Source organism: Myotis myotis, unplaced genomic scaffold, assembly GCF_014108235.1.
Source record: "Myotis myotis isolate mMyoMyo1 unplaced genomic scaffold, mMyoMyo1.p scaffold_m19_p_2, whole genome shotgun sequence".
Classification (NCBI taxonomy): Eukaryota; Metazoa; Chordata; class Mammalia; order Chiroptera; family Vespertilionidae; genus Myotis; species Myotis myotis.
The window spans coordinates 24,637,267-24,754,886 of NW_023416324.1; the positions used below are offsets into that span (position 1 = coordinate 24,637,267).

Sequence of the window (117,620 nt, forward strand, 5' to 3'; positions counted from 1 at the left end):
GCTTTGGTCAGAGCGAGTGCAGCTTTCTCTCCGAGGTTTGCAGCGGGTGCTGGGACTCAGAGAGGCAGAGCCCCTGGGGACAGGACTGAGAGCCGCCATAACTGCTCTCTCCGGCCCACCCTGTTGATCCTGTGCGACCCGCCCCCGCCCAAGCCCTGCACAGAGGCATTTGCCGGACAGCCTCAGGCAAAGGCTAGATTAGCACCTCCCTAGAGGACAGAAGTTCTCTCACTGCAGACACAGCTGATTCTCATAGCCACTTGGCCTGGAGGTCAAACCCTCCCTGGTATTAGCTACAACAATCAAGGTTTAACTATAAGACTGCGCACAAAGACCACTAGGGGGTGCACCAAGGAAGCATAACAAAATGCAGAGACAAACAGGACAAAATTGTCAATGGAAGATATAGAGTTCAGAACCACACTTTTAAGGTCTCTCAAGAACTGTTTAGAAGCCGCCGATAAACTTAATGAGATCTACAAGAAAACTAATGAGATCCTCAATGTTATATTGGGGAACCAACTAGAAATTAAGCATACACGGACTGAAATAACGAATATTATACAGACTTCCGACAGCAGACCAGAGGAGCGCAAGAATCAAGTCAATGATTTGAAATGCAAGGAAGCAAAAAACACCCAACCGGAAAAGCAAAATGAAAAAAGAATCCAAAAATGCAAGGATAGTGTAAGGAGCCTCTGGGACAGCTTCAAGCGTACCAACATCAGAATTATAGGGGTGCCAGAAGATGAGAGAGAGCAAGATATTGAAAACCTATTTGAAGAAATAATGACAGAAAACTTCCCCCACCTGGTGAGAGAAATGGACTTACAGGTCCAAGAAGCGCGGAGAACCCCAAACAAAAGGAATCCAAAGAGGACCACACCAAGACACATCATAATTAAAATGCCAAGAGCATAAGATAAAGAGAGAATCTTAAAAACAGCAAGAGAAAGAAACTCAGTTACCTACAAGGGAATACCCATACGACTGTCAGCTGATTTCTCAACAGAAACTTTGCAGGCCAGAAGGGAGTGGCAAGAAATATTCAAAGTGATGAATACCAAGAACCTACAACCAAGATTACTTTATCCAGCAAAGCTATCATTCAGAATTGAAGGTCAGATAAAGAGCTTCACAGATAAGGAAAAGCTAAAGGAGTTCATCACCACCAAACCAGGATTATATGAAATGCTGAAAGGTATCTTTTAAGAAGAGGAAGAAGAAGGAAAAGGTAAAGATACAAATTATGAACAACAAATATGCATCTATCAACAAGTGAATCTAAGAATCAAGTGAATAAATAATCTGATGAACAGAATGAACTGGTGATTATAATAGAATCAGGGACATAGAAAGGGAATGGACTGACTATTCTTGGAGGGGCAAGGGGTGTGGGAGATTTGGGAAGAGACTGGACAAAAATCGTGCACCTATGGATGAGGACAGTGGGTGGGGAGTGAGGGCGGAGGGTGGGGCGGGAACTGGGAGGAGGGGCGTTATGGGGGGGAAAAAAGAGGAACAAATGTAATAATCTGAACAATAAAGATTTAATTAAAAAAAATAAAAAATAAAAATAAAACATGTCGAAGGGATGATGAAAGGTGAATAACCTCCAACTACTGTTTGGGAAAAAGAATGGCCAACAATCTGGGTCCTTTACATGAAAACGACACAGGCATCTCAGCCTTCAAATACGACATCTTTACCTTCTGCAAATAAATCCCACCCACTCCTAGGAGAGCCACTAGCCAGTGAAGGAGGAGAATGTCATCACAGATGACAGTCCAGAGCCAGGTGCACAGTATGCACTGGGAAGCCAGTTCCAGGTTCCTTGGCGTCCTAGATAAGCCATTAGAATCTGAAGCTAGTTGTCCAGAGAATTCCATCCTCTCCTATGAGGTATTTCTACATCCCTGGTGCACCCACAGAAATGTTTATTCCCATACTCCCAGGATACTCAACCTTCAGTATTTGGGGGATATGGCATTGTTAGACCAGTAGGGGAGAAGAGTATGGGCTTTCAAGTCATTACCAATCTGTAAACTGTGCTCCCTCTTAGACAAGTTACTTGATTTTTTTTTTAAATATATTTTATTGATTTTTTACAGAGAGGAAGGGAGAGAGATAGAGAGTTAGAAACATCGATGAGAGAGAAACATCGATCAGCTGCCTCCTGCACATCTCCTACTGGAGATATGCCCGCAACCCAGGTACATGCCCTTGACCGGAATCGAACCTGGGACCTTTCAGTCCGCAGGCCGACGCTCTATCCACTGAGCCAAACCGGTTTTGGCTGATTTTTTTTTTTTTACTTGATTTTTTTTAAAAGAGTTTCCATGTCCTCCTCTCCAGGGTGCAGAGTAATAGCCACCTTTTGGGGTTCTTAAAAAGGTTAGCAATAATGTATATAAAGCACCTCAGTGATCTGTCTGCTGGAACAGTGATTGAAAATGACTATGAGTAGTCTGGCACAGGTATGAAAAGTTTTTATTATCAGCATAGTACAGTGTTCTTGGTTCTAGCAAGCCATCTCTATAATATATCCTCGAAGAACAAGTCTCTTTTAGAGGATACATGCATGCACACCATATGCCTGGGAAAGACCAAATTTCTAGTCCTCACTTCCCTTTTCTCTTCCTCTTCCCTCCCCTTGTATTTAGAAGCCCCTTCCTTAAAACCTAAACCCTTTTGTTGGAAGTCCTTGCAACTGATCACTTCACTGGTGTTTTTCCTTCTTTGAAAATTTGCTGGGGCTTCTCTGTTTCTTCATAGAGTTCTCCAGTTTTTCCCCAGATGGCTCTTTTTATTAATTGGCTTCTATTAGGGCAGGTCAGTTTGCTGGAGATAGGAAAATGTTGAAAAGCACAGCAAATAAGACGCAAGCTAAATAAGCTGCAATTGATATCCAAAACCGTGGATCTTTCAGCAGTGTCTTATCAAAGCAGCTAAACACGGTGTAACCTATGGACATTCCAGCAAATCCACCTGCAATGTGAGCTGCAAAAGACACCTTGGGAGAAAAGGAGGAAAATGGAAATAAGTGAAACAATGCTAATTACATAATTCAGTTACATCTCTCTTACTAAACAATAAAGACCATCCCAGTCACATAAGACTCTTAAAAGTCTGAAGAACAAGGAGCTCAGGCAAGAGACACAGAGAGGAGATGTTCTGTATGCAAAGCTAAGAAGTGTCATTTCACTCTCTGAGTGCACAAGGCAGAGTAACTGTTTCTCCGTCTACTTGACCATCATCCCATTTTGGATGGTTCTAGAGAGTCAACCAAGAGAACAGAGTTGAGTTGCATGAAGGATCTTTATAGGAGCATAATCTGATCGCACATAAATGAAATGTCAGATTTAAAACTCAGAACCTTCCCAGCCGGCGTGGCTCAGTGGTTGAGAATTGGCCTATGAACCAGGAGTTCACAGTTTGGTTCCCAGTCAGGGCACAGGCCCGGGTTGCAGGCTCGATCCCCAGTAGGGGGCGTGCAGCAAACAGCCAATCAATGATTCCCTCTCATCATTGATGTTTCTATCTCTCTCTCCCACTCCAAAATCAATAAAAATATATTTTATAAAAAATAATAAGTCAAACTCACCGGCGACCCATTTGCAGGGACAAAGAACCGTCTGTAGAGAGCAAATCCCATATCCAACGCAACTAGAAGGAAAGACAAGCTGATGAAGCTCCAAGGTCTCCAATGGTACACCGAGTGCTTTGGTTTCCGCCTAATAGTGGTAGCAGCTGACATTTATTAAGACTTATTCTGTGCCAGGTGCTTTACATGATTAATTAACTTTGTATCAGTCCTCACAATGACCCTATAAAGTCAGTACTATCATTATCCCATTTTGCAGATTTATTCATCCAATAAGTATTTGTTATCTTCTATGTGCCAGGCACTATCTAGGTGGTGGACATGCTGGAGTGAGCAGACTTCTAATAAAAGTTTTCAGGTTTTAAGGAAGGGGCTTCTAAATACAAGGGGAGGGAAGAGGAAGAGAAAAGGGAAGTCAAGACTAGATCACATAGCCCTGTCTGATGGAGCTGAGGGAGGCAAACAAACAAACAAGGAAAGCATACAGTGTGTCAAGTGGTGCTAAGTGCTGTGGAGAAACACAACAGGGGAGGGGGGGAGAATTGGGAAAGCTGGGAGTAGGGTGTGACTTTTTTTTTTTTTAATATATTTTATTGATTTTTCACAGAGAGGAAGGGAGAGGGATAGAGAGTTAGAAACATCGATGAGAGAAACATCGATCAGCTGCCTCTTGCACACCTCCTACTGGGGATGTGCCCGCAACCAAGGTACATGCCCTTGGCCGGAATCGAACCTGGGACCTTTCAGTCCGCAGGCCGATGCTCTATCCACTGAGCCAAACCGGTCAGGGCAGGGTGTGACTTTTAATAGGTCAGGGAGGATCTCGCTGAGCATGTATTTGATGGAGATAAGGGTGTGAGCCATGTTGACCTTGGAAATGAGAGCCCGGCAGAGGGAAGATCAAACCGAAGTCCCTAAGGTATGGAGGGACGTGCCTGGTGGGCTTGAGGAATACTAAAGCAGTTGATCTGGCTCGGTCAGTGTTTTTCAAAGTGTGGTTCTCCCCACTTCAGCCTCTCCCAAAAGCAGCAGGAGCGGCAGCATCTGGAAGCTCATTAGGAATTAAAATTCTCAGGCCCACCCCAGCCTTATTGAACCAGAGACGGAAGGTGAGGCTCCCAGTCTGTGTTTTAACAAGACCTCCAGGGGATTCTGGACTACCGTTAGGGATAAAGCGATAAGTGATGAGCAGGGGCCAGTCCATGTAGGGGCCGTGTAAGGACTTTGACTTTTATTCCAAGGGATAGGAAGCCTTTGAAAGCTTTTGAACACAAGAGTGACATGATCTATCGTATGTTTGTAAAAGCTCATTCTGGCAGTTATATAGGGAATAGACCCTATGGAGCGAGGACAGGAACAGGAAGACCAGCGAGAAATGATGGTGGCATTTTATGCATAAAGAAACCAAGGCACCGAGGTTAAGTACTTGCCCAAGTACTTAACACAGCTCAGAAGCAGGGCCAGGATTTGAACTTTAAGCGGTGTGACTCCACTCTCACCTACCACACTAATTACCCCTAATTACTGAAGATGGGCCAAGATAGGGATTGAGTGCACATCCTCCAATGGAACAATGAGAGCCAAAACTTAAGACATCCTTCCAATAAGTCAGATCTGTGCTACAAAAGGAGACTCCCCAGTTTCTTGGCCTAGGACTCCCACCCTACATGTGCAGCACTTGGAAACATCTCAGGCAGCTGCCACATTCGACACCAATCCCCCAATCCCCCCGTGCTCCACTTAGTGAGCCACTGTATCCTAAGGGATGGAAAGACCCAGTCCTTGCCTTCGGGGAAAGAGCTTCAGGACCCTGCTGTGTTGATGTTAAAGTCACCGGACAGGGATTGAGGTCCAGGAAGGTCTGGATAAAGGTGGCTGTGTGGTATTTTCAATCATTCGCATTTCCTGAGCCAATAGAGATGGGACTGGGAAAGTATAGGAAAAACCCTGCCAAAGAACAGGGCTGACTTCTTGGAAACAGTTCCTCTGGTTTAATCTTCCAGGGTAGGAGGAGGCCTCCTACCCTGAGCATGTCAGTGTCTCCATTCCATTTCCCTTTCATCTTGCCCCTCCACCCATCTCCCTCCGGCCCTTTCTGCTTTCTGGGGGAGTTTGCTTCTAAGTTGCTGCAGTCTCTAAACTGAGACATGTTTTCCCAATAAATCCTTGCTTCCTCCAGTCTTCCTCATTCCAAACCGAATCATTATCCTCACTAAAAATTTAGCACTCATTTTAAGAAGGTTGCCTTTATACCGACCTTTTTTTTAAAAAACAATGAAAATGTGAGATTTTTCTTGACGTTTTCCAGAGGAAAGCTCACTAGCTTTGTCAGGAAACACACCCAACAAATAATGCTTGGTGAAGGAAGGTGCTCAAGGCCAATTCTCCTCCACAATGAAGAATAATTTTTAGCCTTGGCCAGGTAGCTCAGTTTGTTAGACCATCATCCCGATATACCACGCTTGCAGGTTTGATCCTCAGTCAGGGCACATACAAGAATCAACCAATGAGCCCTAGCCAGTTTGGCTCAATGGATAGAGCATCAGCCTGCGAACTGAAGGGTCCTGGGTTTGATTCCGGTCAAGGGCACATGCCCAGGTTGCCGGCTCGATCCCCAGTAGGGGGCATGCAGGAGGCAGCCAATCAGTGATTCTCATCATTGATGTTTCTCTCTCTCTCTCCCTCTCCCTTCCTCTCTGAAATCAATAAAATATATATGTATAAAGAATCAACCAATGAATACATAAATAAGTTGAACAATAAATTGGTGTTTCTCTCTCTCAAATCAATTTTTTAAATAATTTTTATCATTAAAATATAAATATATACATTTTCCCAAGGAAATGTGTTTAAAATTAAAATGTACTTATAAGAGTCTGGTATGTGTTGTAACTTTTCTAATTTTCAATAGTAGGTAAACCAGGCCAAAGAATATTTAGAAATGATGGGCCCGACCTGTGTGGCCCAGTGGTTGAACACCAACCCATGAACCATGTGCCGGTCAGGGCACATGCCTGGGTTGTGGGCTCGATCCCCAGTAGGGGGCATGCAGGAGGCAGCCGATCAATGTTTCACTCTTACATCAATGTTTCTATCCCTCTCCCTTCCTCTCTCTCTAAAATCAATAAAAAAGAAATGTGTGGGGAAGGTTAACGTTGGCCTGTCCTACCTCTATTGTGGGACATAAAAGTACATCATTCAGTGGCTTTATCAAGTTACCTCAAGAATGATATATTGCCAAAGCCGGTTTGGCTCAGCGGATACAGCGTCGGCCTGCGGACTGAAAGGTCCCAGGTTCGATTCCAGTCAAGGGCATGTGCCTGGGTTGCAGGCACTTCCCCAGTGGGGGATGTGCAGGAGGCAGCTGATCGATGTTTCTCTCTCATCGATGTTTCTAACTCTCTGTCTCTCTCCCTTCCTCTCTGTAAAAAATCAATAAAATATATTAAAAAAAAAAAAAAGAATGATATATTCTTACTAAACTATCTTTGGAGAAACACTGTGCATGAGGAAAGGGTTTTTACTCCAACATTGAAGAGAATTCAAGAAGAGTATAAAAATTATTTCCCCATTAAAGGTTTGGGGCTTATTTTATAAAAGTCACTTATAATTATACAAAAGAAGCAGACTGAGGACGCAGGTAACTTGTGTAACAACGTTTTTCAGTCAAAGGACTGTCCCTTGGTTCTTGGTGTGATTCCACTTGGGTGGCACCTCGGCTCCCAAAGCAACTCTCCTCGCTCCCTCCCTGCACAGCTCTCCCGTCTGTGCTGACAACTGTCCCTCATCTCTTGGCTTTCTCCTGGAGGAAAAAATAATTACGTCGAGTATGGTATAGACTATAAATAAGTCACTTATTTTCTCTCAGGATGAAACCTATTTTTTTACAGTTAAACTGTTTCTATTTAGTCTCTTTCCTCAAAGGTGGTTGTCCCTGTTTCCACAGTGTGGATCACTGAGCTCAATACCAATTAGCAGAATCATTTTTTCTTACCACGTGGACAGCAAAAATCTTAGGCCTTATCAAGTGTCACCTCCGCCTTGGCCCTCAAGTGTGAACCCACAGTCTGACCCCAGCATCTGCCCTTCTCCCCACGCCTACGAGCAGACACAGCTTTATCTGGATCAGCCCTGGAAACACAATTCCCGCCTTTGCTATTGTTTTTGTGGATTTAAAAGAAAGGTGCTATGGAAAGTAACCTACAGGGTGAGCTGACCATAAATTCCTAACTGGGCAGGTCACTGTGGGTAGTCATGCCACAGGCCTATAACTTCTGTAGTGAAAGGTTTTAAGCCAACCCTGTCCATTATGCATCTCAGTGGTCGGCAAACTGCGGCTCGGCAAATCACGGCTCACGAGCCACGTGCGGCTCTTTGGCCCCTTCAGTGTGGCTCTTCCACAAAATACCGGCTCTTCCACAAAATACCGACTTCTGCGCATGGGCCATCAAGTTTCAATCGCACTGTACGTGCGCGCCCGCACCTGGTATTTTGTGGAAGAGTCACACTGAAGGAGCCAAAGAGCCGCACGTGGCTCACGAGCCGCGGTTTGCCGACCACGGACTAGGTTAACCTTCTGAAGGATGAACCGAGAAAACTGAAGGAGTGAAGTGTTCACAAAACAAACTTACTTATAACGATGATGATCAGTAGTCTGAAAATTCCCAAGGCAGGAATCATTTCTCGAAAATTCTTGCAAAGAGATAAATAATAATTAAGATAAGCTCTCTATTGGCAAATGAAACCTCAGCTGTACTCCCTCTTTATCTTCTTTCTCATTTAGAATAAATTATGTCAAATATTTGCAAAACAAAGAATATATTTGGGAAGTGCAACTTTGGTGTGCTTTGAAGAACAAAATTGAAACATGAAATTTAACTCCATAATATAAACTAGACACAATTTTATTATCAGGAAATTATCTCAGTATAAGTAATATAAAATGGACATTTAACATGAGATAGATAGATAGATCGATAGATACAGATGCTGTCAAACTAAGTAGGATGAAATATTTCCAAATTTTGGGGTTTATATTCATTTGATACTTCTTGATCCTCTTTCTAAGTAGGAGTTAGGGAAGTACTAAAATTTGAATGCTACCTTATTTTTTTGGATAATTAAAAAAAAAAAAATTTAAGCGCTAGTCAGAAACAATGCATTTCGGTCTAGCTTGCAGTAACCTCATGTGTTACTACAGAACAAAGTCAGAAAGACATTGCCACTTTAATTTATTGAGCTATATCTCCATTCCCTTTCAAGTTATTCACTCTCTTCCCAAGGAGGAAAGATGCTGGAATAGCTGTGTTTATTCTAAGTAAATTATTTTCAAACTGTTGTGACCATGACTTAAAGTAAGAAATAATTTATAATAACAACCCAGTACACACATAAATCAAACAGTACTTATTACTGAAATTAGTTTTCATTTTTTGCTTTTTGCTTAATTTTTCACAACCCTTGAGCTGAGTTCACAACAACTTTGGATTTAAATCCAAAGTCTGAAAAACATTTTTCTAAATGACTTCTATTTTTTGAACAGTTTTATAATTGTTTCATATTTTTCCTCTTACAGCAAGGGTGGGGAACGTGTGGCCCGCAGGCCATATTAGACCTGTGAAATCATTTGGTCTGGCCCTGCCAAGGCAGTAGGGGTGAGCTAATTAAATGTTTGACCAAATAGAGCAGGCTAATTTTTAAGTTGATAATTTTGTCTGGCCCACAAATGATGTTATAAATATCCAAATAGCTCTTGGCAGAAAAAAGGTTACCCACCCCTGTCCTACAGTATTTTTAAAGTACAGATATATAAATAAGTATAAATAAAATATAAATACTTTATATTTTAAAGTATACCTACATGGTTAAAGGGTTAAGAACTAGACAGGATTTTAGCCTGTTTTAAAAAGTGCTTGACATTCTCACATGCTATATCATGGAAATGTAAAATAGCATGCAAACTTTGGAGGACGATTTGGCATTGAAATCCACTTCTAGGGAATTATCCTACAAAAAAAAAAATCACAAAAATGCAAAAAGATAAATGTAAAAGAACATTCTTTATAGTACTATATGTAAATGTGAAAAGCTGCAATCACCCCACATTGTTTTCAATGAAAAATTAAGTAAGTCTGGATACAGCTATAGAGGGTGTTGTGGAACACTTGAAAAGATTGAGGTGGGTTTATTAATTAGTAGGATTTTGAATACATGTAAAAGAAGATCTGAAAGAATGTAGTATATTAAACTGTTAACATACTATATTGGGGATTTTGACTTTCTGTTTTTCATTTAAAGTTTTATTTAGTATTCATTACTTTTGATATCGGGGAAAATAAGATAAAATATGAAAGAAAAAAATGGTGGTCATAAGAAAGATGAGTGCTCAGTAAATATTGATAAATGAAGATTCCTATACCAAATACTATGTTTTTTGTTTGTTTTTTTAAAAGTCCATAGGTTCCATTCCCAAAGTTCTTACCACCAGAACATTCATAAAATAGCCTCCCATCAGAGCGTAGACTCCTCCGGAAGCACCCACAAGATATTTGAGTGGGTCAAAGATGGAGCTGGCAAGGGATCCTAAAGAAATAAAACACAAAGAATCATGACTATAAGAATCACGAAAGATAAATCTTTCTAATCTAAGGTAAAAGTTTGGGAAGTTTGGGCCATTTAACAAACAACGTTTGCACTTTGTCCCTTCCATACTATAAAAGTATAGCTTTGTGGGCTAACCACCTCAATTTTTCTGAAACATTGAATGTTCAATATGAAGACAGTAGAACAGTGATAAAGCACACACTCTGGGGCCAGAATTACCAGCTGGGTGACTTGAGCAAGTTTCTTAACCTCTACGTGCCTTAGTTTTCCTACTTAGAAAATGGGGATATCAATAAGATGTCAGAGCAAGTAAATGAGCTGAAATGTGCATCATGCTTAGAACACTGCCTGAAATGTATTATATACTTGTTATTATTTCAAAACATTTTACACGTTTAACCCACACTACCAAAATACCTGAGACATGCCAAACACCTTATTATCTAATGGCTAGCTTTCTCATGGGATCAAGATGTGGCCTCCAGATCCTCCTCAACATACCATTCCATCAGATTCACCAAGTAAGATGAAATCTATTTGCTAACCTAATCTTAGATCGCCTGAACAACAACAACAAAAAAGAGAACGCAAACTCTAAGATAATCTCTCTATACTACTTAGTTTTATTATTTGGTCTCTTGCTTTTGAGGCCCTCCTTCATTCCTTAGGATATAGTTTAAACCTACTTTGTACAAGAAATACAAAGTGCATGACCTTAGCAATCTTACAAATGGATGAGCAAACAATCATAAAATGCAGAATATAACAACTTTTTTTTTTTTTAATATATTTTATTGATTTTTTACAGAGAGGAAGGGAGAGAGATAGAGTTAGAAACATCGATCAGCTGCCTCCTGCACATCTCCCACTGGGGATATGCCCGCAACCCAGGTACATGCCCTTGACCGGAATCGAACCTGGGACCTTTCAGTCTGTAGGCCGACGCTCTATCCACTGAGCCAAACCAGTTTCGGCAACTTTTTTTTTTTTAATTTTCACCCAAGGATATGTTTATTGATTTGAAAGAGAGAGAGAAAAACATCAATTGGTTGCTTCCCATACATGTCTCAATCTGGGAGTGAACCCACAACCTAGGTATGTGCCCTGACCAGGAATTGAACCCGCAACCTTTTTGTGTACTGAGACAATGCTCCAACCAACCAAGTCACTGGGCAGGGGATGATTTTTTTTAATGAAATAAATTTGCTATGGAAGCACCTAGTAAGGAACGACTTTCTCAGCAGAGAGGTGTAGGCCATGCTACTCTGAGGAGATAGGGTTTTTTTTATTAATCACTGAAGAATCTTTAAAATTTGGACAGGAAAAGTGAAGGAGAAGGTATTCAGAATGTAGGGATCTGGAAAGGCAAAGACATAGAAACAAAGGTATACGGATGACTAAAGACCAATGATAAGTAGTTCAATGGGTTTAAAGCAAAGGTTCTCAACTTATAGGTAGGGCTACGGTGGTTGCATCATAATCATATAAGAAATTTATTTTTAAAATACATATACAAATGTCCACTTCTGCCCATGATGAAGTCCCAAGGTTAGGATTTACCCTTCCACTTGAAATAGCTAAAAGCACTGAGCAGAATACATGAAACAATGGTCTTCAAAGTACTGGATATCAGATAGCAAAGGACAGTGGACCCTGAGAGATACAAAATAAATGAGATGAGTTGTCTGATTGCTCAGCTTACCGCCTGAAGAGAAATGACAGGCTGCAGTGCATGGAGGGGAAAACTGAGTCAATCCCAGTAAACTTGAAGTTGATGAAGTAGAGTTTAGAGTCCAGAAAGACCTAGAGTTCAAAAGACAGAGCACCAGAGAGGAGAGACCTGCATGGAGAGAGAAATCCAGAGAGGAGTATGTGAAGAAATGATCCAACCCAAGAAAAGAATCATCAGAAAGGAATAGAGAAAAGAGTACCTCTTGCTCACCAGAGAGGCTAAGTAACTTTCCAAACTAGAAAACGTCATAGTTCGTGGGGCATTGAATCAAGAACATAGGAGGGTCCTGTACCAGAAGTGGGGAATAATTAGCACTAAACATGACTCAGAAACATAATTTAACCTAGCAAATTTTATCAGAAAGGATCAAACTGCTTCTAAGTAACTGAGTTCCAGAACAAATCTAAGGACTATTTATAGGGATACAATAATATCCACCATCCAAAAGTAAAATGTATAGCATCCAAACAAAGATTGGAAAGCAGGAAAATGTGGCACATAATAAGGAGAAAAATATAAAATCTACCCAAATTGACACAGGTATTAGCAGTTGAGGGCAATAAATAATTATTACAACTGTATTCTATATGTTAAGTAGGTACATATAAGATATAAACAGACTCAAATCAAACTTTTAAAGATGAAAACTATAATGTTTAAGATGAAAAAATAAACTTGTTGAGATTATTGGCAGATCAGACATTCCAGAAGAAAAGACTAGTGAACATGAAGACATGGCAATAAAACTATCCAAAATGAAACACTCAAGAGAAACATATTTTTTTTGTTAATCCTCACCTGAGGATATTTTTCCATTCATTTTTAGTGAGAGTGGAAGGGAAGGGGAGTGACAGAGAGGGAAATATTGATGTGAAAGAGACACATCGATTGGTTGTCTCCTGCACATACCCTAACCAGGGTCAGGGACCAAGCCTGCAACCAAGGTATGTGCCCAGAAATCGAACCTGGGACACTTCAGTCTGTGGGTCAAGGTTCTATCCACTGAGCCAAACTGGCTAGCACAATTTTTTTAACTATATATGTTTTTATTGATTTTACAGAGGAAGGGAGAGGGATAGAGAGGTAGAAACATCGATGAGAGAAACATCAATGAACTGCCTCCCACACACCCCCTACTGGGGATTGAGCCTGAAACCTGGGCATGTGCCCTGACTGGGAATCAAACCCATGACCTCTTGGTTCATGGGTCGGTGCTTAACCATCTAGCAACACTGGCTGGGTGAGAAAAATATTTTTAAAAATACATACAATATCAATGAGCTATGGGTCAATTTCAAGCAGCCTAATAAATGCGTAATTGAAGTCCCCAAAAGAGAAGAGAGAAGGCAGGTACATAAAAAATATTTGGCCGAAACCGGTTTGGCTCAGTGGATAGAGCGTCGGCCTGCGGACTGAAAGGTCCCAGGTTCGATTCCGGTCAAGGGCATGTACCTGGGTTGCGGGCATATCCCCAGTGGGAGATGTGCAGGAGGCAGCTGATCAATGTTTCTCTGTCATTGATGTTTCTAACTCTCTATCTCCCTCCCTTCCTCTCTGTAAAAAATCAATAAAATATATATAAAAAAAAAATATTTGAAGAAATTATGGCCACATTTTCCAGAGTTTTATGAAATATATAAATTATGAGATCCAAAAAGATTTTAAAAACCCCAAATACAAGAAACATGAAGAAAACCACACCAAGGCAGGACAAAATTACATGGCTCACCCTGCCTGGTTTGGCTCAGTGGATAGAGCACCGGCCTGCGGACTGAAAGGCCCCAGGTTCGATTCCAGTCAAGGGCATGTACCTTGGTTGCGGGCACATCCCCAGTGGGAAGTATGCAGGAGGCAGCTGATCAATGTTTCTCTTTCATTGACGTTTCTAACTCTCTATTCCTCTCCCTTTCTCTCTGTAAAAAATCAATAAAATATATATATTTTTTAAAAAGATGACTATCTTTTAAAAAAAAAAAAATTACATGGCTCAAAACCAGTGAAAATCTTAAAAACAGCCAGGGTAAAAAGACATGTTTCATACTGAGGAACAAAGATAAGGATGATAATTGATTTCTCATTGGAAACAATGCAAACGAGAAAACAGTAGGGTAACATCTTTAACCCTTTGCGGTCCAATTTTATTTTTGGAATTCAAACAGTCTGGTCCAAATTAATTGACGGGATTGAATGTTGAACCGGTTTGCGGTGTTGACCTCAGCCTCGACGTTGGACCTGCTACTAGCGCCTGGTCTGTCGAGTCAGCCTCGACGTTGGACCGAAAAGGGTTAAAGTACTGAAAGAAAAATACTGCCAAGCTAGAATTCTATACTTAGTAAAAATTTAGGGTGTCCCAAAAAAATGTATACACACTTTGAGTGATTATTAATTCCAATGGTTTAAATCTGAAAAGAACAAAAAAATCAATTGAGCTATCAAAAAATGTATGTGTGGCCAGCCAGTGCGGCTCAGTGGTTGAGCATGGGCCTATGAACCAGAAGGTCAGGGTTCAATTTTGGTTAGGGCACATGTCTGGGTTACGGGCTCAATCCCCAGTAGGGGGTGTGCAGGAGGCAGCATATCAATGATTCTGTCTCTCCTTTTCCCTTACTCTCTGAAATCAATAAAAATATATTTTAAAAATAAAAGTATGTGTATACATTTTGGAGATACCTTATATACTTCAAAATTAAGGCAAAATGAAAATCTTTTCAGTTATACAGAGACTGAAAGAACGGATGATGAGCAGACCCGTACTACATGAAATGCTAAAGGAAATCTTTAAGCAGAAGGAAAAAGATACAGGTGGAAACACGGGGTTACCCAAAGGAATGAAGAACACTAGAAATGATAGAAACATGGGAAAACATACAAGTTTTTTTCTTATTTAAATCTCTTTAGAAAATAATTGGCTGTTTAACTGTTAAACTAACTACTAGAAATAATAAGTGAATTTATCAAGGTTGGAGAATACGAGATCAAAATGTAAAAAATCAACTATAGTTCTCCATAATAGCAATGAAGAATCAGAAATAGAAATCTTTAAATAGTGCTTTTACAGTATGCCAAAAATATGTGTGTAAGTTGTTATATGTCAGTTATACATCACTGAACAGAAAAACAAAAACACAGATCCCAGGGCCATATCCCCGGAGATTCTGACTCAGTAGCTTTGGGTGGGGATCTGGATAGCTTCAGTTGATTCTCTCCAGGTGATTCTGATGATCAGTCAAATTGGGGGGGGGGGGGGGGAGTGGGGAGAAGACCCTGGGCTGTAGTGCAAAGTAGGCAAAGCAAAAAAGACAATGGGCAGGAGGGAATTTTGGAGTTGATGGATATGTTTATGGCATAGATGTGGTGATATTTTCATGGGTGTATACTTATCTCCAAATTCTTCCAGTTTTATACATTAAATATGTACTAATTTTTGTATGTCAATCAACCTCAAAAAAAGATTAAAAAAACATATCAAGTCTTCCTCTAACCTCTTCACGTTTAATTTATTTTTTTAATATTAGTAAAGAAGTTCATTCTTTATCAAAAAGAAAAAGAAAAAAAAAGGCAGTGGGCCCAGGCAGTGGAGGGTAATGAAGAATGAAGAGCAATCTTGGACATTTCAACTTTCTTTTGGCCGCTGGAAATGGTCTAGGAGGGGTATAATATGACCTGAGCTGTGTTTGAGGAAGGTGACCCAGGCAGCAGTGTGAAAGATAGACCAGAACAGTCAAGAAATACCTGCCAAGAAGCTGTTGCAAAAATAGGCAAGAATCTGAACAGGTTATTCACGTTTTCTCTCTTTGCAATTAGGGCAGAGCTAATTCCACAGGTGGAAATCAAACTATAGGGAAAAGGGGAGTGTAGATGCTGGAGCCAGGCAGGGCCTGACGTCATAAAAGGTCAGGGAAAAGGTGTACTCAGGAACAGAAGTAGAAGGTGGAAGAACAGGATCCACCCAAGTAAGAGGGAAGTAGGATGGGGAGGTGTCAGTAAGCAGTCTATCTCATGACTGCTTCCTGCTCTCCATTCCCACTACTCCAGGAGGCTGGCAAAGTTTTGATTGGTAAAAAAAAATTTCAAGCATTGTCATGGGTCAGATTGTGTCCCCCCCAAAGGTATGTGGAAGTCCTAACCCCCAGCACCTCAGAATGTGACCTTATTTAGAAATATGATACACCCTAGCCTTTTTGGCTCAGTGGATAGAGCGTCCGCCTGCAGATCAAAGGGCCCTGGGTCCCATTCCTGACAAGGGTATGTGCCTTGGTTGCAGACTCCGCCCTGGCCCGGCCCTGGTTGTTTCTCTCACATTGATGTTTCTATCTTTCCCTCTCTCTTCCACTCTCCCTAAAAAACTCAATGGAGTCCTAACCGGTTTGGCTCAGTGGATAGAGTCTCGGTCTGCAGACTGAAGGGTCCCGGGTTCGATTCCAGTCAAGGGCACATGCCTGGGTTGCGGGCTTGATTCTACTGGGCGTGCAGGAGGCAGCCAATCAATGATTCTCTCTCATCATTGATTTTTTTTCTCTCTCTCTATCCCTTTCTCTCTGAAATCAATAAAAATATATTTTAAAAAAATTTCAATGGAAAAAATATCCTCAGGTGAGGATTAACAAACAAAAAAAGAAATACAATTTTTGCAGATGTGATTAGTTACAATGAGGTCATATTGGAGTAGAGTGGACCCCTAAACCAATATGACTGTGTCTTTATAAGAAGGGACAGGGACACATGAAGGAAGAATACCACCTGACAACGGAGGCAGAGAATGAAGTGCTGCAGCCACAAGACAAGGAATGCCAAGGACCAATGGCCACCACCAGAAGCTAGAGCAGCGGTTCTCAACCTGTGGGTCACGACCCCTTTGGGGGTCGAATGACCCTATCACAGTGGTTGCCTAAGACCATCGGAAAACACATATATAATTACATATTGTTTTTGTGATTAATCACTATGCATTAATTATGTTCAATTTGTAACAATGAAAATACATCCTGCATATCAGATATTTACATGACAATTCATAACAGTAGCAAAATTACAGTTATGAAGTAGCAACGAAAATAATTTTATGGTTGGGGGTCACCACAACATGAGGAACTGTATTAAAGGGTCGCGGCATTAGGAAGGTTGAGAACCACTGAGCTAGAGCGAGTCAAGGACGGATTCTCTTCGACAGATATCAGAGCAGGGAGCATGGCCCTGTTCACACCTTGATGTCAGACTTCTACCTCCAGGACTGTGACACTGCAGTTCTGTTTTAAGCCACCATTTGTGGTACTTTGTAATGACAGCCCTGAGAAACTAATACAATCACCCAGTGCAATATGGGTATGTTTTACTTATTTATAAATTACATGTATATGTATGACTTCACTAATATGGTTTTTTAAAATATATTTTTATTGATTTCAGAGAGGAAGAGAGAGGGAAACAGAGATAGAAACATCAACGATGAGAGAGAATCATTGATCGTCTGCCTTCTGTATGCCCCACACGGGATCAAGCCCACAACCCGGGCATGCGTCCTGACCGGGAATCGAACTGTGACCTCCTGGTTTATAGGCCAATGTTCAGTCACTGAGCCATGCTAGCCAAGCACTTACATGGTTTTTTAAAACACAAAAATCGAATTTTAAAGGATGTGACATATTAATTACATAATATTTTAAAATTATTTTTACTTCATTAATGGTATTTAAAAAGCTTATCGAGCCATGTAAAGACATGGGGAAACTTAAATACATTTTACTAAGTGAAGGAAGCCAATACGAAAAGGCCACATACTATATGATTCCAACTATATGACATTCTTATAAGGCAACACTATGGAGACAGTAAAGGCAGTAAACAAATCATTGGTTGCCAGGCGTTGTGGGTGGGGGAAAGGATGAATAGGTAGAGCACAGATTTTAGGGCAGTGAAAATACTCTGTGCAATACTGGGATGGATACATGTCAACATTTGTCCAAAACCACAGAATGGACCACACCAAGAGTGAAGCTAATTTTATGGACTTGGGTGATTATGTTCTGTCAATGTAAGTTCATCAATTATAAGGAACTAGAGGCCCAGTGCACGAATTCATGCAGTGGGGTCCCTCGGCCTGGCCTGCAGGATCGGGCCAAAACCGGCTCTCTGACATCCCCAAAGGAGTCCCAGATTGCGAGAGGGTGCAGGCCAGGCCAAGGGACCCCACTGGTGCACAATCAGGGCCTGGGAGAGACAAGGGAGGTTGGCCAGCCGGGAAGGGACGAAGGCCAGGCTCCAGGGTGTGTCCAACCCTTCTTGCTCAGTCCCAATCGGCCAGACCCCAGCAGCAAGCTAACCTACCAGTCGGAGCATCTGCCCCTAGTGATCAATACACAGCATAGTGACTGTTCCACTGGTCGACCAGTCGACTATCTTCCCCCTGGTGGTCAGTGTATGTCATAGCAAGCAGTTGAGCATATCATTAGAATATTACACTTTGATTGGTTGAATGGCTGATTGGTTGACCAGACACTTAGCCTATTAGGCTTTTATTATATAGGATGTACCACTCTGTTGGGAAATGTTGATAATGGAGGAAGCTATGCATGTGTATAGGGGACAGGGTGTTTGGGAAATCTTTGTGCCTTCCTCAATTTTGCTGTGAACCTAAAACTGCTCTAAAAAATTTCATTAGCCCAACTGGCATGGCTCAGTGGTTGAGCATCAACCTATGAACCAGGAGGTCCCAGTTCAATTCCCAGCCAGGGCACATGCCCGGGTTGTGGGTTCAATCCCCAGTGTGGGGCAGGAGGGAACAGATCAATGATTCTCTCTCATCATTGATGTTTCTATTTCTCTATCCCTTTCCCTTCCTTTCTGAAATCAATAAATACATATATATATATTTAAAATGTCTTTAATTTTTTAAAAATGTTTCAATGAAGTTATTAAATAAGCTTCACTATTTTTTAAAATCCTGGTTAAATATCATGACACAGAAATACAGATACAGTAGTCCCCCCCTTATCCATGGTTTCACTTTCCACAGTTTCAGTTACCCACAGTTCAAAAATGTTAAATGGAAAATTCCAGAAATAAACAGTTCTTAAGTTTTCAATTGAGTGCCATTCTGGATAACATGATGAAATCTCATGCCATTCTGCTCCATCCAGCCCAGGATGTGAATCATGCCTTTGTCCAGTATTTCCACACTGTACATACAGTACAATATATTTTGAAAGAGACCACATTCTCATAACTCTTATTACAGAACATTGTTATAGTTGTTCTATTTCATTATTAGTTACTGTTGTTAATCTTTTACTGCGCCTAATGTATAAATTAAAGTTTATCATAGGTGTGTGTGTATAGAAAAAACAGTACAAATAGGGTTTGGCTCTATCCGCTATGTGAGGCACCCACTGGGGATCTTGGAACATCTTCCCTGTGAATAAGGGGGGGACATATACTTCCAAACTCAGATATTTTTCTATAGAAATTTTCTCTTAATCACTGTCATAGCCAAAATATAACATTTTTTAAATGGCATGTAATTTAAAATGGAAGAATTACATCACTGGCTGAGCTTCAGTTATGCAAAAATTTTGTTGTAATTTTGGCTATTAATTCCCACCTTCCCTAATGCCAGTCATTAGTTCTTGCAAACTAGTAAAGTGTTTCAGTAAGTAAGTTTAAAATGCACTAAAACTCTTCACTGAAAAATGTTAAAACAGATTAGGAAATTGTTTCCTAGCTTTTTAAATGTGAACTTGTAAGGGTGGTTGCATCATTTTCAGAAGCAAAATCGCATAAATATCAAGTGATTTCCAATGACCGGTTTTCAAAATGCCCTTTCATAGCACAACTATTTTTGGAAAAGCAGTTACATTCTTATTCCTTAGGAGAAAAATGATATTAACATCATCAAAGGGACACGTTTGGTGTTTGTTTTTTCAACATCTGTTAGATAGCTTACTACTATAAGCCTTTTATTATCACAGGGGGGACAAAAAGCCAGCAAATTAGATAACCGTCTTTTTGTAAAAGTAAAATGCATAAACTAATTTTTAAAATGAGAATAAAATGAGAGGAATCACTCTAACTGATTTCAAGACTTATAATCTATAGCAGCAGTGGTATTGACTATATGGAGGGATGGACACATTGATCAGTGGTACAAAATGAGGACCCGGAAACAGTCACACAAAACTACAGCCAACTGATTTTTGACAAAGGTGCAAAAGCAATTCAATAAAGGAAGAATCTTTTCAACAGATTGTTCTGGAGTAATTGTATATCCATATGCAAATAAACAGAAAGGACCTCAATCTAAACCTCAAAATTTATATAAAAATTAACAAACTCAAATAGATCACATATTTAAATGTAAAACATAAAACTATAACTTTAGAAGATAACATAGGAGAAAACATTCAAGACCTAGGGCTCAGTAAAGAGTTCTTAGACTTAACACCAAAAGAACAATTCATAAACCAAAAAAACCTGATAAATTGGACTTCATCAAAATTGAAAACTTTTGCACTGTGAAAACTCCTTATGTTTGAAGGTTTAGTTTTTGACCATTCTGGAATGACCAGAGTCATTCTGGTCATTCCGCCATTCCAATTGCTGGGCTTTTATATATATAGACTATTTATTTGTATTACAGTTGTAAACCTATGTCTCCTTAAGACATTGAAAAGACAAGCTACAAACTGAGAGAAAATACCTGTAAACTACATATTCAATAAAGGACTAGGATCTAGAATATGTAAAGAACTCTAAAATTTCAACAGGAAAAAAAATCTAATTAGAAAATGGGCAAAAGACATGAACAGACAATTTCACTAAAGAGGAGATACAAATGGCAAATAAGTATATGAGAAGATGTTCAGCATCGTTAGCCACTAGAGAAATACTAATTAAGACTATGAAGAGATAACATTATGGTCTTATGAGCACAACCAAAATAAAAAATAGTAACAACACTGAGTGCATGGAAGAATGTAGAAAACTGAATCACTTATACAATTCCGGGAGAAATATAAAAGGGAATAGCCATTCTGGAAAACATGTTGGCTGGTTTTTACAAAACTAAATATGCAACTGCCATGCAACCCAGCATCTGTGCTCTTGGACATTTATCTTAGAGAAATAAAAACTCATGTTTCACAAAACTCTGTGCTTATGTACACAAACGTGTATAGCAGCTTTATTTGTAATGGTCAAAAACTAAAAATAACCCAGATAACATCCAGTGACTGAAGGGTGGGTGGTAGACTACTATTCAGCAATAAAAATGAATGAACTATTAATACATGCAACAACCTACATGAATCTCCAGAGAATTATGCTGAGTGAAGAAGGCCAATCCCAAAAGGCTACCATATTATTCCATTTATGTAACATTCTTGAAGTGAGAAAATTATACAGAGGTGGGCAAAAGTAGGTTTAGTTTTGAGTACATGAAATAGTTTATTCTTGTATTTTTATTTATTACTTATACTAGAGGCCCAGTGCACGAATTCGTGCACAGGTGGGGTCTGACAGGCCCGCCCCGACGGGAGCCCATTGAGCCGGGCCAGTGGGGAGGAGGGGCTGTGGGCAGTTGGCCGGCCGGCCTCACCCCCAATCTGCATGGTAGGGGCCAATCGGGCGCGGGGCTGACCAGGGGGAGGGGCCACAGGTGGTTGGCAGCCAGCTCCAACCCCAATTGGGGTGCTGGGGACCTATCAGGGCCAGGCCAGCCTGGGGGGTGAGGAGCCAATCGGGGCCCAGATCAGGCTGGTTGGCTGCTACAGTGCATGTCATAGCCACCAGTCATTCTGGTCATTCCGCCATTCCAATTGCTGGGCTTTTATATATATAGACTATTTATTTGTATTACAGTTGTAAACCTACTTTTGCCCACCTCTGTAAAAATAGAGAATAGATTTGTGGTTGCCAGGGATAAAGGAGAGTGTCAAGTGGGAAGGAAGAGAGTATTGCTTATGGTATTGGAAATGTTTTGTACCTTGACTCTATCAGTGTGGATATCCTGATGATGGTACTGTACTATAGTTTTGCAAGCTGTTACCATTGGGGGTAGCTGGTTAAATGGTACATGGGCCTCTAGGTTTTTATTTTTTACACTAAAGCATAAATCTATAATTATCTCAAGATGAAAAGTTTATTTTTTTTTTAATGTTTCCAACAACTAATTAATGGATGAATGGGAGTTCTAGTAGTTTCTGCCCACACCATAATGAATCATCTTGGGCACACACACAATTTTAGAAGTCGCTGCTGTATGCTGCTAGTACCAACTCAGTCTTTAGACCCCTTTAACTATTCTCTACATTCTCTTGAAGTTATCTTTCTCAAATGCAAATTTGATCATGTTACTTCCCAAAATCTTTACAGGAGCACATAAGGCCTTCATGATCTGGCTGTAGGCCTTTACCCAGTGTATGCACCTGGGCACCAATCTACTCAAAGTTTCCAAATGTGCAAAACCCTGTCTGTGCCATACCTCAGGGCACTCACAATGACATTTCTATGTGATTATCTTATCTCTACTATCTCTAATTGACTTATCTCCAATGCTATCAGGTTTCCTACCACCTATTAGGAGAAGAATACATCTTAATTAAAAAGCCCATTAACACAGTTGATTACCTTTACTTTGTTTATAACCTCCTGAGAGTCCGGAGGTGTTGATTTCTTGTTGCCCTGAGAGCACTAACCTGCAATCACTCCTGCCAGGTACACCAGCCCCACTCGGAGGCCTTTGTGGACCATTTCCAAGGGAATACCCAAAGCGAGCTGCATAATAAGATTCCCCAAGATGTGCTGAACTCTGCAGAGACAAACACATTTGTCAAACATTATGTCTGAGACAGGCAGTTACTTGCTTGGGAGATTGATAGGCATTGAGGTGGTGTTTCCAGTTAAGGACTTGCTTAACTCAAATTCCAAATTCTAATTTTTTTAGCAGATAAAGGGGCATTTTAGAAGTATACTTTTATTTTACAAGGTCTGTTTTATTATAACAATTACTGATCAAATCAGAGAGCAATAAGGCTGGCCTAAAGAACATGAACTTGATTTTGTTTCACTTGCACAGTATGGAGGAAATCCTAATTCATTCATACTGAGTTTAAATTTCAGTAGTTTTTTAAGCATTGTGTCTTACAATCTCAGTATATTCTTTAATAAAACAGAGCTGGCAAGAGGAACTTCATTCCCAGGTCTACATTTAAAAAGTTTGTTTTTTTTAAGCTAACGAGACCCTAGCTGGTTTGGCTCAGTGAATAGAACGCCAGCCTTCAGACTGAAGGGTCCCCGGTTCGATTTCAGTCAAGGGCACATGCCTGGGCTGCAAGATCGATCCCCAGTAGGGGACATGTAGGAGGCAGCAATCAATGATTCTCTCTCATCATTGATGTTTCTATCACTCTCTCCCTCTCCCTTCCTCTCTAAAATCAATAAAAATAAAAGCTAACCAGAATAGGGGGGGAAGTTTACCTAGCTAAAGTTGGTATCTCCCATGTACCACAATTTGGCTAAACACATTAGAGTACATGTGTTTTATAGTTTTTAAATAAGTAAAAATATTTTTAAATGCATTTCATATCATTTTGCTTGTCAAACCCCACAAGCATTTCTGGATAATCTCTGAATGTAATTTGATAAATTCCCACATTAGCGTACTCACCAATTTAGTCAATTTAGTTGCTATGTAGCACAATGCCTTTCTTTTTTTTTTTAAGATTTCAGATTAAAGCAAAAAGTAAAATATATATATATTGGATCTTCCACAAAGTCCAACAACTTTTGCATTAGTTTTAGGGACTGTGTTCTACATTATAATTTACTTAACAAAAATCCATTAGACCATTGAAGAGGTTCTCTGGGCATATCTAGCAGAACAGAAAACCTACCTTTATGGCCACAAGCACACCCAGCCACAACCATCACTGTCCAAGCCATCTTCAAAGACATATGAGAGGTAACATAACTCAGCACAGAATTGTCTAGCGATAGCAGTTACACTAGTCTTATGGAGACCTCAGACATAAAGGAGATTTGGAAGTATATGCACTTTGTGAATCTGAACAAGGTCAAAGAAAGCCATACCATCCTGTCCTCTGGCAACAGCTAGAAGATAAGATGACTAATAGCACAGAGACCCCAATGAATTACCCCAAGTATTCTTTCTTCTGCTCAACATCAAGAGTAGAAGTGGCAGAAAGATGGGATCCTGTCATATTCCCAAAGTAGAAATATTTTTTTTAATCCACACCCAAAAATATTTTTCCATTTATTTTTAGAGAGTGGGGGAGGAAAAGACAGAGAGAAACATCCATGTGAGAGAAGCAATTGGTTGCCTCCTGCGCGAGCCCTGACCAGAGCGTGGGATGGGGAGGAGCCTGCTACCAAGGTATGTGCCCTTGACCGGAATCGAACCCAGGACCCTTTGGTCCGCAGGTCGACGCTCTATCCACTGAGCCAAACCAGCTAGGACGAAATATTAATTTTTTATTCCAAATTTTATCCACCTTCAAGGGCCAACTAGCACCCATGTTATGTATGAAACCATCCCCATTCTGATCTTTCCCTCTTTCCGTTTATATTACTGTAGCTTACCCAACACTCATTCCCTCTCCCTTCTCTACCTCCTCTACTGAGGCCGGAAGAGCTATGGTTGCCTTTCCCAACCCCTCTTAGGTAGGGACACATAGCTCTGGCCAGTGAGATGCAAGTTAAAGCAGCACAGCCAGGAGACTTACAAGTGCTTCTGTCTTGACAAAAGGGATGATTTCACCAGTACCTGGTATTGCCTCTTCCCCCTTCCCGCTTTGAATGCAGACAACACCAGTCAACTTGCAACCATGAGGGAAAGGCCAAGGAAAAAGCAGAGGTGCCAGCACAGGACCTAGTGTCCTGGCTTCATTAAACTGATGAACCAACCACCAACCTCTGGGCTTTTTATATGGGAAAATATTGGCCTCTACTTATTGAAGCCCCTGGTAGGTTATTTTTGTTACTTACATATAAAAGCACTTATGCAACCCCATATGTCACATGTCCTACACAGCCTTGTAAATTCTTTTTGAGTGGTTAGTATGTGTCAGGCACTATAAAAATTATGTTATAACCATTGTCTGATTAAATCACAGCAAACTTATGAGGTAGGTACTGTTATCCCATTTTACCGATGTGGAAACTGAGATGCAAGAGATTAAGTAACTTCTTTTTTTTTTTTTTTTTTAATATATTTTATTGATTTTTTACAGAGAGGAAGGGAGAGAGATAGAGAGTTAGAAACATCAATGGGAGAGAAACATCGATCAGCCGCCTCCTGCACATCTCCCACTGGGGATGTGCCCGCAGCCCAGGCACACGCCCCTGACCGGAATCGAACCTGGGACCCCTCAGTCCGCAGGCCGACGCTCCATCCACTGAGCCAAGCCGGTTTCGGCAGAGATTAAGTAACTTCTATACACTATAATTCTACACTGCCTCGCGTTACCAGTTAACTGCTTCCTTGTCATTTTAAAGCCATTGAGTGCAGAAGCCACACATGCTCAGAACATACTTGTTAAATGAAAAGCCGAAGTGTGGAAGTGTCCACAGACCTGAGCAGTTGATGATTCTGTGCCCGGCTTGTCGAGTCTCTGAGCCCCGTGTCCTGCCGTGGATGCCTATCTGGCCAAAGGCCAGAGTCTTCCTTCAGGTTCAGGGCTATGTAGGTCTCTCACACAAAGTCGGCCTCACCTGCAACCCCACCAGAGAGGTGGGGCCACCAGAGAGGTGGGGCCACCAGAGAGGTGGGGCCACCAGAGAGGTGGGGCCACCAGAGAGGTGGGGCCACCAGAGAGGTGGGGCCACCAGAGAGGTGGGGCCACCAGAGAGGTGGGGCCGCCAGAGAGGTGGGGCCACCAGAGAGGTGGGGCCACCAGAGAGGTGGGGCCACCAGAGATGTGGGGCCACCAGAGAGGCGGGGCCACCAGAGAGGTGGGGCCACCAGAGAGGTGGGGCCACCAGAGAGGTGGGGCCACCAGAGAGGTGGGGCCACCAGAGAGGTGGGGCCACCAGAGAGGTGGGGCCACCAGAGAGGTGGGGCCACCAGAGAGGTGGGGCCAAGAGCACGCTGTTCACTGTCTGCAGTGGACATGGTGAATTGTGGATTCTGAGTGGGGTCATAGAAGGCTATTAGCACTTAAGAAACTATAAGCGGGATGGTGGGCCGGGGGAGACTTGTGAGGAAGAGATCAACCAAAGACCTTGTGTGCATGTAGGCATAACCAATGGGCACAGACAATGAGAGAGGAGGGGTGAAGGCCGGGGCTGGGGGGCGGGGGCAGGCTGGGAGAGGACAACGGGGGGAAAAGAGGACATATGTAATACTTTCAATAATAAAGAATTTTTTTAAATATATTTTATTGATTTTTTACAGAGAGGAAGGGAGAGAGATAGTTAGAAACATCAATGAGAGAGAAACATCGATCAGCTGCCTCCTGCACATCTCCTACTGGGGATGTGCCCGCAACCAAGGTACATGCCCCTGACCAGAATCGAACCTGGGACCTTTCAGTCCGCAAGCCAACACATCCACTGAGCCAAACCGGTTTCGGCAAGAATTTTTTAAAAAAGAAACTATAGCTCTAACCAGTTTGGCTCAGTGGATAGAGCATCAGCCTGCGGACTGAAGGGTCCCAGGTTCGATTCTGGTCAAGGGCATGTACCTTAGTTGCAGGCACATTCCCAGTAGGAAATGTGCAGGAGGCAGCTGATCGATGTTTCTCTCTCATCGATGTTTCTAACTCTCTATTCCTCTCTCCTCCCCTCCTCTCTGTAAAAAATCAATAAAATATATTGCCGAAACCGGTTTGGCTCAGTGGATGGAGCGTCAGCCTGCAGACTGAAGGGTCCCGGGTTCGATTCCGGTCAAGGGCATGTACCTGGGTTGCAGGCATATCCCCAGTAGGAGGTGTGCAGGAGGAGGATGATCGATGTTTCTCTCTCATCGATGTTTCTAACCCTCTATCTCTCTCCCTTCCTCTCTGTAAAAAAATCAATAAAATATATTTTTTTTTAAAAATCAATAAAATATATTTTAAAAAAGAGGAAAAAAAAAGAAACTATAAGCAAAACTAAAAGCCAGGCACTGCAGCTCCTGTGGCTTATATTATTCCAGGTGGATAACAGTATTATACATTCATCAGTGTTCATGAATTATTTTTTTAAGCGTGTGGTGGGGCAGAAAAAGTGGGAGTGATGCTTCATATCCTAAAGGGAACATTCAACAACACCAAACAACCAGGGGAACATACTTTTGGTTTGGTAATGATTTGATCTCTTCTCATTAATATTCCTATATACATACCAATATTAGGCAGTTATAATGTAATATGAAATACAATGGACCTGCACTTAGCACTAATGGATTGAGATCCTTCATAGCTCTACAACTTAGCTGTGTGACAAGGAGCAAGTGACCCTCACCCCTACCCTCAGCCTCAAACATAAAACAGTGGGAGTAACGCCTGCCTCCTAGGGGTGCTGTGATAATCATGCGAGATTATGGACATGAAAGTGCCTTATCCTATATAATAAAACCCTAATATGCAAATCAACCCGGCGGAATGGAACGACCGGTCGCTATGATGCGCACTGACCACCAGGGGGCAGACGCTCAATACAAGAGCTGCCCCCTGGTGGTCAGTGTGCTTCCACAGGGGGAGCACCACTCAGCCAGAAGCCGGGCAGTGGCGGGAGCCTCTCCTGCCTCCGCGGAAGCGCTAAGGAACAGCGAGCCAAGTGGTAAGGAGCAGCAAGCAGGCAGGCGGTAAGGAGCGAGGGGTCCCAGACTGCGAGAGGGATGTCCAACTGCCGGCTTAGGCCCGATCCCCGGCGGGTCCCGGACTGGGAGAGGGCACAGGCCAGGCTGAGGATCCCCCCCCCCGCCCCCCAGTTCACGAATTCCATGCACCGGACCTCTAGTCAGTAATAAAGCTCTGAACAAATGGTAGGGGTTACAGTGACTTTTAGTCACCTCCAATAGCAGTGACCTAACTATCATTCCTTACCCAGCATGTACCAGCATGTATGAGATAAACCTCCAGGCCTCCTCCCTCTTCTTAGGATTGTAGATAAATGGACTCTCCAAGATGCCCGTGTCCAAGGTGATCCACTGTTTCTGAGGCTTCCACACAGCATAGTAAATAAACACTGCCAGCTGTCAGGGAGGGCAGACATGAATGTTAACCACACCTTCCACAGAGGCCCCATTAAAGCCCATGGGCACCACCTTTGTTTCCAATGGTTAGCTCTCCAGTTGGCCACTTCATACCATGTGCTCAAAAGATGACAAGATTTAAATTTTCCTGCCGTGTATCTGACCATTTAACGGTGGTCGTATCCTACTTCCTCCACCAACTAAAATGAAATGAAGCCACTGAAATTGTAGTTACTGCTGGGCAGGGGCCTTGTTTGAAAAATAAAAGTCAATGCTTGGCTGAAAGTGACTGGGAACATAGGAAAAGCCTGGGAAGGGGGATCTGGAGAGGGTGAGGTTGTGTTCTGTGTGTGCTATACTTGCCACCACCTCACTCTCTTCTTACATGCTTCCTAGTCTCTGATCTACGTCTCATCTAAACCCCCAGTCTGTCTGCAGCTCCCCACGGGTACTTGCACTAGTGCCCACCGCCCAACATATTTACCTCAGCCAGGCTGACAGAGATGATGAACACAGGGGGCGGGAGGCAGTTAGCTCTCTCCAAGTATCTACTTCGGGCATGTTCAGGAAGCATCCATTTTGAGACCATCTTGTGGACCTTCTTATTCTTGAAGGGATCTTTACCTTCCCCATCCTCTCTCATTTTCTTCTCTTCCTCCAGCTCTTCTTCCACGTCTCTTCCCACATTCACATCCTCCATCTGCAAATCCCCAGCAGCAGCCATTGTCCTGGGTCCTACCTACACCTGAAAGGGACATAAATGTCAGGGAAAACAGATGACTCTGTAGTCTTAAGGCCGTGGTTCTTTCCTGGGTTCTCGGACATTACCATTGGTTTCCAAAGCCTTTCCTGTATGTTAATACAAGGCAGCTGAAGACCTGTTGCCCGAATATGCATGCATATCAGCGTGTAATTGTGACAAAGTGCTAGGGTCTCCCCAAAAGGGGGAGAGCGCTCTCAGGGGTCACTTCTGGTTGCATCTATTGCCACCACCCAAAGGGATGGACTGGAGCCTTGGAATGGCAGCACTACTTTGGCCCTTCCTTCCCCTCTGCCACGGACTTTCAAGTCCACCATTAGCTTTGCCCTGAGGGTAATGTGTCTCAGGGCCCAAATCATGCACAATACATAACTGGCCTCAGTTCCGTCTAGCTTAACCGAGCAATCTCCTTTCCCCTCTTAGTTTCTTTTTTTTTTTTTTTTTTTTTTTTTTTTTTTTATTTTTTTTATTTTTTTAATTAAATCTTTATTGTTCAGATTATTACATTTGTTGCTCTTTTTTTCCCCCCATAACTCCCCTCCTCCCAGTTCCCGCCCCACCCTCCGCCCTCACTCCCCACCCACTGTCCTCATCCATAGGTGCACGATTTTTGTCCAGTCTCTTCCCGCATCTCCCACACCCCTTTCCCCCCCAGGAATAGTCAGTCCATTCCCTTTCTATGTCCCTGATTCTATTATAATCAACAGTTCATTCTGTTCATCAGATTATTTATTCACTTGATTCTTAGATTCACTTGTTGATAGACGCATATTTGTTGTTCATAATTTGTATCTTTACCTTTTTCTTCCTCTTCCTCTTCTTAAAGGATACCTTTCAGCATTTCATATAATCCTGGTTTGGTGGTGATGAACTCCTTTAGCTTTTCCTTATCTGTGAAGCTCTTTATCTGACCTTCAATTCTGAATGATAGCTTTGCTGGATAAAGTAATCTTGGTTGTAGGTTCTTGGTATTCATCACTTTGAATATTTCTTGCCACTCCCTTCTGGCCTGCAAAGTTTCTGTTGAGAAATCAGCTGACAGTCGTATGGGTATTCCCTTGTAGGTAACTGAGTTTCTTCCTCTTGCTGTTTTTAAGATTCTCTCTTTGTCTTTTGCTCTTGGCATTTTAATGATGATGTGTCTTGGTGTGGTCCTCTTTGGATTCCTTTTGTTTGGGGTTCTCCGCGCTTCTTGGACCTGTAAGTCCATTTCTTTCACCAGGTGGGGGAAGTTTTCTGTCATTATTTCTTCAAATAGGTTTTCAATATCTTGGTCTCTCTCATCTTCTGGCACCCCTATAATTCTGATGTTGGTACGCTTGAAGCTGTCCCAGAGGCTCCTTACACTATCCTCGCATTTTTGGATTCTTTTTTCATTTTGCTTTTCCGGTTGGGTGTTTTTTGCTTCCTCGCATTTCAAATCATTGACTTGATTCTTGCGCTCCTCTGGTCTGCTGTCGGGAGTCTGTATAATATTCGTTATTTCAGTCCGTGTATGCTTAATTTCTAGTTGGTTCCCCAATATAAGATCAAGGGTCTCATTAGATTTCTTGAGGATCTCACTACATTTATCGGCGGCTTCTAGACAGTTCTTAAGAGACCTTAAAAGTGTGGTTCTGAACTCTATATCTTCCATTGACAATTTTGTCCTGTTTCTTTGTCTCCGCATTTTGTTATGCTTCCTTGGTGCACCTCCTAGTGGTCTTTGTTTGCAGTCTTATAGTTAAATCTTGATTGTTGTAGCTAATTCCAGGGAGGGTTTGACCTCTAGGCCAAGTGGCTATGAGAATCAGCTGTGTCAGTAGTGAGAGAACTTCTGTCCTCTAGGGAGGTGCTAATCTAGCCTTTGCCTGAGGCTATCCGGCAAATGCCTGTGTGCAGGGCTTGGGCGGGGCGGGTAGAACAGGATCAACAGGGTGGGCCGGAGAGAGCAGTTATGGCGGCTCTCAGTCCTGTCCCCAGGGGCTCTGCCTCTCTGAGTCCCAGCACCCGCTGCAAAGCTCAGAGAGAAAGCTGCACTCGCTCTGACCGAAGCCAGACAGTCCCGCTTCTCCCGTTTGAGTCTGGGTCCCTAAAGACTCGCCCGGATCTGGAGCTCAGAGTCTGCGACTCCCTCCCGATTGAAAACGCCAACCGCGCCCTCCGCCGCCAGCCCGCTCCGCGCACTCCGCACCTCAGAATTTGACTTCAGCACTGCGCCTCCTCTGAGTGTCTGTATGCGTTTCTCTTTCCTCCTAGTTGTAGGACTTCCACTCAGCCAGCGTTCCTGTGGTTCTGGGTGATGTCCCTTCCGTTTTTTGGTTTCACTTTTGAAGTAGTTGTTCAAAGCAGCAAACTCCGGCGTTAACCTATGCCGCCATCTTGGTTCTCCCCCTCTTAGTTTCATCTTGCTTCTATTCTCAGGTTTCTGATTCAGAATCAAAAGTCATTTAATGACTATCAACTGGGTATCCGGCACGATGTTGGGGACTGTCACATCTATTAACCATGAATGTTAAAGCATTTAAAAAATAAGTTCAATTAGGGATGATTCGCATTGTACTAAAAAGTTCTATTGTAAATTTAAGCACCATACATGATCACATTATGAGGAAATAAAATTCTACGTTGTTAACAATACAACTTTATATCTATAAAAGGAGCTAGGAAATTGAGAATTACACTCCCTCCTCCCCAATTTTCTCTTTTCTCCAGATTTCCAAACTTTCCAGACATTTCACAACGTCAAGCCCACCATTTTAGGTATTTTACTGAAATATATTTCCTGGACTGCAAAGATACCTGACCCATTCAGTTTCACCAAGACTCAGTGTGTGTCTGCCGTCTTCCTTGGCATCTACAGTAAAGGGACCTGCTGTATAGTTCTAGCTAATTTAGGCTCTAGCAACAGGTGAGCGCATTGGTAGTGATTGCAACATTTTGTTTTTGCCTCTCTTCTCAGTCAATCATTATCATGCTCTGATTTTCATACCTGTCTGTGCCTGCTCCCCGAGAACAGGAGCACCCTGCTTCATCTTATCTCCAACATCTGGGTGCTGCTTCCTGTCATGCTATTCTTCCCACTCCTGTTTACCTTCTGCTCCCACACCTGAATTTCTCAGCACAATTCACTACCTTGGAAACATGACTAATCAGATTGGCAACAATGAAAAAAACTGATCCATTCCTCACACACATACATCAAGGGGGATCACGTTATATAAATGTCTAACCACTACGCTGTATGCCCAAAGCAAATATAAAACAGTAATGAGTGTCAGCTTAGTTGAAAATAAATAAAAATAAGATTAAAAAATACGAAATCAGCCTAGCTGATGAAATATAGTCTTATATGAAATAGCTCAGTGGTTGAGCATCAACCCATGAACCAAGAGGTCAGTTCAATTCCCAGTCAGGACATGCAGGAGGTAGTTAATCAATGTTTCTATCTCTATCTCTCTCCCTTCCTTTCTCTCTATAATCAATAAACATATTTTAAAAATACACACACACACACACACACACACACACTCACTAGAGGCCCAGTGCATAAAATTCGTGCACTGGGGGGGGGTCCCCTCAATCCAGACTGCACCCTCTCACAGTCCAGGACCCTTCACTCCTTACCACCCGACTGCTCACAGCTCCTTACCGCTCAGCTCACTGCTTCTTAGCACTGTTGTGAGGGTGGGAGAGCTCCTGCCACCGCAGCTGCGCTAGCCAGCTGTGAGCCCAGTTTCTGGCTGAGCGGTGCTCCCCCTGTGGGAGCTCCTGCATTGAGCGTCTGCCCCCTGGTGGTCATTGCGCATCATAGTGACCGATCATTCTGGTCGTTCCACCGTAAAAGTCACTTAGGCTTTTATTACAGATAGATAGATAGATAGATAGATAGATAGATAGATAGATAGATGATAGATAGTACCCCGGTGCATGGATTCGTGCATATTGAAAGGAAATTCATTAGAAGGTGGCCGGCGGGGTGGGGCTGGGCAAGATGGGCCGGACAAAACCTGGAGCCAACCTCTTGCAGTCCCTCCTCAGCCGGCCGCACCTGGGGTGGCCACAGCTTGAAGGTCGTCTGTGGAGTGAGCAAGGTCCCAACAGCAGGGCAGGTGGGGAATCTCAACCTGGCCTGCGGGAATCTGGCCAAAACCAGCTCTCCAACATCCCCCAAGGGGTCCCGGATTGCAAGAGGCTGGTTCTCAGGTGATGCACCCCAGAATTGGGCTCCCTCCTCTCTGGTTCCAGGTGCATCATTACCTGAGAACTGCCGCTGCCAAGTCACCACAGCTCAGCAGCTCCTGCATTGAGCATCTGCCCCCTGATGGTCAGTATGCATCAAAGCTACCAGTCAGACGGTCACTTAGCCTTTTAGATAGATAGATAGATAGATAGATAGATAGATAGATAGATAGATGATAGATAGATAGATGATAGAATATGTATATATGAAATCTCTTACACACAGATACACACACACACACTCAGATCAAAACGTTCTCATCCTACCAGTAGGAAACAACTGGGGTAGATTGTTAATGTAGACAAAAAAAAAAAAAGAGCCACATACTAAACCTGACAAGCTCAGGAGACACCTGCATGGTGGACCTGATAAATTCAGAGATTGAATGTAACCGCATAGGATGATCTGAACATAAAAATTCAGAACTAAAAGTGGGTCATGACTGTAGTCATGTCCTAGGCCTGTAGCTTCCTTGACAAAAGTCTATCTCTACCTTCAGTGAGCCTGTGTACTGTCTTAAACCTCTTCTGTCTCCCCCTTTGATTCTAACGCAGACAATAAGCTGCAAAATTGCCATTCTCTGGAGCATGTTCTCAATTCATTGAGATTTTGCTTCCCAGAAATTGTCATCATTTTGGCTCAAATAAACTCATAAAAATTCTCTACAAGTTTGGACAGGTCTTACATCGACATTAGAAAGAATGGCTCTGGAGGAGTATAAAAGACTTACAGCCTTCTGGTTAAAAATGGAGATGTCCCCCCTGTACCCCCAAAACCAGAGACCTTCCTTTCATGGCTTAGCTAGTATTCTTCTGAAGCGGAAGAGTGAAAAGAACTTCCGTACTTCCCGGCCTTATCTGGCAGCAGCATTGCTTGTGTTGTGAATCACTGAGTCAGTGTGTTGGCCAAAGATTGGAAAGAGCAGGGCTGTGCTCCTTTACCCAGAATGGGTGTCTGCCATTTTTTTAATCTGTGGAAATATAAGTGTCCATAAGGAGATCTACACAGGAGGCCCTTGACATCAACAGGGGATTTTTCCAAAGACCCTTCAAGGTGTCGTCATTCACTAAATCTCATATAGTGCCTCCCAAATGAACGTTGTAAATTATAGCCAGAAAGTTTTAAGTGATTCCATTTCAGACCCTAATTGATTCCATAAATGCAAAAGAAACGTTATTTATAAAATTTGTTGTGTGAGGAGTATTAACCATGTTCAATGCTTTGCACCCGAGGTCCCAAAGAAGAAACTAAAAGAGGAAACTTGCTTAGTTAATGGTACATCTTTTCATTTTTCATAAGGTTTAATCTCTCTCAAAGAGCTGTTTCTGCACTGGCTGACAAACTCACTGAAGCCACTAGCCAATGCATTTTTCCTTGCATCTATGTGACACACATGGTAGATCTCTGGATATCAGAGATCCTACACACACTGAACTTGACATTCCATGCCAGTTTATCCAGAACTTTTCTTTGCGGCCCCAAAAAATCACTTTCTCAGGCTTCTTCACTTTGTTTTCATGCTTATCACTGGCACTAGTAACTGATTTATTTTCCTGAGTCTTTTCTACTCCTGCAACAAGAAGCAAAGATTTTGGTCACCACATGCAGGTTACATGAAGGCTATCACTAGTAGAGAATAAATAGTGAAGTCACCTCACATGAGATGTCAAGGTGGAACAGGAGGCCTGGTTCACTAACTAGTAAATGACTGGCACAGGTTTAACCAGTCTTGCAATTCACACTCACTTACAATGGGCCTTTGAGAGTAGCTAATGAACTACAGAAACTGTGATGAACCTGCAAATGTGGAGCACTCGCACTTGTACTCTTTTAATAACACTTATGTAGTGATCATTTGTTACTTTTCTCGGAGAATTCCTCATCTCATAAATCTTGGTGGGCAGCAGGGACCACTTCCTATTACAGAAGCGTAAGTTAAAAATACTCACTTTTTGCCCTGACCGGTTTGGCTCAGTGGATGGAGCGTCGGCCTGCGGACTGAAGGGTCCCAGGTTCGATTCCGGTCAAGGGCATGGGCCTTGGTTGCGGGCACATCCCCAGTGGGAGGTGTGCAGGAGGCGGCTGGTCGATGTTTCTCTCTCATCGATGTTTCTAACTCTCTATCTCTCTCCCTTCCTCTCTGTAAAAAATCAATAAAATATATTTTTAAAAAAATACTCACTTTTCCAGGTCCCTAAGCAGCTAAGACTAGCCAGTGGTGGCGGCAGTGTTCAGCGTCCAACCTCGCTAATGGGGCCAGTGTGGTCTCCAGCATCCAGTCCCAGCTGTGTCTTTGACAAAGGCTGCGGCAATGAGCGTACAGCAGCAACACTGAGGCTCTCTTCACCCACCGGGCTCTGTGATGGGATCTTTGTAGAGTTCTAGGTGCCTGATCTCCCTGTTTCTGCCTAGTTCCCACAGCTTGTGTCTGCAGCCTTCTCGTGATTTTTGTAATCTGCCTGTAAAATTATGGTATACTAAGAAATATATATATTTGGCCTTCAGCCCCGTCCTTGGAATTTTCAAAGTGTTAGGGGTGAGAGGAACACCTTTGTTATTTATAATAAGCCCCTTTTAACCTTACCTGCGTTTATGCTAATAAAGTGACTCTTGGAGGAGTGGGGGCTGGTTGCCAGGAAACAATCATATGATTAGAGAGTTGGAACTTTCAGCCCCAACCTCTGGGGAAGGCAAAGGGGCTAAAGATTGAGTTTAATCACCAGTGGTCAACATTTAATCAGTCATGCCTATGTAATGGAGCCTCCACAAAAACCCTAAATAAAGGGGTTCAGAGAGCTTCCGTGTTGGTGAACACATCAAGGTGCTGGGAGGGAGGTGCATCCAGAGAGAGTGTGGAAGCCTCATGTCCCTTCTCACACACCTTGCCCTGTGCACCTTTCCCATGAAGCTGTTCCTGAGTTGTATCCTTTACAATAAACTGGTAATAGTAAGTAAAGCCCTCTCCTAAGTTCTATGAGCTGTTCTATGAGCAAATTATTGAACCTGAAGAGGGGTCATAGAAACCCTAATTTACAGTCAGTTGGTCAGAAGTACTGGGGGCCCAGACTTGCAATTGGTATCTGAAGTGGGGAGAAGTCTTATGGGACTGAGCCTATGGGGTAGTTAGTGTCAGAATAGCTTGGTGTGGAAAACTCACACATTTGGTGTCAGAAGTGTGAGTAAAAATAGAGAAATACTTTTTTCTTTTACTATCCAATGTGCTTTCAATAAAATTCACTTACTGGTGCAATCAGCCAGAATCAGTTTCTCTCCCTTGCAACCAAGAACCTGACTAATACATCTGAACAGCCGAGGAACTCTTCTAAACTCTATCTGGGGCAAGTTAAACTCATTTCTTATTCTGTATTTAGGAGACATAGTGTAAGGAAAGCACAGAACCAGGAGACCTGTTTTCTGGTCTAGCCTCTGCCACTTCCCAGCGGTGTAACCTGCAGCAAGTCCCTTCTCAGCTCTAAGCAACAATTCTCTCATATGCACAGTAAACAGTCTGCACTAGACCAGTAGTTCCCCAAACTGGCTATGTTTTAGAATCCCTTCAGACATTTATTGTTCATACAGATTCCTGGGCCCCACTCTGAAGAACCTAAGTTAGTAGATTTAGTAGATCCCTGACAAGTATACCAGTGAAGTGGAGGCAGCAGCACCTTTGAGAACCACAAGCCAAGGCTCTCTATGGCCCACTCCATGGCACATACCCTGGAAGAGATGGTTTTATTGTTGTATTCCTCGTGCCCAAAAAGCTCCTGGTGTACAGGAAGTGTTCAGAAAACACCTGTATCTGAGAAAGGGTAAACAGAAACCCTCTGAAACCTTTCTGTAAATCTAAAATTATTTCAAAATAAGTAAAACGTTTATTGAAAAGAATACTAGAAAGAAGAAAGGAAGAAGGAAAAAAGGAAGGGAGGAAGGGTGGAGGAGGGAGAAAGGGTGGAAGAGGGAAGAAGGGGAAGAGGAATTTTATCCACACCACATTAACTAAGAGTCTCATATCACTGTATATTGAAAAGCATCTCTCATCACCTTTTCCTCTTCGCGCACACACCGCACCCCCACCCCCACCACAGTCTCATTCTGCCATCATCAGGCTGTCAGAGGAGACGGGTGGAGCCACCATGCTGTAAAGGCTACAAAAGGGTTTGTGGCCCGTCTTTGAGGAGCGCTGTTCCTTGTCCTTGGCACTGTAAAGACCTGAGTTCTACTCCCAGCATCCACACTTAATTTCCCTGGGCCTCAGTTTCCTCAGCTGTAAAGCAGAGCTCCTCTCTCCCCTCCGTGTCTCACAGGATTATTGTAAGAATCAAATGAAAGAAAAGTCGTCACATTAGTGAGCATTCACTATGTGCCGGGTTCCATGCTCAACACTTCATGAGCATTCTCTCCGTTCATTTCCACAACAACCTTGTACAGCAGGATAGTAACATCTCCATTTTACGGATAACAAAACTCAGGCTTCCAGAGAACTTGAACAAGGTCACAGACCCCTGAGGGGAGGGCTGGGAGAGGAGCCCAGGGCGTTTGACCCCGAGACCCTGGGTGTTCCTCTACCACGTGATTTCTACACACCCAGTATTAAAGAGGTGTACTGGTACATCTTTGATTATTTCCATCCCAACCTTCCCTCTAACTCTCTCTTCTTCCTCCAGCTTCCCAAACTGAACCAGACTAGACCCTGGGAGTTCCCAAATGGGAGCCACAGAACTGGCAGGTCACCAGCCCTGAGGACGGGGCTGGGAATCCCCGCCACTTCCAGTGCTGCCACGGGGAGTCAACATGGAGACAGGCATCCAGGAAAGGAAAAGATTTTTCTCTCTGGAACCCAAAGGACTAAGTCAGGCTCACCTTCCCTTCTTCACCTCACCCAGAAGAGCGCTGGCAAGGCCACCACTTTAGACAACTCCTCTCTGGCCGAAGAGAGTTTTGATCATTAGCTTGTGCTGCTTTCCTCGCTGCCAACAAGTAGGTTCTAAATATCTGAATTGTTTTTTTGAAACAGCTGGCCCCACCCATTCACTGGTACCAGGCAGGCCCCTGGCAAGGATGAGTGCAGCCTTGATGTGGCCGGGGCGCCCAGGAGGCTGGGCAACAGGCTGGGCTGGGTATACCCAATTGCTGCCCAGCTGGGCCTGGTGTGGAGACTTTGGGTGGTGTTGCTAGGCAACATAAGTAATTGGAGAGGCCACGTATTGGGCTTCTGGACCACAAAGATTAACAGCCTCCTTCATCACACGGCAAACCATCATTATGCCAGTTCCAGAAGCCTGCAGCAATCTCCGTGGTTATAGCCTGAAAGAGTGCTTTTTTAGCTACAGAAATTAAGAACCAGCTTTTCAATATTATGGGTTTGTGGCTGTGGTTGTTTCTTTTTGCTACATCTCTGAGGATACACTTGGAATAAATAGGCAAAAGGTTTAAAAACAAAAAATAATACCCTCTTTTCCAAAAGTTTTCCTTCTTCCTGAAGCAAAGCACTCTTGGCTCGATAGTGAGGGCAGCTCAGGTAAGGACACTCGGCCTCCTAAGGCCTCTGCATGCCCGCTGCATGGCGAAGCTTCTTCCTTGGAACCCCTCCGCTGTGGCTGTGGTGCAGGGTAGGGGGACAGGGCCTGGTCACGTGCAAGGCCTCACAGCAGAATAATGCTTTTGTGTCCCTCTCCCATTCTAAGAAAATCACAATACCTCCTCTTCCCAGGCTACAGAACCACTCTCACTTCTACTATTTTCTTTTTTATTGTTTGATTTTAGAGCAGTGGTTCTCAACCTTCCTAATGCCACGACCCTTTAATACAGTTCCTCATGTTGTGGTGACCCCCAATTTCATTGTTACAAATTGAACATAATTAAAGCATAGTGATTAATCACAGAAACAATATGTAATTATATATGTGTTTTCCGGTGGTCTTAGGTGACCCCTGTGAAAGGGTCGTTTGACCCCCAAAGGGGTCGCGACCCACAGGTTGAGAACCGCTGTTTTAGAGTGAGAGAAACCAAAGGAAAGAGAGAGGGAGGGAAAGGGAAGATCGATTTGTTGTTCCACTTACTTATGTGTTCATCGGTTGTTTCTTGTATGTGCCCCAACTAGGGATCGAACCCACAACCTTGGGGTATCAGGATGACATTCTAACCGACTGAGCTACCCAGCCAGGTATCCTATTTAATGGATCCTCCCAGTGGCCCTATGAAAAAGACATCATTATTATTCCCTTTTTACAGATGAACAAATAAGGCAAAAAGAGGCACCCATGATTACATACCAAGTCACAGCAAAGCTGTGGCACTAACCCATTTTTCTGAGGCCAAATCCTAGGCTCTCCACCACATCACAATGCCTCCCCACAAAGCTATTTAAGATATTACATATGTTTTTGTACCCTATTATAATATGGAAAATAGTAATAAAAGTACACACTGATGTAGAAACATATATATATATTAAAAAAACCTAATATGCAAATAGACCGAACAGTAGAACAACCAAACAACCAGTCGCTATGACATCCACTGACCACCAGGGGGCGCATGCAGAACATGGTGGGCGGCGGCAGCAGCGGGATGGTGGAGCAGGTGAGCTGGGGCGCCAGACCAAGGCGCGGCACCGGTTGCTGTCATTGGGGTGAGCCTTTGGTAGTTACTGAAAATTCTTTGCTCCAGTGTGCCACAGTCCCGCCCAACACTCGCACCTGCTGCTGGTGCCGGCCCTCCTTGCACCTGCAGACCACAGCCCCTCCCCCTGGCCGGCCCTGCTCCTGATCACCCCCATACCCCAATAGGGGGTGGGGCTGGCTGGCCAACCTCCCATGGCCCCTCCCCCAACCGCTGACCCCCAATCGGCTCCCCCACCCAATTCGGGGCAGGGCCCGCCGGCCCACTGCCTACAGCCCCTCCCCATGGCCAGCCCTGCCCCCACTTGGCCCCCTCATTCCGATTGGGGTGGGGCCCGCCAGCCAATCGCCCATGGCCTCTCTCCCCAGCCAGTCCAGCCCTGATCAGGCCCCAATTGGGTCAGGCTGGCCAGCCAACCTCCCACCATCTCCTCCTCCCAACAGGCCTGGCCTAGATCCACCCCGATTAGGGCCAGGCCAGCCGGACCCCAGCCATGTACGAATTTGTGCACTGGGCCTCTAGTGACAAAATAAAATGGTGGTTGTTTTAAGCTACTAAATTTTGGCATGATTTGTCATACAATAGCTACCAACACACCTCATCAGCACTAAAAGACAGGAGGACATCCCATACCATTCTGCCTTCCCATTAACATTGTTCATCTTCGTAACCCTCCATTAAGTAGATTGTAGTCTCCATCTGGGTTTCCACTCCTGCCCCCCTCCAAAACAAAACAAAACAAAACAAAACCACGCCCGGCTGGCATGGCTCCGTGGTTGAACGTCAACCTATGAACCAGGAGGTCCTGGTTCTATTCCCAGCCAGGGCACAAGCCCAGGTTGCAGGCTCCATCCCCAGTGGGGGGTGTGCAGGAGGCAGCCAGCCAGCCAATGATACTCTTTCATCATTAATGTTTCTCTCTCTCTCTTTCTTCTTTCATTTCTGAAATCATAAAAACATATTTTAAAAAAACAAAAACACAACCTCAAATCAAAATATAGCAACTCTCTGCTTAAAAATCCTTCAATGGTTTCCCATTGTCTTCGAGATAAATACAATATCCTTTCTATGGCTGATAAGGTCCTGCATGGCCCAGCTCCTGCCTACAGGAATTCTACCTTGTGGAATTTTACCACTCTCCCCCAGCATCTCTGTGCTGCAACCACAGGGCCTCCTTTCTGTCCCAGGAACACACCAAGCTCTCTGCTGCCTGCGGGTCTTTGGGCTTGCTGTTTCCTCTGCCTAACCCTTTCTCTATACCTCACACCCACCCCAACACATTTACACAAGGCTAGCTCTTTCGTAACCAATAGCACCTCCCTAAGAAGTCTTCCCTAATAAACCAGCAAGTAAATGAAGAGTGAAGGGAGAAGGAAGTATGGAATAATAGAAAGAGCACTGAAACTACAGCATTCAGAAGACCCTGGTTCTTGCTCTAATTCTGCCCCTGTTTACCTGTGGATAAGACACGCCACCTCACCTGACCAGAATCCACATGCCCACCATGATGCACGTGGCTAGTGAGTGATGCTCATAATGTGCTGTACACCAGAAGTCCTCCCAATTCTTGCTCATGAGTCCCCATAACCATTTTGAAAAAGCTATGACCCTCTCACACATTTTTTAAATATATTTATTGATTTTTTTACAGAGAAGAAGAGAGAGGAATAGAGAGTCAGATGAGAGAGAAACATCGATCAGCCGCCTCCTGCACACCTCCTACTGGGGATGTGCCCACAACAAGGTACATGCCCTTGACTGGAATCGAACCTGGGACCCTTCAGTCCGCAGGCCGATGCTCTATCCACTGAGCCAAACCGGTCAGGGCCCTCTCACACATTTTTAAGTGAATAACTAAAATTATTTTTCACAAGTCAAAATAGGTTCCAAGATGGAATCTTCTGGCACAGCCTTTATTAGAGGCATGCTTTCAATATAGTCTCATCCAAATCTTGGAGCTACAGACTTAGCATGTTCAGTTTATGGAACTTGTCTACCATAGACTCCAACTGTCAAAGCCAGTCCTCACTGTCAAACCAATCAGCCAAACAAGCATCATTTTCTGCTGGTAAGACAATCCACCTTCGTTTTTAACAATTTCTATAAATGAATTCATCTGCATCCCCATGACAACCAGCTCAGGTCCCAATTCTAATTTTACAATACATAGATAGAGAGCTGAAGCACTTGCGTTGAGAGTAGCCTAACAGTTCAGAGCACACACGCTAAAGGGAAGGTATGAGAGTTCAAACGCCGATTTTGCCACTAAAGAGCTCTATGACCTTGAGCGACTTATTAAACCTCTGGGTGCCTTGGGAACCTCATCTGTCAAAGAAAGATAATAAGTATCTACTTTATAGAGCTGGTATGAGTATTAAATGATTTTATTAGTTTGTAAAGTCTTTCGAACAGTGTCTGGCACATAATTAGCATCAAATAAGTATTTTTAAAAATATATACTAGCCTGGCCGGCGTGGCTCAGTGGTTGAGCTTCGACCTATGAACCTGGAGGTCACGGGTTCGATTCCCAGTCAGGGCATATGCCCAGGTTTCGGGCTCTATCCCCAGTGTGGGGTGTGCAGGAGGCAGCTGATCAATGATTCTCTCTCATTATTGATGTTTCTCTCTCTCTCCCTCTCCCTTCCTGTCTGAAATAAATAAACTCAATAAAAATATTTTAAAAATAAATAAATAAATACTAGAGCCTGTAGTAGTAAGACACCACACCTTCGTTTATTTTACCTGATCTCTCTCTGCTTGCCCTCACTGGAACTGAGCATTCTCCAATTATCCTTTTGGTTTTTTATATCCCCAAGCAACTCACCATAAAAAGATTCAGGAAGGACCCAGTAAACCCAGAGAAGGAAAACAATGGAATTATTGTAGGCAGTTAGACATGAGCAGAGCAAGGATGGCGGGCCAGGTGCAGAAGGTCACCAGGGTGGAAAGCCCCAGGAACCTAGCAACAATCAACTGTAGGGCAGGACCTCGCCCCCAGGGTGGCTTTTCCTCCACTGGCATATCGCTGGTCATGCGGTTTGGGCACCCTGACCTTTCCTCCCTAGAGATAGCATCTATGCCTCAAGTTGTAGTTCAGCTCCAGGCCCAGATAAGCAACAAAACCAGCCACAGCTGACAGGACCAGCTGCATAGAATAAAGACCCCCTGCCCTGGTGCAGGCCAATCAGTGGAGACTGCAACCCTGATTGGACACATCTGGAAAGCGACTGAATATTCTCTTAGATCTTTCCTGGGGCCTCCCCTAAAATCTCCGCCCCTCAAACCCTTAGGAGACCCAGTGCCTTTCCCTTTCCTTCCTGCCCCCCCTCCAGGCACATTACCATTAGCTTCCACTCCCAAGATCCAAGGGCTCTTCCTTTACCTCCATAACTTGTTTTCTACACCCCTTTCCTCTAGGAATTACTTCTCCTACCTCTGAGATGTACTCAATAAATGTTCTCTTTCAGTTTGGGTCTTGCTCTGAATTCTTTCCTAGCCAGAACCCAAGTACCGAGGTTCCTGAACCCAGGTTGGGTCTGACCCCCCCAGTCAGACACCTGGCGCTGTTCCCACCGCCTACAACAGAAGCAGAACTGAAAAGGAGAACTTAAAGAATCCAAACAAGCAGACTTTTCAGGAAAGAGTACCTCTGGAATTTGAGGATCTGGAAACTGATTCCCTTAAAGCAGTGGTTCTCAACCTTGGCTGCACATTAGAATCACCTGGGAATCTTTTTAAAATCCTGATTTCTGGGCCTCATCCTCCGGACATTCTGTTTCTTTGTTATGGGCTGGGGCCACAACGTTAGTAACAAAGAAACAGAATGTCCGGAGGATGAGGCCCAGAAATCAGGATTTTAAAAAGATTCCCAGGTGATTCTAATGTGCAGCCAAGGTTGAGAACCACTGCCTTAAAGGTATCCATGTCCCCCCAGTTCCAGAGCCACTGACATATTCAGCACAAACTCCCACGGGCACATTCAGAGCTCCTAGAATTCCTGGTGTCACGTCTACAACTCCACCTCTTTTACATCAGAAAGCACAGCTTTTGCCTTTGGGCTTTTGACTTGGTGGAGGCTTAGGCAAAACTTTCTTTGATCCTCCTGAATCTGGATTCATCTGACCGGTCACCATGCCACCCAAGGAGATCAAAGTCATATACCTGAGGTGAACCAGTGGGGGAGTGGTAGCCCCCAAGACTGGTCCCCTAGGCCTGACTCCAAAAAAGTTTGGTGATGACATCACCAAAGCAACCAGTGATTGGAAGGGTCTAAAGATTACAGTGAAACTAACCATGCAGTACAGACAGGCCCAGATTGGCGTTGTACCTTCTGCCTCCGCCCTAATCATCAAAGCCCTCAAAGAACTGCCAAGAGACAGAAGGAAGAAAAACACACATTCAGCACCGTGGAAATAATCACTTTTGGTGAGATTGTCAGCATTGCCCAACAGATACAGCACCGATCTTTGGCTAGAGAACTTTCTGGAACCATTTAAAGAGATCCTGGGGGCTAACCAGTCTGTGGGCTGCAATGTTGACGGCTGCCACCCTCATGACATCATAAATAAATCAACAGTGGTGCAGTGGAATGTCCAGTTAAGACCCCCAAAGGAACATATTTCAATTAAAGATCACTGACAACCCCCCAAAAAAACATAAAGGATTGCAAGTTAGCAAGCAGTATTTCCCTGAATTTGCTCAAGATTATACAAGTGTAAATCATTCATAAATTTCAGTACTTTTTATTAGGAAGAACAGATTAGCTGTAACCCAGTGTACAGCTGAGGGCAAAGCACCCATAGATCAGGACACAGGACAAGTCAGGAGTCCCTTCTTGAACATCATGAAGTCCTAACAATGAAGACTTGTTTCCTCAGACGGGTAGGAACCCCATCAGGCCCAGAGACCCCCATGCATAAGCCATACTTCTGAAATACAACTCAAATGATGTCCTCACTTTGCTAAATCTCTTCACTAATTACCCAGCGCTCTTGGTATGAAACTGAGGTTCCTTAACAAGACACACAAGGGCCTCATGACTGAGCCCTGCCTATGTATTCACTCATTTCTTGCCATTCCTCCCTACACACCCTACTTCAGCCATATTGAGCCCCCAGCAATTGCAGCTCCCTCCCTCCACTAGGCCTTTTCGTGAGCATCTCCCTCCGTAGAATATTCTCCCTCCCCAATTGGTTTTCCGAGTGAAGTTTTAACATCCCTTCAAGATTGTCCTAAACACCTCCTCTGCAAAACTGTATTGAGCTTCTACTATGTGCCTGCCATTGTGCTAGGCTAGGCCCTGGATCCAGTTGGGAACAAAGCAGACACGGTAGAATTAAATGCCCCTCTTCGTTCCTTCAACAACCTCTATTCCTGTCTTCTGTATATTACCACCATCTCCTCTGCAAGGCTGTAAGTACCCTGAGGATAGGACTTCCGTTTTATTCATCTTCAAATCCCTATCATGGAGCCCCTGGAATGCATCAATAAATGTTTGCTGGACTCATTTACTCACAGAGGACTCATCAAATATTTCTGTATCAGGGACATACAAGTTGCTGGTTATACAACTGTGAACCAACAGACACTGCCCCTGCCTTCTTGGGAGCAAGAGTGCACTTGATGGAATGAATGATGTATGAATGAGTGAATGAATGAATGAACCAGGGAAGGAGTGTGCTCCTCCCCACCTGGATGGAAAGTCTAGAGCAGGGGGTGTACAGGAAGGGAGAAGCTGGTGTCTAGGATGTTGGGGACCGATGATGTCCTTTTGTTCTCTCTGATACAGAGAAACTGATTAGCCATGTGACCCTAGGCCAGTGGTTCTCAACCTTCCTAATGCCGCGACCCTTTAATACAGTTCCTCATGTTGTGGTGACCCCCAATTTCATTGTTACAAATTGAATGTAATTAAAGCATAGTGATTAATCACAAAAACCATATGTAATTATATATGTGTTTTCCAATGGTCTTAGGCGACCCCTGTGAAAGGGTCGTGCGACCCACAGGTTGAGAACCGCTGCCTTAGGCAAATCCTTAAACCTGTTAGTATTTTCATTTTAACAATATCACAACATGTCATGGTTAAGTGAGACAGAACTTTTTTTTTTTTTAATATATTTTATTGATTTTCTACAGAGAGGAAGGGAGAGGGACAGAGAGTTAGAAACATCGATCAGCCGCCTCTTGCACGCCCCCCATTGGGGATGTGCCCGCAACCAAGGCACATGCCCTTGACCGGAATCGAACCTGGGACCCCTGACTCCGCAGGCCGACGCTCCATCCACTGAGCCAAACTGGTTAGGGTGAGAGACAGGACATTTAAAAGCAGAGTTGGTTTCAGGAACTCGAGTAGCTCCCATTACTTGCTCAGTGTGAATGCCAGATTCAGAAACACAGCAGGAGAGCCTGCTGGGGATAACGTCTCCCTCCAGCGCCACGTTCCATCCCTGGTCCAGCATTCTTACCTCAAACCCAGGAGACGGGAGACACCTTCCCTATTCAGCCCAACCCCCACACCATCTTGGCCTCCTTCCCTTCACCGCCCAGTTCTGTGTTTACCTTCAAGTGCTTTCAAGGCCAGAGGTTCTTATACTTCTTTACAAGCCTAGAAAGGTGGGTGGGGGTGGCGGTTAGGGGAGGTGGCAGGAAAGGGGCCAAAGAAGAAGGAAAGAGCACAGATGTCTATTGAGGCTCACTGTGTGCCTGGCACCAGGGGGGTGCTTGACATGCCCTGTCTCCTGTCATCTTCAGAGCAATACCATTTTCCTGATGGGGAAACTGAGGCTCAGGACGAGCACAGGAGAGGTGGGACAGGAAGCCAAGTGTGTCTACGATGCCAAAATAATTTTCCTCGGTGCCACATTGCCCACCAGCTTATAAATGATCCTTACATGTCTGTGAAATAAATTTCTGCTTTCTTATTCCCTGGAAGAGCAGAAATTGTATGTTTCTCCCCCCCCCCTCGCCCCCCGCCCCGACCCCCCAGAGAATCCGGATACATGTTCAAACAATGATGAATAAACAAATGAATAACAAGAAATGAATGGGCGGCCCTAGCTGGTTTGGCTCAGTGGATAGAGCGTCGGCCTGTGGATTGAAAGGTCCCTGGTTCGATTCCGGTCAAGGGCACATGCCCCTGGGGGGCGTGCAGGAGGCAGCTAATTATGGTTCTTTCTCATCATTGATGTTTCTATCTCTCCCTCTCCCTTCCTCTCTGAAATCAATAAATATATATATATATTAAAAAAAAATGAATGGGCGGAGGATACCCCATACCAGGAAGGAGGAAACAAATAACCCTGAGCGAGGTGCCCTGCAGGAGGAAGCCAGAGGCTGTCTCCCCTGGCTGTGGTCTCCAGCGCCCAGGGCAGGGGCAGCGGGCAGGAGGGCGAGACCTGGCTGAGCTGCAGGGAGAATAAAACTTGGAGGCAAGAGGGCGGTGGGGGTGTGCCTGGGAGAATGTGATGAGGGGGGAGATAATGACTGACCGGGCGGAGAAGGGCAACAGCGTCACCTGGCACTCCCACCAAGTCCCCCCAGTCCCAGGGAGAAGCCAAGAAACGGCCCCCTGACTCCTGGCCAATCATACTGCCAACTCCAAAAAGAAAGTTGCAAGATCCCAGACGGCCACTCCTGGAGGCTGCTCCGGAAGGGAGGCTGCCAAGGGAACACGCTCGGTCTCCTTCCCGCCACCCCCGCCCCTATGCTTCCTGCCTTCATCCCCCACCCCCCACCCCATGGCCCCAAGGAAGGACTCCCCCACCGCCTCCCGGTTCCCGCCGCTTACCTCCTTCCCTCGGGAGGCCCGGGGGCGCCCAGGCAGGACCGGCTGCACCCCGCGTTCCAGGCGTCCTGGGCCAAGGGGCTCCTCTGCTGCCCTGAAGCTGTTGCCTGATGGCGCTCCCCGGCCCCTCCCGTCACTAACTGCGTGGGGCAGGTTCCAGCAGCCGCACCGGGGGAGGGAGCCTGAGGAAATCCCCTCCCAGTCTTGAGCCTGGGCCGGAGCCGACCAGCCAGCTCCGCAGTCCCACTCCTGGGCTGGCCCTGGATGAATGAGTCCTCCCCCTCGCCTGCCTGGCACCGAGCCACGGACCGTGCCAGCCTCTCTGCTCTTTCTCCGTGGCCCTGACCCTGAACTCCATTCCTCCCAGCCCTGTCCTCCTGCCGTCCGTTCTCAGCTCTCCAGGGAAAGACCTTAGCCAGGTGGTCTCCACTACTGTGTCCCTGCCCCGGAGGAAAGCCAGGCCCGGCAGGGCGTCCCTGGGTGGGTGACTTGATGACTCCCAGCGGGGGTTTAGTCACAAGCCCCAGGCACTCTCCACTAAACTGGTTGTACCCTGGGCGCTGGTGAAATGTCTGCCAACTTCTGATTATTCATTCAGTGCATTTTGAGAATAACTCACCTGTGCTAAGCCCTAGGATGAAGAAAGAGGTGGATTAACAAGGTGATCTATACAGTGATTTTCAACCTTTCTCATCTCCTGGCACACATAACTAATTAGTAAATTCTGCGGCACACCGAAAAGTATATTTGTTGCTGACCTGGCAAAAAAAAAAAAAAAAAAAAAAAGATATAATTTTGATTCATTCACTTCGGATGGCTATTGTTGTGTTGGTTGGTTGGTTGTTGTTTTAATTTGACAATCAAAGGGAAAAGAGGTCAGTGCCCCCGACTAAATAGTTTAAGTACTGCATGTTGTACAAATTCTTGGGGCACACAGGTTGAAAATTGCTGCTCTGCTAGGAAGAGAAGAATGAAGTATTTGTGTAGATGCTGCCCCAAATCCAGGCATCAGGAATCCAGAGGTTCATCCCTTGTGGGAGGTTCTGGGAAAGCTCTTAGAGGAGATAACAAGGTGGGTTTTGTTTTTTTTTTAAATATATTTCTTTATTGGTTTCAAAGAGGAAGGGAGGAGAGAGAGAGATAGAAACATCAATGATGAGAGAGAATCATTGATTGGCTACTCCTGCACGCCCCCCACTGGGGACTGAGCCCAAAACCCAGGCATGTGCCCTTGGTCAGAATCGAACCCGGGACCCTTCAGTCCGCAGGCTGACGCTCTATCCACTGAGCCAAGCCGGCCAGGGCACACCTCGGGAGGCACACGATGTCCGATGTCCATCACCCTTATTGGTATTCGTTTTCCTCACCCAGTCCAGGTGGTGTTTGGTTTCTCCACTCTGTAACTACCACTTCCCCCTACCCTACATTTACTGGGTCCTCGGACTTGCTTTTGGAACCAGCATTTTAGATTTTTTGCCATGTCCCCGGCAAGGTAAGGAACCACTCCAGGACTTGCAACACTACAAGTAATTGCTACTTCCCGTGAAGGGAGCGTTCATAATTGTAAATACCTTTTTGAACCCCACCTCAAGGCTACACTCCGTGCCGGGTGCTGGGGTTTTGAAGGGTGAATAGGAGTTCTACGCGGCTCTAAGGGGAAAGAGAAGCATGCGCAGACTGAACAGGTCAGGCACCTGGACAGACTCTGGCAGCAACTATTAGAAGTCTGAATCACCGAAACCGGTTTGGCTCAGTGGATAGAGCATCGGCCTGCGGACTGAAGGATCCCAGGTTCAATTCCGGTCAAGGGCATGTACCTGGGTTGCGGGCACATCCCCAGTGGGAGATGCGCAGGAGGCAGCTGATCGATGTTTCTCTCTCATCGATGTTTCTAACTATCTCTCTCCCTTCCTCTCTGTAAAAAATCAATAAAATATATTTAAAAAAAAAAAAGAAGTCTGAATCGTCAGCAAGGAGCTCAGGGAGGGCTTTGTGAGCTTTGCTAAAGGACTTGGGCTTTATCCTACAGGTACTGGAGAGTTACAGAAAGGTTTTTAACAAGGGACACAGAGTTTCAGCTAGATCGCTGAGGCCTGCAAGGTAAATAACCACACCAATAACCACATTGTTACCTGCTATCCACCTGTACCCAGGCTGTCAGAGGTACAACCGTCCATCCCCACCCTCCAGCCAACCTCCCTTGTTCTCATTTTATCCGCAACAAGATGCTTCCTCCTGTGATTTGACTCCCTAAGCTGTGTAATTTCAGAAAGTGAAGGTGTCTGCCCACACCTGACACACGTAAGTTAGGGAGCTCTTAGAGAACAACACCTGTGTCCTATTGTCTGTGTGTCCCCAGCACCAGGCACAGAGTGTAGCCTTGAGGTGGGGTTCAAAAAGGTATTTACAATTATGAACGCTCCCTTCACGGGAAGTAGCAATTACTTGTAGTGTTGCAAGTCCTGGAGTGGTTCCTCACCTTGCCGGGGACATGGCAAAAAATCTAAAATGCTGGTTCCAAAAGCAAGTTCGAGGACCCAGTAAATGTAGGGGGAAGTGGTAGTTACAGAGTGGAGAAACCAAACACCACCTGGACTGGGTGAGGAAAACGAATACCAATAAGGGCGATGGACATCGGACATCGTGTGCCTCCCGAGGTGTGGCCTGGAGAAGGACATGCCATCTCCTAAGGGGCATTCCGATTCGGAAAGTGTGATGTGAACGGAATCAGGAGGAAACATCAGACAAAGAGAAAGCGGAGAATGTTTATCTTAAAGTGAATTTTAAAATAATTATTAAACTATGTCTCAAACTGAAGAAGAAAAAAGGTATTTACAAAACAGATCTGAGGAGGGCTGATGGGAATATTGTCTGTAAATTAATAAATCCTTATTTAGGAACTCTACCTCAGTGGCTCGCGAAGCTCATACATGTGAATCAGTACCCACAAATCACATTGGTTCTGAGATATCGACCAGCTCATGTTTCTAAGCTTGCAAAATTCAGAGCCTGCCCCTGGTCTGCGGTGACTTCCCCAAGGTCAAGCTTCTTTAGGGCCAGCCAATCAGTCCTCTCTGCAATGCTACCCCCACCTTATGCCCCCTGCCCCGCCCATCATGAGGCTTCAGGGGTCTTTTCAGATTTGGATGTTTCCATTAAAATTTCTACAAATGTTTGTGTGGCTTTTTTTCTCCGGCCCCTCTCAGCTGCTCAAAGAGCACTGAAGGGCGGTAGGTGTGATTCAGGTTTGGGTGCCACAGAAAGACAAGGACCAGGTACCCTTTCAGCTCACCACAGCCCCGTTTCTCTGAGAACAGCTCCTCCCCGCACACACACACCCCTTGGGACTTGGGCTGTCCCAATACCTATGTATTCTGTCAGCAGCGTTGGTCACAGTGATTGGACCAGAGAAGAAGGACATTTGCCTCAGGGCCAATTCATTTCCCTTCCCTAAAAACTTCCCTGGCCGGTGTGGCCCAGTGTTTAAGTGTCCACACATGGACCAAGAGGTCACTGGTTCGAGTCCCAGTCAAGGTACGTGCCTGGTTTGCAGGCTCGGTACCCAGTGGGGGGCATGCAGGAGGCAGCTGACAATGGTCCTACCAATGTTTCTACCTCTCTGTCCCTCTCCCTTCCTCTCTCTCCACTTCTGTCCAACTTGAGTGCAAATCAGAGGTTCCCATGTTCCCCTCAGGGTCCGGTGAATTTGCTAGAGTTGCCCAGGGACCTCAGGGTCACCCGTTTACCAGTTAATTAAATGATACGATAAAGGATACAGATGAACAGGCAGAAGTCTGGGAGGGTCCCAAGCACAGGAGCATCCGTCCCCGTGGAGTGGGGTGTGTCACCCTCCCACCATGTGGGTGTGTTCACCTGGGAGCTCTCCAAACCCCATGACTGGGATTTTACGGAGGCTTCTTCACATAGGCATGACCTCCCTAGAGAGCTGGGGGTGGGGCTGAAAATTCCAAACTCGAATCATGGCTTGGTCTTTCTGCTGACCAGTGCCCAGCCAGGAGCACTCCGGGAGCCCATCCAGAGTTGCCTCCTTAGAACACAAGATGCTCCTAGTGCTCTCACCACGTGAGAAATTGCAAGCATTTTGGGAGCTCTGCACCAGGAACTAGGGGCAGAGACCAGTATGTACTTCCTATTGTTTCCCACACATCATAACACCTACCCAGTGTATTTAAATCATCAGTATGTCCCGTTCTCTTCCCCTGCGAAAGGGCATGCCCTGATATTATAAGTTCCTCCAGAGCAGTAACTGCCTCTGTTTCATCTTCGTATCCATACAATTATTTCCAAAATCAGAAACAAAGTGTGAAACAGTAAAGGTTTGTTGAGCTTTCAAAGTGGGAAGCGTAGACAAAGTTCCCTCCTTCCGCAGGTGAAGGCTCCCTGACCACCAGCAGGTGTCAGGACGAGTTTCTGTAGCTTGTGGCTGCCAAGCTCCTGGTCTGAATCCCGGTCCACAGCGGGTGGTGAAAGTATAGATGAATCACGGGAGGTGTGCAGAGTGACTGTGACCAGTGAGTCAGTTCCAAAGCCCCGGGCGTCAGGCCAGTCAATAGGCAGCAGTATAATGTAGGCTGCATCAAGTTACTCATTGTATATTCCAGATTTCCTCGAGCATGTTCCCCAAGTGCTGAACATGGCGCTCCAAGTGCTGGGCGGATACCCCATACCAGGAAGGAGGAAACAAATAACCCTGAGAAGAGCAGAAATTATTCCCTGGAAGAGCAGAAATTGCATGTTTCTCCTCCCCCCCCCCCCCCCCCCCCCCCAGAGAATCCAGATACATGTTCAAACAATAATGAATAAACAAATGAATAACAAAAAAATGAATGGCGGCTGAGTTCTCTCCAAAATGTGTTAGATGCACTGAAAATGTATCTCAATAAATTAGCTTTTTTCCTGAGATTTAGCATTATATATATTTGAAATGTGAATTTTCAAAAAGATATTCTGTTTATGAAAAAAGACATACTAACTATCCACAGAAAAGCTAGTATAGCTGAACTTAAAAAATAAAAAAGGTCCTGGCTGGGTAGCTCAGTTGGTTAGAACATCGTCCTAATACGCCAAGGTTGCATGTTCAATCCCCCGCTCAGGGCACTTACAAGCCACAACCAATGAATGCATATATAAGCTGGAACAACAAATCGATGTTTCTCTCTCTCACTCTCTCTCTCTCTCTCTCTCTCTCTCTCTCTCAAATCAATAAATAAAATTTTATTTTAAAAAATTAACTCGATGAAATGTGAAGATAATCTTTTTTAATGCATGTCTGACCTTGACTGGTATGTAAGGAATCCGTAGGAGAAAACACAAGTAAGCAATTGTGAGAGCCCTACTTGCCCTGGGGGCATCCCTGGCTCCCTGGTGGCCTAGTACCAGTGTTTTCCTGAGCCATGGAGGCGAGGGAACCTGCGCCTGAACAGAGCAGACAGTCAAATCAGAGGAGGACGCTTAGCCTCCCCAAGCCCCGAACCACTAATATCCTCAGTGGGCAATAGATAAACTTTTTTTTTAAAGGAAAAAAGAAGCCTGCCAAACTAGGGAGATAGTGGGGGTGTGGGTCCGTCTTGTCTTAGCCTTGGGTCAGAGTAAAGCAAAAAATGAACAAACAAAATACTGCCTCTCCTGAGAATTCTCCACCCGACCCCTCCACCCATATGTATTTATCTAGCGACAACCTCACTGTCCTGTGTTGCCCAAAGTTCTCCAAGATGAAAATGTAAAGTGTTTCTGGAGCGTTAGGATCTATAGGCACCTGGAAGAAACAAACCCAGACTCTCTCTCGAAGCACGCAATTCAAGCCACGCCACCAAGATTTCCCACGAAGCTGCAAGCAACATGACTCACAGGGAAAACAAATCCCAACAAGTAGAAGCAACTGCAGAATCATAACCATAAAGATCATAGAATTGTTATTATCCAATGTCAAATATAATGTCATTATGTTTCACATGGAGATAAAGTAAGGAGGGAATTTGAAAGTACACCAAGGATAAAGTTATCAGTAAAGTAGATTCCTTCCCCAATGTGAGTACCCCTCATCAAATCCCTTGAGGGCCTGAATGGGACAAAAGGTGGAGGAGGAAGGAATTCATCCCTTTTGCTTCCTGCCAGCTTGAGCTGGGACGTCTCACCTGGTCTCCTCTGGCACTCCGGCTGGGATTTAATCAGCAACCCTGGTTCTAAAGCCTTTGGACTTGGACTGAATTACACTGCCAGGCTTCCCGAGTCTCCAGTTCATAGGCAGCAGATTGTGGGACTTTTCAGCTTGAGCCAAACTGTCATATGCATGTATATGTACTAGTACATCTGGAGAACCTGATGAATGCAAGTAGAATGCATGCTAGCACCAGTGAATCTATGCTATCACTTGCTGCCATACGTTGTTAATGCGAAGTGTTTCTTAAACTGCAAATCTTGCTGGCAAAAACCCTACCCAAGTGGGAGGATTTGTCTCCTTTATATATATATCCACCAGGATTCTTAACTGCAACAAAAATCAAACCTGGGTGTTTTAAGCAGGGGAAAAAAAATCATTAAAAATATGTTAGCTTGGGCAGCCGCTGGCTCGAAGGCTGGGGTGATACGAAAGTTGCTGCCTCCCAGTAATGAAAGGCCTCCTTCCCTTTGCTCGCAGCGGCCTTTCTAGAGCGCTCATGGTGGTGTCGCTCGTGCTGGGCTTCATGGCCATGTTCGTGGCCACGATGGGCATGAAGTGCACACGCTGTGGGGGAGACGACAAAGTGAAAAAGGCCCGTATAGCCATCAACCGGAGGCATCATTTTCATCGTGGCCGGTCTGGCTGCTTTGATAGCTTGCTCCTGGTACGGCCATAAGGTCATCACAGACTTTTATAACCCTTTGGTCCCCATGAATGCTAAGGACGAGTTTGGTCCTGCCGTCTTCATCGGCTGGCCAGGGTCTGCTCTGGTCCTCTTGGGAGGTGCAATGCTCTCTTGCTCCTGCCCTGGGCGTGAGGGCAAAGCTAGGTACGGTGCGCCCCGCCCCTACTCTAAGCCCAACTCTGCCAAGGAGTATGTGTGAGCTGGGACTCCGTGGCCCCAGCCTGGCAACCTAGACACTTGAAAAGACCTGGGGCAGAGAGCTCAGCCTGTGGGCAGGATGTGCGGCGGCAGCCCTGGGTCCTGCAGTCCTGTACACCGCGTACAGTTCCCTGGGGGCTGGGTGGGGGAGAACAAAGAGGGGCGGATGTGCTTTTTGCACAGTAATAAAAAGTATGTTTTGGAAAGTAGGCTTCTCTCTTTCCCTTCAGGGCCTCTGCTATTTTCCTACCGAGATCCTTGCAGGGAGCCTGGAACCTTAGTATACCTGTCTCAGCTAAGAAACAAACGAACAAAACCCCCCTGAGTCTAACGGTGTGCCAAGCCACCCTGTTCCACCCGTTCACTGTTATTCAGGCCCCAACACTACTGACTCTTGAAGACTCAGGTACTTTGTTCCCTTAAGCCATTGACATCTTCCAGTCCCTTCTACTTCCAACTCTTGCTTAAATAGCTACCAGAAAATTTCTTTTTTAATAAAAAAATATTTATTGAAAAAAAATGTTAACTAGCTCATAGCATCAACGGGAGAACTGACGACAAGAACCGTATTCTGAGCTGCACAGCGACAGACAGTCTGTGTTGAGTTGCTGACCGGGTCTGGTGGCCAGGGCATCGCTGCCATGGCTGTGAAGCTCTAGACACGCAGCTTGCGTCAATGGCCCCAGGATTCACTAGCATTGAATACTGACCCAATCACCACCCTGCAGCCACTGCTTTTCCCGGAATTGATCTTCCTGAAACCAGTCTGTCTTGCTAGCTCTGAGGTAGGTGTGTCTGGCAGGCAGAGCCCAGTCCACATGCTGATGCCCCAGCAACAAAATGAGAAAGGAAGTATTTAGCACTGCCAGCTTCGTAGAGGATGATAGGCCCTTTATCTCAGATTCATAACCCGAGGGAATTCGTGGAACACAGGATTGGGGGGGGGGGGGGAGTTCCAATGCTGAGGGCCCAAAAGAAATATCCAGTGTTCACTATACCCTTAACCTTCAGGACCACCCCTGCCAGTGTACTGGTGCCAGTATACCTCGGAGCGCCTTCTGCAAACAAGTCTCACCAATTGCAGTGACCTCTACTTAGGCTGGCGACTGAATAAGGGTTGATTCTCGTCAGGCACAGGCTAGCATCAGGAAGACTTACCTCTGGGAAATTAGGGAGCCACTATCCAGACTGTTGGCTCCAAGAACACACCACCTTGGCCAAGATCTGGGGAACAGGAAGCCACTGTTGTTATTGTTGTTGTTAATCCTCACAGAACGATATTTTCCCATTGATTTTTAGAGCGAGTGGAAGGGGGAGGGAGAGACAGAGCTTTTGGTGCTGAAACCTTGACATCCTAAATCCTCACATGCTGCCTCATTTCTCCCCCACTTAGCTCAGTTCCAGATGCAAGGCCCGTAACTCACTGGGGAGCTGAAAACACATCTGGAGACAGACCTACAGGAGGTCTAGGAAATGTGGTTTTGGCTGGAAAGCTCAACTAGGGAGTATAGGGAGGCAGGACAGGAGGGTGCACATGATGAGCAACCTATCTACCCTATCTGCCTCCCGTGTCATCTTATTCCATCTCTGAATGCTACATTTTTAAAAAATATTTTTAATAGGCAATACATTCACATTATAAAGAAATTGCAAACACCATCACCAGCACACAATGAAAAGTAAATCTTTTATCTGCCTCTGTCCTCCAATCCCTGTTTTCCTCCCTAGAATCATTGACTTTTATCACTTTCCTATTTATTAACCCAAAGACAATGTATGTGTGTGTGTGTGTGTATATATATATATATATATATATATATATATATATATACCCCTTCCTTTTTGTTCACATATATGGAACATAAAATGTGCACTGTTTTTTGTTTGTTTGTTTGTTTGTTTGTTTGTTTGTTTTCTCCCCAATATGTTTTTCATAATAGTAGTGAGAGCAGCATCCTCGAGAACCTAATACCAGGCAAGGACAACCTGACAACAATGAGAACTTCATTTCATTTTTACACATTCTTTGGGGGTTTGTTGTTGTTGTTGTTAATCCTCCAGACGGGTATTTTCCCATTGGTTTTTAGAGAGAGTGGAAGGGAGAGGGAGAGACAGAGAGAGATATGCATCGATGAGGGAGAGAGAGAGAGAGAGAGAGAGAGAGATGGATTGGTTGCCTCCAGCGCTTGATCCCCGGTTAAGGCGAGCCTTCTGTCACCAAAGAACAGCAAGTGCACCATGAGATCAGACGTGTTTGCTTTGAGGAGTCTCAGTGGAAACACAAGACTGAAGGGATTACTTAAGGCTGAAGCCTTAATAACGCATTGCCCAACTTCTTTCTTTATTGAGTCTTATAGCCAACAACGAGAAGAAAAGTAAAGAAAAACTAGCTGAATACAAGTGCCTGAGTTGAGAAAAAGTTACCACCAGAGAGGAGACACAGGAGCAGCTCAGGGCAGGACAGCAAGAAGACCCAAAGCACTGCAGTACCTGTCGCCAAGACTCCACAGGCCTGTAACCCCACAAAGGAAACCGGAGTGACCTCTGGTGGCCTAAGAAGTCACCATTCTCGTACCGTATTGAAAGCTGAAGGGAGGTTTCTGCTGTGCTGTCTTTGAGGGTGAGGAACAGTTGCTACCAGATAATTAATTATTCCCCCTTTGTTCTGTGTTCTTTTTTATTTGTCATCTTCTACCAACTTTCTACGCAACCCTACTTCAAAAGTCACATAGTCCAGAAACACCAATCAGAAAGGACATATGCACCCCTATGTTCATAGCAGCACAATTCACCATAGCTAAGATCTGGAAACAGCCTAAGTGCCCATCAGCAGATGAGTGGATTAGAAAACTGTGGTACATCTACACGATGGAATACTATGCTGCGGTACAAAAGAAGGAACTCTTGCCTTTTGCAACAGCTTGGGTGGAACTGGAGAGCATTATGCTAAGTGAAATAAGCCAGTCAGAGAAAGATAAATACCACGTGATCTCACTCATTTGTGGATTATAGAGAACAACATAGACTGATGAAAAGGGACAGACCCAAAGACTGAGAAACAGCAATCAGACTATTAATCCCCAGAGGGAAAGTAGGGGAGGGGAGGGGTCAGGGGAAGAGATCAACCAAAGGACTTGTATGCATGCATATAAGCAAACCAATGGACATGGACAACAGGGGGATGAGAGCATGAGTGGGGGGGGGGGAGAATGGGGGTCAATGGTGGGGAATGAGGACACATTTGTAATTCCTTAACTAATAAAGAATTTAAAGATTTAAAAAAAAAAGTCACATAGTAAGAATAGTAGCTAAGGAGGAAACAAAGATGGCAACATAGGTTAACGCTGGAGCTTGCTGCCTTGAACAACTACTTCAAAAATACAACTAAAAGACGGAACGGACATCATCCAGAACCACAGGAAGGCTGGCTGAGTGGAAATTCTACAACTAGGAGGAAAGAGAATATCATACCAAGACTCAGAGGAGGCACAGTGCTGAAGTGAAATACTAAGGTGCGAATTGCATGTGGAGCGGGCTGGCGGCTGAGGGCACGGTTGTTGTTTTCAATCGGGAGGGAGTTTCAGACTCTGAGCTCCAGATCCGGGTGAGTCTCTAGGGACCCAGACTCAAACGGGAGAAGCGGGACTGTCTGGCTTCGGTTGGAACTCAAAGGCAGCTTTCTCTCCGAGGTTTGCAGCGGGTGCTGGGACTCTGTGAGGCAGAGCCCCTGGGGACGGAACTGAGAGCAGCCATAACTGCTCGCTCCTCCAGCCCTGTAGATCCTCTGGGACCCGCCCCGCACAAGCCCTGCACAGAGCCATTTGCCGGATAACCTCAGGCAAACGCTAGATTAGCACCGCCCTAGAGATCCAGCACAGAAGTTCTCCCACTGCAGACACAGCTGACTCTCATAGCCAGTTAGCCTGGAGGTCAAATCACCCCCACTATTGCCGACAACAATCAAGGCTTAACTACAACAAGACTGCGCACAAAGACCACTAGGGGGTGCACCAAGAAAGCATAAAAAATGCGGAGACAAAGAAACAAACTGCCGATAAATGTAGTGAGATCCTCAAGAAATCTAATGAGACCCTTGATGTTGTGATAAAGAACCAACTAGAAATTAAGCATACACTGACTGAAATAAAGAATACTATACAGACTACCAACAGCAGACCAGAGGAGCGCGAGAATCAAGTCAAAGATTTGAAATATGAAGAAGCAAAAAACACCCAACCGGAAAAGCAAAATGAAAAAAGAATCCGAAAATACGAAGATAGTGTAAGGAGCCTCTGGGACAGCTTCAAGCGTACCAACATCAGAATTATAGGGGTGCCAGAAGATGAGAGAGAGCAAGATATTGAAAACCTATTTGAAGAAATAATGACAGAAAACTTCCCCCACCTGGTGAGAGAAATAGACTTACAGGTCCAGGAAGCGCAGAGAACCCCAAACAAAAGGAATCCAAAGAGGACCACACCAAGACACATCATAATTAAAATGCCAAGAGCAAAAGATAAAGAGAGAATCTTAAAAGCAGCAAGAGAAAGAAACTCAGTTACCTACAAGGGAATACCCATATGACTGTCAGCTGATTTCTCAACAGAAACTTTGCAGGCCAGAAGGGAATGGCAAGAAATATTCAAAGTGATGAATACCAAGAACCTACAACCAAGATTACTTTATCCAGCAAAGCTATCATTCAGAACTGAAGGTCAGATAAAGAGCTTCACAGATAAGGAAAAGCTAAAGGAGTTCATCACCACCAAACCAGTATTATATGAAATGCTGAAAGGTATCCTTTAAGAAGAGGAAGAAGAAGAAAAAGGTAAAGATACAAATTATGAACAACAAATATGCATCTATCAACAAGTGAATCTAAGAATCAAGTGAATAAATAATCTGATGTACAGAATGAACTGGTGATTGTAATAGAATCATGGACATAGAAAGGGAATGGACTGACTATTCTTGGGGGGGAAAGGGGTGTGGGAGATGCAGGAAGAGACTGGACAAAAATCGTGCACCTATGGATGAGGACAGTGGGTGGGGAGTGAGGGCGGAGGGTGGAGCGGGAACTGGGAGGAGGGGAGTTATGGGGGGAAAAAAGAGGAACAAATATAATAATCTGAACAATAAAGATTTAATAATAAAAAAAAAAGAATAGTGGCTAAGTTGGTAGACTCTGGACCTAGCCTTTTTGAATCCTGGCCCTTGGCAGCTGTGCAATCTTAGTCAATTCCACACATTTTCCATGGCTTGGTTTCTTTAAAACAATCCTACCATGTGAATTTGCATAGTTCTGATACATTCTTTTAAACAGCTGCCTTAGATGTACCATACTTTATTCAATCACTGCTTGAATGATGAATGATCTCTTTAATCTCAGCGTTTGGCCACTGTGAGCAATGCTGCAATAAACACCCATATAAATATATTTCAGTGCTTTCTGGGTGTCTTCCCAGAAGTGGGATTATAGATGAAAGGGTATGTTTTTATTTTTAATAGACATTGCTGGAATGCTTTCTGAAAGGGCTGCACTAATATACAGCAATCTATAATAATAAAAGCGTAATATTCTAATTAGACCGGACAGCCAAGCAACCTTCCGGACATCCTTCCAGACAACCTTCCGGACAAAGCCGGGGCTGCGAGGGCCAAGCCCCTTGCACGAATTTTGTGCATTGGGCCTCTAGTATATAATAATGCCAATCCAGCAATCCCACAGTAATAAATATTATCTGAATTTTTCTAAAAGTTTACAGTCTGATAAGTATAAAATGATATCTCATTGTTCCTTTAGTTTTCATTCCCTGGCTATTTGTGAGCTTGCGTATTTCTCATATGCTTCTTTTTTTTTTTTTTTTTTTTTATTGATTTTTTACAGAGAGGAAGGGAGAGAGATAGAGAGTCAGAAACATCGATGAGAGAGAAACATCGACCAGCCGCCTCCTGCACATCCCCCACCGGGGATGTGCCCGCAACCCAGGTACATGCCCTTGACCGGAATCGAACCTGGGACCCTTCAGTCCGCAGGCCGACGCTCTATCCACTGAGCCAAACCGGTTTCGGCTTCTTTTTTTAAAAAAAATATTTTTATTGATTTCAGAGAGGAAGGGAGAGGGAAAGAGAGATAGAAACTTAAATGATGAGAGAGAATCGTTGATCGGCTGCCTCCTGCACGCCACATACTGGGGATCAAGCCTGCAACCTGAGCATGTGCCTGACCGGGAATGGAACAGTGACCTGCTGGTTCATAGGTCGACGTCCAACCACTGGGCTACGATTGCTGGGGTCATATACTTCTTGTTCGTTCGGATTTGTTCTGTGAATTACTTCTTCATGTCCTTTACCCATTTTTCTATTAGGTTGTCAGTTCCCTTCTTATCAGTTTGAAAGAATCCATCTCATGTTATAAATAGTAACTTTGTGCCCCGCTAGTGTGGCTCAGTGGTTGAGCCTCGACCTATGAACCAGGAGGTCGTCATTCGATTCCCAGTCAGAGCACATGCCCAGTCTGCAGGCTCAGTCCCCAGTATGGGGGGTGCAGGAGGCAGCCGATCAATGATTCTCTCTCATCATTGATGTTTCTATCTCCTTCTCCCTTCCTCTCTGAAATCAATAAAAATATATATATTTTTAAATATATTTTATTAATTTTTTACAGAGAGGAAGGGAGAGAGATAGAGAGTTAGAAACATTGATGTGAGAGAGAAACATCGATCGGCTGCCTCCTGCACACTCCCCACTGGGGATGTGCCCGCAACCCAGGTACATGCCCTCGACCGGAATCGAACCTGGGACCTTTCAGTCCGCAGGCCGACGCTCTATCCACTGAGCCAAACCGGTTTCAGCTATTTTTTTAAAATAGTAACTTTGTGTACTCTCCATTGCATACCCCCCCTCCACCCCCCAATTTTAAAATTATTTAAATGGTTTCATTAAGTCAAGTACTTCTTTCTTTTCTGAGTTCGCTGTCTTGGTCTACTTTATACCGAGGTTGTACATATGGTCTTCTACATTTTCTTTCATTTTAAAAAATAGATACAAAAGAAAAATAGATGCTTTCATTTTTAAATGTTTTTCTCTTTAAATGATGTAAACATATTCAAATTTTACTGAAACTTTTTGAGCATCTGAGGTTTACACAGATACTTTGCAATGAAAGTGCCTTTTTTTTCTTCTCAGCTGTATTGAGGTATGATTGACAAATAAAAATTGTATTTATTTAGGTTGTACGACATGATTTTTAATGAATACAGTGTGATAATTTAATATATGTACACATCATGAAATGAGTATCACAATCAAGTTAATTAACAAATTAACACATCCATTAATTTTAGTTACCTTTGTGTGTGTGTGTGTGTGTGTGCTAAGAACACTTAAGATATACTCTCTTGCCAAAACCGGTTTGGCTCAGTGGATAGAGCGTCAGCTTGCGGACTGAAAGGTCCCAGGTTCGATTTCGGTCAAGGGCATGTACCTGGGCTGCGGGCACATCCCCAGTAGGGATGTGCAGGAGGCAGCTGATCGATGTTTCTCTCTCATCGATGTTTCTAACTCTCTATCTCTCTCCCTTCCTCTCTGTAAAAGATCAATAAAATATATTAAAAAAAATTTTAAAAATTAAAAAAAAAAAGATATACTCTCTTAGCAAATGTCAGTTATATAATACAATATCATTAACTAAAATCACCAAGTTGTAGCCCACCTAGTGTGGCTCAATGATTGAGCATCGACCTATGAACAGAAGGTCACTGTTCGATTCCCAGTCAGGACATGGTGAGGGGCATGTGGAAGTCAACCAATCAATGATTCTCTCTCATCATTGATGTTTCTATCCCTTTCTTCCTCTCCCTTCCTCTCTGAAATCAATAAAAATATATTAATTAATGAATAAATAAAATCACCATGTTGTATGTTAGATTCCCTCATCTAGCTTCTAAGATTTTTATTTTTAGCACCTACTGATATGATCTTCAGGCTTTTCTTTGATTTGTGGAGTTTATGAATTATACTGATACATTTCCTGAGAGTCTAATCACCCTCCTATGTTTGAAATAACCCAATTTGGTCACAGTGTGTTACTCTTGGGGGCTGAATTCCATTTGCTAATATTTTATTTGGAATTTTTGTCTCTCTCTTTATTAACAAAGATGGCCCATAGTTCCTTTTTATAACTATCTTTATTAAAGATTGCTTTTAAAGTTATGTCAGCTTTATAAAATGCATTAAAGAGCTTTCCAAATTTTGTTTGAACTAGCAGATCAAATAACAATGGACTTGTGTGTTCTTTAAAGGTTAGAGGGATCTTAGTTGCAAAACCATCAGGTTCTGATCCTTTTAGTAAATGGTGGCTCTCTAATCACCTCCCAAATCTCTTTTATTGTATAGTGTGATTTTTTTTTTTGCTACATTATAGTTTTCCTTTTATTTTTTGATTAACTGTATATTTATAATCTAACTAAAAATTACCCATTTCTGCTAACTTTTTAAATGCATTGCCATCAAGTTCCAGGTAGTATCCTATATAATACTAGAGGCCCATTGCACAAAGAGATTCGTGCAATAGGCCTTCCTTCCCCTGGCTGCCGGCACCGGTTTTCCTCCGGCACCCGGGACCGCAGAGGAGAAGCCAAGCCTCTTCAGTCTTCAGTCTTCAGTCTTCACTCCGGCGGGAGCTTTCAGTCTTTGCTCCATGCCTGTGTATGCAAATTAACCGCCATCTTTGTTGGGTTAATTTGCATAGTCGCTCTGATGGGCTGGCGAGCGTAGCAGAGAGACTTCAATTTGCATGTTTCTCTTTTATTAGTGTAGCTAAGGCTAATATGCAAATTGATCCAATGGCGGAATGATCGGTTGCTATTATGCACACTGACCACTAGGGGGCAGACGCTCAATGCAGGAGCTGCCCCCTGGTGGTCAGTGTGCTCCCACAGGGGGAGTGCTGCTCAGTCAAAAGCTGGGCTCACGGCTGATGAGTGCAGCAGCAGTGGCAGGAGTCTCTCCTGCCTCTGCTGCAGCACTAAGGATGTCTGACTGAAAGCTTAGGCCTGTTCCCCCTGGGCCTACGCCGTCAGTCAGACATCCCCTGAGGGCTCCCAGACTGGGAGAGGGCACAGGCTAAGCTGAGGGAACCCTCCCCTGAGTGCATGCATTTTGTGCACTGGGCCTCTAGTTTTCTTATAATTCTTATCACTTCTGTATCTATGATTGTCGCTTTTCTCATTCCTACTCTTAAATATTTTGTCTTTTTCTTTATTATCCTTTTTAAAAAGCTTTCAGCCCTGGCCAGTGTGGCTCAGTTGGTTGGAGCATCATCCTGTGCACCAAAAAGTGGCAGGTTCAATTCCAGGTCAGGGCACATGCCTGGGTTTTAGGCTCAAACCCCGGTAGGGGCATGCAGGGCAGCCAATTGATGTATCATTCTCACACATTGATGTTTTTCTCTCTCCCTCTCCCTTCCTCTCTCTCTAAAATTCAATTTAAAAATCTTTCTTTTTTAAAAGTTTTCAGATTTATTAAGCATTTTCACTATTTTTTTGTGTTCTAGTTTATTTTCAGCTTTATCTTTATTAATCTCTTCCTATTCTTTTAGTTTACTTATTCTTTTTCTAATTTCTTAAGGTGAGTTTTAATTTTATGGGTTTTTTGTTGTTGTTGTTGTTGTTGTTGTTGTTTTTAGTATTTCAGTTTCAATAATGAAGGAACCAAGGCTATCAAATTTCCTGTGACTGTAGTTTTTGCTGTATTCTGTAGTGCTTTTTTAAAATATATTTTTATTTTTTCAGAGAGAAGGGAGAAGAAGAGAGAGACATCAATGATGAGAATCATTGATCAGCTGCCTCCTTACACCCCCTACTGGGAACTGAGACTGCAGCCCAGGCATGTGCCCTGACCGGAAATGGAACCTGTGATCTCCTGGTTTCATAGGTTGATGCTCAACTGCAGAGCCACACCAGCAGACTCAATAATCATTTTTTTTTACCTCTTATATTATACAGTTTCAGATAAATTTGAATATCCTAATGTATATTTCCATGTAGTCTATCAGTATCATATGAATATCCAATTGGTATTGATAGACTGGAAATTTTATTATATTATATATTTTTAATATATTATATGTGAGTGTGTATACAACTGATATTTCCTTTGTAATTATATGTATTTTATCTTATACACTTAAAATATTCAGAGAAGGGACTTACAGCACACACACAAAAAGACTAAGAATTATTACTTTAGATAATCCCAGCTGCCTATACAACTTCAATTACCATTTCTACACCAATCACTCTCCTAATTTTTTTTCTCCAATCCAGACTTCTCCTGAATTCTAGGCTTACATATTTACACACACACACACACACACACACACACACACACCATTTGAGAATCCCAAGTGATACTTTAAAGCAGCGGTTCTCAACCTGTGGGTCGCGACCCCTTTGGCAGTCGAACGATCCTTTCACAGGGGTCGCCTAAGACCATCCTGCATATCAGATATTTACATTACGATTCATAACAGTAGCAATATTACAGTTATGAAGTAGCCACGAAAATGATTTTATGGTTGGATCACAACATGAGGGACTGTATTTAAAGGGCAGAAGGTGGAGAGCCACTGCAAAGGAGCCTGCAACTCAATATGTTCAAAACTGTGCTCCGATATCCCTCCCTCGCCCGGCCCTCGTCTGATGAAAACTTTCTCAGAAATGGCTCCAAGAAAGCCAGAAGCCTCAGAGTCATGTTTGAGTCTTGCATTTCTCTCACCCCCATACCTAACCCTCACAGACATCTGTTATTTCATCTTCTAAACTTTGCTGTTGTGAGTTCACTTCCCTCCATAGCTTGAAGATCTTTGGTGACTTTACCTGTTTTAGTGGAATGGGAGGGGCAGAAATCAGACCAGTGTGATTGAGAGTGATAGATTCTCCCTTCCCCCAACTGGTGGGCGGGGTATGATGTAACCTGCAGCCCAGAAATACCTGAGTGACTAACCAGGTACCTTATATGGACTCTACTTATATGGACCACCAATCCACACCTGCCAAATACCCTAAGCCCTTGTCCTTTATGGACAATGCAGTAAGCCACCAATCAGTGTGCGCCGAGTACACTAAGCCCCCCACCCCTTCCCATTCCGCCCCTCAAAAGGTGTGCCCACCCCTGCACATGCTGCTGTCCTCCCCTTGCGAGGCAGCCCGGCAGGTGCTTCTCCTCTAATAAAGCCCGTAGTCCTGGTTTTTTGCCCTCTGTCTGATTTTTCAGATAGGTAATGGGAGGTAGGCAAAAGGAGATAGCAAATATTGACAACTCTTTTGGAAACTTTGGGCAAAAAATCCTGGAAGATTTTGGAAGATGATATCCCTCTTTCCTTTCATTCCCAGACCCATCTTTAGCTCATCAATGTCTCTGGGCCAAACAACTGCTATCACCATAAATAGACAGAACTTCAGACCTATTGCTGAGCTTTCATAGGGTGAACTATCATAAAAACACCCACCAGTGGTGATGTGAAAGGATCTGTGTGTGCTAGGAGGTAGGAGGCTTCTTGTCATATTATAAAACTCATGCTACAAGACATGCATCCGGACAGATACAATAACCGCTTTGCTGATCCCCATCCACCCCTGCTCACCTCCAACCTGTTCTCTATTCAGCAGCCAGGAATCTTTCCAAATGTAAATCTGATCATATTTAAGCTCTTTTGTTTCCACCTTAACTCTTGGAGTACCTTCCCACTGCTCTGAAGGTAAAGGTAAAAAAATCTCTTGCCAGCCTACAGGGTATTAAGTGATCAGGCTCCTGCCTTCCTCACCAGTTTTTTTCTTCCGTGACTCTATATTCGTGCTCTGTAACACAGCCACTTTATTTATTTATTTTTTTAAATATATTTTTATTGATTTCAGAGAAGAAGGGAGAGGGAGAGAGAGATGGAAACATCAATGATGAGAATCATTGATCAGCTGCCTGCGCACCCCTACTGGGGATCAAGCCCACAACCCAGGCGTGTGCCCTTGATCAGAATTGAATCCAGGACCCTTCAGTCCTCAGGCCGACGCTCTATCCACTGAGCCAAAGCAGCCAGGGAACACAGCCACTTTAGATGTCTTTTGATTCTTCAAACACACTATGGTCTCTTCTATCACTGACTTTTGTTCTCACCCTCTATTTGCTTCGTTAGCTCCCAGCTCAAGTCTTCATTACTCTCTGAGTCAGGTTAAGACAACCACTGTAATACCCTGTTCTTTCCCCTTCAGAGTACTTGTCATAGTTTGTAGTTGGATAGTTGTTACGATTACTTGATAAATGTCTGTCATCTCTAACAGATTGGAAGCCCTAGGAGGGCAAGAACTACGTCTCTTTTCATACCGTAGTATCCTCAACCGTGAAAGTATCCCTGGCACATGAAAGGTACTTAGCAATGTGTGTATGTGTACGCATGTATGCGACTGGTCAAGTGTCTGGATATACAAAGTAAAGCAGACCTGGACTGTGGTGACTTCATAAGGGGACACCACAGTGAGTGGCCCTCAAAGCAGCCCATCTGCTTCCCTCAAGGGCAACTCTCTGGCTGGGCTGCTGTCAACTGCAACTTATAACAGGATATGCCACCTACTTGCTTGGTTTCTGAATCACCTGAATCCACCCTCATTCAGCAACGTGGACAATCAGCTTTCAGGGATAGAGAGAACAATCTTGAAAATAATTACTCGGAGGACCATGGATTCATTTGACCGATGTTTCTTCTGTGCCTAACCCTACTGCCCTCAAACCGGTGTGGAGGATGGGGACACATAAGTGAAGGAGGCCTTGATATTATTTTCAAGGAATTTCTGGTTTTGAAGAACAGCCAGATTTATAAAGAAATTATAACTTCCTGTTTTAAAACACTAAAATTACAAGGCATGCTCAGACTTTTAGAGGCTCACAGAGAAGAGCATGACTATCAAAGCACTTAGCAAAACCCTAGCTACAAGTGCTATTTAGAATGATGACCCAGGGGCCATACTTTGAAAACCTTCTAACTCCCCTGGCCAGTGTTGCTCAATGGTTGAGCATCGACCCACCAACCAGGAGGTCACAGTTCGATTCTGGTCAGTCCCAGCACATGCCAGGGTTGCAGGCTCAATCCTCAGTGTGGGGTGTGCAGGAGGCAGCTGATCAATGATTCTCATCATTGATGTTTCTATCTCTCTGTCTCTCTCCCCCTCTTCCTTCCTCTCTGAAATCAATGAAAACATATTTAAAAAATTAAAAATGAAAATCTCCTAAGCTCTAACTTTGAACCAGTTTGACTACAAAAAAGCAATCTCTCAGACCACATTAGACAAACCCCTTTAAAAAAAATAACCACCACTAGTTGCTTTTTATGTCCTTGGATTTTATTAAACACTAGAAGCCCGGTGCACAATAATTTGTGCACTGGCAGTGGGGGGGGGGGGGGGCTCCCTCAGCCCAACCTGTGCCCTCTCACAGTCTGGGACCCCTCGGGAGATAACCACCTGCTGGCTTAGGCCCGCTCCCCTGGTGGCAGAGGGCAGGCCCAATCCCACGGTGTCTGCCCCATCTCCCCTGGTCGCAGATGGCAGGCCCGTATCCGTGCTGGGAAGGGTGGCCAGTAAGATCGTACTGCCGCCCACCCCACCCACCCCGCCCCACACACGCAGGCCTGGGATTTCCCTGCCTCCTGCCCTGGGCCACACACAGCAGGCCTGGACCCCAGGATGGGGTGGGCGGCAGCTGGGGATCTTGCTGCCGCCCACCCCGCCTGCCCCGCCCTGCTCCGCCCGCCCCACCCCACACACAACAGGCCCGGATCTCTCACTGGGGCGGGCGGTGGCTCAGATTGCGCTACCAGCCGCCACACCTGCCCCCCTCAGGGCGCTGCCGCCCGCCCCGCCCGCCCCGCCCTGCATATGGCAGGCCAGGATCTCCTGCTGGGGCGGCCAGCGGCTGGGGATCGCGCTGCCGCCAGCCCCAGGAGGGGCGGCGCAGTGGGATCTGCCTGCAGTATGCAAATTAGCCGCCATCTTTGTTGGCGGTTAATTTGCATTCACACTGATTAGCCAATGGAGGCGTAGCGAAGGTACGGTCAATTACCATGTTTGTCTATTATTAGATAGGATAACAAGAAATATCCATATGAATTTTGCTTTTGCTTATGTTGTTCAAATCTTGATTGCTTTATAACATCATTCATTGATTCCTAATAAAGTCACAAGAGAAATTACCTTTAGAAGTTAGTGCTACAGAAAAAAAAAATCTATGGTCTGTCTCCTCTGATAAACTGATTCCTTTCAGATGACAAGATCTATTCAACATGTACAGTGTTTTCATTCTTACCCTGCAGCCAGGAACTGAGAACTAAATTTCAAATTTAGTCACAGTCGCCGAGACCGGTTTGGCTCAGTGGATGGGGCGTCGGCTTGCGGACTGAAGGGTCCCAGGTTCGATTCTGGTCAGGGGCATGAGCCTTGGTTGCGGGCACATCCCCAGTGGGGAGTGTGCAGGAGGCAGCTGGTCGATGTTTCTCTCTCATCGATGTTTCTAACTCTCTATCTCTCTCCTTTCCTCTCTGTATAAACTCAATAAAATATTAAAAAAAAAAGTTTAAAAAAAAAATTTAGTCACAGTAATTTTTTTAAAGAAAAACATTTCTTTTTTTAAATATATTTTTATGGATTTCAGAGAGGAAGGGAGAGGGAGAGAGAAAAAGAGGAACATCAATGATGAGAGAGAGAATCATTGATTGGCTGCCTCCTGCACGCCCCCTACTGGGGTTGGATCCTGCAACCCAGGCATGTGCTCTGAGTGGAATCTAACACATGACCCTTCAGTCCACAGGTGGATGCTCTATTCAGCTAGGGCTGTCACAGTCATTTTTAAATTATTAGGATAATTTTGATCTTTTTTAAAAAATATATTTTATTTATTTTTTACGGAGAGGAGGGGAGAGGGATAGAGAGTTAGAAACATTGATGAGAGAGAAACATCCATCAGCTGCCTCCTGCACACTCCCCCGCTGGGGATGTGCCCGCAACCAAGGTACATGCCCTTGACCGGAATCGAACCTGGGACCCTTCAGTCCACAGTCCGAAGCTCTATCCACTGAGCCAAACCAATTAGGGATGATCTTTTTCTTTGGCCCTAATGTTCCATTTCGAGTTTTCTAGACTACCGTTACCCTTCTTTGTGTCCTTATGGAAAGGAGATAGGATAAAATAAATGTAACATCTAATATGCACAGTCATTTTAGAATTATTTCTGCTATTTGTCAAACATAAATGCAAAAAAGAAATTGACCTATGTTTGATCCTTATGAAATTTGGATTAACTGGGGAGGACTCAGAGAAAAGCAACAGAAAGGGACAAAAAATGGGACTGAGGTAGCATGTTCATATTCTCCAACTCAAATACAGGGGCATATTGATCAGACATATGACCTATTGGAGGAGAGTATCTAAAATTTAGATTGTTCTGGAAATTCCCAGAGATATGTCGAAGCAGACAGATCCCGGGGTCGTTGTCATTATTTAACATATATGAGTAAATATAAAAACGCTTCAACCTTTTTTGTATCACAGATCCCTTGGACCTGCTCCCTAGTAATATACAAGCGCACCGTTTCCGAAAGTGGAACCTTCCTGGTATCCATTTATTATTCCAGAATATCAAAAGCACTTTTCCGCGGGCCCTGCTGTCAAGAATTCAGAGACCTGAGCTGGCAAATCAGCTATCCGCTGAAGTTTTTAACAGACACCATTCTTAAACGGCTTAAACTAGTTTTGGTTGTTTTCTGTTTGTCTTTGACCATTTTGAGTAACAGACCTCTCTGAGGAGCTGATGAAAGTATGGGTCAACTACCCTAAAATACACACAGACACAAAATTGTGCACTTTCGTGGGATTGGTGGACTTCCTGAAGTCCATCCTCAGACCTCGGGTTCTGTTTAAACTGACACTTCCTGGAATCAGGGGAATGCCCTTGAGGACTTTTAAAAATCACCCTCTCCTTTTATCGCGGGGCAAGGACTAGATTGGAGGTTACGGGACCCCTAGACGCCAACCCCGACGCCTCTCCACACACCCCTCCGAGCTGGCCGATCCGCTCCCCCTCCCCCAGGCCCGTGCGCGCAGGTGCGAAACCCTAAAGGGCCACCCGGGAGCGGAGGCGAGGGAGGGGGTGGGCGTTGGAACCCTGGGAGGGGCGGAGGCGGGGGCCTTCCCTTCGTTGCCTGGCGACCAAGTTCTCCGCCCAGGCCGTTCCATTTGCTCGGTAGGGGGCGCCGGCGGCGGACCGTGGCTGACGGACCTCCCAGAGCGGCCCTCTTCCGGCGTCCCACCCCCGGCCTGGCGGTGGGCACGCCCGTGACGTCACAGGAGGCGGGGCCAGCGCCGCTGCCGGGTGCTGGAGGCGCCATTGGAGCCGGCTTGGCTCGGGAGCTCCGCTGAGCAGGCGGAGGTTGGGCCGCAGTCACCGCCGCGTCCGCTCCTGGTCCCTGGCCCGTCAGCGGCATGGCGTGCGGGGCGACGTTGAAGCGGCCCATGGAGTTCGAGGCGGCGTTGCTGAGCCCGGTTTCCCCGAAGCGGCGGCGCTGCGCCCCGCTGCCCGGCTCCACTCCGGGCCTCAGGCCCCCGGACGCCGAGCCGCCGCCGCTTCAGATGCAGACCCCACCGCCGACTCCTCAGCAGCCCGGCCCGCCCGGCAACGAGCGGCGCCTTCCGACTCCGGGTGAGCGGCGCTGCGGGCTTGGCAGGAAGCCAGGCCCTGGCACCGGGAGGGGGCTGCGGGGGGAGGGTGATGGGCGCTAGGCTGATTGACCCCCGACCCCTTCTCCGTCCTGAGAAAAGGGAACTGGGGTGCCGCTGGGCCTGCGCGCTTCCGGGGATGGGAGACATCCGGGAGGGGCGGTGGGGCCACAGAGCCCGTTTTCTGTTTTCCTGGAGCTGGAGAGCCTGGAAGGGTGGGCAGCCAGGGGGAGACGGGCACATCCCTGGCTGCTCCGGGCCCTCGCCGGGCCCCAGCCCCTCCTGCCTCCGCCGCCTGGGCCTGCACGGAGCCGCCTGGAGGTCCAGTGGGCCCTGGAACATGGGATTCTACTCACGAACCCGGCCTTGAGGGAGGGGGCCCGAGTGCGTGCTGGTCCGCGCTGCGCGGTAGCTCGTCGGGAGACCTGATTTCCAGGCGTCTGGAGGGACCCGAGGCCCCGCGGAAGTTAGGGAATCCGATCTCAACCCGACTACTTCTAAGGGACTGGACATGCTCTTTATTGTATGGCTATTGTACCATATATGGCGTGACCTCGGTCGGTCCTTGGCGAGAATTTGAGAATCCTCAAATGTACAGAGATATACAGAGGTTCCAGGAGGAGGAATTCAGCTCTCCTTAGCAAAGAGGGTCGCCTTCAGTCAGGGCATGGGCCACGTGAAGGGGAGAGCTGATGTGACCATCAAGTAAAAATTAATTTTAAAAAAATGTAACCATTGTGTGGGAGTTGAGGGGGAAAATGCACCAGAATTAATGTTTAGCAGTTTAAAGGGCGCCCGGAAATGGGGGGAGTCTCCGAACTGAACTTTGGCAAGTCGTTCCTTTGTGTGCTTTCTGTTTTTCAAGCATAAGCAAAACCTTGGAATTGCCATGAAATCATTCTTTCTTCACCCGCTTTCAGTTAGCAGTGAATGTCGGCTCTATGCCTCCTTTGCACATCCACCCTGCAGGTTCCAGGCCCTCGTCCTCTCTAACCAGCCTTCCTGCAGTCGCCAGCCCGGCCGCCCTGGACGGCCTGTCCTTACTCATGTTCACCTCCTCTTTATGCTGGCAGTCAAAGGATTTACCAGCTACAACCATCTCTTCCCTAGTCAGTCTTTCACACGTTTTCCACCAAACCAGGCCCCTGCTCTTTTCCCCCAGGCCCACCTGGCAGTGTCTGTGTTCTTGCCTTCCATCATGATGTTTTCCCCTGCTCTTTGCTAATCCAAATGCACTAATTTTCTTAAGTCTCCGTCCATTACCTGACTAACCCTGCCCCATGAGGAACTCCGTTCGACTTTAAATTCCCAGACCACTTATGTTGCACTGAAGAAGAATGTTTGCAGAAGTTTTTGTAAAAAGTCCTTCAAAGGCTGAGGGTGACTTTTTTTTTTTGTCCACTGCTCCTACAGCTACAAATAGAACTTCAATAAAATACAATTAATAGTTGCTCCATCTGTCTTGATGAATATTATGTAAATGTTTTATTTCTCCCAATTCTACTCTGTAGACTGATTTTATTGTAGTTCACATTACACTAAATGCATAATAAATTATTGCTGAATGTATTTGGGAGCCTAAAAATTTGCAGAGTGCTATAATGGGATCACTACTTTTTTAAACTTAAAATTTAATCTTCCCATACAGATCATGCAAACTAGCTTCTTGGTCATTGTATTGTAAAATATTCTGCTTAAAATATTCATTTGAAACACAATGACAATAGTGTGGTAAAGGCCTGGGATGGGCAGTGGGTGTGAGCTAGAAGGGATCAATGGGGGAAAAAGGGAACATCTGTAATACTTTCAACAATAAAGCGAAGTTGTTTTTTTTTTTTAAATTAAGTCTTTATTATTCAGATTATTACAGTTGTTCCTCTTTTTCCCCCCCATAGTCTCTTCCACCCGGTTCCCACCCCACCCCACCCTCTGCCCTTACCCTCCCCCCACTGTCCTCATCCATAAATGTACGATTTTTGTCTAGCCTCTTCCCACACCCCCCTCTACCCCCCCCCCCAGAATTGTCAGTCCACTCCTTTTCTATGCCCCTGATTCTATTATATTCACCAGTTTATTCTGTTCATCAGATTATTTATTCACTTGATTTTTAGATTCACTTGTTGATAGATGTGTATTTGTTGTTCATAATTTGTATCTTTACCTTTTCCTTCTTCCTCTTCTTAAAGGATACCTTTCAGCATTTCATATAATCCTGGTTTGGTGGTGATGAACTCCTTTAGCTTTTTCTTATCTGTGAAGCTCTTTATCTGACCTTCAATTCTGAATGATAGCTTTGCTGGGTAAAGTAATCTTGGTTGTAGGTTCTTGGCATTCATCACTTTGAATATTTCTTGCCACTCCCTTCTGGCCTGCAAAGTTTCTGTTGAGAAATCAGCTGACAGTCGTATGGGTACTCCCTTGCAGGTAACTGTCTTTCTCTTGCTGCTTTTAAGATTCTCTCTTTGTCTTTTGCCCTTGGCATTTTAATTATGATGTGTCTTGGTGTGGTCCTCTTTGGATTCCTTTTGTTTGGGGTTCTCTGCGCTTCCTGGACCTGTAAGTCTATTTCTTTCACCAGGTAGGGGAAGTTTTCTGTCATTATTTCTTCAAATAGGTTTTCAATATCTTGCTCTCTCTCTCTTCTCTGGCACCCCCATAATTCGGATGTTGGTACGCTTGAAGTTGTCCCAGAGGCTCTTTACACTATCTTGATATTTTTGGATTCTTTTTTCTTTTTGTTTTTCCGGTTGGGTGTTTTTTGCTTCTTCATATTTCAAATCTTTGACTTGATTCTTGGGATCCTCTAGTCTGCTGTTGGAACTCTGTATGATATTCTTTATTTCAGTCAGTGTATGCTTAATTTCTTGTTGGTCCTTTTTCATAACCTCGAGGGTCTCACTAGATTTCTTGAGGGTCTCACTAAATTATCAGCAGTTTCTAGAAAATTCTTGAAAAACCTTAAAAGTGTGGTTTTGAACTCTATATCCAGTAGTTTGCTTTCCTCCATTTCTTTCATTTGTGATCTGTTTCTTTGTTTCCGCATTTTTTATGCTTCCCTGTGTTGATAGAGTGGCTTTGTGTGCTAGGTGTCCTATAGAGCCCAGCGGCTCAGCCTCCCCAATTACCTGAGGTGGACACTCTTGGTGCACCCCCTTGTGGTCTTTGTGCACAGTCTTGTTGTAGTTAAGCCTTGATTGTTGTAGGTATCACTGGGAGGAATTGACCTCCAGCCAATTGGCTGAGAGAATCAGCTGTGTCTGCAGTGGGAGAACTTCTGTGCTGGAGACACCCTTCTGGGGCAAGACTTGCTTCATTGGGATTTGGTGCTCACTGAGTCTGCCCCCTGAGTGTGTCCCCTATGGATCTGAGGAGTTGTAATCTGGATGGTCCCACTCTGACCACTGGGTACACTGGCTCTAGGATCTCTAAGGAGGTGCTAATTTAGCCTCTGCCTGAGGCTACCCATCAGGAGCTATGGAGAGATCTGCAGATTCCTCTTCTTTGTTTGGGGTTTGAAGGTGCCCAGATGAGGCCCAATGCAAGCTGCTGTGGGGCCTTGAGCCTTCTTTTGGAAGTTCTGGTTTTCTCTGACCCAGCTGCAGTTTGTTAGGTAATTTTCAGATTTCAAAGGGTCAGCCTTTGATATGCAAAAGCCTCTGAGCACAGCTTGGGTGGGGCGGGGTCTCAGGGGATCAACAGGGCGGAGCAAACAGCTATGGCTGATCCTCAGTCCTACCCTAAGAGGCCCTGCATCTCAGTGTCCAGGTAATCGCTGCAAGCACCTCTGAGAGAAAGCTGCCCTTGAGTTCCGCCCAATGCCAGACAGTCCAGTTTTTCCCGTATGAGTCTGGGTCCCCAGAGACTCACCCAGAACTGGAGTTCAGAGCAATTGGGAGCTTGAGACTACCTCCCTATTGAAAAAGACAACCGCATCCTCAGTTGCCAACCCTTTCCATGTGCACCTCTGTACCTCTGCACTTCCACACCTCCTCTGAGTCTTGGTATGCTTTTTCTTTCCTTCTAGTTGTAGCATTTCCACTCAGCCAGCCTTCCTGTGGTTTTGGATGATGTCCGTTTTGTCTTTTAGTTGTATGTTTGAAGTGGTTGTGCGAGGCAGCAATTTCCGGTGTGTTTACCTATGCTGCCATCTTGGTTTCTCTCCAAGCAGAGTTTTAAAAAATAAATAAAGTATTCATTTGTAAAGATTGATCAATTATGTTTCTTATATTAGAATAGGGTTCTGTTAAGAAAGAAACAAAGTATGAATGACTTATTAGTGCTTTGGCTTACATGAAAGATACCCTCTGGGTTAAAAAATATGGGGGAGGAAATATTAGTTGCTATACAAGTAGAAAGAATAAAGCCAATTAGTAGAAAAGTGCATTTAAAAATCAATGTCTCCACTCTGTAACATCCTAGTCATTATCTCAAAGGTTGTGCAATTCTCTCAGAAATGTTTTATTTCAGAAAAAGATATGTCACAGTACTTTTTGTGGTAAAAGCCTATAAAATTAAATATTTTATTGCTTAAATGAGTGAGGTGGATGGATGGAGGTATGGAGGGGGGTTGTTGAACTCGAAGATATTTGTAAACATGGAGTGAGTAGATGAAAAGCATTAATTGATCATGAATTGGGGGCAGGAATAACTTCCAAATGAGGTAGCATTTTAGCTGGGTCTTAAATGTTGGAAGGGTAGAAACAGCCCCATTTCAAGCAAAGCAAAATTGCTTGAGCAAAGGCCAGAAAACCCACAAATGAAGAAAAGGATAGTTTAATGCAACTGGGTTATATTGGGAGATGGAACTGGCAAAAAAAAAATGGACTTAGTCTGATAAAACGTAGAAGCACAACCTCAAATAATGAGAGGCAAAGATTAAAATTATCCACTGTTAAAAAAGAAATTTGCTGCCTGGCTGGTGTAGCTAGTTTGAAGGGCAACCTATGAACCAGAAGGTCCTGGTTCAATTACCAGTCAGGGCCACATGCCTGGGATTGTGGGCTCCATCCCCAGTATGGGGCGTGCAAGAAGCTGCCTATCAATGAAAATCTCTCATCATTGACATTTCTCTCTCCTTTTCCCTTCCTCTCTTAAATCAATAAAAATATATTTTAAAAAAAGAAATTTGCAGTTTTCTTTTTAAAAAAAATATGTTTTTATTGATTTTTAGAGAGAGAGGAAGGGTGTGGAGAGAGAGAGAAACATTGATTGACTGCCTCTTGCATAACCCCTGCTCAGGATCAAGCCCTCTTCCAGGGCATGTGCCTTGACCTAGAATTACACCAGGGACCTTTCAGTGCATGGGACAATGCTCAACCAACGTTCACCCAGAGCAGGCCAGAGCAGAAAGTTGCATTTTTCTTTTTCTTTTTTTTTTTAGATGCCTTTGCCTGTTACATGTGGCCTTCTTGGGAAGAAAATCACATCTGCTTCCTTATTTTTCTCCTGTGTGTATCATGTTTAGATTCTTGGACTTGCTAATCCTTCTGCCATCCTCAAAATTGTATCTTTCCATTTGTTCACTTTGCCATGCAGGAGGCAGTGGAAGGTTTATCAAAGATCTTCTGTTCTCATGAGCCTTGTCCTCATACATTTTCTTCTTGTTTCAAGTCTTTTCAATTACTTACAACCTTGTATTGCATCTGGCACATGTGTGCTTGGAGAATATATTTTAAAGATGAAGCAAAGACTTCATAAATTGAGAGATCTAACACATGAACTTTACAGCATTCTTAAAGGAAAGCTTTGCTAAATACTGCATTGTTCCAGTGTTTAGGCTGAGTGTTTAGTTATGTGTGGAGCTACTTTGAATTTGTCAGTTCCTGGCCTTGTACCATCATTTGTTATGGCATTATTAATGTCTTCGATTTTTCATTCTCACAACTTTATTGGGCAGACATTTAGCATTTATATTGAAGAACTGGGCTAAAGATCTTGAATGACTTCCCAAGGTCATAGTCACACATCTAGGAAGAAGCAAATTGAATTGTTAACACTTCCCCCTCCCTATTAAAAAATAATAACATACCTAGAGGAAGGTATACATTAGAATAATGTGAGTTGGGGTGGGTAATATAATTTTCTGGGTTTTAGGAGCCTTTATTATCTGAAAAGTGAATATACATTCTACCACAAAAACAAACAAACAAAAAAACTTGCAAACCACATCCTTCCAGATTCTGTGTTGTCTCTAGGAATGTATTCAAGGTGGTTAGTATTTGTGTGTCCTGGACTCCTTTTAATAGTGTTCGTTTTTTTATTACCTTGACTCAGAATAGTAACCTGAATCCTACCAAATATTGCCTCTTATAAAATCAAAAAATTCTCTTTTAAGTCCTGTTCATGAATTCCAAGCAATAAATTTCAGATCTTCCTCTAGCTATGAATATAATGGTTTCTGCTTTCCTCTTCTCTAAAGATCTTGAGTCCAAACAGGACAAGAGCCTTGGGTGGTAAGAGACTCACCCCTAGTGCCCTGACTTGTGAAATTGTGCAACTTAAGGAAGATAAAAAATAGTTCCCTATTAGGTGAAAGATTTTTTTTTCCTTGGAAGTTGTAGTTAATGCTACAGCAAACAGTAACTCTGGTCTTCATTGTCACTGGAAACAAGCAAAGAGAACTGTCTGAGTGGCATATGCCAAAATAATAGCTATTCTACATATTGTTGAAATAGTGATAATAAGAGGGCACACTTTGGGGGTTATAGGAGGAATAGTTTATTCAGTATAAATATTTTTCTTGTTAATATTTATTACATGGGGAGAAGGATAAGAAGTGACTCAAGTGAATGTTCATGTGTGTTTCTTTTTTTATTTAGAGCAAATTTTTCAGAACATAAAACAAGAATATAGTCGTTACCAGAGGTGGAGACAATTAGAAGTTGTTCTTAATCAGAATGAAGCTTGTACTTCAGAAAGTCAGCCTCACTCCTCAGCACTCACAGCGCCTAATTCTCCAGGTAAGTATACTTTAATTTGCACAGCCCATTTAAGAGTTTGTAAATGGTACTTAAAATGATGGGGACTGCTCAATGGGTAAGTGGTGTTACTTGGGAGTAGTAGAAATGTTTTGAAACTAGATAGAGATGGTGGTTGTACAACCTTGTGACTATGCTAAATTGTTCACTTTATGTCACTTTCACCGCAAATAATTTTTTTAAAAATATATTTTTTTGATATTTTTACAGAGAGGAAGGGAGAGGGATAGAAACATCGATGAGAGACTAATATCAATCAGCTGCCTCCTGCCCGCCCCCTACTGGGGATGCACCCGCAACCAAGGTACATGCCCTTGACCGGAATCGAACCTGGGACCTTTCAGTCTGCAGGCTGACGTTCTATCCACTGAGCCAAACCGGTCAGGGCACCGCAAATAATTTTTTAAAAATTCTCTTATGCTGAACCAGTTTGGCTCAGTGGATAGAACGTCAGCCTGCAGACTGAAAGGTCCCAGGTTCGATTCCGGTCAAGGGCATGTACCTTGGTTGTGGGTGCCCAGTAGGGGGCGTGCAGGAGGCAGCTGATGGATCTTTCTCATTGATGTTTCTAACCCTCTATCCTTCTCCCTTCCTCTCTGTAAAGAAACCAATAAAATATATTTTAAAAAATTCTCTTATAACCCAGAGGTTTTGGCTCTGAGCCCCTTTTCTAATTGCTCTTGCACATACATAAGTGGTAGACCTTTCAATGGTTATAGCTAACAAGTCTCAATTTTAGTAATACAATTTTGGTTTTTTGTTAGTCCTGATTTTTAGAGAGAGTGGAAAGGGGAATGGAAAGACAGAGAGAAACATCGATGTGAGAGAGACACATCGATTGTCTCCTGCATGCACCCCAACCAGGGTCAGGGATCAGGCTGTAGCCGGTGTATGCCCTTGACTGGAATCAAACCTGAGATCCTTCAGTCTATGGGCTCACACTATCCACTGAGCCAAACTGGTTGGAGCTAATTTTGAAGTAATAGAATATGTTATGGGTAGAGAAACGAGTACAGATAATAACTGGCTAGACATTTTGGTCAAGTTTCATTTGTAGAGGGGGAAAAAATTGGTTTCAGCAAAAAAAAATTATTTGTTTCAGGCTGTTGAATATTTTTATAGACTAAAGGCCAAAGAAACAAATTCCAGGCTAAGCCTTGAAAAACAACTCAGAACTGGACTACCAATGGAACTGCTTTTAAAAAATCATGATTAGGAAGTCAATTTCCATGTTTTCTGGCTTTCCAGTGGATATTTTGGTTCCTAACTACTATGTTATAAACATTTCACTCTTCTTGGCCCAGATTCAAAAGGGATCAAGGATGAGATATATAGTGGTTGTCTCATTCATATTTCAATGACTTTGCTAATAATTTTTTATATTGAGCAAGTCATTTGCTCTCCATAAGTGTCAAACTTTTTTTCTTATCAAAATCACCCATGGAACTTAAAAGATTCTGAAGCCCTACCCCAGAACTAGTGCCACCGTTAATTATGATGCACCACCTTGGTTAAACATAGGTCTAGTGATCTCCAAGGATCTGGGGAGCTCTCATGCAGTCAGTCTACTTTTCCTAATCTAGATTAGAGGCTTTATATCAGCTTTAAACTTTTTTTCTTATTCTTGACCCAGAAAGCATTGAGTGGGCCCTGGTTGTTATGGCATCAGAACTATTTTTTTGTATGCAGGTGAGCTAGCATACTTGGATACATGTTGTTTCTCTTCTCAATTTACCTTTGTCCTTGCTTTGTAAACAAATGTCAGAAACTGAGAATTTTGTGGAAATATTCCATGTAAATTAGTGAAAATATCATTTTTATAAACAATTTTTATATCCTAGGACTGTTTGCATGAAGTTATTAATTCTGAACTTTAGAACTAGAATTTGTAAACTAGATTTGTGTTTTGGCTAGGTTCCTCCTGGATGAAGAAGGACCAGCCCACCTTCACTCTCCGACAAGTTGGAATAATATGTGAGCGTCTCTTAAAAGACTACGAAGATAAAATTCGGGAGGAGTATGAGCAAATCCTCAATACCAAACTAGAAGGTAGGCTGAGGTAGTGGCTATGCCATTGTTAATAAAGTTCAGTAAAGATTAACCCCAATTAAGTAAATAACTTAGGAGGACATCCTGCAAGAAGACTTAATGAATTGTGATTATTAAGTTATTCCTTTTGGTGATTGTACATGTTTCATTTATATATTATATGGAAGGACTTTTTATTTACATTTCTGAAAAAGGATAAGCCAAGCTTTTCTGAGAGTTTTTCATATGAACAAAAGCATTGAGTAGACTGTTTGGGCTGGCTGGCTTGTGAACTGGTGGTTGGGATAGTGCTAACCATCAATAGATGATTGGGAGGTGTGGAGTAGAGTTAACATAATCAGACTTCCTGGTGAGAGTCACTTAGATTATGTGGGAAGTCAGGCTTCCTGTGATTTGGAGGCACATTAGAATAAAGTTTGGAAAGCACCACTTAGGCAAGAATAAAAGGAGTGATTAATGGTGGCAACAAGTTAGAGCCTTTTCTGAAAGGCAGGGATCTGACTCAGTACCTGTTAAGTGAAAGAGGAGGGTGTTGTGATCAGAGAGATTTTAGGCAACAACTTCTTCCTTTAACTGTTGTTTCCTAACTTGACCCACACCATGTGGTGCCTCAGAATGTTAATAGGCCTGCTGTAAATTGAGAACTGTTGGGGTTAGCAACAAAATTAAATGGATTTCTTTATGGTAGAACTTCTTTTAATATACTAATAATGTATAAGAAGAAACTCTTGTATATCATTCTCCTCTCCTACCACCACCCCAAAATTGTTCAGACCAGCTGTCTCTAAAGCACTTCTGTAGCACAAACTATCATTAGGTAGAATGAAATTTTCTCCTAGCTTTTAGCCATCCCACCTTTTCACTCAATGTGTATGATGAAATTTAGAGCCATGGTAGAGTACAGCAAAGGGCTTCAAGCTTCATGTTTTATAAGAGATATCCTAAAATTTGCTGGCGCAGTAGTGAGCATGTCCGTCTGTCTTAGGAAGCCATTAGTAGGGGATAGAGTTACAGCAGGGACAAGATTATTAGGGAAGTGTTATGCTGTAGGTCAGTGATGGCAAACCTATGACATGCGTGTCAGAGGTGACACGCGAACTCATTTTTTTGGTTGATTTTTCTTTGTTAAATGGCATTTAAATATATAATATAAATCTTTGTTTTACTATGATTCCAAATATCAAAAAATTTCTATATGTGACATGGCACTAGAGTTAAGTTAGGGTTTTTCAAAATGCTGACACGCCGAGCTCAAAAGGTTCGCCATCACTGTTATAGGTGATAGTGGTTAAATCTAGGAGCCAGGGATTTGGGTCTAGCATCTAAGAGGAAGTAACAAATCTCAAGAGTGATTGTTGTAAGAGGTCCTGGGAATAAATAAACAGGGAAGCTAGATGTGATCCTGACACTTGATTCTTGAAAACTGGGGAGAGTTTCCGGGAATAGTATATACTGTCTTGTCCCTCACAGAACAATATGAATCTTTTGTGAAATTCACACACGACCAGATTATGCGACGATACGGGACAAGGCCCACCAGCTGTAAGTATTGCCAAGTTTCTTTGAATTACCCAACTTCCAAGAGCAAAATTTTACAACTGAGTACTTTGTCTCCTGATAGCAAAAAGCCCTTGTGAAGTAAAATAATAGCTATCACTTAAGAATATTTACATGCCTAGCACCATGCCAAACCCTATGAGGGAAGAACTATTATTGTTAGCTCCATTATACTAGTAACAGTAGCACTTAAAGAAGTTAATTTGTCCAAGTTTATGTAGCTAGTGGTTCAGCCAAGATTAAAACCTACGTAGTCTACCTGACTTTTCCCCAGAAAGGTAGTTTCAATTGTTAATTTATGAAAGTTACCTAGTTAAGTTGATTTCTTAGACTAACTTGTCAAGAGTGTGGTCAGAATTTCTTACTTCTAACTATATATCCACTGAACCTGACTCAGATTTCTTAAATTCTTCAAGATTTAGGACCTTTTAAGTGGTGATTCATATTCTCCATGCAGCTTATCACATTTACCATTGGTTGTTATTTAAAAAGCACACAATATTTTTTAATATTGTTACACGTTTTTGTTTTTATTCCTAATTTATAGATGTGTCCTGAAGCTTTCTTGCATATCTGGGTACCAGGTTTGACCTCAAGAGATGGCTGCTGTGCACTTTTTGCAACTGGTTTGATATCACATTTCAGCTCCAACTTTGCATCCTGAGAACACTTAAAGGTTTCTGCAGGTCCATTTTATACAACTTGAAAGACCTTAAAACTTTCTGGTTGCCACAAGCATATCTTTCTTTTATGCTCATCCAATAAACAGCTGTGCCCTACTGTGATAGATTTTTGAAGCAAAATACCTGGAGCAGCAGTTTAGCAAAATATGCCCTCAGTGGCACTCAACAAATGGAGTTTCCCCAAGCACAGTTCTGTAAGAAGTGTGTGTGAGAGTGTATGTATATGTATGTATGTGTATTTTTAAGTTATTATTTGTATTGTGCAAATTTTTTTGATCTTGGGGATTCTGGCTGTGAATTTGATGCACGACAATTATGGTTAAAAACATTTGCTTGATCTACAGAAGATCATTAATGTTTTGTGACCATGTAAGTTGTAACAGTGGGTTGTTTTATGTGTAGGTATTGTTAAATACAGGGACTGTTTTCAGGCACAGAATATGAATCATACATTAGGATGGACATCAGATGTGATTATGATGACATAGCAAAGGTCTGTGGTCCTAGGTCTGTAAATGCGTGGTGAGGAATTAAAATAAACTGGAGACAGGCCATTTGACACATGGAATCTGCCTAGCTGTATTGGAATGATACTTTGACTCCAAGCCTTAAAATACCCATGTGGAGTCTGTGCTCACCTCATTCACACACAGAGCTCCCTGGACACTGAACCTCTAAACAGAAAAAGTCTCCCCCAGAGCAGGAGCATCAGGGTTTTCTCGGGAGCATCGACCAGGTGAGCATGGGCTGGGGCTGGGCCAGGCCCCGGCAGCACTGCTACTTGGGAGGAGCCACTTCACCTTTGTATCAGTTATTACATACAGATTTGGATCCTTTGGTCAGGTTCTCCCAAATTCTTTTAAGAGGTGTCCAAGTTCAACTGCTTGAGCTTTGTTTTGGCAACCCCCTGCCCAAAGTTGCTTACAGACTGTTCTTCACCTTGTTTTCAAGGCTGAGGAACAGAAAGTAGCCTCTGTTTTGAGGAGGTGGAAGTTAAGTATACATTTATTTTTTACTGTGACTTGTTCAGGACCACATTTTACAAATGCCTTGTTTTGTTTATTATCGTTTCTGGAAAGGAAAGTTCTATTAAAATTGTTTTAGTTTGAATATAGAATAGTTTTTTTAATTACAGTTTATTTTGAAAAATCTGAGTGTAATTAAAATGTATGCCAATACCTTCCAAAGTAAGGTTTACAGTTTATTTTGAAAAATCTGAGTGTAATTAAAATGTATGCCAATACCTTCCAAATATTCAGACAGTTCTGATCAGATGGCTTAATTTCTGGAATATTCACATTGGAAGATTCCTTATTAATGAATGTCTTTGACTTAAATCTAACCAAAAACTGCAACGTTATTCTTTGTACATTTTCATTATATAGTGTTAACAAGCTTAGTTGCAAACAAATAAAATACTTAAGCTATTTGTTTACCTTGCCTTCTTAATACTGTGATGATGTTTATTAAAATAATTTACGTGAGGCTGCTATAACCACTTCCTCATTTTAACATTACATTTAAGAGTTACAGACTTTTTTTTAAGCCCAACAGTGATCTTTTGATAATTAAAGAATTATTTTACTTCATATTTGAAGGACAATTTGTTTCATCTTTTTTTTCCAGAGTAGTCACTTGTTCCTGAAAGAGGAACATAATAGTGGCAGTAATGGGAGTGGCCTTACAGTGGGATAGCCACACCAAAACAAGGGAAGGGCAGCTGTGGGGGCCATCAGCAGTCCTGAAGGATGGATCAGGAACAGGGAAACTGCCTCACTTAAATCTTCTTGTTACAGAATCAGTGTGATGTGCTCACTCAGTATTGTGAGTGTCAGCCCCATTCTTACTGAATAGCTTCTGGCTGGGAAATAGAGTTAAGTTTCGGTAAGGAAAATGACATGCTATTGTATTATGATATGGTTGCTTTTTGGGGCCACATGGTAAGACCACACCACCATGGTTGGATTTAGGGATCTCCTTTAAAGGGATTAGACATGTTTGCTTAGTGTTTTATCCAGGTAAAAGACATCCTAGAACAGAAAATGGAGACTTGTAAGATAGGCCTTAGACTAGAAAAAGGAGTTTTCTCTAGACCTTGATTTCTAGAATCTGAACTAAGGCACATTCCCATGTAGGGAAGTATCTTTATCTCATGAGGATAGGTCAAGGCCCAGGGAAGAAGTGGTCTCAGAACAGCCATATCTAGTGAGTTAAAATATTTTGTGTTTTTGTTTTAGTTGTTATCCTCTTTAAAGCCTTGAGTTTAAGGACAATCTAAGGAGTAAGTGTCCCTCCCTAAGTTAGAGGAGTTCAGGGGAGATCAAAGTTTTGAGTCAGTGATAATTGGTAAGAGCTCCCCAAGAAGAACATCAGGGGATATAAGAATTTGGGCCAGCTTCCATACATGGTGAATCTTCTCTGCCCACCAGGAAGGATTGTTTGGTTAGTGTAACAGTTAAAGAAATGGCCTTTGGATGTTTGTAACCCTAGACTTTAGTCTGCCCTGCCACTATTTTACTATGTGAGCCTTGCCAAGTTACCGAACTTTCTGAGCCATAGTTTTCTTACCTGTAAAACAAGGATTAATTGTATGTACATCGTTGGGTTTTTGTTTTCAAATAAATGCAAGATTAGATTAAGTCATGTCAATAAAGTATTTAGCACAGCTTGGGACATAGGCTATGCACTTAAAAATGTTACAGGAGGTTTCTTTACAATGGTCATCATCAGCTCTGAAGACCAAATTCTTCCTTTCTGCAGCAGTGATTCTCAACTTTCCAGTATGAAGAGTCCTTTGTTAACAACAAAATTTCACATTCTCTTATTAGAATTTGTACTTTTAAGTGTTTGACTAAGAAAACAATAAAAGATGAATGACAAATGAATTCAGTGATGCCTTTCAGTGAATTTGTATTTTGTTACTCACTAAATCAGGGGCCAGCAAACTGGCCTGTTTTTGTAAATAAAGTTTTATTTGAACACTGCCACACCTATTAATTGGCATCTGGCTGCTTTCACACTGCAACTCCAGAGACAGACAGTATGGGCCACAGGGTTGAAAATATTCTCTGGCCCTTTACAGAAAAGTTTGTGAGCCCCTGCACTGTAGTATTGATATGCATTTGAAAAGCTCACAAACAAGCACCACGTGTCATGGATACGTCCTAATTTATCATTCCTAGGGGAGTTACACATTAGTTTGAAGTGTGATGAAAAAAGCCTCTTTCTACAAATGAAAATTGACTGCCAAAGTGAGTTATAGAAAAAGTAATGAACTTAGAGCAATGATTCTAAAGGATGGGGACGGAGTATACTATCAGAGGGGGAAAGGCTTAGAATGACTAGTTATTTTATCTTTGGCATATTTAATTTTGAAATTTTAGATACAAAAGTGGATTATGAGGACTTCGTGTGTATTAGAACATAGCATGAGTTTAAAGAGAGTTTGTTGCCGAAACCGGTTTGGCTCAGTGGATAGAGCGTCGGCCTGCGGACTGAAAGGTCCCAGGTTTGATTCCGGTCAAGGGCATGTACCTGGGTTGCGGGCGCATCCCCAGTGGGGGGTGTGCACGGGCGGCTGATGTTTCTCTCTCATCGATGTTTCTCTCTATCTCTCTCCCTTCCTCTCTGTAAAAAATCAATAAAATATATTTTTTTAAAAAAATAGAGTTTGTTAAATACTGTTCTTAAGAACTGACTTCTTTGCTGTCGTGGTGATTCCTTGAAAACAGCTTCTGAGAACAGTTGCAGCCTTCTATAGCTGCAGTTAAACTGGATCATGGATAAGGTTGACCCCTTCAGGAAGAAAGGAACAAGTTTACTTAGGGAAAGAGCTCTAGCTAAGTACCCCAATCCACACTTGTAAATAATTAGCACTTTATTGCAGGGAGGGAATAACTTTGTCTAAAATTTTAATACCTGAAGTCTTCATGGGTCTGTTGTTTTTACTGATTGTTGTTTATAGTGCCTTTTCTCGTTTCATGCCAGGTTATCTGTGAGCTGGACAGTATATTTGAAAAGTTACCCTATCTAATAAAAGAGAGACATGGTAATTGGCATACAACCACTACCCTTCCCATTGGCTAATCAGGGTTATATGCAAATTAACTGTCAGCCAAGATGGCGGCCGGCAGCCAGGCAGCTTGAAACTAACATGAGGCTTGCTTGCTTCAGTGACGGAGAAAACCAACGTTCCCCCGCCTGCCTTGCAGGCCTCTGAGCCTGCAGTTTGAAACATTTTAACAAATATAGAAGCTTAAAAAAAACCCCAGAAACAGCTTTCAGTGAGCTGGGATCTCAGAGCTGGAGTATACATTGTTTCGAACCGAAACAAACCAGATACCTACTTTCAGCAGCGGAGGCCTAAGAGCTGGAGCCTCAGAGCTAAAGCTGGCCCAGAATTAAAAAAAGAAAAAAAGGAGCAGTTGGGAGCTTCAGGCCAAGCCTGAAAACAGCCCTCAGCCCCTCACCCAGACTGGCCAGGCACCCCAGTGGGGACCCCCACCCTGAAGGGTGTGTGACCAGCTGCAAAAAGCCCTCAGCCCCTCACCCAGGCTGGCCAGGCACCCCAGTGGGGACCCCCACCCTGATCCAGGACACCCTTCAGGGCAAACCAGCCAGCCCCACCCATGCACCAGGCCTCTACCCTATATAGTAAAAGGGTAATATGCCTCCCAGCACTGGGATCAGCGGAGCCACGAGGCCTCCCAGCACCGGGATCAGCATGACAGGGGGCAGCGCCCAAACCCCCTGATCGCCCTGCAGCTCTGTGTGTGATAGGGGCCAGGGCCACAACCTCCCTATCCACCCTGCTCTGTTTGTGACGGGAAGGCGCCCCAACCTCCTGATCAGCCTTGCTCTGTGCCTGATACGGGGTAGCTCCCCAACCTCTGATGGACCCTGCTCCGTGCGTGACAGGGTAAGGAGCCCCAACCCCCTGATGGGCCCTGCTCTGTGTGTGACGGGGCAGCGCCCCAACCCCTGGATTGACCCTGCTCTGTGCGTGACGGGGTGGCGCCGCAACCTCCCCATCAACCCTGCCTTGAGTGTGATAGGGGGCGGTGCCCCAACTCCCCAATCGGCTCTACCCTGAGCATGACTGGGGATGGCATCGCAACCTCCCAATCCGCCCTGCTCTGTGCATGACAGGGGGTGGCACCCCAACACCCCAATCGGCCCTGCTCTGAGCCCGACCAGGGGCTGCACCTAGGGATTGGGCCTGCCCTCTGCCACCCGGGAGCAGGCCTAAGCCAGCAGGTTGTTATCTCCCAAGGGGTCCCAGACTGTGAGAGGGCACAGGCCAGGCTGAAGGACCCCCCCTTCCCCCCAAGTGCACAAATTTTTGTGCACCGGGCCTCTAGTTTGTAGAAATAAACAGTACAAGGATGACATACTTAACCTCTAAAAGGGATTTATTGTTGCCTATGGCTGGGAATAGTTTCAAACTTTCTTAATTCAGATTGAAGGCTGGAGGTCCCCTGGGTCATCCAGATGGCACACAACTAGGTATCCAGTCTATGTGAGGAAGGTTTACTTTTTTTTCTTCTTTATTAAGGTATTACATATGTGTCCTTACCCCCCCCCCCCATTGTCCTCTCACCCCCACCCCACCACTCATGCCCTCACCATGCTGGTGTCTGTGTCCATTTGGTTAGGCTTATATGTGTGCATACAAGTCCTCTGGTTGATCTCTTGCCCTTACCCTCATCCTCTCCTACCTTCCCTCTTGTTTTTTTGAGGTAGGTCTATTGAGCTATAAACTTCCCTCCCAGGACTGCTTTCATTGTGTCCCATAGATTTTGGATTGTGTTTTTTTGTCATTAGTTTCCAGGGTGTTTTTAATTTCTTTTTTTTATCTCTCTGGTAACCCAATCATTGTGTAATAACATGCTATTCAGCTTCGAAGTATTTGAATTTTTTAGATTGTTTTTATTGTAGCTTATTTCTAATATTATGCCATTGTGGTCTGAGAAGATGCGTGATATGATTTCAATCTTCTTGAATTTGGGGAGACTGCCTGTGACCCAATATGTCGTCTATTTTTGAAAATGTCCCATGTGCACTTGAGAAGAACATATATTCCGTGGCTTTAGGGTGAAATGTTCTGAAGATGTCAATTAAGTCCATCTGATTTAGTGAGTCATTTAGGATTGCTGCTTCTTTGCTGATTTTTTTTCTAGAGGATTTATCCAGTGATGTCAGTGGTGTATTAAAGTCCCCTACTATGATTGTATTGTTGTCGATCTCTCCGTTGATATCTTCCAGGAGTTTTTTTTATGTATTTGGTGCTACTGCATTGGGTGCATATATGTTTACCAGGGTTATATCCTCTTGTTGTATCGATCCCTTTAGTATTATGAAGTGGCCTTCCTTATCCCTTATGACCTTCACTTTGAGGTTTATTTTGTCAGATATACTAGGTGTACCAGTTAATAATGCAGATTTTGTCATCAAAACACAATAATTTCAAGAAAAACATCAAAAGCGTTTTATTCAAAGTAATGTCCATTGCTAGTTAGACATTTCAGGTAATTTGTGGATATGGCCCCAATAGAACTTTTCTTGTTTTGAGGCAAACCATTCAGAGACCCAATTTTCCACTTCATACATTTTGAAGTGCTGCTCAGAAAGTGCATGTGTCATCAATTGGAACAAGTGGCAATCTGAAGGAGCAAGGTCTGGTGAATACGGTGGGTGGGTTAATACTTCCCAGGCAAGATCGTTTAACGTGTCTTTAAACTGGTTTTGAAGTGTGTGATGGTGTGTTATCATGAAGCAAAATTACTTTGCTATGTCTAATGGCACATTCTGGTCATTTCACGATCAAAGTGCGGTTCAAATTGATTTTTTGTTGTTGGTAGTGATCTGTATTAACAGTTTCACCTGGTTTTAGAAGCTCATAATACACCACACTTTCCTGATCCCACCAAATGCAGAGCATTGTCTTCTTTCTGAAGTGATTTGGCCTTGCAGTCGATGTTGATGGTTGACCTGGATCAACCCATGATTTTGTGCATTTGGGATTCTCAAAATAAATCCACTATTCATCGCCAGTTACAATTAGATGCAAAAAAGACTTTCATGCCACTGAAACAACATTTTATTGATGACTTTCCGGTTTTCCATTTGTTTTTCATTCAGTTGATGTGGCACCCATTTTCCTCCCTTTAAAATCTCTCCCATTGCTTGTAAACTATTGGAAATTGTTTGCTGAGCAACGTTTAATCTTTTTTTTTTTTTTTTTTTTTTTTAAATATATTTTATTGATTTTTCACAGAGAGGAAGAGAAAGGGATAGAGAGTTAGAAACATCGATGAGAGAGAAACATCGATCAGCTGCCTCCCGCACACCCCCTACTGGGGATGTGCCCGCAACCAAGGTACATGCCCCTGGCCAGAATCGAACCCTGGACCTTTCGATCCGCAGGCCGACGCTCCATCCACTGAGCCAAACCGGTCAGGGCACGTTTAATCTTCCTGCAAGTTGTTTTTGAGTTTGAGACGAATCTTCATCTAATAATGCTTGTAATTGTTGGTCTTCACACTTTTTCGGTTGACCTGGACATCCTTTGTCTTTCACATTGAAAGCATCACTTTTAAAGCTCTTAAACCAGCATTCACAAGTATGTTGAGATGGAGCATGTTCACCATAAGCTTCCCGAAGTATACGATAACTTTCAGCAGCACTTTTCTTCAAAATAATGAATTAAAACTTCCCACAAATGCTCTTTTTTTGGCATGAAATTTGACATTTTTAAGCATAAAAATATCTATGATGTTAACACCTTCAGCAAATTTGACATACGAAGTTTTGAAGCCTGCTGTCAATACAACAAAATAGCATACATATCAAGTCACATATATATCAACATATGTGTAACTCCATCTATTGAAAAAAATCCGCATTATTAACTGGTGCACCTAGTAAGTATTGCTACCCCAGCTTTTTTTTTTTTTTCATTTCCATTTGCCTAAAAGATGTTTTTCCATCCCTTCACTTTTAGTCTGTGTGAGACCTTGTTCTGAGGTGGATCTCTTATAGACAGCATATATATGGGTCATGCTTATTTATCCATTCAGCCACTTGATGTCTTTTGATTGGAGCATTTAGTCCGTTTATGTTTAAAGTTATTAATGATAGGTACATGTTTGTAGCCATGTTTATTTTTTATGCCTGTGTTCCTTCTTATTATTTCTTTTTACACCAGTCCCTTTAGCATTTCTTACATTGCTGGCTTGGTAGTGATAAAATCCCTTAGCCTTTTATTGTCTGTGAAGTTCCTTATTTCCCCTTCAAATTTGAATGATAGCCTTGCTGGATAGAGTATTCTTGGATTCAGTCCCTTGCTTTGCATCACTTTGTAAATTTCCTTCCATTCCTTTCTGGCCTGATGTGTTTCTGTTGGGAAATCATTTGATAATCTAATGGGAGATCCCTGTATATAACTTTGTCTCTCTCTATTGCAGCCTTTAAGATTCTCTCTTTGTCCTGAACGTTTGCCATTGTAATTACAACGTGTCTTAGTGTGGGTCTTTTCGGGTTCATCTTGTTTGAGACTCTCTGTGCTTGTGTGAATTTTTTCTTTCCCTACATCAGGGAAGTTTTCTGACAGTATTTCTTCAAATAGGTTTTCTAACTCTTGTTCCTCTTCCTGTTGTTCTGGCACACCTATTTTTTCATATGTTGCTTCATTTCATGTTGTCCCAAAGCTCCCTTAGCTCTCCTCCTGTCTTTTAATTTTTTTTTCTTCAATTACAGTTCAGTTTGGCTGTGTGTGGCTTCCCTGTCTTCTAATTCACTAATTCGGTCCTCAGCTTCTCCTGGTCTACTGTTGAAACTTTCCATGGTATTTTTTAAAAATATATTTTTATTCATTTCAGAGAGGAAGAGGGAGAGAGAGATAGAAACATCCAGCCGGAACCGGTTTGGCTCAGTGGATAGAGCGTCAGCCTGTGGACTGAAAGGTCCCAGGTTCGATTCCGGTCAAGGGCATGTACCTGGGTTGCTGGCACATCCCCAGTAGGAGATGTGCAGGAGGCAGCTGATCAATGTTTCTCTCTCATCGATGTTTCTAACTATCTCTCTCCCTTCCTCTCTGTAAAAAATCAATAAAATATATTTAAAAAAAAAAAAAAAAGAAACATCCATGATGAGAGAGAATCGGCTGCCTCCAGCAAGGCCCCGACTGGGGATCGAGCCCACAACCCAGGCATGTGCCCTTGACCGGAATCAAATCAGGGACCTTTCAGTTCACAGGTCAACACACTATCCACTGAGAAAAACCGGCTAGGGCTCCATGGTATTTTTATTACAGCTATATCACTCTTTATTTCTTCTTGATACTTACATAAGTTGTTGATTTTTTTCATCCATCTGGTTTATGAACTGTATGACCCTTATTCTGATACTTTTTCTGACAAATTGCATGCCTCCATTTCACTTAGCTGTTTTTCTGGCGATTCCTCCTTTTCTTGAGGAAGGATTACTTTTATTTCAAGTGTATCTTGCAAGTGTAATACTTTGGAATGCTGGCTTAAGGTGTCTGTGGTGGGAGTTCCTGCCTTTAGTTGGCCTTAGGTTTTTATTTTTGTCCCCTACAGTCCATGAGGCTTCTGAAAGTGCAGCTCAGACTTCTTCCAGATTGGTAAATGCCTTAAAGGAAAGAGCAGCTTTGAGTTCTAGGTTGTCTGGGTTCTTATTTGGATTTTGGCTCAGTAATTCCCCATTACCTATTTAGCCTTTTTATGCTTTTAAGAAAATTTTAATCCTCATCTGAGGATATTTTTCCATTGATTTTTTTAGAGAGCGAGGGAGGGAGGAGGAGAAACAGAAACATGGATATGAGAGAGACACATCAATTGATTGCCTCTCACACATGCCCTGACCAGAGCCAGGGTATTAAGCCTGCAACCTCGGTATGTGCCTCTGACCAGAAATCAAACCTGGGACCCTTCAGTTGGTGGGCTGATGCTCCTATCCACTGAGCCAAACTGGCTAGGGCAAGAAAATTATTTTTCTATTTCAACTGCTTTTTAGCAGTAGGTTAATTGAAATTTCCTAATACTCAGTTTCTACATATGAAATTTCCAATGTACTTTTTTGCTTATCAGAGCTTTGTCAGTAAAGGCTATTAGCCCAGCTGGATACTCAATATGCCTCTGTGTTAATGGGAGAAAAGTTGGGAAAGACGTTAATATTGGCAAGCATTGCTGGTGTCTTCTGGATTCTTTAATTGTGGAGGACAGGTATTTGAATTTTAAAAGCCTGATAAGTTCTGTAAGTAATCCTATGTCTTATATCACCAGTACCTGACTTGGAAGTAATATAAATATTTAATCAGTTGGATTTTGACTCCTAAAAAGTGAACTTAGTCTACTGAGGTATAAAAGCAGGCAAGATAAAAGTTGCTAAGTGTTGCATGAATGGTACAGATAGTGGGCCAAGGAAGAGAGATGGTTTAAGTAGGCTTTATTTGGGGAGATAGAGTTGGAGTAAGGTTTCAAATAATGATTAGGATTCAGGCAAAGTAGTAACTGGGATTTTAAATGAGCAAATGCTAGGTGGTAGGAAATGATGGTGTGCAGGCACAACACTTTTCTAAAAAATATATTTTATTGATTTTTTACAGAGAGGAAGGGAGAGGGATAGAGAGTTAGAAACATCAATGAGAGAGAAACATTGATCAGCTGCCTCCTGCACACTTCCTACTGGGGATGTGCCCGCAACCAAGGTACATCCCCTTGACTGGAATCAAACCTGGGACCCTTCAGTCTGCAGTCCGACACTCTATCCACTGAGCCAAACTGGTTAGGGCAGGCACAACACTCTTGCTTAGGCAGAGTAGAAAACTCATGTAGATCCTAGGAAGAGAGTGTGAAGCTAGGTGGTAGAGACAAGATAATGAAGGACACCGACTACTAGGAGTTTGCTCTTATTCTGTGAGATTCTAAAGAGTTTTGGGGAAACTAATTCAGGGTAAGTACAGGACAGAAGGGCAAATACCAAACTGGAGAGAGGTTGACCAATTAAGAGCCTCTTTGTCCAGTCAGAGGTAAGACCTGGACATTCCTTGGGAAGAATATTTAAATGTAGCTCAGGCTTTGCCTGTCTAAGAAGAGCATGGCCCTTGAATTTTTCTAGTCTCATGTTCCCTCTTCCCTAAGCATACTTTGAAAGATTCTTAAAAAAAGAAGAAAGAGATTCTTTTTTTTTTTTCCAATCTGTTTAGAGGGTTTGCCCCAGTATTTTTTTTAAACATATTTTTGATTTCAGAGAGAAAGGGAGAGGGAAATAGAAACATCAATAAGAGAGAATCATTAATCGGCTGCCTCCTGCACGCCCCCTACTGGGGATCGAGTCTGCAACCCAGGCATGTGCTCTTGACTGGGACCCTGCAGTCCGCAGACCGGTAACTCCATCTACTGAGCCAAACCAACTAGGGCAGATCCTTTTTCTTTTGGCTTGTCTTTGCCCCTCAATCCAGCTCAATACTATAGATACTGCTATTATAAATTCTCTTTAATCCACCTATTCTTAAAGGCACTGGTTAGTTCCTGCACGATTTAAAATTTTCCCTCTCCTGCCCTAACCGGTTTGGCTCAGTGGATAGAGCATTGGACTGCAGACTGAAGGGTCCCAGGTTTGATTCTGGTCAAGGGCATGTACCTTGGTTGTGGGCACATCCCAAGTGGGGGGTGTACAGGAGACAGCTGATAGATGTTTCTAATTCTCTATTCCTCTCCCGTTCTCCTATAAAATGTCAATAAAATATATTTAAAAATGAAATAGGGGGGAAGGGGGAGGCTGGGGGTTAATGGGGGGGATGAGGACACATTTGTAATACCTTAACTAATAATAAAAAAAATAAAATAAAATAAAACTCTAACAAAAAAAAAAAATGAAATAAAATTTTCCCTCTCCATCTTATCCTCAGGACCAACTCAGCCCATCATTTTGTTCCTATTGTTCCTTTGCCTGGAGTTAAATCCCTTCTCACTTAACAAATGCCAGTGTAAGTGGCAATTGTATTTTTGTTCTGTTCCTCATGGCAGAATAACTTATCCTATTAATAAATAGGGAATATGCAAATTGACCATCACTCTATCACAAAGCTGGTGGCACCCATCACCACAAGGTAGCAGCGCCCAGCTCCCTCAGCCCCATTAGAGTCCCCAGTCCTTTCAGCCCTGCCCGGGGGATGGCAGGCACACGGTGCGGCCGTACCTGCCCTCAGCTCCCCAGCCGCCCAGGGCCAACCTGAGGCGCAGGCAAGCCTCAGATGTCGGCTGCCCAGGGTCACCTGAGGCTCAGGTAACCAGGGCCGGCCGAGGCTTACGCTGTTGGCAGTGGTGGCCGCAGAGGTGTGATGGGGTGTCGCCTCCCACCCCTGAGGGCTCCCGGACTGTGAGACGGGATAGACTGGGCTGAGGGATCCTCCCTCCAGTGCATAAATTTTCATGCACCGGGCCTCTAGTTAATTTGATAAATGTTTACTGTGCACCTACTATTTGCCAAGTATTGTTCTGGGCTCTAGGACAATAGGTCCCTGCTCTTGTGGTACTTACATTTTTTTTAATATATTTTATTATTGATTTTTTTACAGAGAGGGAGAGGGATAGAGAGTTAGAAACATCGATGAGAGAGAAACATCCATCAGCTGCCTCCTGCACACTCCCCCGCTGGGGATGTGTCCGCAATCAAGGTACATGCCCCTGACCGGAATTGAACCTGGGACCCTTCAGTCTGCAGGCCAACGCTCTATCCACTGAGCCAAACCAGTTAGGGTGGTACTTACATTCTTATAAAGCAAGATAGGCAAACTGTAAACAAGTAAATCTATGATTGGAAAGCGAAGAAAAGAGCAGGGGCAGGGGCAGGCTGGAGGTATTCAATGGGGGATGAAGAGGGACATATGTAATACAACAATGAAGAATTATAAAAAAAGAATGATAGAGAGTAACTAGGTGCCTAAATTGGATTGTAAGGAAGACCTTTCTGAGAAGGTGTACTTCCTTTTATGCCTTTCTAAAACTGTATAATGCATTTATGTGTGTACTTGGTAAACTCTTCCTCTATACTGAACTCTTAGTAGCACCTTGAGCTATTATCTCTCTATTCTTGGTTCCTAGATGATGAGTGACTAAATAAATTAAACCGCTGTTCCAGTCATCAGTGCACTACCTGAAACTCCCTTAACTCTCAGATCAAGTAACTTTAAGCCTTCTGCAGTTGTGTCTCTGCAGCCAGGGTAAGAGATGCAACCTTATTGTAGAGAAGTTCACGGTCTATGGGCAGAAGTGTGATAAAACTTGCTTTGATTAAGTGTCTGTGCATCCGGAGAGACAGCAGGGTGTTTCCTGAGGAAGGCTACTCAGCTGCACTGGCAGGACCCCTCCAGGTAGTTTACCCTGATCTGTACTCAGGAAGGCTGGCTTGTTAATAAGGCTCTATCTATATATATAAAACCCTAGGGAGAAAACCCAAGAAGGCAGCATAGGTTAACACCGGAGATTGCTGCCTCGAACAACCACTTCAAAAAACAACTAAAGACAGAACGGACATCATCCAGAACCACAGGAAGGCTGGCTGAGTGGAAATTCTACAACTAGGAGGAAAGAGAATATCATACCCAGACTCAGAGGAGGCGCAGTGCTGAAGTGAAATACTGAGGTGCGGAGTGCGCGCGGAGCGGGCTGGCGGCGGAGGGCGCGGTTGTTGTTTCAATCGGGAGGGAGTTTCAGACTCTGAGCTCCAGATCCAGGCAAGTCTCTAGGGACCCAGACTCAAACGGGAGAAGCGGAACTGTCTGGCTTCGGTCGGAAATCGAAGGCAGCTTTCTCTCCGAGGTTTGCAGCGGTTGCTGGGACTCTGTAAGGCAGAGCCCCTAGGGACGGAACTGAGAGCAGCCATAACTGCTCGCTCCGGCCGCCCTGTAGATCCCCGGGGACCCGCCCCGCCCAAGCCCTGCACAGAGCCATTTGCCGAATAGCCTCCTCAGGCAAATGCTAGATTAGCACTGCCCTGCCCTAGAGATCCAGCAGAGAAGCTCTCCCACTGCAGACACGGCGGACTCTCATAGCCAGTTAGCCTGGAGGTCAAATCACCCCCATTATTGCCGACAACAATCAAGGCTTAACTACAACAAGACTGTGCACAAAGACCACTAGGGGGTGCACCAAGAAAGCATAAAAAATGCGGAGACAAAGAAACAGGACAAAATTGTCCATGGAGGATATAGAGTTCAGAACCACACTTTTAAGGTCTCTCAAGAACTGTCTAGAAGCCACCGATAAATGTAGTGAGATCCTCAAGAAATCTAATGAGACCCTCGATGTTGTGATAAAGAACCAACTAGAAATTAAGCATACACTGACTGAAATAAAGAATATTATACAGACACCCAACAGCAGACCAGAGGAGAGCAAGAATCAAGTCAAAGATTCGAAATGCAAAGAAGCAAAAAACACCCAACCAGAAAAGCAAAATGAAAAAAGAATCCGAAAATACGAAGATAGTGTAAGGAGCCTCTGGGACAGCTTCAAGTGTACCAACATCAGAATTATAGGGATGCCAGAAGATGAGAGAGAGCAAGATATTGAAAACCTATTTGAAGAAATAATGACAGAAAACTTCCCCCACCTGGTGAGAGAAATAGACTTACAGGTCCAGGAAGCGCAGAGAACCCCAAACAAAAGGAATCCAAAGAGGACCACACCAAGACACATCATAATTAAAATGCCAAGAGCAAAAGACAAAGAGAGAATCTTAAAAGCAGCAAGAGAAAGAAACTCAGTTACCTACAAGGGAAAACCCATATGACTGTCAGCTGATTTCCCAACAGAAACTTTGCAGGCCAGAAGGGAATGGCAAGAAATATTCAAAGTGATGAATGCCAAGAACCTACAACCAAGATTACTTTATCCAGCAAAGCTATCATTCAGAACTGAAGGTCAGATAAAGAGCTTCACAGATAAGGAAAAGCTAAAGGAGTTCATCACCACCAAACCAGTATTATATGAAATGCTGAAAGGTATCCTTTAAGAAGAGAAAGAAGAAAAAGGTAAAGATACAAATTATGAACAACAAACATGCATCTATCAACAAGTGAATCTAAGAATCAAGTGAATAAATAATCTGGTGATCATAATAGAATCAGGGACATAGAAAGGGAATAGACTGACTATTCTTGGGGGGGAAAGGGGTGTGGGAGATTCGGGAAGAGACTGGACAAAAATCGTGCACCTATGGATGAGGACAGTGGGTGGGGAGTGAGGGCGGAGGGTGGGGCGGGAACTGGGAGGAGGGGAGTTATGGGGGGGAAAAAGAGGAACAAATGTAATAATCTGAACAATAAAGATTTAATTAAAAAAAAGAATATTAAAAAAAACCCTAATATGCAAATAGACTGAACAACCAAACAACCAGTTGCTATGACATGCACTGACCACCAGGGGTCACGCGTGGTACATGGCAGGCGTCAGCAGCAGGTGGCAGAGTGCGAAACATGGCGGGCATTGGCTATGGCAGGATGGTGGAGTAGGTGAGTAGGGCTGCCAGACCAAGGCAGGGCACCGGTTGCTGTCATCGATGCGAACCTCTGGTGGTTACTGAAAATTCTTTGCTAGCGTGTGTTGTGGTCATGCTGGCGCTTGCACCTGCTGCTGTCGCCTAGCACCAGCCCTAATCACTCCGTGCCATCAGCAGTGTGAGCGGGGCTGGTGCCATCGGTGTGTGGGAGTGGCAGTGGCGGGAGTGGGGCTGCTGGCTGGCAGGGAACCGGGGGCCGCAGCAGGAGGAGCCGGGCAGGGGCAGGGAGTATGGGCCGAGACCCACCCCTGTGCCCACCACAGCTTTGCAGCTCACAGTTCCTTTCAAGGTGCATGAATTCGTGCACTGGGCCCCTAGTTTGTCTATAAAACCAGACTCCAGTGTGTTAAGTTATGATGAGAAATATGTCAGGTGCAGTAGACCTTAACTGTGTTTGGTCTACTACTGGCCTTAACTCTGTTTTCTTCATGAAATCCTACCATTTAGGGAGCCTAATTAAAGTCAAGAGGCAGCTCCTCAAACCAGAATGAGTCAAACATTGTAGGAATGGACTGTTTACCAACATCTAGGTACCGCTACCACCATGAGCCTGGCACAGCCTTCCTCATTTGCTTCATAGGTTCCTGGTCCTGTTGCATCTTAAACTTGATATTTTCTCTATTCCCCAAATGGCACATTCTTATTGTAGTTTAAATGACTATTCTGGTTTTCATTACAATCCAGTCCTTAGGACCCATTACTTTCTTTTTCAGACTTTGCTTATTATTGGCTTTGTTGCCTGTACCTTACTTTTCCTTAGGCTTGGGGGTAGGGGTGGGGTAAGTTTCCAAACTCACTGTTTTCCCCAAATGTTTTTATTTTAAACTTAAAAAAAAAGGGCAAGAGATAGAAACATCACTAATGAGAGAGAATCATGGATAGGCTGCTTCCTGCACAACCTGTACTGGGGATCAAGCCGGCAACTCTGGCATGTGCCCTGACCTGGAATCTAACCATAACCTCCCAGTTACTGGGTCGACACTCAAACACTGAGCCACACTAGCCGGGCTAAATGTTTTTGAGAGCACATCACTTAAAAGGAAAATACATTTTCAGCCCAAACTGCAAATAAATATGTAACTGCAAGTTATTTATGTGTATCACTACAGTGATGTTATGTACTTTAAAAACAAAAACAAAACAAAACAAAAATAGAAAAATAAAAACATTTACACACACACACAACACAGAAATTTTAGCTCTGGCTGGTTTGGCTCAATGCTTAGAGCTGCGGCCCGCGGACCAGACGGTCGTGGGTTCGATTTCGGTCATGGGTTCTATTTCCAGCCAAGGGCACATACCTTCATTCCCATCCCCTGTCTGGCCTTTGCGGCAATTGATGTGTCTCTCTCACATCAATGATTCTCTCTCTCCCTCCCTTCCTCGCTCTCTAAAAAATCAATGGAAAAATGTTCTCGGGTGAAGATTAAAAACAAAACCCCAAAGCAAAAAGATACAGATTTTTTAAAAGTTTTGATAAACAGCCCTAGCCGGTTTGCCTCAGTGGATAGAGCGTCGGCCTGCGGACTGAAGGGTCCCGGGTTCAATTCTGGTCAAGGGCATGTACCTTGGTTGCGGGCACATCCCCAGTAGGGAGTGTGCAGGAGGCAGCTGATCGATGTTTCTCTCTCATCGATGTTTCTAACTCTCTGTCCCTCTCCCCTCCTCTTTGTAAAAAATCAATAAAATATATTTTTTAAAAAAAGTTTCGATAAACAGAAATATTCTCGTATTTTCTTCCCACAATTCTAATGTATCATATTACGCATACCCTATGGTACCCACACACACAACCACCACTTTGGATGCTCCTCTGTAGTCAAAGGGAGCCATGGGAGGGTCTCAAACAGAGGAAGGCGTCATGGTCTTTATCAACCTTCCTGATCCACAGACTTTAGGAGCTGAGACATCAAAAACTGGGATTGCCTTAGTCTGGTTCCCACCGTCCAGGAACAGCCTCAGTGCTTTACGCATAATTTATATAATTCCCAAAGCCTCCCTAAACTATAGGTACTGTTATTGTCTTTTAAAGTAATATTTTAAACTTCAAAAAAAATTTATGCTGATCAGGCACAGAGGAAGGAAGGGAGAAAGAGAAACATCAATTTGTTGTTCCACTTATGCACTTATGTATGCATTGATTGCTTCTCATGTGCCCCGACTGGGGATCGAACCCACAACCTTGGCTCATCAGGACGACCTCTAACCGGTCGAGCCACTCGGCCAGGGCAATATTTTCATTTTAATTCGAGGAAGTGAGGCTAAGTACGATTAGGAAACTGCCAGGGTCACACACAAGGGGCGAAGTCAGAATATTAACGGGTCCACAGTCCATGAGCTTAACCGTTGCTGGAGTGGCGGCGGGGACACACTTTTTCTCTCGAGTGGCCTCGGTCAAGTACCTCACGAACCGAAGCTGCCGGGGGAGTGCCAGGCACAGCCCCGAGGCAGCCGGAGCGCACCGCCCGCTGGGCCCTCGCTAACGCGGTTCCCTAGGGAAGGTCGGTTTATCCACCGTCAGAAGGCAAGCGCACACCCGCGCAGGCGCAGATCCATACGCTTGGTTCCTATGGTTTCCGGGGCCAGACGGCTGGAAGGAAGGTCTACTTCCGGTGTCGCGCTACAAGCGTCGCGCTGCGGGCATCCTTTGCGGCAGCTCTCCGCGTCGCCTGCAGCTCTTGTTGTATCCGCAGCCAGCGACCGAACAAGGGCACCGCAGCAGGACGGTAGGGCCTGCGGGTGTGTACGCGGGGCAGTTTAGCTTAAGGGACTTCCTTCCGAGATTTCTTTAACCAATTTCCTCGTGGCTGGCTGGGTGTCCGTTCTCTCTCACTCGAACTCCGGGCGTGCTTTCCGCTTCCCCAGGTCCCTTGGCCCACACAGCCAGCCAATGTCACTGAAGCCTGTAGACCGCACCTTTCTGGGTTCTCCTTACAGGCTAACCGAGATATCTGCCAGACTAACGCTTTGCCTTCTGGCTCTCCACCTGAAGCCCATGCTCCTTGTCTCGGCTTTCAAGTCCCCGCGTGATTGCGGCCCTGCATCCCGCTTCCCGACATGTTTGCGCTCCAACCACGTCTGGGTCCTCAGTGTCCCTCACACACACACAGACCTGCGGCTGTAACTCCTGCTGTGCCCTCTGGAGTACTCTGCCCACTCACCTTCACTGCGCAAACTCAGCCCTTCCTAAAAGGCATCTTCACGTCTCCTGGGCGGAGTTGATGCTTCCTCCTTCGAGCTCTTTAAACCCTGGTTTGTTCCTTCCTTTGGGCTCCCAGTTCGCTGTGTATCTGTAATCTCGTACTTCACGTTGCAGCTGCTTCTTTCCCCCATTCCAGTGCCTTACTAATTTATTATTTAGTAGATGACTTAAAGAATGGGTAGGAAATTTAAAAATTAAATTCACCTGTGGATCTACTATTCATACATAACTATTGCCGTTTTGTGTGTGTGCTTTCCTCCAGTCTTCTTTTGCAGACAGTTTTTCTTAGGCATTATTGTTGTATTTTTTCTTTATTTGACATTAAAATGTATGTCCCATGTTTATTTTTCTTTTTTCCTGAATATCATCATATTCTACTAAGTAGGTACTGGATTTAATTATCCATTTAAGTTGTTTGAAATTAACCTTTTTTTTTTTTTTTTAACAAACTACTACCTGGTCCCTGCCCTTTCTGCATTCATTGTTCCATAAGGGAGACCTTCAAGTAAATAGTCCATTATAGTGGCTTGCAGAGTACTCCTATGGGAAGTGGAGACTGATGTGCTAACATAAAGGAGGATGCCGGTTTCAGGAGGGCTTCTCAGGGAAGGTGTCGTCTAAGTTGATATGGATAGAAATATGTAAAGAAATGTTTCTATGCTTATGCTTTTTTTGTTCTTTTCAGTTATTTCTTCAGATCTGACTCAAAGAATTGGGATTATTAAGTCAAAAACATAAAAACTCTTTAACTTTTGATAAACATGACTTTATCAATATAAAGAAGATTTTTATACTTTATTTTAGTTCTCTTTCCTTGGGTTTTGTGAAAGCACAGAAATTGTTCATCTACTGTAAACTGGGAGAATCTGTCTAATGAAAAAGTTTGGTGTGAAGCAATTGGGAGAATAGTGTAAAATAACTTTCTAGAGGGCTATTTATCATAATAACCTCATTTTTCTTAGAAATTTCTTACTTGATTGTATTTTTATGGCATTATATCTTTCTTTACCTTCCATTTCAGCCATGCCTTTCTTTGATATACAGAAGAAGTTGGGCATTGACTTAGACCGCTGGCTGTCAATCCAAAGTGCTGAACAGCCTCACAGGATTCCATCTCGATGCCATGCCTTTGAAAAAGAATGGATAGAATGTTCACATGGAATTGGTGGTATCCGCGCACGGAAAGAGTGCAAGATAGAATATGAAGATTTATTAGAATGTCTGCTTCGGCAGAAAACGGTGAGGGAGTGATGGAGGTGGGAGCTGAGTTACTTCCTCATTTCTTTGGGGCTACTTTTCAGTATTTTTAATTGGTCATTGAGTTGAATTGGCAAGACTTTTATGGTAAAACACCTCTGTTTAGGTACCATGTTAAGGAAGTTAAATGTCTTCAGATCTGAGGAAGCCCTGTTGTTCCTCAGTGTTCTTCCTCATCTCTCCGATTTTCCTTAGTATCGACCCTTGCTGTAGCCATCAGGTTAGAAATTACATGTCTTTGTCTGTTTCTGTTTTTGTAGTAGACCATAAAGCAAAGAATATCAACCCGTCTTGGATGTTTGTGAAAATCTTTGGGTAAAAATCTTTAAAATTCATTGAACCCTCATTGGGGCAGGGGTTAAAACCTTGAAGGTCTATTACATTGAACCTGATATAACAATTCTGAAATATTTATGCTCTGGGGAAGGTGGAGGTGTTAATGAGATTGCTTTAGGTGAGCCTAACCAAAAATGCATAGGGAAAGGGGGTGCTAACACATTTAGAGCTCTATTCTCCCTTAAAGAAGAAATCTTTGAGTGTGGGCTGGGTTTTTTGCCTATTTTTGTGTTCCAGATATAACAAATAGAAATGTTTTTATAACTTAATTTTTTGTAGTTCAGGGAGACAATTTAGATTTTCAGTTAAATTTATCTATCAACATTTTAAATGTCTTTTAACATCTGTTAGCATTTGGTTAAAGTGAAGCTAAATTTGGAAAGAATGAAAGGGTATCAGGTCATCATTTTGATTTGATCTCTGTAGGAATATTGATTATTAAGTGGGTAATATTATAGTGTAGTCTATATTATAGGACAATGAGTGGGTCATGTTTGGCCACCTACCAGCTAGTTCACAATGTCTTCTCTTCTCGTGGGCCTGCATTATTCCTTGCTCAGATTAAGACTTTACTCACTGTGGAAAATTTACATCAAGAGGAGGCAGTGTGGTGAGGTGGAAAGGACATTGGATTGAAGTTAGAAGAGCTGGGTTTTGGTGTGGTTCTGCCACCACTATTTTTGTGTCTTCAGGCAAGTCACTTGTTTGTCTTGATGTCCTTATCTGGAAATTTTATTAAAGAGTTCCCCCAAGGCTGAAACCGGTTTGGCTCACTGGATAGAGCGTCGGTCTGTGGACTGAGGGGTCCCGGGTTCGATTCCGGTCAAGGGCATGTACCTGGGTTGCAGGCACATCCTCAGTGGGAGATGTGCAGGAGGCAGCTGATCGATGTTTCTCTCTCATCAATGTTTCTAGCTCTCTATCCCTCTCCCTTCCTCTCTGTAAAAAATCAATAAAATATATTAAAAAAAAAAAAAGAGTTCCCCCAAGGTCACTTCCTCATCCTGTGAATTTATGAATAGATATGTTACTGTTTTAGAGGTTACCCTAAATGACTAGATACTTCCCCCTAGGTGAAGAAACTAGTGATTCAGGAAATTAGAGTCAAGCCCTGTTCTAAGTGCCTGACATGTAATAATGCATTTATTTCTCAAAACAACCTTGTAAGATGCATTACTATTATTTCCCCCACCATACAATTAAAAACACTTGAGGCAAGAAAAACTAGGGCCATTGCCTAAGGTCATATAGCTAATAAGTGTTGTAACTGGGATTTGAGCCTGGCAATGCTGGCTCCAGAGCCTGTGCTTATTATATCACAACACTAAGTGGTTATTGGCTCCAGTTCAGGTGAAGATTTAATCCATGGTGTTCTGATAGCTCAACCATGACTAGTCCTCTGTTGGGAAATTTCTTTCATAGAGAAATCTATTTTTTCTTAAATATATTCTTATTTATTTCAGAGAAGAATGGAGAAGGAGAAAGAGATAGAAACATCAATTATGAGAGAATCATTGATTGGCTGCCTCCTGCACGCCCCCCACTGGGGATCGAGCCCACAACCTGGGCATGTGCCTGTGACCAGAATCGAACCTGGGACCTTTTGGTCCGCAGGCCAACGTTCCATCCACTGAGCCAAACCAGCTAGGGCAAGAAATCTATTTTTTTGATATCTTACTGATTTTAGAGAGGGAGAGAGAGAAACATCAATGATGAGAGAGAATCATTGATCGGCTGCCTCCTGCACACCCCCTACTGGGGGTTGAGCCGGCAACCCAAGCATGTACCTTTGACTGGAATTGAGGGAACCTTCAGTCCATAGGCTGACCCAAACCAGCTAGGGCAACCTTTTTTTTTCTTTTTCTTTTTTAAATCTTCACCCCAGGATATTTTTTCATTGATTTTTAGGGAGAGTGGAAGAGAGAGGGAAAGACAGAGAGAAACATCTATGTGAGAGAAACACATTGATTGGTTGCCTCCCTGACTGGCTCTGGGCCCAGGGAGGAGCCTGCAACCAAGGTACTTGCCCTTGACTGGAATCAAACCTGTGACCCTTTGGTCCACAGGCCAACGCTCTATCCACTGAGCCAGACCAGCTAGGACCAGACATTTTTTTTTTAAGTCCCTGTCCTAATGGAGCGTATATAGTGGGGAGGGGAACAGAAAGTTAACAAACAAGTTAAAAAATAGGGTGTCAGGAGTTGAGTGCAGTGGGGAAAATAAACAGGAAAGGTATAGAAAGCCCTGGTCATGGGAGCTAAGTTGTTTTTTTTAAAATAGAGCTGTCAGAGAAGAGTTCAGCAACACAAGACATTTGAGCAGAGACTTAGAGAAAGTGAGCCAAGTGGAAACAAGGGGAGAGTATGTCTGGCAGAAGCAGCAGCAAGTGCAAAGATTCCTGAGCTGTATCAGAGAGAGCTAGAGGAAGGTGTTAAGACATAAAGTCAGGGAGATCAGCCTCATAAGTCATTATAAGGAAGGATTTGTTTTTTCTTTCAGTAAGATGGGAAGCCATTGAGTTTTGAGCAGATAAATAATGCAGTCATGGCTAGTGAGTGAGTGTATTTTCTATGTCGAAGGGTCCATGTGAATCATGCTTTCACACAGGCTTGTGTAGCATGACATTTGCTAGGAATGGCCTATCTGAGAGGCAAAACTCGGGGCTCAACAGTGACTATTAGCTATTGGGTCTTAATTTCAGGTTGGTAAAAAGAGACCTTATATTGGCTATTTCTGCTTCATTCATACCCAGCAAACAGTCAACAGCAGCAGTGCCACCTTCACATAGAGAGGTCAGGAATATATAGCCTTTAATATTTTAAAAGCTTTTAGTATGTATGACTATGTCTCTTAAAAGTTTTTTAATATATATTTTTATTGATTTTAGAGAGGAAGGCAGAGGGAGAGAGAGAGAGAGAAACATCAATGATGAGAGAGAATCATTGATTGGCTGCCTCCTACATACCCCACACTGGGGATCAAGCCCGCAACCACGGCATGTGCCCTTGACCGTAATCAAACCCAGGACCCTTCAGTCTCAAGCTGATGTTCTATCCACTGAGCCAAACCAACTAGGACTCTTAAAGGTTTTTGACTTGTAAGTTTTGTTATTAGATTTCAGTTATTATATATACCAGAAGTTTATTTGTTAAAAGCTTGAGAAATTATTTCAAGTTTTTAAAAGACACGTTTTATCTCAGAGGCCCTCTGAAAATGAAATCAATTTTCCTTCCGTTTCTCCAGCCCTGGCTTTCTGGTGCATATCTCCCCCTAGTTTTTTATTTGTGTATTTGTTTATATTTTAGAGAAACATTGATTTGTTGTTCTACTTATTTATGCATTCATTGGTTGATACTTGTTTGTGCCCTGACTGGGGATCAAATCTGCAACCTTGGTGTATCAGGGTAATGCTCCGAGTTACCTGGCCAGGGCCTCCCCCTCGTTTTAAATACTTTTTTCCTTTGACAGATGAAACGCCTGAGTGCCATCATGAAGCAGCGGAATCAGCTAATCAAGGAGGGGAAGTACACACCTCCATCCCACCACATGGACAAGGAGGGGGAGCCTAGGCCCTAAGCAGAGCAGCGGCTGAGGCTGATTTTCATGTTCATTCTTCTCCCCCGGAAAGCTTATGTACTGACAACTTCTTTGTGAAAGTATCTCAGAATAAAGGATTGCTTCATCCTATTTGTCTATTTTCTCTTGGATCATACTTTTCTATAAGATTGCAACCTATTTTTTAAGTTTGGGAAAATGCCTCTATCTATGCCTTAAAAATGAGCATCCGGGGATAATAAGCAGCATTTAATGAATGCTTAATGTGTGTGAGGTTCTTCAAATATGGTAACTCACTTAAGAAGTTGCAGTGTTCTTTACTGCTGTGATTCTGGTTTATCTTCCATAAAGCACAGACTTGGGCTGGGAGGGAGAGGCAGCAAAGACCGATTGTGTGTTTACTATAAGGTCTGTGAAGTCTCGTTAAGGCTAAGAAAATACCACATTCAAATAACAATTTTGAAGAAGCAATGCCATTGTTTTAATTTGCTATCTTAACACCAGTGGTATAGTACCTTTAATTGGCATGCTTAGAAACATGCTGTTCAAAGAAAATCTGGATATAGAAGGGAAGGTATGAACCTTATAAAGTTAATATATATTGAGAATATAGTTGAAACCTTTGATATCCTGCAGCATTTCCCCCCAATATTTTTAATGTAAAATATACACAACAATATTTACCATCTTAACTATGTTTAAGTGTCCAGTTGAGTGGCATTAAGTACATTCACATTTTTGTGCAACCATCACCACCATCCATCTCCAGAACTCTGTTCCATCTTGGAAAACTGAACTTCTAATACCCATTAAATAATAATTCCCCATTCTCCCCTCCCTCCAGCTCCTGGCAACCAGGATTCCATTTTCTATATGATTTGGACTACAAGTACCACATATTAGTGGAATCATACAGTAGTTCTCATTTTTTAATCCTTACCTGAGGCTATGTTTGGTTTTAGAGAGAGAGGAAGGGAGAGAGAAGAAACATTGACATGGAAGAGAAACATGATTGGCTGTTTCCACAGAGGATTGACCCCCAACCCAAGCATGTGCCCTGATGAAATCGAACCTGTGACCTTTTGGTGTATGGGACGACACTCCAGCTAACTGAGCCACCCGGTCAGGGCCAGTATTTCTCCTTTTGTGACTGGCTTATTTCACTTTGCACAATGTCCTCAAGGTTCTGTAACGTCAGAATTTCTTTTCAAGGCTGAATAATATCAAAATGGTGTCCTGTCCCCCTCCCCACTCCCCAGCCTAGGCATCTGGTGGACTCACTTCCAGTGACCATTCTAATTCCTCTTGTCTCTTACAGACCAGAGATTTGAGCAGAAACAATCAGCATCTCATTGGGAGGCACTTACCTGCCAGCCTGGCTAAAGACAGGAGCAACTCTGAACTGCCATGGCTTCAGCTGCCTGGGCAATTCCAGCCAAGAAAGAGGTGGGGAGAACTCGGTGTCACAAAATCTCACTTGGAGCTACAGGTTCAGTAGGTATGTCCCTTGCATCAGAACATCAAGCATTTCAAACCCAGGCTTGTTGAAGTCACCTTTGGCAAGGCGCATTCCCTTTCTGAGCTGCAGTCTCTTCAATTGCAAAGTAGAGATCATTCTATTTACTTAATGGAATTTCCCTGACAATTAAGTGAACACACACACACAGACATTTAACCCAGAACTACTTTGCATACAATAGGTACTAGATAAATGATAGTTGCTGCTTCTCATTATTACTGTTATTCTTCACTATTATCTGTGGCCAGCCCTCTTAAAGGGTCTCTTCAAGTTGAGTTGCCTCCTAGTCTGACCCAGTGTTCTTTTTTCCTTATTTTGTGGAGAGCCAGACACATGGCACTGTGACCGAGGAGAACACTAATATCTTAGGCCAGTGGTCGGCAAACTGCAGCTCGCGAGCCACATGGGGCTCTTTGGCCCCTTGAGTGTGGCTCTTCCACAAAATACCGACTTCTGCGCATGGGCCACGAAGTTTCAATCGCACTATACGTGTGCGCCTGCACGTGGTATTTTGTGGAAGAGCCACACTCAAGGGGCCAAAGAGCCGCATGTGGCTCACGAGCCACAATTTGCTGACCACTGCCTTAGGCCATACACACCTGCAAGATGTATTGAGCAGAGGATGTTGACAAACCAGATTGTTTTTTTGTTGTTGCTAATCCTCAGCCAAGGATATTTTTCCAGTGATTTTTGGACAGTGTGGAAGGAAAAGGGAGAGACAGAGAAACATCGATGTGAGAGAGAGACATGGATTGGCCACCTCCCACATGCGCCCCAACCAGGGCCGGAGATCAAGCCTGCAACCGAGGTACTTGACCCGCCCACAGGCGGACGCTCTGTCCATTGAGCCAAACTGGCTAGGGCAATTGTTTTTTCTTTTATCTCCAGAAACTGAGCGCCTAAGGGAAGCCAGGGCTCCTGCCGGAAGCCCTGCCTAGTGTCAATGGTTGGGTGGTGCTTTATCCAAACAGAGCAAGAGATTGTTCAGCTTTTCTCAGCCCTGGTCAGAAGGCTGGAGGTGCTGAGCTGGGAAATGAAGCGGTGAGGATTCAGGCAAAAGAAGATCAGCAGCCCTAACTGGTTTGGCTCAGTGGATAGAGCGTCGGCCTGCGGACTCAAGGGTCCCGGGTTCTATTCTGGTCAAGGGCATGTACCTTGGTTACAGGCACATCCCCAGTGGGAAGTGTGCAGGAGGTGGCTGATTAGTGTTTCTCTCATTGATGTTTCTAACTCTCTATCCCTCTCCCTTCCTCTCTGTAAAAAAGTAATAAAAATATATTAAAAAAAAAAAGAAGATCAGCAACTTCCTCTGGATAGCTCCCTCTTGGGAAAAAGCCAGAATGCACTGGATCAGAGGCCGGGTGGCTCATGGAGCCTCATGTCCCTTGTAAGGGGTCAGTGAACTCAGAAGTTTGATTTTGCCTCCACATTGGAGCTGTTAGGCTTGGACACGGAAATGGCAGAGCTGACCAGGTTAGCAGAGCTACTGGTTTGACTCCATGATGAGAAATAGATCATTTTCCGGCTTCTCCTGAGAACTATGGAAACTTCCACATTTCTGGGATCACCAATCTGACTGGAACTACCAACACAGCATTCTTTGCTCTTAGAACACAAAGCGACCTCCCCTCGGGCTTCACTTTGCAGCCGCTGAAAATCCAAGGCTTCTGCTGACATACGGTTCTGTGGGCCAACTGGCTCTCTCCTGCTTTCCAGAAGAATGGGCTGGGAGCATAGATTCTATGGGCCAACTGGCTCTCTCCTGCTTTCCAGAAGACTGGGCTGGGAGCATAATGCCAGGTCATTTCAAAATGAGGGGTTTCTCAAGAGGAGGAATGAGCTAGCTGTTTCCCGAGATGAGAGTGGGACTTTTTTTTTTTTTTTTTAATATATTTTTATTGATTTCAGAGAGGAAGGGAGAGGGAGAGAGAAACATCGATGATGAGAGAGAATCGTTGATCGGCCGCCTCCTGCACACCCCCTACTGGGGATTGAGCCCGCAACCTGGGCATATGACCTTGACCAGAATCGAACCTAGGACCCCTCAGTCTGCAGGCCAACGCTCTATCCACTGAGCCAAACCAGCTAGGACGAGAGTGGGACTTTTTTTTTTTTTTTTTTTACTGTAACCACTCAGAACAGTCCGTGCTAACACAGAGTTTTGTGCTGGGAGAGCAAGAACATTGCTGCAATGATGTAGCAGAATCTTCTCAGTATCCTGCCAATGGCTCCTTTTCTGGTGTCATATCTAATCTTTATTGTGGCCAATGCTTCCTGGAGATCAAACACAACTTCTGATACAGAGGTAGCAAGTTCAGATTCTTTTGGTAATGTAATAACTAGGGATACAAGCCTTTTGTAAAAATAAATACATTCACTGTGAGAAGGGCAGAACCTACAGTAAACTCATTATCACTCACCCACAGGCAGTGGATGCCCAGCTCCAGCCAATTGTTACCAAACAGAAGTGCAGGCCAGGATGACTTATCTTTTAATGTTTCATGACAAATCAGAAGTCTACATTTTTATGACAAATATGTGATTTTTAAATTTTACTTGTTTTAAAAAATGTTTTAATTGAGTTTTAGAGAGAGGGGAAGGGAGAGGGAGAGAGAGAGAAACATCGATGAGAGAGAAATATCGAATTGGTTGCCTTCTGCACAGCCCCTACTGGGGATCAAGCCTGCAACCCAGGTATGTGGACTGACCAGGAATCAAACCAGTGACCTCTAGTTGCATGGGACTACACTCAACCAACTGAGCCACACTGGCTGGGCACAAATATGTGATTCTTAAATGTCATTAATTTTTTGTCCAGCAATGAACACATGACAACAAAATTTATTTTTAATGCTTTTATTGACTTTTTAGAGAGAGAGGAAGGGAAAGGGAGAGAGATTGAAACATCAATATTGAGAGAAACATCATTGATTGGCTGCCTCCTTCACACCCCCTAGTAGGAACCAAGCCTGCAACCATGGCATGTGCCCTGACCGGGAATCGAACCAGTGACTTCTAGGTTCATGGATCAACACTTAACCAACTGAGCTAAACCGGCTAGGCTGGACACCAAAATTTAAATAAAAAATATACAATTTATAATCACTTAGAAAATGTGTAGGTGTAAATAAAATAAAACATGTACAAAACTCCTATGATGAAAAGCCCAGGTGCTTTTGAGAGAAATCAAAGGATATCTAAACAAATGGAGAGACATGCTGCTTTCACGGACTGGAAGACTCATCGTAGTAAAGCTGTCAATTTCCCCAAATCGATAGACAATGAAATTCCTATTAAAATCCCAGCAAAAATTTTTGATAGGTATAAACAATATTACTCTAAAATGTAAAGGTAAAGGCAAAGGAACTAGGATAGCCAAAACAATTTTGAAAACGAGGAATAAAATGAGAGGAATCACTGTATCCAATTTAAAGAATGATCCTATAGCCACAGTAATCAACCTATGCATTACCGGCAGATAGAGAGACACGTTGATCAATGGAACAGCATACAGACCCAGAAATATCCCCATACAGTTCTGTGGCGGATAGGGGGGGAAACCCACTCTATCAACCAAACCTCACACTTAACTCAAAATGGTCACAGGAGTTTAAATGTAAATTTATAAAAACTGTTAGAAAATAACATAAGAGAAAATATTCAGGACCTTGGGCTAAGTGAAGAATCCTTAGACGTGACATCAATAGCACATTCCAATAAAATAAATAAATAAATTGGACCTCATCAAAATTAAAATCATTTGCTCTGTGAAAGAGATCCTGTTTAGAAGAGACAATACAGAGTAGGAGAAAATATTTGCAAATCATATATCTGACCACAGGCCAAAAGCTCTACCCACTGAGCAAACCAGCTAGGGCGAGATCATCTTGTATTATCTGAGTGGGCCCCAAGTCCAATGACAAGTATCCTTAGAAGAGAAGAGAAGACCCAGACATAGTGGAGAAGGCCATGTGAAGATGGAGGCAGAGATTAGAGTGATGTAGCCACAGAAGCTGGAAAAGGGAAGGAAGGATTCTCCTCTAGAGCCTTTGGATGGAGTGTGGCCCTGCCCACACCTTGATTTAAGACTTCTGGACTCTAGAACTGTCAGAGAATGAATTTCTGTTGCCTTAAGCCTCCAAGTTTGTGCTAATTTGTTATGGCAGCTCCAAGAAACAAATATATCATGGAATATTATGCAGCAATGGCAGGGACCAAACTTGATACAGCAAAACTTAAATGGATCTCAAAGGCTGAGTGAAATTTAAAAAAATCTCAAAAGGTCACATACTGTATAATTCCATTTACATAACATTTCCAAAAAGACAAAATTATGATATGAAAAACAGATTAATGGTTGCCAAGGAAAAGGGATAGTGGGAGGAGCGGGGAGTGTGTGTGACTACAAAGCAGCATGAAGGAGCTCTTTGTGATGCTGGGACAGTTCTGTATGTTGATTGCGGTGGTGGTTACTAGAATTGAAAGGTGATAAAATGAAACAGATTGTACAAGTTGAAACACATTCTACAAGTATAAACTTCTTGCTCTTTATACCTATCCTATCTAATAAAAGAGAAACATGGTAATTGGCGTACGACTGCTACCCTTCCCATTGACTAATCAGCAAGATATGCAAATTAACTGCCAGCCAAGATGGCAGCCAGCAGCCAGGCAGCTTAAACTGAACATGAGGCTTGCTTGCTTCAGTGACGGAGGACTCCAACATTCCCCGCCTGCCTTGCCGGCCTCTGAGCCTGCAGTTTGAACATTATAACAAATATAGAAGCTAAACAAAACCCCAGAAACCTGCTTTCAGCGAGCCGGGATCTCAGAGCTGGAGTTGATACAGAGTTTCAATTATAGAACACAAACAAACCAGATACCTACTTTCAGCAGCAGAGGCCTCAGAGCTGGAGCCAACCCTCAGAGCTAAAGCTGGCCAAGAAAAAGAAAAAAGGAGCGGTTGGGAACTTCTGTCACCGGCCAGCCTGAAAACAGCCCTCAGCCCCTCACCCAGACTGGCCAGGCACCCCAGTGGGGACCCCCACCCTGAAGGGTGTGTGACCAGCTGCAAAAAGCCCTCAGTCCCTCACCCAGGCTGGCCAGGCACCCCAGTGGGGACCCCCCACCCTGATCCAGGACACCCTTCAGGGAAAACCAGCCAGCCCCCACCCATGCACCAGGCCTCTATTCTATATAGTAAAAGGGTAATATGCCTCCCAGCACCGGGATTAGCGGAGCCGCGAGGCCTCCCGGCACCGGGATCAGCGTGACGGGGCAGCGCCAAAACCCCCGATCGCCCTGCAGCTCTGTGTGTGACGGGGCAGGGCCACAACCTCCCTATCCACCCTGCTCTGTTCGTGACAGGGGAAGGCGCCCAAACCCCCTGATTGGCCCTGCTCTGTGCCTGATAGGGGGAGCTCCCCAACGCCCTGATTGGCCCTGCTCTGTGCGTGACAGGGGGTGACGCTGCAACCTCCCTATCGACCCTGCCTTGAGTGTGACAGGGGGCGGTGCCCCAACCCCCCAATTGGCCCTACCCTGAGCATGACTGAGGGTGGCATTGCAACCTCCCAATCCACCCTGCTCTGTGTATGACAGGGGGCGGCGCTCCAACTCCCCAATCGGCCCTGCTCTGAGCCCGACCTGGGGCTGCACCTAGGGATTAGGCCTGCCCTCTGCCACCTGAGAGCAGGCCTAAGCCAGCAGGTTGTTATCTCCCGAGGGGTCCCAGACTGTGAGAGGGCACAGGCCGGGCTGAGGGACCACCCCCCCTCCCCCCCGAGTGCACAAATTTTTGTGCCCTGGGCCTCTAGTATATATATAAAAAGCCAGCAACTGGAACGCCGTAACGACCAGAACGACCAGTCGCTATGACTCCCACTGTGGCCAGTTAACCAGCCCGATCAGGGGGTTGGGGACAGCCAGCCAACCACCCATGGCCCCTCCCCCAGGCCACTGGCCCCCGATCAGCAACCCCACCCCATTTGGGGGTGGGGCCAGCCTGCCCACCATCCACAGCTCCTCCCCACGGCCTTTCTCGCCCCCATGGGCCCCCCCACACACACCCTTATCAGCTCACGGCCCCTCCCCCCAGCCAACTCCAGCCCCGATTGGCTCTCCCCACATCAATTGGGGGTGGGGCTGGCCGGCCAACCTCCCATGGCCCCTCCCCTGGCCGCTGACCCCCAAACGGCCCCCCCACTCCATTTACCCTTAGCCCCTCCCCCAAGCCGGCTGGCCCTGATCATGCCCCAAATGTCACACTGTCTCCTCCTCCTGACAGGCCCAGCCCCAATTGGAGCCAGGCTGGCTGGACCCCATCTGTGCACGAATTCGTGCACTGGGCTTCTAGTTGTACCATAATTATGTAAGATGTAACCATCAGGGAAAACTAGTGAAGGGTACATGGGACCTGTCTTTGCGACTTTCTGTGAATCTCTAATTATCTCAAAATAAGTTTTTAAAAAAGTTAATAACATGAGGGAGCTTTGGGGGTGATAGGCATGTTTTATGTTTTTTATTGTGGTTATATGGGAAGATATAGCTTTCAAAACTCTTACCAGACTCTTAAAATGGGTGTATGGTATCGCATGTAAACTATACCTCAATAAAGTTGGGGAATTTTTTTTAGCGAGAAAACAACAACACAAAAGTATGTGGAAAAAACAAACTATATTCCTTTTCAGACTGAGTTTTCTAGGCCAAACACTGAAATATTTTATCTTTTGCCACCCAATCCCTTACAAATCAACATCTATTACTGAACACATCAGTGCAAGGGTTCCCTTACTCCCCAGTATCTGATAGGGAATAGAAATGGTTAAATGGCCCTAGCTGGTTTGGCTCAGTGAATAGAGCATCAGCCTGTAGTCTGAAGGGTCCCGGATTCGATTCTGATCAACAGCACATACCGGGGTTGTGGGTTCGATCCCCAGTAGGGGGCATGCAAGAGGCAGCTGATCAATGATTTTCTCTCATCATTGATGTTTCTATCTCTCCTCCCTTCCTCTCTGAAATGAATAAAAAAATATATATTTTTTAAAAGAAATGGGTAAATGTTACCAAATGAAGGTGAACAGAGGCCTATTGGAGAGGAGATAGAGATTGTGGCCTCCAGCCTAAGGGCATAATGTATTTTTAAAATATTTATTAATTTTTAGAGAGAAACACTGATTTATTATTCCACTTATCTATGCATTCATTGTTTGATTCTTGTATGTGCCCTGACCAGGGAGTGAACCCGCAACCTTAGTATATTGGGATGATGCTCTAACCACTGAACTACCTGGCCAGGGCCTGATGGCATAATTTAGATGGTCTCTTGCTGACATATCTGGAGATGTTCCCCTCCTTGTATAAGGACTAAGCACATAAAATCAGCCAACCTTAGATTGTATTCTCTCCATCTAGTCTGTAAATGTTCTAGGATATCAGAGAAGAGTAATTACCAGCAGTAATTACTCTTTGAATTATTATTTCTCTTTCTATATCCTGCTTCCCTATTAGGCTGTAAGCTGAAGGGCAGGACTTTTCTATGTTGTTCTAACCATCTCTGTCCTTACACTGAACTCAGCAGCCACTCACGAATCCTTTGCCACGGATGAATTGTGATGCCATCTCTTCAGGGGAATGCACAGCAATTTATGAAATGAAGGGAGATTCATATTTAAGAACAAATTGGTAAGTGGACTTCTGGCCTAAAAATCAATGGAAAAATATCCTCTGGTGAGTATGTGCTGAAGACAGCAGATAAAATACTTAAATGGAAGCCTTTCCCATCCCAGTCCAACCTAGTTAGCTTCAAACCAGTTTATCATTTAAAGCAGTCAAAGACCACGTCTAGGAATAAGCCTAAAGAAATAATAGCACATGTACATAAAAATGCATGTTGAGAAATATTTGTTGTAGCATTGTTTCAGTTTAACAAATTGGAAATAATCAAAATGTCAAAGAGGAAAGAGTGAAATAGATTATGGCATACCACAAATGTCATACTAAGTAGCCATAATGAAGGAGAAGCAGACCTTGAAAAAGTTCTACAATAAAAGAAAATGCGAGGCATCTAAAATAACAAGCAAGCCCGGGCCAGTGTGGCTCAGTTTACTGAGCGTTGTCCCGTGCACCAAAAGGTTGCTGGTTCTATTCCCGGTCAGGGCACATGCCCCGGTTACAGCCCGATCCCTGGTAAGGGGCAAGCAGGAGGCAGCCAACTGATGTTCTGCTTTCACATCAATGTTTCTTTTTTCTCTCCCTCTCTCATCCTTTCTCTCTCAAAAGGAAAAAAGCAATAAATGTACTAGTATTTTTAAAAAGTTAAGGTATGGAATAAACAAAAACATTGGCAAAAGATTAAAAAAAGAAAATGCAATTTTCAGAGTTCAGGTATATTATATAGATAAATAGATATAGGTATACACATATTTCCTTTAAAATGAAATTTTAAATTATATTATTTAATATATAAATATATTTATATGAACTTAAGAAAAAGTTTGGAAAGTGTACAATAACATTTTGACAGTAATTGCTTTTGCAATCTGGGATTAGAGACAATTTTTTTTTCACCTTCCTGCCCCTCCCTGTCTAGAGGCAATTTTTTACTTCTTACTTTAGAGAATTTTTGTAAGTAGTAGGATTAAAAAAAACGTTTCAGACCCATGAAAAGATTGTCGCTCTCCTTTATAGTAAGAGTAGTACAAACTGCCACCAAGTCCCTCGACAACCTGCATCACTCTTCGCCTTCCTCCACTCTGCAGCGGTCCCTGCCGCCTCTTCAAGAACCTCACACCATCAGTGATCCAATCTATTTTTCTTTTCTTTCTTTTTTTAATATACTTTTATTGATTTCAGCGAGGAAGGGAGAGGGAGAGAGAGACAGAAACATCAGTGATGAGCGAGAATCATTGATCATCTGCCTCCTGCACGCCATGTACTGGGGATGGAGCCCACAACCAGGGCTTGACCTGTGTTCTTGACCTGGGACCTCTCAGTCTGCAGGCCCACACTCTGTCCATGGAGCCAAACCAGCTAAGACCATTCTATTTTTCAGATCAGTATTCAAACATCCTCAAATCTTTCCCTGCTTAAAAACAAGCATTCTATTTTTCAGATCAGTATTCAAACATCCTCGAATCTTTCCCTGCTTAAAAACAAACAAGCCAACTTCAGATCCCACAATTCTACCCTATCATTTCTCCTTCCCTTCACTGCCAAACTTTGCCATTTCCTTCCCACTCCTCAACTCACTCCAGCCTGCTTCTACCCGCCAAACTCGCTATCCTCTTGTGCCCAATCACCAATAACAATAAAAGACTTACCGTGCATCCTGGTGCAGGCCTTCCTCAGTCTCCGGGCCTCTAGTCTGCAAATGTTACAGTGGAGAGAGAGCTGGTTTCCTTGTGCTGCCCAAGAGGGATATAGGGCCCCACACTGCCTCCCTATAATTAGAAACAGTATAATGATAAAGAACATCTGCATTGCATTTCGTGTCACAAAGGGACAGAATGTGTTCCCTGCTCAGAGCCCGTTAATGGCTTCCCACTCACGCTGATGATGATCC

At 43.9% G+C, this 117,620-nt stretch overlaps 2 protein-coding genes and 1 pseudogene across 14 annotated transcripts; 2 read left to right on the top strand and 1 right to left on the bottom strand.

Annotated features, from left to right (window-relative positions):
- Positions 1-2,472: 2,472 nt before the first annotated feature.
- On the bottom strand, positions 2,473-117,397 carry RHBDL2 (rhomboid like 2). Of its 7 annotated transcripts, XM_036352626.1 has the most exons (10): positions 47,518-47,959; positions 39,167-39,301; positions 38,557-38,704; positions 28,610-28,870; positions 27,977-28,125; positions 22,628-22,740; positions 10,086-10,186; positions 8,236-8,296; positions 3,605-3,666; positions 2,473-3,013 (listed from the first exon to the last, which is right to left on the bottom strand). In XM_036352626.1, the coding sequence occupies exons 4-10, from the start codon at positions 28,847-28,849 to the stop codon at positions 2,834-2,836; spliced, it is 906 nt and encodes a 301-aa protein (XP_036208519.1). In that variant the 5' UTR covers positions 28,850-28,870; positions 38,557-38,704; positions 39,167-39,301; positions 47,518-47,959; the 3' UTR covers positions 2,473-2,833. The 7 variants fall into 7 exon arrangements, with proteins under 7 accessions (XP_036208519.1, XP_036208518.1, XP_036208523.1 ...); XM_036352625.1 differs by lacking the exon at positions 38,557-38,704; XM_036352630.1 differs by lacking the exons at positions 38,557-38,704; positions 39,167-39,301; positions 47,518-47,959 and adding an exon at positions 117,379-117,397.
- On the top strand, positions 54,144-54,579 carry LOC118675092 (annotated as a pseudogene).
- On the top strand, positions 70,971-106,671 carry AKIRIN1 (akirin 1). Of its 7 annotated transcripts, none has more exons than XM_036352634.1 (6): positions 70,971-71,321; positions 78,157-78,297; positions 80,230-80,364; positions 81,835-81,906; positions 102,413-102,647; positions 106,453-106,671. In XM_036352634.1, the coding sequence occupies exons 1-5, from the start codon at positions 71,105-71,107 to the stop codon at positions 102,640-102,642; spliced, it is 795 nt and encodes a 264-aa protein (XP_036208527.1). In that variant the 5' UTR covers positions 70,971-71,104; the 3' UTR covers positions 102,643-102,647; positions 106,453-106,671. The 7 variants fall into 7 exon arrangements, with proteins under 7 accessions (XP_036208527.1, XP_036208528.1, XP_036208529.1 ...); XM_036352635.1 differs by lacking the exon at positions 106,453-106,671 and adding an exon at positions 102,909-103,766 and having other exon boundaries at positions 102,413-102,630; XM_036352632.1 differs by having other exon boundaries at positions 70,977-71,321; positions 102,413-102,630.
- Positions 117,398-117,620: the final 223 nt, after the last annotated feature.

Coding starts and splice junctions, on each gene's coding strand:
- RHBDL2 (XM_036352630.1), bottom strand. CDS start 28,849: ATGGCTGCTGCTGGGGATTTGCAGATGGAGGATGTGAATGTGGGAAGA. Junction 22,741..27,976: donor TACATGCTGGTACATGCTGG/GTAAGGAATGAT, acceptor TTGTCTCTGCAG/AGTTCAGCACATCTTGGGGA. Junction 8,297..10,085: donor ATTTTATGAATGTTCTGGTG/GTAAGAACTTTG, acceptor TCTCTTTGCAAG/AATTTTCGAGAAATGATTCC.
- AKIRIN1 (XM_036352632.1), top strand. CDS start 71,105: ATGGCGTGCGGGGCGACGTTGAAGCGGCCCATGGAGTTCGAGGCGGCG. Junction 71,322..78,156: donor GCGGCGCCTTCCGACTCCGG/GTGAGCGGCGCT, acceptor TTTTTTATTTAG/AGCAAATTTTTCAGAACATA. Junction 80,365..81,834: donor CCTCAATACCAAACTAGAAG/GTAGGCTGAGGT, acceptor TGTCCCTCACAG/AACAATATGAATCTTTTGTG.